Below are 105,468 nucleotides of genomic sequence, written 5' to 3'. Positions count from 1 at the left end.
TTTTAAAAGAAAAAATACTCCAAGTGGAATATAATTTACTCTAAAGAGAATTGCAGTTTATTCTAAGTACTGATAAATTTTATTCTAACTAAAAAAGGAATTTTACATAAAATAGAATAACATTTGCAACCGTGTTAATACTTCCAGAGTAAGCTTAAACACTGACGGCAAGAGGAGGTGCACTTATATTGAACCAATTTATATAAAATTCTGATACATTAAACACTTTCTTTATAAGTCATTGCAACTTACCATTTTCCACTTCTGTTGTGCCTTCAGCATTGTCAAGGTCATCAGACTGTGTGAGACCACGGCTTTGTTTGAGGACTTTCTGCTTGTAGACAGTGGGCCACTTCTCCAGGAACTTTGCAGAGGTGGCTTCCCCAAACATCAATGTAAAATCTTGCTCAACCTGGAGAATAGATGAAGTGAAGGTTTTAAAATTTTTTCATTTTGTTAAACTTTCTCACATCTGCTTGGGAACTTATTGTGCAGTTTGGTTGCAGAATGAAATGTGTAAAAGTATAAATACATATACCTGTTTTGGTTTGTGACAATCTGGGGACCTTCTTTTGTCCATTAGAAGCTTCCCTCTGGACAAACTTCAGTCTCCAAGCCAGATATCCACTTCCATTTTCTGCATTGTAATAATGTTCCTAAAAGTAGGTGAATGATAAATGTTTTTAAAGCTGTGAAAGCAAAGACAACCGTGAATGCTAGTAGCTGTGATTTACAGATTTTATTTCACATTGTTTGCATTACATAGATAAAATCTCTTCACAATGTTTTTATTCTTCAAGTTGCAGTAGCCCAACAATGGAACAATGAACAGGTTTAAGTGTATGTTTGGAAAATATATGTTTAAATATAACATATATTTAAATATGTTAGTGATACTGAGGTTCTTAGTAGGAAGGGTTTCAGGGGTGAGGGGACAGAGGGTTTAGTCTAAGGCCAGCCCTACATGAACAGCTGCTGTGATGTGCATCTCTGGAATCTACCTGGAATCCCGCAGTAGCCCCTATATCACTCCATCGATGCTTTGGGGACATTTTGATTCATTTAATTGCGGCATGTTTGGCTTTATGCTGCAGTTCTGATAATTGCCACAACATTTTCTCTGGTGTTTATTTTGTGAACTCCAATTGCTATGGGCCGAATCTTTATTTAGCACTTGAGGTTCTGCAATAACTTCTATTTACAGCCGCTTGCCTCCAGCCCAGGTACCGTCAGCAGCGGCTTTAACCAGCTTGGTAGTAACGTTAAGGAGAAGCAAAGCGAACAGTCAGCAGGTGGTACCAGGTGGTAACGGGGCTTTGAGCTGTGTAGCGATTCACGGTGACAGTCGGTGTCTTATATCAGGATGTCTGATATAAAGACATACATTCCTTATATCTTTCGGTGGGACCGACTCAGACTGCCTGTAGCCAACCGGGCATTTAGTAGGCTGATTAAGTTAAAGTCAGAAGTTTTCTCTGCAGCTGAAGCATTTCTGTGTTTAGGGTAAGGCAGGTTTATTCCCGCTATTGCGAGCACAATTATAAAAATATAAATAGAAACAGTTTTTCTAACGTCATCATCAGGCCTATGTTTTTATTTACAAACCAATATATGTACAAAATATTCTTGCCCATAAGCTTTTGACATCAATAGTCAGAGGGTACAGATCCACACATCCCCCCTCACCATGGAAACAACATAGAGGCAGAGAAACTAAGAGTCATTATTACACTGAGAGCAGCCAGTCTAGTTTATTTTTGCCAAATTATTATATTTAGCTTAATATTTTTGCTGAGGGGCACATACAGTCCTTCTGACATACAGATAAAATATAAAAATAAAAAAATTTGAAAAAAAAAATGGGGGGGGGGGTAATCTCAGAAAAGGCACTGGGGACATCAAGGAGAAAAGGGGCAACGGTTCAAGATTAAAGAAACAAAAGATTAAATTACTATCAAATTGGCAGACCCAGAACAAGTCACAGCATGTGCTAATTGCCCATGCTGCCAAATTTGAACAACCACACAAGTGCAAAAATGATAAACAGTGCCAAGAACAGGCAATGTTGTTGTGCCTGGTAGTGCACCTCTTAAGTTTTGTAACTCAACGCCAGTCTCACGTGCCACCGTTCACACAAACCGGACGATTTGGAAAGGGCTTTTGCAGAGCAGATATCTTTGCACTTGCTCCATAGGCGCCAACTAGTGATGTTACGTGATGAGCCGAGGCTTCGAGGCGTGTGTCGAGTAATGGAGGGGGCGTTTCCGTAAAGCGCGTATCGAGGCTTGCTTCATTTAGGGGAGGAGCCGAAAACGATGACGTCCGAAGCCTCGCTGCCCGGCTGTACCACGTGACTGCTTCGGGAAATGGTTCAGATTTTGGCGCGGGGTTTATAAACCCCACAGGCTCCATTCAAAATGTGGGTTGTTGTAGTCGAGTTGCGGTCAGTTGAGAGAGTGGATAGAGTTTTGATAGTTTGGATTGTGGTTATTTAGTTTGAGACAGGTAGGGAGAATAAATAAATAAACACTACAACTTCCCCCACCCAATAGGGCAGTTTCACTAGGAAGTCATAGGAAAGCACGGGCCGCCGCACGTCGTCCACAACTCCTCGTCCTCTGAGAGAGAGAGAGAGAGAGAGAGACAGAAACAGACAGAGAGACACAGATACAGAAAGGGGGAGAGAAAAAAGACACAGGCAAAGAGAGAGAGAAAGATATATAGATCTAGAGATAGAGAGAAACAGAAAAATAAAAAATAGATATTTACAGAGAGAAAGAGATAGATACATACAGACAGAAAAAGAGAGAGAAAGAGAGAGAGAAAGATATATAGAGATAGAGAGAAAAAAATATATATATACAGAGAGAGAGGGAGACACAGAGAAAGGAAAAAAGAGAAAATCCTATCCTGTCCCACAGCTATCCTATTTTTAATTTTAATTTTAATTCTAATATTAAGGATACGTGAGTTTTCACCACTTGATTTAACTTGAGTTACCTTGAACTCCAATACCATCATCACACAAATCATAAGCAGATTTGCTCTGGAATAAGCAAGGTATTGATCTAAATGAATTTTTCCCCCCTTCCCCCTTTATTTATTTTTCTGGGATTAATATTTAATGTTTTTAGACTTTATTATTTCAGGACTTATAATTGGGTTATTTATTTAATTTGAGCTTTTTACTAATAATCTCACTATTATAAATAGGATTGGTTAGTTAGTTTTAAAGTTCTTAATTTTTATATTAGGATTTTTAAGATAGCTGTGGGACAGGAAAGGATTGTTTTGTATATATATTTCTCTCTATCTCTATCTCTATACATCTCTTTCTCTCTCTCTTTGTCTCTTTTTTTCTTCACCTTTTGTGAAGTCATTCCCAAGAGCCATAATAGACAAAAATTCAATTCATCACACGTGTTAAGATACAGCTGGTTGTGATTATACACCTGGCCAGTAGGTGGTGTCGTGTGCACATGAAGCCTCAAGAAATGAACCCTTTCTCGAACCAGTTGGCTCAAGTGGTTCAATGCCTCATGAGGCTTCATCTCACCATCACTAGCGCCAACATACGCGTTAACTATAAACACCATATAGTTAGTCAGGGGAACAAATCGGTTAAGGGCAGCAGGAATCCAAGACAGCAGGAACAACTCTGGGACACAGTTGACAACCTGGACGAACTGCTGGGAGAGATGCAGGAGGATCTCTACAGCTTTTGACATCAACTTTCCTGTTTTTCTGCCATCTCGATCCTTAAAATCACTTTTCAAAGAACTTGTAACTACATATGTATATTTTAGTTTACCTTGCCTTGCCTTGCTGGTGCTCAATGCCAGCTTTCAAAAGCGCAACTAACAAGTCTTCATTCACCCGCTCACCTGAAAGTCTTTTTGTGGCCATATTTTTTTTCTTCGAACAGCATGTCAGGTAGGACATTTTCAGGTTGGGAGGGAGGAGGGATGAGTGATGCACTCATAGGGTTCAGATAAACACCACTGGCATTGTCAAGTTCTGCTAGATTTTATTTACTGTGCGATTCCCACTTGAAAGGGACATGACTCTACTGTGAAACATGACTGGATTTCACTCAAGGAGTCTTTATTTTAGTTAGTCCATCTTTATTTTTCATGATTTTTTGTAGTCCAACCACTTCCAACCACTTAGGTGAAAAACCTCAAAACAAACAGAAACACATCAATTACAATCTGAAATTGACAAGATAAATACATTGTGAAATTAACAAGATAAATTTCCACCCCTTTAAACCATTTAAACCTAAAGTTTGATAAATAGCAAATGTTTTATAATAAAGTTCAATATCAATGAATAAATTAGCATATTTAACAACATTTAATTTCATAGTCAAACATCCTAACCAACATTTTCCCTTTTTTTTTTCTTTTTCCTTCAAGCAATAAACACCAAGTGTATTGTCTCTTTTTTTTCTTTTCAATAATATAAAACTCTCAATCAAACCAAGTCCATGTGAATGAGCAACAGTATTTTGAGCTTACCGGCTGTCCTTCACAGTTTTTTAGAAACTTTTGCACAGTTTCACTTTACATATTAACAGGATTGTTTGCCTTCTTGCTGTGGCACTTCAAACAGGAGTGACAGGTCAGTCACACCTTAAGTACCTACACTCTGATTGGTAGGAGATTGAATCCACCTGGTTCTCATCACTCCAGCAGAGAAGAAAGATGCAGCAGAGGGGTTTGGCAGAGGGGAGTGGCTAGCTGGCAGTTTGTCAGAACAGGCATTGTATTAATTGCCGAAATCTTATTATTTTAACAACAATTTATTTCTAATGATTGTGATAGCGCCATTTTAACAATCGTAAATTTAAAAACTCGCCATGCATCGAGTATACTCATCCCCCAGCCCTAGTTTGAGTCTATATTCCCAGGTTTCAGCCAGATTGCTGGTTTCAAACTGAATAGCTTCAGCTTGAGCTGAAGCTCAAAAAGTCAGCTTGAGCTGAAGGGTCTAAATAACTTCAGTTTTGTTTCTGTTCAGCTGGAGAAAGTTATGGCACATCTGCACATTTGTCTGTTCTAAGTATCTGTGCTTGGATGGGTTCAGTCTCCTGGTGACATTGTAATGTAGAGCTGTGTATCATCTGTGTAGATATGATAGCTAAACTCAGCATATTAATTTATGCTCTGTGATAAAATGGTAATACTGATCTTATAATTAGCAGAGCCGGTTAAGTGACTTGGTTTCACGTAGTTCATGAATAGTTCATGAGGTTTGATTTTGCTGCATTTAGTGTTTCTGTTTTTTGTTAGTAAGCTGGACAGGTAGTGTCCTGTACTGCTGGAGGGCCAGACACATTCTGGAGTGAAGAACTAAAATCTGAACCCCAGTGTCAGAACTCTGATCAACAGAGGTGGTGGTGAGAGAACTGAGGAATCAGAGCCAGGTGTTTCGATGAAATATATTTTGAACTAGCTACTTGTTCATTTTATCCATGACACATGCTTTTTGGGCGCTCAGGGGAGAAGTACCTAACTAAAATTAACAATCTATCTATCTACGTTAAGGTGATAACATTTCTGATGAGCCATCCCGGCCTTGATGAGACAAGGCCTCCAAAAAGATTCCTGTCTCCCTATATATCTTGAAGGAGTGGGTGGAGCCCTCACCAACTACATTTCCAGCCATATCAGGTGTTTGGGAGGACATTGTGAAATTAAGCACATTTCACGATGTGGTGCCCCACATTGTAAAATGTGCTTAATTTCACAATGTGTTTAACCCAGTAAGTTTCTTTTTGCCAGTCTGATCAGTAAACATATCTATAACATTTTTAAAGTAAGTTTTTTTGGGGATATGTCTCTGGCAGCATTGAGAGACTGTTTCAACACAGCTCAAGGTCAGTCAGACTGGATAGAGTGCTTTGTTGACCAGGATGTCCATATAGTTATCACAGACTTAGGTCTGGACCTTGAGGTATGTTAAAATATGAATATGTTTTGAACTAAACTACCTCTGGCTGTATGTCTAGGGTCATTTGAAAGTGAACCTCCCTCCACCCCACTTTCAAATAATTTCTTTAAGGATTATCCTGGATTTAGCTGCATCTGTTTTCCCATCAACTCTGACCATTTTCTGCAAAAGAAAAAAATTTCTACAGCAGCAGCTCAGAATTGGTCTATCATGTCATATTGTGCTTATTCTTGCAGGGTGGCGAGGGAGTTTGACGTCAAAAGGTAACAATGTGAAAAAGTTAAAAAAAGAACAAAAAAAGAACCACGAGAAGTGGTCTCGCTAAAGTGCTTGCCTCACAGCCTCAATGTACGGTGGACAATTTGGACTTAAAGTTTTATATTTTGTGGTAAAATATAAAACTTGGTTACATTAAAAGTGACGATAAGAACAATTTATTACTTTGTGGAAGAAGGGTTTAAAGTAAAATTACCTTAGGAGTAAGGTATGTCATTCCCACAAACAAATACTGCTCTTGCAAAAAAACAACTTATCTGTAATGCGTTTCTTTAGGTTACCGTTACATAGAGAAGCGTGATTTGTATCATGAAACTGCACACAGTAACAGCATTTTATTAATACACCTTTATTGAACAAACTGAAAAATAGTGAATCTAACAATACGGACAGATTTAGGGGCTTTTAAACATTAATTATAATATATCATGACAATGATACATAAGTCTTATAAAAAAATTATTATGATAAACAGTATGATAAGTCCTCACCCCTAATTCATTGTCCTTTGCAGATCACCTTCTACTCACAGCAAGCTCGCTCTTCCCATGGGTTTGTTTTAATTAACTGTATGTGTAGTAAAAAACGCCAGAAAATGCTCAGTTGCATAAACTGCAGACATGTCACATCAAACATGAAACACAGTGGAGCTTTTTGAAATTTAATTTGCCACCCATCAAACAATCATACTGGTATGGAATCTTTTTCACTTTTATTTTAAAATTAAAGTTCTTGTGCTGTGCCTTCTGTAGAAAATAGGGATATTATGACAGTTGTTCATTAACTCATAGCTCGCAGGTAAAAAACTTTAGGGATTGTGTGTATACAGAAGAGCTGCTGTTTCCAAATATTTTGAATAACATTAAGGTGCTTTTTATATGTTTATCCATAAAATGTGTAAATTCAGCCTTGGTGTCTTGGTTTACCCATGGTTTATTTCTATCCTGTCTTTAGCTTGCACACGCATGTACACATATGATCAAATCAGATGCTGAGATCACCTTGTTTACAATTACTGAAAATATCTGATCTTGCAGATCAGCAAAATAGCAGTTTATCGGGTAAAAATGACAATCTCTGCATTTCATAAATAAAATATCCTAAAATAAAACAAATTTATACAATTCTTGTTGTCTGTTTCAATTCTATCAGCCTTTAGAGTGGCTACACTCAAACCATCTATTTATATTTACAGAATGTCTGTGAGATGCTTTCATTTAAACAGATTTATGTATTTGGGGAACTTTGTTGGTTATCTTCACAGCAACATTCAAGAGAACTCTTAAATTGTTTTGTCAGACCTGATTTGTTCCAACCAGAACAAATGAACACCATCCTGATACACATGGAAGCTCAAACCTACTCCCCTCCCCCTTTCCATTTTCGTTGGCTGGGCTTCAAAGCAGGAAAACTCAGTTCTAAAATAAAGTCCAGGAAACAGCCAAACCTTCTCCTCATGCTGGATTGATGTGTACCTCTACTCTGACACCTCCAGGTTGATGGACTGATCCCAGGCCCCCCAAAGGTAAACTGTTGGGGGCCCACATAACAGCTGGCAATATCTGGGCTCTCCTTTTCCTAATCCTGGCCATGACTTCTACCTGATGGCTCGAATGTAAATGTTGTAGGAAATGAGGTCAGCTTTTGCTTTGTTATCCAAATAGCCCACATTCCCCTGGTAGCCTTCACAAAAAGAGGGGTAAGCCATCTTCAGTCAGGTTGAAGTGTCAGCTTCAATCTAAAACTTCATGTCTATGTTTACTGCAGCATCAGACAATAAAATGGAGCTTAACTTGAGTAAAATCCTCAACCAGTTCAACTATGGCCAAAGCCTAACGCTTCAACTCTTTGGGAGTCAACAACCTGCTTAGCAGGAAAATTTTCAAAAGTGACAAGCCGAATTTTCAAAGGGAAATAATGCAATGGCTTTAAAATGCATTTTAACCATCATAAACCACATTCAGAATTATTGCATTTCCATTTATGCTACTTGTTGTCTCTAGAGGATTCCATGCATTAAAAAAAAAACATCTCCACTTTGTCATCTTTTGAAACAACATTATAAGCTAAAAACGTTCATTTTAATAGTGTACAGAAAGTCTGTGCCTTCAGAAACAAAGCAAACTGGCAGTGATAGAAAAGGGTGCTACTCTTCTTCCTCTCTTGACACTTTGTGTTGTTTGTGGAAAAGGATGAAGGACAGTTATTGCCAAACAAACGGGGTCCAACTAAAAATATTCTAATATAGTTTGGAACTTTATTTGTGTCATATAGTATATTGCAGCAGAGTCTTCATGTAGAAAAATGTTGGTTTAATAATTGCAAAATTTCAAAACAAACCAATATAGCTTTAAGTTAAAATAATAAAAAAAAATCTATTTTAAATCCAGAAGAAATAATTACAACAAAACAACACATCACCTGTTCTGTGTCTATGAGGAGAGCGGTAGTTCTAACTACGATGCAGTACGTATGGGTGAGATCAACCCTTCGGTTGGCAGCTCTTATGTTGGTGGAGGGCCATTGGTGTAGTGCAGCATTGGGTAGAAGGATCGGGCGAAGTTGTTGGACAGACTACAGCTGTGGTCCTGGTCAGACAGTGGTATCAGAAAAACTAGGACCAGCAGAACCAGGAACAGCATGTGCAGGGAGAAGGCAGCTTGTATGAGCCGGCAGAGCAAAGGTCGATGGAGGGACAGACCTCTTCTCTCTCCTCTGCAAGCAGACAGAGATACATGTTTGTCTTTAATGTAATTTAACAAAATATAAAAAGATAAAGAAATATGAATACTTCTCAAATCCATAGCTGCTTACATCAAATTCAGGTCAGCTTAGGAAGTGCTAGAACCTAATCACAGTGTTCAGCTAGCAGTTCCTACTGCCAGTGCACCTCTTTCACGGAATTTTGTCCCTCACAGATTTTTGTGCAATTCTATGCACCTGTACCTGTTAGTGTCTAGAATTTACAGGGTTTGTGTTACGTGCAATGACCCTCAATCATTTGCCATTTTTCTTCCGACAAGAGGCTCCGTACATATGCCTTATTTTTTCTAATATTAGAATATTCTAATACATGTTAGAAATACCGTTTCCCATCTTGTGATCCAAAATTACAACTAGAAATATATGTTCATAGAGTTGTTCAATTAAAACATTACCAATTTCCAGATTTACAGTTGCATTTATTTTTTTTTTTGTCAAACAACATGAATTTTGTCTAAGTTAAATGATGGATGTCATCATTTTAGATTGTTGACAATCATCATGTCAACATTCTGCTTACATGACTACATGTCAGTGGATGGAGAAAAATAAAGACGTTACCTAATAGGTGTAGCTGCCTGAAAACCAGCCTCCTCCTGAAATAAAGACAAACAGATAACTCTTAATCACTTTGAACACATCAGGTTTAATCAGGTGAATGCCATGTTAGCTTCTCACGAACACCCCGGTTACCTTTATTGCCACTTTTACCTTTATTGCCGCCTACCTCAATACAGGTATACTGTAAAAAATGAACTTAGGGGGTTATCAGATTAACAAAAGAATATCATGTACTTTTAACTAAATAATTTCATGTTTCAAACAAAAACGTGATACAATGATGTTGGATAAACAAGAAATTCAACAACTTCACGTTTATGAAATTTAATCATGTTGAGATAACATGATTCAATATAGTCAGACTGATCTTGTGCTGAAGCCGAGTGAGATCACGGGATATCACACGACTTCACACGAGACAATTGTTTTTGTCTCAACTAGAATAATGTATTCAAGTTGAGATAACACCCTGTCCACTGAAAAAAAATACCTCTTAAGATGAACATAAAAAAATTATGGAAAGGTTTTCCACCTGATTACTTTGCTTTATTTCAGCACCATGTAATTCTGTTACTCCTATTTAAAGCAAATGTGTTAGGTCAACTTAATTTATTAAGGTTAATCTAATTTAAATCAAATGAGTTAGCTCAACTTATGTTATTATGGTTATTCTATGGTTGATTCTAAATCAAACGTGTTGGCTGAACTTAATATATTATGGTTATACTAATTTAAATAAAATGAGTTGGCTCAACTTATTTTATTATGGTTATTCCAATTTAAAGCAAATGTGTTGGCTCAATTAATTTATTAAGGTTGATTCAACTCATTTACTATTGTTGGACCCAAGAGCCAGCCCAACTAATTTGCTATGCTTTGGACCAAATAATTTACTTGACTAAGATTAATGGCAATTTAGTTGAAACCAACTTTTTATTTCCTTTTTTTTTTCTCCGAAGAGTTTTGTACTAGTGGCTTGTCTTTTGAGACAGTAGGCAGACAGGGTGAGGAAATGGCAAAGGTTGCCAGGACTGGAAGTCGAACCAGCAACGTCGAGGACTAAGGCTGAAAGAAAGAACTGCACTGTTGCATTAAAGAACTGCAACAGTGCAGTTCGTTAATGCTGAAAGAAATTTAAGAACTGTTCCAGTGAAGTTCTTAAATGCCAATAGTGCTTGCAGAGAAAAACAAATGTCTATAGTTTAATGTGTAACTAAAACCGCTTTGAAATCTTCCCTGGCCCAAAACAGTTATGTCGCGTGATCTTCCATTATCTCTCGTGATCCCCTGATCTCACTAGACCAGGGGTCTCCTGCAGTTTTTAGATGTCCCACAGGTATAAAACACTGGAATGAAATGGCTTAATTATCACCACCTAGTGTAGATCAGTTCTCCAGAGTCTTAATTATTCTATTCAGGTGTGGTGCAGCAGAGGCACATCTAAAAGTTGCAGGACTGCGGCCCTCGAGAACTGGAGTTTGAGGCCACTGCGCTAGACCCTCTTCGGAGGGAAATTAATCTGACTAAATTGAATCACGTCAAAAACGATTGTCTCGCGTGAACTCGTGTGATATCCTGTGATCTCACTCGGCTTCAGCACAAGATCAGACTGACTATAATGAATCATGTTATCTCAACATGATTAAATTTCATAAATGTGAAGTTATTGAATTTCTAGTTTATCCAACATGATTGTATCACATTTTTGTTTGAAACATGAAATAATTTCATTAAAAGTACATGAAATTCTTTTGTTAATCTGACTACCCCCTAAGTTCATTTTTTACAGTGTACTGTCTCAAAAAAATACTAGCCACTAGCGCCACAAAATCTGTTCGGAAAAAAAAAAAAAAAAGAAAAAAACAGTTGGTTTCAACTAAATTGCCATTAATCTTGGTCAAGTAAATTATTTGGTCCAAAGCGTTGCAAATTAGTTGGGTTGGCTCTTTTAAATTACATTGGGTCCAACTATAGTAAATGTGTTGAATCAACCTTAATAAATTAAATTGAGCCAACACATTTGCTTTAAATTGGAATAACTATAATATATTAAGTTCAGCCAACACTTAATAGAATGACCGTGATAAAATAAGTTGAGCCAACTCATTTTATTTAAATTAGAATAACCATAATATATTAAGTTGAGCCAAGATGTTTGATTTAGAATCAACCATAGAATAACCATAATAACATAAGTTGGGCGAACACAATTGCTTTAAATAGGAGTAACAGAATTACATGGTGCTGAAATAAAGCAAAGCAATCAGGTGGAAAACCTTTCCATGATTTTTCATGTTCATCCAAAGAGGTATTTTTTTCAGTGTAGAAGTCAATATTTGTATATTCTATGGGTTGCACCGCTTAGTCATAACAATTTATATACCTGACGTAACCACAAGAAGATCACTTATTGTCAATATTCAACACGTTTAAAATGAAAATATGTAGATGTATGCACTAAGCCTTTAAAAAATATTTTAAATACAAAGGTGTTTGTAAGTATAAACACCTTTGTATTTAACACATTTTAATAGAATTATATTAATTATTATGAAATTATTATGTTCTGTAGACAACTACAGAACACCGCAGATCTTTATTGCGCATCAATACATCTGTCTGTTATCAGATGCAGCACAGGCATAATGTGTCCACCTGACTGCGCGGGTCACTAAAATGATGGGATATGATTAATATACACTTATATTACACTGCTATTACGCAGCTTCAATCCCACATACTATTGCTACAAATATCTATTTAGAAAAATAAAAAAGGTGTAATTAAACTAAAGTATTTTTAAAATATAGGGACAAAATAGCCCACAAAACAACAGATTTTATCTTGATTAACCACTTGTTTAATGACTTGTTTATAGTTGTAACGACAAACTAAAGCCATAAATATATTTACCAGCTGCTGTCATGTAAACTAAAAACATGAAGTAATACAGCAGCTTACTGAAAATCAGATATGAAATAAATTAAATAAAGCTTACTGTAATCTTCACTGAAATAAAACAAATGAAACAATACTTCCACAAGTAGGGCGTACAGGTATTTAAAAGAAATCTGCTGAGTAAGCGTATGTGACATAGCATCGATGTGTGCATGCACATTACCACAAGGTAGGATGTATTTATGGGTAGCACAGATAAATAGGAAAAAAAAGAAAAAAAAATATATATATTTTTTATTATTATTTTCCTAAAAACATAAACAACAAAGACTTAGTCTGGCGGTGGGGCTAGTAAATTCCACAGGCCTATAATTCACTGGGGAAACCCTTAATCATCCTGTGAACATGTAAACCTGTAGGCCCACTTAGTTTATGCATTCTCTGCATTTGTGAAGATTGAGATTGTTTTAGCTCTACATAACAGACCAGTTTATTTATTCAAAGCTTTTATTTGTGTTTATGCAGAAAATAAAAAATGAGTAAATAAAATGCCCAAAAGTAAACATGGACCTACCACTATTTCCTGCAGTGAAGACAGGGCTGCAGCTACCTTCTGCAGCAACACATGAAGCTTGTTGCCAATGACATGAATTTTCTCCTTGGCCTCTACACTCTCCTCAGAGGTGGCTTCCAACAGGAGCTGGGAAGAGATCTCCTGTAAAGCTGAAACCTGACGATGTCTGGCATGAAGCTCCTCCTGCAGAGTCTGCAACAGAGGGCGACAGAGAGCCAAGACTGAAATCCTATCTGGGAGTTCTTTGAAAATCTCAGGTCAAGTTATGACCTGAGATAAGTTCAGCTTCCTTCAGCACATGAAGTTTTATGGCAGAGAATAGCTAAATTAAAAATAATAGAAAGATAAAAATGTACCACCTAAGTAGACTTTCAAGAGGGATCCATGCTTAGTTAATTGTGGTTATGGTAACCAAACAATCTAATTATGAAGATTTCTCTTTGCACTTTTGAAAAGCAAACTTGCTGGGTACCTAAAATCTTGAATTTCGTGTTGGACTATTTAAAATCTTTTCATTTACCCATGCTGAAACCATTAACTCAATTTTAACAGCATTGATAGTCTCAATAAACAAATGTTAAAATTCTAGATCATAGAATAGCATAATTGTTCAAATGTTGCCAATTATGGGCCCCTTAAGTTCTGGGGAGCCTTAAGCAGCTGCTTAGTTCAATTCTATCATTTATTGGCTTAGATCTTTTGGGATCCGAATTGGGATTTAACAGATGTGCAAAAATTAACTTACTTTAATTGTTTTTTTATTAATTAGTTTGTTGTTGTATTTGTGTGTCTAGGCATTTTCAAATATGTCTTCCATTAACATAATTACCCAGTAATATTGCCAACATTTTTAATACAAAAATCCAGCACATGGTGACCATACACTATCTGCTGGTGGATGGCCCTGGCACCCCGACCACCGGGCTTATCAAGTTTTCTGGGGGAAACCCTGCTTTGAATGCTCATGGCAGCCTTGGCTACTGTAGTGGCTTTATTTAGGCAAGAAACAGAGCTAAACAGATCTGAGTCACTATAAAATGAAAGAACAGTCGCAGGCAAAGCTTATCCAATGGTAATGGGCATCGAGTCGTAGATGTTGCAGTGATATTGAACATGCAAAATTAATAGTGGAAAGAAGAACTCTCCTTTAACATGAAAAAATTGGTGTAACACCAACTGTTCTCAGTCAGTAACACAGTGTAACATCGCTTCAGTTCCCTAATGTTGTCAGGACAGAAAGGATTCTTCAAAGGTAACGAGATTGGATAACTAAATGTTACCGATTGTTTGCTCACACGACTTAAAGAACTTTCACAATAGGTGATTGCACCTTCATAGCATGCACATGTTCATGCTCAGATATGCAGATGGTTGGATAACTCAGAGTTGAATGCCTTGCCCAAAGTCACATTATATGTGTCAGGTTAGGGAGATGGATCCAAACTGATTCTTTTACTACCATTTCTGCTGGTTAATCTCTGTTGTCACAATGAAAGAATGATTTAACAGAGTCGTCAACAATAACAGAGGATATGTCAGGACATATCATCTGTTGAATGGATCATGTGGAAAACAATGAATAAAAAATTGATATAGAAAAATCAGGGCTTTGTGACCTCAGTAATTGAAAACTAGCCACAAAAACCCTGATCAGGGCAGCTCCACTGTGATTAACCAAATTTGAGCCTTCTTACTATCAGCGTGTGTTGCTGCTGGAGCAGGGTGGATGGTGGAATTGACAGCTTGAAGATGTTTACACCATGCAACTTGTTCTCAGCTTGAGAGAGCAACAGTAGCAGTGAGTGCAATGCTTCATGAAACTCCTGCAGGAACAGATCAACAGTGTGAGGCCACATTTTAGAAATATGGTGTGTTCAAGTGAAATTCTTCTAGATACTAATGGAAATGTTTGGGGCTGACCTGACACTGCATGAGAGCAGAATGTAGCTTCCTCTCCCAGCTCTCTAGAATGCTGCAGGCCTGAGTCCAGCTGTGATTGGCTGAGCACAAAGCCTCCTGCAGTTCCTGGAGCTCAGCATCGTCATCCTGCAGGATGTAATGGCTGCTCAAGTTGGCAGAGATCATCAGACACTTGTAGCTGTTAAAGGTCCTCCGCATCTCCTTAATAGATGTGAACAAAGGTAACAGTTTCATTTTAGATGAATGCTTTTTATTAAAAGTTTTGTGATGTAGTGGTCAGCATTCACAACATAACCTTACTTTGAGTTTCTTGATGTTGACCTCAATGTCTTGGATGCTGGTGGATGGAACAATGTGCTGCAGTCTCTCCAGCTCAGGAAGCACCCTGCCCAGCCAGGAGATGACATCACAGAGGTCAGAGTTGAGCTTGTGCCAGTGCTCCAGGTCATGCATGACATTTGTCTCCGCAGTGGGCTTTCGGGCTTGCTGCATCTCCCAGCATTCAATCCCACCTAGAGGTCACATGAGTTGAATTGTTGTAAATGAAGAGCTTTAAAACCAAATAAACAATGCCATAAATGGAGCTGAAGTTCCTGAATCTTGTGCAAAGTTTCTAAATTTTTATGTATTTTCTGAAAATTTTACATGATAAATGCAAATCACACCAAACAATCACATTTTCACATGTGATTTTCATGTGATCACATGTGATCACATGTGATTTTACCACAAAATGTTCCAAAATCACATGTATTCATGTGCTTTCACATGTGATTCACATCATTCACATGTAAAATTTGTGTGAACCACATGTGATTTTCATGGGATTTTTTTGTAAGGGATTGTGTTGGTCTATCACATAGGTGCCATCTGGATCATGCTCAAACAGATTTACCAAGATCCTGACATTCTACTAGATTTTTGTGAAGTGATTGCCTGAACACTTTTGTCTTGTTTACTATGAATCATTTTATTCCTGAGAAGTTGCATTATTGAATTAAATTGACAGCAGGACAGACTGCACTAGCTTACAGTGAAAAAACACCAGTCTGATAAGTTTGGAGAACTGGACTTTATATATAGTACAAGAAAACTTGTAAGGACACTTCTTGTCCTTACATAAAGGTATATATTTTCTTTTTCATTTCCCCATAACATGCGTTTTTGTCAAGAAAAGTAGATAATTTGTTTTGTCTTTTCTAAGGAAAAGACAAAACAATTATACACATTTAAAAGTACAAGCCCTCTTTCTTTTGTCATTACCTCCTCTCCTTTTTCTGTTTGTCCTTTTCTTACTTGTCCTTTCTCTGCTTTTCTGGGTGCATCTTTGTTATGTCATTAAATGTTAATGATTGGGATATCCAATATCCAACTCGAAACTAACTTCACTGCAGTTGGTAACACAATAAAAACACTGGGATGAAGTTTGTTTTGGTCTGTGACATGTGAAGATTGCACCAAGCAACTGCGGGAGACGTAAACACCCCACTACACCTTACACAGTGACAATGGTTCTAAAGCTCTATTGGCCAGTAGAGGAGCTGGGCATAGAATGCAGCTCTCCTCATTAACATTAAAGATGCACACGGAGAAGCAGAAAAAGGACAAGTCGAAAAAGGACAATCAGAAAAAGGAGAGGAGACAATGACAAAAGAAGGAGGCCTTGTATAAGGAAAGGACAAAACAAAATATCTACTTTTCTTGACAAAAATGCATGTTTGGGGGAAATGAAAACAAAATATATACATTTCTTGTCGGAAACTCATGAGTCATATATTTATGCTTTTATTTTTTATTATGTCATTTTTGGTCTTTCAGACAAGTCATGTGAAAAGTTAAATATATCTTTATTCAATCTCATCGTTAATACATCTGCATTTAGCAGATATATAAGAACTGTTGGATGAAACTATTTAGCCTCATGAACTGTATCTACACAATCAAAACATCTACACAAACATTTTTTTAAAATTGGCTAATATGAAAAAAGTTCAATAATTCCACTCATCTCAGAGTTAAACTTATATATATATATATATATATATATATATATATATATATATATATATATATATATATATATATATATATATATATATATATTAATTATACGTAGAGTATAATATGTCAAACCTTTATTTAAGAAGTTAACAGACAATAAAATTCCCAACTTCCGTGTCTCAGAAAATGTCAAACTATGAAAAAGTTAAATATTGGAAACATATCATTTAGTTTAATATAAAGCTGAGAAACAAGCAGCTATAATGACCTCACATAATTTCTTAACCCACACTCGTTATTTATTCACAAAATGTGCTTCCAATTTTCTCAACTGTTGTGATTCAACCTGTATACCCATATAATGGGTATGGGTCTTCTATACTATAATAAATATAGATGACGTCCCCTGCTCTATGTGTCCAGATAAAATCTCAGTACCATACATTAATAGCTGCATTGTGACAAAATATTGTATTTATTCATTTATGGATGTTTTAATTTGCACATTTATTCCAATAATTCTAATAATACTGTCTCACTAGCAGTGTTGACATAGTTACTTTGAAAAAGTAACTTTAATCGGACTACTGATTACTCCTTGAAAAAGTAACTTAGTTATATTACTGACTACTTGATTTGGAAAGTAACTAAGTTACACTAAAAGTAACTTTTTAGTTACTTTCAGCAGCTGCAAACAACAACGCTCCGCCTCCTGTGAAAATCACATTGAGCTTTGCCAAAACTTAATTGTCAGCTATTTTATAATGGTAACATCAACAATGTGTCTCCACTGATAAGGTTGAACTGAAGAGGAGATTGTACAAAAAAATAAAAAACGTGAGTAATTTGTGTGGTCCACTGTTGTCTGGAAAACTCTAAGGATTTTAGAGCCCCCTCTCCCCCCAGCCTCCAGGTTCTGTGTTACGGCCCTGCGTTTGGTGTCAAAGCTCAGCGCCCAGATCTCCTCCTGCAGCTCCACAACTCAGATGGCTGCACAGATTTGTGACACTTATCGTAATATTAATAATTATAATGGCGTTAAGTTTCCATTATAATTATTGGCAACTACGGACACGTTTATTCGTGGCTGTTTTCACGTTTATTACGCTGTTCAAATTGGTCTCGTTGTTTGCCGTTTTCTGGAGCGCAACGCGAAGCTCGATGTCATTCAGAGGTAATACTTTAACTTGACATTAACAAAGACACAGCGGGACGGATCATCGGGGAAATTATGGACAGGGAGAGCCAGAGTAAAACTACCTTAATGACGAACAAATTCTGGGATTTATTATGAGTCTCTGCTTATTTCCAAGCCCAAATGAGCAACTTCACGTTAAAAAACGAGCCCAAAAAGGCGCAACCCGCCGCTCATTAAATTTGCAAGCGACTTTAAAAAAATGAAGCCCAAAGCCGCTTGTAATAGTCGGACTTGGCGACAGAAACTGAAAATAGTTCCAGTTTTTCCACCAACAAAATCTTCCTCCATTGTTTACATTTCTGTCGCATAGAGACGTCGGTCACTCGACAAGACGAGTAGAGGAAATACGATTATGGTAAATAACAAAAGAAGATAGTAACGCACAGTGATTTTGAAAAGTAACTGTAGTCTGACTACTCGATTTGAAATAGCAACGCGTTAGATTACTCGTTACTGAAAAAAGTGGTCCGACGTCAGTAACGCGTTACAAATTAACGCGTTATTGACATCACTGCTCACTAGTGACCAGGCATTCCTTTTAATGCAACCCTTGTCAACATACCTGTGTTGGTTTGCTTGCTGGCTGTGCTGCTGCTCAGACCTGCCTCCTCAACTTCCTGGTCATCATTGAGGATCAGTTTGACTCTTTTCACATTGTTAATGGTCCCACTGCTGTCTGACATGATCTTTGTCTGAACACCAATACACACATGAGCAGAACCAGAGTTACATTCAGAGTTAATGAAGCGCCTTCATACCTTATGTTTGACAGGGAGAAGTTTTTTTCTATGTTCTACACTTTTTATACACAAATCATAAAGCTTTGAAGAACACCTTTCTTGTAAATATAATAAAAGAAAGCATTTTAAAGAAACTTCATCAGGTGAATTGCATTAAATTGTATTACTTATATAAAACTAAATATCTACATCTAAACAGCAAAAAAATTATAAAAAGTAATAAAATTCATTACACTGTGATGTCAGACCTCGTTTCAAGTGGCCTCTGAGGCTCGGGCTTAATGAGTGCAGGCTGAAGTGACCCAATTTCAATGTTTTTCGACGTAATGCGACCTGTATCCGATCTTTTCATGACAGTCTGAACAGCACAGGTCGGATTTGCTTTGAATGCGACCAAAGCCACTTGAATATCTGATACGTATCCGATTCAAAAGCGACCTAACGTTCAGGTCGCATTCATCCAAACTGAACGTCAATCTTACTCAACAAATCTCACTATTCTGTATCCTGATATGCGCAAGCAGGAAGAATAACAACAACCATGACGGATTATACTCCTCCTTGGGCTGCCACCTGGAGGGGTTTGAGTGCCCCAATGATCCTAGGAGCTATGCTGTCTGGGGCTTCATGCTCCTGGTAGGTTCACTCAAGGCAGACAGGTCCAGACAAAGTGCAGCCCGAAGACCCCAATGATGAGAAACAACTTTGGACTTGGTGTTCCCTCGCCCGGAAGCGGGTCACTGGGGCCCCACTCTAGAGCAAGGCCTGGAAGGGGGCACGATGGCGAGCGCCTGGTGGCCAGGCTTTTACCCATGGAGTCCAGCCGGGCTCAGCCCGGAGAGGAAACACAGGCCCCCTCCCATGAAAGGGGCCAAAGGGGTCGGATGCATTGTGTGATGGGTGCCGGCCGAGGGAGGGGACCCTGGCGGTCCAATCCTCGGTTGCAGAAGCTAGCTCTTGGGACGTGGAATGTCACCTCTCTGGTGGGGAAGGAGCAGGAGCTAGTGTGTGAGGTCGAGAGGGAGAGAAAAGGGGAGAGTGCCTTCTCCAGGTCGGGGCTGGGGTGTCCTGCCTCAAGTGGAGGAGTTCAAGTATCTCAAGTATCACGTCAAGAGGAGTCAGTTGAGGTGCCTCCTGGACACCTTCCTTGTGAGGTGTTCCGTGCACGTCCAATCAAGAGGAGGCCCCGGGGAAGACCCAGGACACGCTGGAGGGACTATGCCTCTCGGCTGGCCTGGGAACGCCTTGGGATTCCTCCGGAGGAGATGGAAGAAGTGACTGGGGAGAGGGAAGTCTGGGCCTCCCTTCTGAAGCTGCTACCCCTGCAACCCGATCCCGGATAAGCGGAAGAAGATGGATGGATGGCTGGATGACGGATTATAATGAGGATTAAGTTATTAAAATGCTGACTCTGGCCGGACAACAACTTCAAATATGTAAGCTATGCTTCACCGTTAGCATCTATTTTTATTTCCACAAACACTGAGCACTTCTTTTTATGGCTGTTGGCACTGAGAACGCTTACGCTACTGTTGATGCCAGTGCGTCCTCTACTGCGCATGCGGGACACTCTCAGGTCATTTGCTTGTTCAGACAGCAGAACACATACAGGTCGCATATGTGTGGCTGTGGCAGTATGAACGACCCCGACAAAACAATCTGATTTGACAAAAAATCAGAATTGAGTCACTTCAGGATATTGTGTGAACGCAGCCAAGTCACATGTCTCAAGTCTTTCCTCAAGTTAAGTAAAAGGAAACATGTTCATGCTCCTTCACAACATCTTGAGCGATCTTCATAGCGAACACCAAGTAATGCAGGTCTGCCTGTTCCGGTTAAGTCCCCTACTCCAGTCACAGGGGCACCATGGGAGATCTTGTACTGGTATATTCAGCCCCACCTCTTTCACTTGAGTTAGTATATAGGGGGCCCAAACCAACAATTCCGAAGTTAATTCATTAAGATCCTTCTGAGTTTGTTAAATAGCCCTGGAGAACGTACTTGCTCCTAACAGAACTGAGTTCTTTCAGTTTCAAATACTTGTGGACCATCTTAAGTTTTCATGAAGCTCGGTTAATAGCTGACGCTTACCTAAACTCACGAAAGCCTTATACTGATATGATGACTACCCTCCATGATAAATTTGGATAACCTCAAAAGCTTGCGGAAAATAGCAAGTGTCCTAGATGGTCCAGAAATAAGGCAAGGTGATACAGTAGGGTCTCACTCCAGATGCAATCACTACTTGGTTTGTTGCAAATATTAGGACTTGAGGGAGAAGCAGAATTCAATTGTGGCTCTCACGTTGCCCGTCTGATAAGCAAGCTCCCTCCAGAGCAAAGAGCTGACTTTTGTCATTATCAGTTCAAACAGCCTGGCACCACCTACACAATGTATGACTTATCTGAATGACTTCGTCATGAATCATAGTGCCAAGGGTTCAATAGCCAAGCTGATGGGAAGGGTAGCAGAGAACGGACCTGCTGAAAGGCAGATGCCCATCCCTTCAAACAGGTCATTTGTGAATGGGGTCCTTTCACAAAATGCGAAAGGACCCTCAGAACACACTTCCCTGCCACTAAAGGAGAGTCAAGTTAGAGGGAACACTTAGAGCAAAACCTATTGTGCCTATGAGCGCACAGAATGTTATTTCAGTCAATGTGATAGTGTGGCTAGCTCTCCAAAGAAGAAATTAAGAACTGGATTCAAGTGAACAGACGATGCTGATGTGCCTGAAACCATCTAGCTGCTCAGTGCACACTGAAGAAAACCTGCAGCCTTCGCCAAGGAAAACACCTGCTGGCTCTTCATGAGATAAATGCCAGAACTGAAAGAAATGACAGGGGTGTCGCTGCAAAGAAAGAAAGTTGCCTTACCAATTCAGCATCGGGTTCCCTCTTTTTAGATCGACATAGGGTCGGCCATCATGTTCTGCTCAACATGAACCTGTGGTTCTAAGTCATGAGCAACACACTCTAGATAAAGGTATCTTTTGCAAAGGTGCAATCCTGGATGACGGTTCTGAGTGGACCATGTTGCTCCTGGCAGCTGCAAAAATCCTTGGACTGGCGGGCATCCCCAAGGATCTTGCATTATGCACCATCTGCTATGATATTCAGATGCTACATGGACTTAATGTATCTTTCAGTGTCTCTGCAGCTGCCAATCCTTGGTTGCAACACAAAATTGAGGGAACATTTACAGCTGACAGTCTCAACTTAGCTCATCATACTTATCCTGTTGATCAGCTACGGAGGAAGTGTAAACATCTGCAAGGGATCCCAGAGCCAAACCACTGCTCCTTATTGGTTCAGACCAGCCACATCTGATAACCCCTATAGAAGCGGTTCGGCTTGGCCCACCTGGCAGCCCAGCAGCTGTCCATACTTGGATGGGGGGGACCTTTCAGGGGTCAAGTCTTTTGATGGGGCAGCCAACCCAGCCTGCCCTATGCTTATATTCCTCCCAATCGGATGAGTTATTTAAGCATGTAGAGCGGCTCTGGCAGATGGAGGCAGTACCTTACACATCTGAAAAGGACAGATCCAAGCAGGATCGTCAAGCTGTGGCTCTGCTCGAAGCTAGAACAGTTTGCATAATGGTGGATTGCATGCACAAATGCCACAACTGAATGCAGCACAGGAATCTGTCATGGCCATGCATCGAAGCACAGAGAAATGCCTATTAAAGGATTCACATCAGGCTGATGCCTACAGAGCAGAAATGCAGAAGCTAATTCATTCTGGAGCTGTAAAAATACCAAACACCTCACCAAAGGAGAGCTGGTACATTACCCATCATCTCATCAGTCAGAATGGGAAGAATTGTCTGGTTTTCAACTGCTCTCATAAATACCTTGGACAATCCCTGAATAGGTTTCTGCTGACTGGCCCCACGCTTGGAGCCTCTTTACTGGAAGTCCTAGTTAGGTTCCGTGAATATTCCGTAGCTGTGAGTGGTGATATCAAGGGGATGTTCCATTAAGTACTTCTCCTGCCAGAGGATCGCCCCCTGTTGAAGTTCCTTTGGCAGATTTGAAGGTAGATGAACCTCCTAAAATCTTTCAGTGGCAGATCCTGCCCTTAGGGACAACCTCAAGCCCAGGGGTGGGCACTCCTGGTCCTCGAGGGCCGGTGACCTGCAACATTTAGATGTATCTCTACTTCGACACACCTGAGTCAAATAATGAGGTCATTAGCAGGACTCTGGAGAACCTGACTGCACTTGGGAGGTAACTCAACTGTTGGATTCAGGTGTGTTGGACCAGGGAGACATCTAAGAGCTGCAGGACAGGAGCGCTTAGATGTTATTGTTAAGGAAATTCAAACGCAAACCCTCTCAACTTCTCCACCCAGTGCTGAGAAATATCAGCCATCCTTAGATGAGCTCAACAGGAATCATTTTCAGAGGAATGTCATTTGCTTGCCAAAGCAAAATCTGTTTGGTATTTTCCAGAAGCCGATTACTCATCTTGGCACCTGAACTGGATACCTCAGCAGGCCTTATCAGAGTAGGATGTCGATCATGACGAGATCTTGATGGATTGACACTGCATCCTATTGTCCTGGACTCTACTCCAGAGGTGGGACCAAGTCACTGTTATGCAAGTCTCAAGTCTTAAGTCTTGGTCCTCAAGTCTCAAGTAAAGACGGTCAAGTCAAGTCAAGACAGGCAAAAGTTGAGTCAAGTCTCAAGTCTGGAGCTTGGAATTTCAAGTCCTTTTGAGTTCTTTTTTTTGTCCTTTTTCTTTAAAACAGTGTTCTAATTAAGCTAAATGCAAATAATAGACTCGCATGTTTTTAAAAAAATCAAACACACAATGCACTCATTGCAACTAAAGCACAGTGGTTTTGAATTTGGATGCGATGGTAAAATAAATATTTGTCAGTCCAAATGGGGTTAAATCTACAGCCAATTTCACATCTCAGTATTGATGAAAACATGTTGCCTGAATTAAGCTTGCCAGAATCACTAACCAATACACAAAATAACATGCTGCATTATCATCCAGAAACACTCAGAACTACCCAAGACCATTACATTCAGGATCCTTATAATTGTACATTTTTTTTTACTTTTACAGCAATTTTTGAAGGATAGCAAAATTACTGGATTTTAATTTGTTTTCTAGCAAAATTATACCACTTGGAGATGGTATTTCAACGACCATCACACTGCCATTTGAAGAGTTACAACTGAAAAAACAGAAGACTTAATCCACTGTCTGCAGTTAACAATCTATTTATTATCAATATAATTTCCCAACATAGATTTCTTCAAATACATCCATAGCTGTCAAATTTTTGGATTTTAGAATATGGGAAATGTCTCTATCCGGTACTACAGTCAGAGGAGGGCTCTTACGTAAAACTAACATAATAGCAGTGGCGGGAGGAAGGAATATTTATGGGAAAGTACTACTACGGAAGCAGGGTAGTAACAAACCTTAGTTTCTTCCACCCCTATGAATACACCGTCCATCCTGTGATAGAACTGGACCCGGTTCATCATTATGATGGGACAGAGAGGAAATCTTTTCCTTGAGTTCAGGTCCAGATTCTGTTTTTTGATCCGGAGACCCGCTCGCTATCCACCAACTTCCTGAGCTAACACACTGCACATTAATGTGGATGTATTTGAATCACCGGATTTATACAGCACAACTAAACATAGCATACAAGTATATATAAGCGGTATCACTAACGTAATCCAGAGTTGCTAACACAACGTTAGTCAGTTGTCTCATAGTAAAAGAAACCTCTTTGTGCAACTTTAAATGCTGAATAGTTGGAAGTTATTGTATCTCCTTCTGACAGCCTGGTCTTGCAGGTTTTGCAGGTTTCACAGGTTTCACTCCATTTTTAGTTGGATATTTCCAACTAAAATGGGGACATCAATTGGGTACATTAATCATGATGTACCCAAAAGAAATAACTCACAGGATCATATCTGCTTTGAGCATTTTTTCGTCTCTTGTTCCCCCCCCCCTCCCCCTGTTGTTATTTTTAAATCCTGTTAATTTGATTAGTTGTGCTGCAGCTACACACATACATACATATGGAGTGTCAAAGAACAGAGAGATGTTCTGAGCCTGTTAGTACGGAATGAGTGAAATGAATTAATGGGTCCACTTTATAAATAATATGTGTCTTAAACTTTTGACTTGAGTAAAATATAAATTTGTTTCAAGTAAAGAGCTTCAAGTCAAGTTCCAAGTCAATGGTGTGAAAGTCAAAGTCAAGTCTGAGTCTTAAAGCACTTTTTCAAGTCAAGTCTCAAGTCTTGATTTTAATGACTTGAGTCTGACTGAAGTCCAAGTCATGGTGACTTGAGTCCCCACATCTGCTACTCACCCCTTCACACGTCTTCTCATCCAGACATATGATGAGAAAGCCCTGAACATCCAGGCCCTGAACAGGTCTTTGCAGAGCTGCTGAGATCTTACTGGATACTCCGTGGAAGAGAAGCGATAAGCAAATACCAGCGCACCTGTCCTGAGTGTCAGTGTTGGAGGGCTCAACCCTCAATTCTGAGGGATGGAAAACCTCAGTCGAAGAAGTTGATGGCACTCACAGATACTTCCTGATCACTTCTGGGCAAGGTTCATCAGAGAATACCTTCCTGGCTTACAGACAAGACACAAATGGCAATCAAACACTCCTGAACGTCTGCAGAATGCAATCATTATTGTTGTGGATCCCCAATTGCCCAGAGCCTCGTGGCTGATAGGTCATGTGATCAAGATTCATCGTAGTGATGATGAACTTGTCAGATCAGTGGATGTGAAAGTTAGTGGACATGTCTACACTAGGCCAGTTGCTCAGTTGATCGTATCACCAGCCATGCCAGCTGAAGGAAAGGACAATGAGAAGAACAGCCAGTCACCCCCCCAAAATTACTAAAGCCTTTTATGTTTAGTAAATGTGTAACCACATTTAGGGGCGGCTTTATAAAAGGCGCTGACATTTCTGCATTTTATTTTGTAATAGTGGTTTAGAGATTATCCTAGACAGTGACGTAAGCCTGAGTTTTAGTGCTGCACTACCACTCATGAGCGAATCAAATATACTTCTGGGTCAGGTCGCTGCATTTTCCGCATGTGAGACCACATTCCTGGTGCAGTCCTTAGAAGTGATTTCTCCGAGTGTTAAGTTGATGACATAAAGTAAGTTATCGCATTTAGCGTGCTGTTTGTTTATTCTAGATTCAGTTTGTTAAATGTGTAAACAATGGGAGGGCGGGGGATGTGATGTTGTGGGGCTCTCTGGGCACTGAGAACTTAGTTGAGCCTGCTCCATCTTCGTAGGTTTACCTTAAATCCCATTATTTTTAAATGCTTTTCGGCTGCATCTGTTATTGCTTTCCATTGAGTTATTACAGTGGATAAAGAGATTAAGGGCATGTGGCACCAGCTGCCACCATTGAGTAGGGATTTTATCTGGCCACATGATGGAGCCAACGTGCCTCTTATGTTAAATTGAGCCTAAAGGCTGTCTGTGTTTGTGGTTTTATCACTGAGGTTATGCCTAATGATGTAATTTTTATGTGAATTGAGTTGTGGATTTATATGCCTAAGAGCTCAACCATACACAAGACACACATCCATATGGATGTGTGTCCATATGGATGTGTGTCTGGTACGGCAGCAGCACATCCTCGGACAAGAAGGCACTCCAGAGGGTTGTCAGGGCAGCAGAGAGAACCATAGGCTGCCCCCTCCCCACCATGGAACAGAGTTACACTTCCAGGCTCCGCAAAAAAGTTATGGGCATTTTAAATGACTCTTCACACCCTGGCCATGGTCTCTTCCAGCTGCTGCCATCAGGGAAGATACAGAGCAATATAAACCAGGACAAAGTTTCTATCCAATGGCAATCATGGCACTAAATTCAAAGGCATAAGAACTCTGCTCTTGACACCACTCTCTTAAAAATGTAAATTCTGTATTCTCTGCGACACCTCCAGGTGCAACCATCTTTTGATGTCTATTTATTTCTCGTTTTGTGCTGTTTGTTTCTTCATCTTTTTATGTATGTATATTTATATTGTGTGTTGTGTAAGTGTATATAACCTGCACTTTAACTCGAGTAAAGCACTGTCTTAATCTCGTTGTAATCTGTTGATGACAACGACAAATAAATCTTATCTTATCTTTATTTCTTATATGATATTTTTGTTTGAGTTTGTATTAGTTGAACCCCTATTGCTGTAATATATTAGCCTAATTTCAATTTATTTGTTATTGCAGACTGCTGGCAACACTGAGTATCAAGATGAAAAAAAACAGCTCAAATCTACAGTTTAAGTTTCGGTCTCATGTCCCCCTTCCAGTATCCTGACCGATACATCATCTTGTTTCCTGCAAATACCTAAGAATCTAATTAACAAGTAATTTTCACTAATTAATTTGAAATCTTCATCACCTCCACTCTTCTCCACACATGTGGAGAAGAGTGGAAGTTAACTATGTTGAAGAGCTATTGGACCTAGATGATTTTTTGTCCAATAACATTCAGTGAATTATAAACCTTCATCAAGCATTTAAATCTCTCTGTTTCCTGACAGAGTCTGCAGTGTTATAGGTCAGCTGCAAACAGTTCATCTATAGACTTCAGCTTCCTAAGTCTAGCTGGGCTCCGACAATATTAACATTTGGGTCAGAGGAAGACTCTTACATAGCCTCCCTGATGTCGTGAAGAGCTGCTGTTGTGAGTTGGCGTGGTGCTTAGACTATGGATGATTTCTCTGCAGACACGTTTTCTCTCCAGGGAGCTGGGCGGGTGCCAGCTGGGCCGCTGCATAACTGACTTCACTGAGGGAAACAGAGTCACTTTGGTCAAGAAATAAAAAGTGAAAGAAATCCAAAACAAATAAAAAAAAATACAATATCAAGCATCACTATTCATTGAAAAAAAATCATTTATGAACATTTATTACAAGTACAGTGTGAATTCTATTGGATGTTGCCATAAATACCAGCAATTTATTGAATCTAAAACTGCACAATCAAGTGCAACTCAACAGAGGGATAATGCAAAGAGATTAATAAATTGGAAATTTGGATTATTCAGGGGTTGCTGTGCAGTAGCATGGAGGGGAAAGTAGAATTATATTGATAATCAAAACTAACCAATAACAAAAAGGAATAGCATAGTAATTCAGGCACAAACAGCAAACAGAGGGCCAGCCAGAGGTTCACTTTGGTTTTCACTAGTTAATCTGAACTCTCCATTACCCTCATCTCTGTGGGGAAGAATGGAGGTTAACTGTGTATAGGAGACCCAAAGGGAAAAAATGATAGGAAAAGATTTGCAAAGAAAGAGATGATTAATATTTGCTGATCACCTGACAAAGCACTGAACAATGAGGCATCCTCTTCATCCTTTTGCGATGTTGACTCTCCTACGTCAACGGTGTGGTCCCACTCTAGGGGAATGGAGTCCACGCTGACGGGGGTTTCTCTTCCTGACAGTTCTAGCGGCGGTATCAGCAGGTGGGACATGGCCTGCCGTCCAGCTGAGACTTCACCCAGAATTGGAGCTTCGGTTTCTTTCTTTTTCCTCTCTTCTATCCAGGAACTCCTATTGGTCTCACAGGAGGATTGGTCCAGGTCTGATTCATGGTCTGATATCTCCCTATCCTCATCCAGAACCTGCAGTTTAAACAACATTTATTCTTATTCTTCTTATTATTATTCTTCTTCTTCTTATTATTATTATCCACCCATCCATCCATCCATTTTCTGTTCACCCTTCTCCCTAATGGGGTCGGGAGGGTTGCTGGTGCCTATCTCCAGCTACGCTCCGGGCGAGAGGCGGGGTATTATTATTATTATTATTATTATTATTATTATTATTATTATTATTATTATTATTATTATTATTATTATTATTATTATTATTATTATTATTATTATTATTATTATTATCACACACACAACCTGAATCTGACCCTTTCTCAGGAGCCATGCTAAATTCTCTCTCTCTCGGCGATGAAACTACTCCAGAGGTCAAACTGTGAGATCAACATATCAGTTGGTTTGGCAAATTTTTCTGCCTCCACCACTTTTTAGACATTAATGGGCCAGTGACAATTTTGGTTTTATGTGCTACTCAGTGCCACCATGTATCCACTCACTTGTGTCACTCCAGTCAACAGAATTAGCTCCTTAACTGGAGGAGCTAATTCTGGCTCCTGTCCTTGTCCTTACGAAGCACTGGCAGATTTAAATGGATTAGCCTAATGTCCTGCAAGAAAGTCAACCAATGGCATCACAGTCAATATCTATCCATCCATACATATTCTTCCGCTTATCCGGAGTCAGGTCGCGGGGGTAGCAGCTTCAGAAGGGAGCCCCAGACTTCCCTCTCCCCTGCCACTTCTTCCAGCTCCTCCGGAGGAATCCCAAGGCGCTCCCAGGCCATCCGAGAGACATAGTCCCTCCAGCGTGTCCTGGGTCTTCCCCGGGGTCTCCTCCTGGTGGGACGTGCCCGGAAGACCTCACCAGGGAGGCGTCCAGGAGACATCCTGACCAGATACATGAGCCACCTCAACTGGCCCCTCTCATTGTGAAGGAGCAGCGGCTCTACTTTGAGTCCCTCCTGGATGACTGACTTTCTCACCCTATCTCTAAGGGAGAGCCCAGACACCCTACGGAGAAAACCCATTTCGGCCGCTTGTATCCGCGATCTCGTTCTTTCGGTCATGACCCAAAGCTCATGACCATAGATGAGGGTGGGAACGTAGATCGACTGGTAAATCGAGAGCTTCGCTTTTTGGCTCACCTCTCTCTTCACCATGACGGACCGGACCTTGACGGCAGACGCTGTGTCAGTCGCCTGTCAATCTCCCGCTCCCTTCTTCCCCCATTTGTGAACAAGATCCCGAGATATTTGAACTCCTCCACTTGGGGCAGGACTCCCCCCTGACCCGGAGAAGGCACTCTACCCTTTTCCGGCGCAAGATCATGGCCTCGGATTTGGAGGCACTGATCGCCATCCCAGCCGCTTCACACTCGGCTGCGAACCGCTCCAGCGAGAGCTGCAGATCACGTCCTGATGAAGCCAAAAGGACCACATCATCTGCAAAAAGCAGAGATGCAATCCTATTTTTATGCAAAAATAAAAATAAATTTTTCTTTTTTAATTATTTTTTTGGGATAAATTCCGACAATCTCAGGCCGGCTCGTAAATGGACATCAGTCCAATGGGCAATTTCCGGTACACCAAAGAGCCAGTCCAGTCCTGCCTATGACATTGCCCCTGTGGAGCTTTAGGACTCTCTAATAACTGTAATTCATCTCACTCCAACTTACATTTAAAAACTGAAAACCTCCAAGTAAATGGTTCACAATGTCAGGAAGTAGACTGATGACTGATGAGTCAAAGCAGATGTTTCCCGGCCTGCTTTGGCTGCACAGATTTTAATGGTTTTGAAGCAAACAAATTTGCTTACATCATCTTTTGTGAGGACGTGTTCAGACTATGACTGGGACACATGGTCCAGCACGTGGACTATGTGTCCGCATGCATCCAGTGGATGCAACAACAAGAAACCATGGTTCACTTCACATTTCAGGAAGTTGCATTACACCAAGGAAGAAGCTTACAGCAGCAGGAACTGAATCCTGCATAAGCAAGCAGCTGAGAGAGGCTACAGTGACAAGCTAAAGAACAGCTTCTCAGCAAATGCAGAATCCTAACAATATCACTAACTAAAGGAGACCACGCTTTGGAGAGCCCTTTGACTGGAAGGTGACCTAACGAACCGCTTTTGCAAGGTTTGAAAACCATCTATTTACACCTCACACCACACCCATACAAAATGACTCCATTAACAACTCTATAATCTCCAAAGATCACTGAGGAAGATGTAAATAGACTTTCAGCATCAGAAGACCAGGAGAGCTGAAGGACCTGAAGGTGTCTCCTCCTCATGCCTGAAAGCCTGTGCTGATCAATTGGGCTCTGTCTTCAGGTCTCTCCTCCACTATCATCCCCGTTTCCAAAAACACACCATCACAAAATGAAATGACTACAGGCCTGTTGCATATACATCAAGTACTATATTTGAATTACATCATAACTGGTGTCCCTGTGCTTGACCTCAGACTGAACAAACATGTTTGTAGATAATATAGTAAACCAGGGGTTACATTTCATCTTTCACCTCCTCAACCACCCAAGATTGTACGCCAAAGTCTTGTTGGTGGACTTCAGTTCAGCTTTCAGCTTTCAACACCATCAGCTAATCAACACTTCAACACCATCACCTAATCAGCACCATCACATCTGAGCTGCGAGAGAACTTACACACCCTCCTTCAGATGCTCTCTCTCTACATAGTTTCATGTCATTTTGACTGCTACTACTCACCGGTCTTCTGTTGATGAGGCGCTGATGGAAGTGAGCCACCCTGCCGAACACCTCCTGACAGTAGGAGTGAAGCTCCTCCAGCTCATCCTCGATCAGCACAGCATCCAGTGGAGCACTCTTCTGGATTAGATTCTCCCCCAAAACAATCAGGGCATCAATCCTGTTGGTGTTTAGCGTGATCTCCTGCTGGAAGCCCTACAGAGATAAATTTTAGAGCAGGGAAACATTTTAGAAGCAAACCACTCTGCACACAGACTCACAAACTCTATCACACTTATAATTCAAAAAACTTGCCAAAAACACTTCTAGTAAAATCCAAAACGTCACTACGCTCCGTTCTTTTCCTGTCTCCAAAACTCTCTCCAGAGCCGCTGTCTCACGACGTCTCTCACTCTACCATGCCAGCACATTGACAGAAACTGTTTTCATTGGTTCGTTGGTCAAGCACTACCTGGTCACAAAACGTATGCTGAATGAGCAAAATGCAAAAAATGTGTACTAAATCATGGCGGAAATGATTGATCATAAGTCTGGTTTTATTTGGAAGTAAATAAAAAACAAAACCAATATAAAAATGCTACTTTTTTAAAGTCTGAAATCCGTGGGCTACAACTGAGTTGAAATGCTGCCATTTCTGTTACAGTAGCCTTTGAATGCATGATGTCATGCCCGCCCTAGAGCGGGTATTGACTTTAGAGGGTTGACTGACTGCAGATTTCTAATTTTAATGATTGTGGAAATTTTGATTTTTTTTTTTAGCAATGTTTATAAATAACTCCTCACTGTATCACAATTAGATCCCATCCTCTATCATCCAGAACTGCCTCTGGATAATAGTAACTATAATAGTGTAACAATGAACAATAAAGTCAACAACTCATTGTGTAGCACTTTGGCCAACTTTTTTGTTTTCACAGTGCTTTGTAAATCAACATAGAACTCTCCAGGAGGAACATAAAACATTAATTGGATCATGCATTAAAAAGTAACAAAAAATAATCATTCTGTCAGAACCCTGAGTACAAAATGGATCATAGAGAATGTGGAAATGTCATGCAGGTAAAAACGAATAATTGATCACAGACATGACCAGGAGGCTGTAAATGTCCTCCACAGACATCCCTCCATGCAGAATGGTGAAGGATTAAATCCCGGTGGAGGAGTGAGTTCTGGGATTCTCTGGGAGATCCAATCCAGAATAAATATAGCCTTATACAACCAGTATGAAAGGTGCTGGACATACAGAAATTTCCCACAGAGTTATCTCTGTAATGCACAAAAAGACAATGAGAGCAATAGAGGTTAGGCCCACCCTGTAGCTGGGAGTAGACTAAAGTTTTTCCAGTGTTGCATGGGAGGGATAAGCCTGGTAGCAATAGCCTTAAAGGGAGAACCCTACACAAAATAGAACAAATATGCAATGAAACTTTGAAACTCTAAGGTAGGTTGCTATCACTAAGGTTTTTACCTTTCTGCTACAAGCAAAGAAGGATCTTTATTTGGCATATTGAGATTAGAGATCCATCAAGATATTGTTGACTCAAACTGGCCAATTATCAGCTTGACTAACCTTCACCACTGACCAGAGGTGGTCCTAGCCTGTTTGGCACCTTGGACGAACCACCTTTCTTACGGACCCCGGACTCCCTCCACAAATTTGTTGAGCAGGGGCGGGAGTAAGCGCTTTGGGGCAGATTACTGGTGCTCTACATTAGGCACTGTTGACATTAAGATTATCTGGTTATCAAAGTGGGAGGAGGGGGTGTGGAGAGGGTAGAGAGATTTTGAGGACATCACTAAAAATGGGGGTGGGGAGGGTGTCGATCATGTCGCCTCCAACAAAATGACATCCTCATTTTTCATACGTTACTTGGAATTTGTGGTTGAAAAGTTTCTTCAACTTACTCTGCACTCTAGAAAAAGTACATTTTTGATAATTTTGCTTTTTTTCCAAGTACTTTGAGTCAATACTGAATGCATCCAAGTACAAATGCTTTATTTGAGGTTTTGTTCCTCTTCTGGAGCCATTAATTTATCTAATCTGACTCATAATAAAGATATAATCCCAGTGTCTCCATGAACAGAATTGTTTCACATAACATCAGAACAAGTCTGTAAGTATCATTTTATCTTAAGGTAGACTGCAGTCAACTAACTTAATTCTCTGATTTTTTTGGAGGGGGGAAAGAGGGTATCAACACAATTAACACATTTTTATCTACATGCAGAAGTCCCACACCGGAGCATTTGTAATGTATTTCTGGTATTCCTGTAAATCTGTTTCACAAGAGACACCTGGTACAGACAGTGATAGTTGAGAGCGAGAGTGAATTCATCTTTATTGTCAGCAGAATATTTTTGAATACATTATGTATTTAGAATATTTGATCTAATTAGTAGTTCTGTGAATTGGGAGAGAGGGGTGTAAGGACTACAAATAGCAACAGCTCTTGCATCAATGCAAGCTTTTTGACCAATAAAATCACTAATTAAAATTATCCAACTGAAAAGTTTAGCTTTAATTAGCCTAACAGCCTGTTTCCTTTGTATTTTGTTACTTTGTTTTTGGCATGTTACATGGGTGTAGGCATTTTTAAATGGACTACTGCCAATATTCCATCATTATTGCCATACCATACCCATTTTTTAATGAAGCACTTTATACACCGACAGGACCAAGGTGCTATACAGAATCATAAAATACAATGCAATTATAAAATAGAAAAGATCGAATATAAAATACATATTAATATACAGACACAATAAAACATAGTGAAACCTCTCAGACTGTGCCAAAAGCCAAAGAAAAAAGATGGGTTTTAAGAAGGCACTTAAAAACAGCGAGTGGAGAGGCCTGTCTTATGCTCAAAGGAAGATCATTCCATAGCTTGGTAGCTGCCACATAAAAAAGCATGGTCCCTTCTGAGCTTGAACTTTGTCTTTGGAACAGCTCAGAGAGATAGGGAGGGGCAAGGCCATTAAAAGCTTTAAAAACAAATAAAAGGATTTTGAAATGAATCCAATAATGTACTGGCAACCAGTGTAAGGAAGGTAAAATAGGGGAAATATGGTCAGGTTTTTGTGTACCTGCTAAAAGACGTGCAGCAGCATTTTGTACCCTCTGAAGCTGGGAAATATATAAATCCTTGACTCCTATATAAAGTGCATTACAGTAACCCAGCCGTGTGGTCACAAATGCATGGATCCCTGTTTCGAAGTGCTGTCTGGAAAGGATAGGTTTTACTTTGGCTAGCTGCCTTAAGTGGAAAAAGCTGGATTTTAAAATGGCTCTAATGTGTACTTCCAGTTTAAGACCAGCATCCATCTTGACCCCTAAATTTGTAATAACCGGCTTGATATATTGGGCTAACGAGCAAAGATTGGTCAGGGAATCTGAAGTGGATCTGCCAATTCACAGATACCATTTTCTCCTACTCCATATGCAAGACGATACTTTTTTTTGGAAGATATTAATACTTTTTTGTGTCATTGATCAAAATTTAGATAAGAACAAAAATTAGACTGCAAAATGTCAAGATGGGTAGACCTGACAACTAACCTTTGAAAAGTTTTAACATCTGCAGGGTTACCTCAATCTTTCTTTCCTACCAACAGCCATCACGATCTTCAATAATTCTTTCAGGAATCTGATTTAATGAGCTACAGAAACATTTAATTTTCCTTTGGGATTAATAAAGTATTTTTGAATTTGAATCAGGAAGATTTGTATAAACAAACAGGAATTAGTCTTACTCTCAGCTGCCTAGTCTTGTCTTCGATGTCACTCTCTGAGAAGTGCTCCACGTTGGTGAGTTGCAGGTCCATCTCTGTAAGCCAGACAAGAATCCCTTTACGGGTTCCTTCAAAGTCCTCTCTTCATCTGATCAACTCTTGGACCTAAACTTGGTTCTCACCTTTAGCCTACGGAGAACAGCTGCCACCCTTCTCTGCAGGAAGTCACATCGCTGGTTTCCATCATGAACCAAGAGCTTAAGCTTGCAAGCAGCATCTGTGCAGTTCTCCCGGGCCAGGCGGCGATATTGTTTATTAAAAAGCTCCAGCTGAGTTAGCCGCTCATGAACCTGCCGCTGGAATGTCTTGAAGTGATAAAGCAATAAAGGATTACATGAATTACGAATGGAAACTCAAGACAAATCTAGTATGACAAACATTAAACTGTCTGACTCTATGTATATGTGTGGGCTTTCTCTCATTTTCTTGGATCCCTTTGGTAGAATTTCAACCAGGCCAATCAGTGAATAGAAAGACAAGTTGTGAATGATAACATTATTTTTCTGCACTGTTTTAGAATTGTACTCTGTTTGTAGTTTTAGCAATGGAAGTGGAGCAAATGGACAAAACCTTTCGGACTGTATTGGATAACATTCCAAATATTGAATTAACATTAACAGCTATCTCGCTCACTTCTGTAACATCAGTCACTGATAAACATTAGTGATTGGGTAAAACTTAAACTTTAATAGAGTTCAAACCTCCAGCAAGCAATGGTTTCTCAACAGCCAAGACTCCAAATCCCCTGTACAAAGCAAAGGATAGAACATGGGTTGTTTTTTTTGTCACCCAATTCTCCACATAACTATGTCATGTGGAGAATTGCAAGTAACATGTAACCTCCACCTCCAGCAATACATAATCTCCACCAGAACGTTTACATACTTTCTTGTTTGAGCAATTATTAGACCTTTATAAATGGGACGTGCCAACACAATACAGTAAATCATATGAAATTGTAATCTTGGAGAGATAGATATTGTCTTTCATATGGAAAGCACTTGTGGTAAAGTAAAAATCCACTTCTGGAGAGACTTCCCATTATCTACTGCTAGAATATCTGTACTGTAAAATATAATTAGTTCACCTTACTTAATGCAAACTATTTGCCTCAAAAAGATTAAGCAACGTAAGTTTCACATTAGTGCATCATGCTAACTTACATTTTTTAAATTTATGTGGACTGTTTGATATAAATTTAACCCTGCCTAGAATTACTAAGTACCTGCAATTTACTACTTTTCACTTAAATTAAACAAACCAATTTTCCTCTCTCTATTCCACTTCCATTTTCTTACAGATTAATTGGCTCAGAGGTCTTTATTTGACAGTGGTCAGAGAGCAAAGTGGGTGAGAGAGGGGGAAGACATGTGGCAAAGGACTTGAACCTGTAAGAGCTGCATCAAGAACTAAGGCTTTGTACTTTACCCCTGCACCACCACTGCACCGTCTCTCCCACTTTACAGAATTACTACTGTTATAACATCAAATACTTAAAAATGGTAAATAGTAAATGGCTTGTACTCGCACAGAGCTTTATCAAGTTCAGAAGACCCCAAGAATGAGAAGTAAACAAAATTTTCTGCCATGATTGTCACCATCACGGGGTGAATGGTGGCATGCTGAACATTTAAGTCAACTCATTTTTCAATTAAATACAATGTTTGCATTTACTAACATCTTTTGTAATATTTTGGGAACTATTGAAACATGGTACATCAAAAGCAGGATCTTGGTAAACCTTTGAGGAATATCTGAAAGACTGTATTTCACTGGGAGATTGAATGTAGTAAAAAACACTACTGATGTTCAGAATCCACGATTCTAATTAAAAACCCTGTCCAGTTCTCCTCAAAAGTGGATGTTGTTGAAGAAAAGAGACAGAAGCACAAATTGTCTGACCTCAAACTTCTTAAGCTCTTCTTTGGCACAGGTGTAGAGGACATCAGAGGAATTGGGGTTGGCTCCAGTGAGCTCAGCTGCTTTCAACCAGTCTTCAAAGTGAGAATATTCATCCAAGAATTTACACCAAAGATGCCCAGTTTCCTCTATCCTGAGTACACCAAATAAGTCATTTCATCTTTTTATGAACAACATTTTAAAAAAATTTTAAAAGAATTTTCCTTGGAGTCTGACCTCATCCTCCGCTCCATGGACATGGAGCAAATGTTCCTCCAGCGACAGTCCAGGCTGCGAGCAGTCTGTTGGATCAAGTCACTTTCTGAATCACTGCCACATGCATCAGTATCATGGAGCAATACGTCACACAGCGTTAGCACCAATGCCACACTTTCAGTGTGCTGCTCAATGTCCCATTGAAGATCCTACAGGTCAATATGACATATGATGTGGATTAAAAATATATCTGCCTTTGGGAAACAGTAGATATCATCAAAAGTTATTTTTGTCCAAAACTACAAATTCTGCTTTTGTCAACAAATTCTTACTGCTTGGTCTAACCCTGACTGTGTTCAGTCTGGTCTGTGAAAGTCTTTTTGCCCATTTTACAGGTAAAGTCTTCATTAACATGTTTCAGCTTTAGGACCAGAGAGAAAAACTGTCTGAAACGAGGAACTGACTTCCATCCCTTAAGGCTACATTTTCATTCTTACTTTCTGGAGTTTTGGTTTCAACATGAAAATAATTCATGATTTTGTCAGATGTCAGCACAGAGAAAGTCTGCCTGTACTAGTAGAGTATGGATGTAGGAATTCTGCTGTCATTTTTATAGAAGCACCACTTTATTTAAGTTTCTGTCTTTGATGAAGCTACTAAAAAAATAACTACAGACATTAACCTTTTACTTTACTTCATCATAGAAAGTTTTAAGTCATATTCCTGTTTTCCGTTCCTATGCATGCATGCTCAGAATGAGGGATTACTGCTAGTCAATGACTCAATGCAGTCTGTATTAATTATTGTTAGGTAAATTGTATATATTGTTATCAAATATTTGTTGTCTCATGTAGCTTTTTAGTTTTACCTATATAATGTTCTTGACTTATATACCTTTATTTTTTTATCTTAGCCTAAAGAATGGTTGTGTTGTTGTGTTGCTCTGTTTCTTTCCTCAAGAAGGCCTCTGAAGAAAAGCAGTGACGACCAGGTCCAACAGGGTTTATCGGTCAGCAGAAACCTCTGCCTTCCTGACCTGTTTAGATAGCTGTAAAACTGTCGCAGTGAAGACGTACAACTTGCTCTGTTTTACCCTGTGCCTCAAACAGAATAATCTAGTGTGTAGATACCATGTGTCTAGCTAGTGATTGACATTTGCGTTGCAATTATGATTGAAGTGTTTTCCCCATTCCTTTGAGAAATTGCAACGTTCTCTGTGACAGGGATCCTAACAGCAATAAAAAGGGAGAACGGACACATATGTTTTCAGAAACGGAAGAGATTTGTGAACTGAAAACATATCTCTGGCCATTTCTCCTCGAGAGTACAAAAGAATCTAACTGTTTTGTCTTTCTTGTGTTTGTTTAATTTGTCTTTAATAGGTGTTAAACCTGACACTTACATAACTTTATTGAAGCCCAAAATAGGCAATTAATATTACAGCACTTTTATTTGTCATATACAGAGAGACTTAAACTACTAAACGTAAAAAGTAAAAAAAACAATAAAATACACAAAAAAAACATCAAATATACATGATAGAGTATAGTAGTGTACATCCTTCTCGAATTACTACTAACTTCAGTAATATTTGGAACAAATAACAACGGAAGTCAACAGTCTGGTACGAGTCTCCCCTGAATTAAAAAGATAAATTGCTGGAGTAAAAAGGGGAGCTTGTACCTGTTAATTTTCATATGGAGAATGCTGAACCAGAGGTCAGCACGTAAAGAATGAGAGCTGTCAGCAAGGATTGTGTTATGATGCCATCTGATGGGTTTCATTTAGTAATTAATTGCAATGTCTAATTTACTGGAGTCATTTTGACATGCAACCTAAAATAATAACCAGGATCAAACTGGGATATTTGTAAAGGACTTTTAATCTGTCTGTATGATTGGACTGAATGGATGATATAAATATTTTATAAATTTTGTCTAAGTAAATATACTTGACTGTAGTGAATTAAACAGATATCAATACAAGTTACTTGTAATACCTGTATTAGTGAAGTGAGGAATGTCAGTTCCATTGAAAACTAATCGGAATGTATCTGCTGTCTTTTCCAAATGTCTCACACAAACTTCTGGCCTATTTTATAAACACAAGTCTATCCAAATTAGTAAAGTCATAATTGGTGTCCATAGTTTTTCACAAGTTGTTTGATTCTTCAGTGCTCTGTAGATTTAAATCAGACTTGTAGGTGACAGAACTGCTGGCAGATTTGAATTATGTTTTACGAGAGGGCTTTTAATATATGACTGCAGTGCTTCAGCACAAAACTGTTATATGACAGTGAGAATGTTTATGTATGTGTGCACCTCTGTCCTCAAGATCTGACAGTACTTTTGCAGGGTTTTGTTTTCTGGCACTCTCTGGGTTTCCATGACAACAGCTAAAAGCTTTCAAAGCTGCACAGTAGTCATTTCAGTCATCCCCATTCACTATTGGGACAGACTAGTGGCCTTTTCAAAGAAACAGGACAAGTTCTGCCTCATCTTCTCAGATTTTACCATTTTAAATTTGTTTCATTTCACTGTTGTTTGGAGTCTGCTCCCATTTCTCTTCCTCATAACTGGAGTCATTATTATTTTCCATCAGACCAATTCTTTATATCTCCTGTTGCATGCAGTGGTGGCTGCATGTGGGAGTTCCACCCCCAATTAGGTTGCTGCTGAGCTCCGGCGGGTTAAGCAGGCCCAGCTGGTTTCACTCTGCCTCCTGATCAGCAGAGTATAAAGCTAGCTGGGAAACTGAGGTTCGGGGCCTGAAATCGAGAGAAGGCCGGTTGGAGAGTGAACGGAACAAACAAGGCAGTAGGATTTGGAATTTTGGCGGTTAGCATAAACTGTACATTGACTGTAGCTACATGGCTTCTACATCAGGAGGAAATAGTGGGAATGAGATGGAGTGGATGATTTCTAGATCATCACAAATGAAAAGAACAATTTAGAAAAGACAAGTAAGAGCAAGAAGTTGGTCAGAAGAAAGTGAGACAAGAGCAGACATTAGCAAAAGAACAAAAACAAATGAAAGGGCAAACTCAGATGAACAGAGTCAAGCTAATTTAGAAGCAGAATATAAAGTTGTGGTAGAATTCAAGCAAGAGGGGGGAGCTATACATCCCATAAAACTGACTAAAGCAATAGAGGCAGAAATAGGAAAAATAAAAATGGCTAGAATCATGAACAACAGAAGAGTGCTGATACATGCTAACAGCGAATCACAGCAACAAAAGATCATGAAAATGAAAAACCTAATGGGGGAAAGAGTTAGAACTCATATACCAGGATTGTTAGCGAGGCTAAGAGGAGTGATTTCAGGAGTTCCGCTGGAAATGACAATGGAAGATGTGAAAGCAGAAATCAAAGGAGGGAAAATAACTGATGCCACTAGGATTAAAAGTAAAAGAGACGGGGAACTTAAAGATACTATGGCAGTAATTTTACAGTTTGAAAATAGTATGCCTGGAAATATCCAGCTGGGTTACATGAACTATAGAGTTAGAGAGTATATCCCTAAACCCCTCCGCTGTTTCAAGTGTCAAAGAATGGGACACACTGCAAAGGAATGCAAAGGAAAAATCAGGTGTGCAAGATGTGGAGGTCCACATGAATATGGAAAATGTGAGAAAGATGCAAAAATCAAATGTTGTAATTGTGGAGGAGAACATAGTGCAGCTTATGGTGGATGTCAAATACAAAAGGAAGCTAGGGAAGCTCAAAGAGTTAAAATTACAGAAAGAATTTCATATGCTGAAGCCTTAAAAAGAGTAAAGAAAGACAGTAATAGAGGAATGGGAGAAACAGGTCAAAGAAACTCAGCTTGGAATATAAATCAAGTGCAGAACGGGCAGAGACAAATACTGGCTCCAAATCCAAATATCCAAAATGCATGCTTGCATAAATGTAGAGTGGATGAAGATACGATGGTGGTGAAAAAAGAAAACTTCGTAGCATTTATATGCCATATTGTTAATGTAACAGTGCAAATGAAGAAGAAAAGTGATAAAATAAAATAGTAACAGCAGCTGGAAGATTTTTAGATATGAAAGAAATACAAGCAGATCAAATACATACCATTCTAAGTGCCACTGAAACTACAGGAAATACACAGGACTAGGATCCAAGTGTTCTTTTTAATGGTTTTATATATACTTCAATGGAATGCTCGAAGCTTAATAGCCAATGGACAAGAATTTAAAAAGTATATTTATGAATTAGAAATAATCCCTGATATTATATGTATACAAGAAACATGGTTAAAACCAAATCTAGATTTTAAGATCCCTGGATATAACATGGAAAGACAGGATAGAAGTGATTGTAATGGAGGAGGATGTGCTACCTTAATTAAAGATGGAATAGCTTATAAGAAAATCCCAATGAATAATGAATTAGAATGTATTATTATAGAAATATTTAATGTAAGAAAATATGGTAATATTAAAATTATAAACTATTATAATCCATGTAAAAATCTCGATTGTAAAAAGCTTAAGGAAATGGCTGGGAAATTACATAGAAGAGAAGTATGGTGCGGTGATTTTAATGCTCATAATAGTCTCTGGGGCAGCAAAAAGACAGATCAAAATGGCAACATAATAGAAGAAATAATGGATGAAAGGTCACTAGTTTGTCTTAACAATGGAAAAGGTACCAGAGTTAATGTATATAAAAATACAACCTCATGTCTAGACATTACATTAGTATCTGACTGTCTTGTAGGATCATGTGAATGGAACGTCAACAGGGAATCTACAATAGGGAGTGATCATTTTCCAGTAAGTACTATAATTAATGATAATATAAAGAGGCAAGAAGATGTCATAATCACAAGATGGTGCTTTAATAAAGCTGATTGGAAAAAATTTAAAGTAAAGTGTGAGGAAAGCAGACATTTGGTTACATTAAAAGGTAACATAGAAGAGTGTACAAGCCAGATAACAAAACATATTTTAAATGCTGCAAATTCAAGTATACCAAAAACAATAATAAAAGGGAAGAAAAAAGTAGTCCCTTGGTGGAATGATGAATGTACTAGAGCGATTAAAGATCGTAACAGGGCATTTAAAATACTGCAGAAAAATTTAACACTTGAAACTCTTATTAATTATAAAAAGAAAAGAGCAGTAGCTCGTAAAATTATTAAGGAAGCCAAAAAGAAAACGTGGAGAATATACTTCCTCAATAGGATCTGAAATTAAATTGCAAAATGTATGGTCAATGTTTAGGAAAATGATTGGGAAAAGGAGTGGTATTAAAATACCAGCCTTAGTCAGAGATCAGGAAGTAGTAGTGTTAAATAAAGATAAGGCAGATTTGTTGGGGGAAGCATTTGCGGCAGTACATAGTGGGGAACATCTTACAAACATTCATAGACAACAGATGAATCAAAAAATTAGCAAGCATAAAAATATTTTGGGAAAAAGTCAAACATATAATTCAACATTAGACATAAATATAACCATGAAGGAAATTAAAGCAGTATTGAAAGGGACAGGATATTCAGCTCCTGGGGAAGATCAGCTATGCTATGCTATGTTTAAACAGATTCCTGAAGTAACATTAGAATTAATATTAAAACTGTTTAATAAAATATGGAAAGAAGGTTTAATACCAAATAGATGGAAGAGAGCAATAATCCTGCCGTTTAACAAACCAGGGAAAGATCCTGCAAATCCAAATAATTACAGACCAATAGCATTAACTTCACACTTAAGTAAATGGATGGAGAAAATAGTGATTAATAGACTAGAATTTATTCTTGATCATAAGAAATTAATCAATGAAAATCAGTGCGGATTTAGGAAAGGAAGATCAACAATGGACACAATAACTAGAGTTAGTAATGATATAGAGAAAGCTTTAAAAATGAAAGAAATTATGATTGTAGTATTTTTGGACATAGAAAAAGCTTATGATTCATTATGGAGAGAAGGACTACTTATAAAAATGAAGCAGATGGGAATAGGAGGGAAAATGTTTAATTGGATAGCAAATTTTTTGCTATCCAATAAAAGTTAAGATTGGAAATGATTACTCAAAAGAATTGAATATTGAAAATGGAATTCCACAAGGTAGTGCAATTAGCCCAATACTATTTAATATTATGATAAATGATATCTTTTCTGAAACAGAAGAATGTATAAAATCTGCATTATATGCTGATGATGGAGTTTTATGGATGAGAGGAAAGAATACAAGATTTGTTATAGGTAAAATTAAGAAAGCGATTAATAAAGTAGAAAAATGGTCCTTTGAATGGGGTTTTAAATTATCAACAAGTAAATCTTGTTATATGATTTTTACAAATAAGAAAAACATAGACATAGGTACAATAACATTATATGAACAACCATTGGAAAGGGTAGCAGAATTTAAATATCTGGGAATATGGTTGGATCAATCATATACATGGAAAACGCATACAAAGAATCTGGAAACTAAATGTAAGAAAGTGATAAATCTACTAAAGGCTGTGGCTGGAAATAACTGGGGTGCAGATAGACAGTCATTATTAAACATATATAGGGCTCTCATGAGATCAACAATAGACTACGGTAGTTTTATATATGGAGTAGCAGCTAAAACAACATTACAAAACATAGATACTTTACAGAATAGGGCTTTACGTATATGTACAGGAGCAGTGAAAACGACACCTATTAATGCCCTTCTAGTAGAGACTGGAGAGATTCCACTAGAAATAAGAAGAATAAAATTAGCTCTGACATACTGGATGAAAATAAAAAGTAAAAAAGATGAAAATGTAAATTCAACAATATTAAAATATTGTTGGGAATACTCAAAGTTCCATAGTAATGGATTTGGATGGATCATAAACAAATGGATTAAAATATATGAATTAGAAGATAAAGAAATAGCTCAATTTAATCCAATTAACGTTAGCCCTTCATGGATATTTCCGGCAGTAAATGTAGACATAAAACTCCTTAAAATGAAAAACGATTGGAATTTAAAAGAAATAGGGGTAAAAACCGATATATACTTAAGAAACTCATATTATAATTATGCTAAAATATATTCAGATGGTTCTAAGAATTCAAAAGGATGTGTGGGAATAGGAATTTATATATCTGAGTTTAAAATTGACATATCTAAAAGATTATCTGATCAACTATCTGTATTCACGGCAGAAATGGTGGCAGTTATCATCAGTTTGCAGTGGGTAGAGGAGGTGCGTCCAGACAGAGTAGTAATTTGCACAGATTCCAAAGCAGTCATAGAAAGTATTCAAGGAGAAGGAAACAATAGGAAAGATCTAGTACTAGAAATTCAACATAGCTTATTTAGATTATACAGAGGTGGCATTGATGTTTGGTTCTGTTGGGTACCAGCACATCAAGGTGTAAAAGGCAATGAAAGGGCAGATAAATTAGCAAAAAGGGCTTTAGATCAGGCAATAACGATTAAAATACCTATTGGCAAAGGGGAAGGGAAATCAATTATTAAGAATAAAGAAATGGAAATATGGCAAAAAAGATGGAATGAAGATAAGAAAGGAAGGAAATTATATAAAATACAGAAGTCAATATTTAGTAGAAATGTTAAGGAGAGAAATAGAAGGGAAGAAATAATAATGACTAGATTGAGAGTAGGGCACACATATTTAAATGATACTTTATATTTAATAGGGAAGAAAAATAATGATAAATGCGAAAAATGTGGAGAGAAAGAAAATGTAGAACATATACTACTGAACTGTAAAACATATGAACGTGAAAGGGAGAAATTGAGAAGAATAGTTGGAAAGACAGATCAAGAATGGAGTCTGAAAGGAATATTGGGAAATGATGGAAATATAATGGATATTTGTATGATAAGAAAAGCGTTATTTATTTTTCTTCAAAACACAAAATTAAAAAATAGAATATGACTGATGTAGAATACTGTTGCTACACACTCGTGTACAGTAGGTGGCGGTATGCACCTTAAAGTTGATTGCGACCCGCCATAATAGAAAAGAAGAAGAAGAAGAAGGTTCGGGGCCTCTTGGCCAATTGGGCAGCATGTGTGCTGCAGCTTGGTGATACCTGTGTCGGAGGATTCTTCTGCTGGAAACCCTGGTTTGTTTGTCATTCTCCCTCTTTTTTCCTTTTAGGGTCTCTTTCTTTCACTTTTGGAGATGTCTTCCCATCCCCCTTAAATAATAAACCTTTAACCTTACCCTCCTGGTTTTGTCTCCTCATTTTTTCCTGGGTTTATCTATTGTTACAGCTCCCCTCCCAAAACCCCTAGACCACAGGTGTCAAACTCCAGTCCTGGAGGGCCACTGCCCGGCAACTTTTGGATGTGCCTCTGCTGCACCACACCTGAATAGAATAATTAGGTTATTAGAAAGGCCTCTGCACAAGAAGGAGGTAATTAAGCCATGTCAGTCCAGTGTTTTGTACCTGTGGCACATCTAAAAACTGCAGGACAGTGGCCCTTGAGGACTGGAGTTTGACAACCCTGCCCTAGACTGTCCTGGGGATTTAACAATTTGGTATCATTTGGGTATCACCAAGACTTATGATCGGGTCTTGAAACACTTCTTTTGGCCAGGATTAAAAACCGATGTGGTTCGGTTTTGTCAAAGCTGTGCCACTTGTCAGGTGGTGGGTAAACCTAATCAAAAGATTCCCCCCGCTCCACTACGCCCTGTCCCAGCTATTGATGAGCCATTTGAACATGTTATCCTTGACTGTGTAGGTCCTTTGCCCAAAACTAAATCAGGAAATCAGTTTTTGCTGACCATCATGTGTCTCTCTACTCGCTTCCCTGAGGCAATCCCTCTCCGCCGGATTACAACTTCAGCAATTGTGAAGGCTTTGACAAAATTTTTTACCACATTTGGTCTGCCAAAAACGGTGCAGACTGATCAGGGAACAAATTTTCTTTCCAGAGTATTTAAACAAACAATACAAACACTGGATATTACACATTCTGTCTCCTCAGCCTATCACCCCGAATCTCAGGGTGGCATCAAACTCTTAAATCCATGCTGAGCAGGCACTGCCATGAAACTGGACGAGATTGGGATGATTGTGTTCCCTTCGTACTTTTTGCAATCCGTGATGCCAAGCAAGAGTCCACTGGCTTCAGTCCAGCTGAACTTGTTTTTGGGCATGACCTGCGTGGCCCCTTGAAGGTATTAAAGGAACAATTTGAATGTGGCTCTCCCTCTCAACTCAGCGCTGCTGAGTTTGTGACGAAGTGTAAAGAGAAGATGCATAAAGCAACTTCCCTGGCTAAGGAGGCTCTTGCTACAGCACAGACTAAGATGAAGTTGAGGTTTGACAAGCATGCAGTTCACCGACAGTTCCATCCTGGTGACAAAGTGTTGGTGTTGTAACCCATAGTTGGTTCTAGTATGGCTGCTCGTTTTTCTGGCCCCTACCTGGTTCAGAGCCAAGTGTCAGATTTAAACTACATCATTTCTACACCTGATCGCAGAAGGAAGACTCGATTGTGTCACATTAATATGTTGAAGCCCTATTATGATCGGGGAGCGGATGTGGCAGAAAAGCAAAGTCCTCCTATGTCTGTATTGACCTCCTGCTGTGTTCCTTGTGACATGTCAGAAGATGGGTTGGTTTGGTCGCCAGAAGAGCATTCAGGAAGGTTGGGGAACTCTGAGGTTCTGGCTGACATTAAAGCTCATCTGTTGTATCTGGCGCCAGCTCAGCAGGATGACATATGTGCCCTGCTTCAAGGTTTCCCCTCTCTGTTTGGTGACGTTCCATCTAGAACTTGCGTGATTGAACATGATATTGATGTGGGTACTGCAGTGTCAGTGAAGCAACATGCTTATCGCTGCTCCCTAGAGAAACAAAAAAAAGAAGTTGCTTATTTGCTGGAGAACAGACTGGCAAAGCCCAGCCACAGTCCATGGAGTTCTCCATGTTTGTTAACTGCAAAGGCTGATGGTACTTTACGATTTTGTACTGATTTCCGTAAAGTGAATGCGGTGACAGTGCCTGACTCTTTTCCTCTCCCTCGCATGGAAGACTGTATTGACAGTGTTGGCCCTGCTGCGTTTATCACCAAGTTGGATCTGTTAAAGGGTTATTGGCAAGTTCCTTTAACCTTGAGAGCCTCTGATATCTCGGCCTTTGTGACCCCTGACCACTTCCTCCAGTATACTGTCATGGCTTTTGGAATGAGAAATGCTCCTGCCACCTTCCAACGTCTTATGCAGATGGTATTGGGAGATGTTACCCACTGCAAAGTATACCTTGATGATGTGGTCATCTTCTCCGATGACTGGGATGAGCATGTTTCCATCTTGAAATTTGTGTTTCAAAGATTACATGAAGCGTCTTTAACGCTTAACCTTGCAAAATGTGAATTTGGAAAGGCCATGGTTACCTACCTGGGTAAGAAAGTCGGCCTTGGGCAAGTGCGTCCAGTAGAGGCTAAAGTGGATGCGATACTGGCATATCCTGTCCCCTTAACAAGACGTGACTTGAAACGTTTCCTAGGAATGGTGGGTTATTACCGATGTTTCTGCAAAAACTTTTCTATTGTGGTTACTCCCCTTACAGCTTTGTGTAGCCCTGCAGTCCCTTTTGTGTGGACCAGTGAGTGTGATGATGCTTTCCATGCAGCTAAATCTCTTCTCTGCAGTGCGCCAGTCCTGGCAGCTCCTGATGTCACTAAGCCATTCAAGCTGGAAGTGGATGCGTGTGCTAAAGGTGCTGGTGCCGTACTACTTCAAGATGGTGAGGATGGGGTGTGCCATCCTGTAAGTTACTTTTCCGTTAAGTTCAAAACTCACCAGATGAATTATTCCACTATTGAAAAGGAAACTCTTGGGATGCTGTTGGCCTTACAACACTTTGAGGTGTATGTTGGTTCTTCTTCTCCAGTGACTGTGTTTACTGATCATAATCCCATTGTGTTCTTGTCACAGATGTACAACCACAACCAAAGGTTGATGCGCTGGTCGTTGATGGTACAGCGATTTAACCTCATAATTAAGCACAAGAAGGGTTCAGAGAATGTGGTGGCAGACGCCTTATCCCGTGTGTATGGTTGAACCTAGTTCATGTGCTATTTGGAATAATTATTTATTTATTTATTTTTTCTTAGGGCTTGTATTTTATGGGAGGAGGTGTTACATGCAGTGGTGGCTGCATGTGGGAGTTCCCCCCCCAATTAGGTTGCTGCTGAGCTCCGGCTGGTTAAGCAGGCCCAGCTGGTTTCACTCCGTAAACCAGCTGGGCCTGATCAGCAGAGTATAAAGCTATCTGGGAAACTGAGGTTCGGGGCCTCTTGGCCAATTGGGCAGCATGTGTGCTGCAGCTTGGTGATACTTGTGTCGGAGGATTCTTCTGCTGGAAACCCTGGTTTGTTTGTCATTCTCCCTCTTTTTTCCTTTTAGGGTCTCTTTCTTTCACTTTTGGAGATGTCTTCCCATCCCCCTTAAATAATAAACCTTTAACTTTACCCTCCTGGTTTTGTCTCCTCATTTTTTCCTGTGTTTATCTATTGTTACAGCTCCCCTCCCAAAACCCCTAGACTGCCCTGGGGATGTAACATCTCCAGATGTCATTCTAAACTTGTTTCAAGAAAGTTCCCCAAAACACAAAAGTTTATACGATTCTAAGAACAATAGAATAAAATGTCTCTAGAATGAATAAATATGTGTAATTCAAATTCTAATTTGAATTTAGAGCAAAGACATATGGCACCATCAGATTAGTTACAAAATGACTTAGGGACAGCAAAGTCAATCTTTCTGAGTAGCCACAACAAGACCACAAGAGTGGTACTGGGGAAAATATCACAACTGGATGTCCTCTTGTGTGGTACCAGTACCAAAGATTAAATATTCAAAGGACTTCAGCAGAACGGGCTGTTAGACCTGACTTTGGATCTGATGAAGATTCTTGAGGAGTTGTTCCTTAAACATCTTTGCCTGGTGGTGAGGTCTTCATTGGATCTGCTTCAGTTCATCTACCAGCTTGGCATCGGGGTAGATGGTCCCGTTATGTACCTCTTGTACTAAGCTCTGGCCCACTTGGAGAAGCCTGGATGCTCTGTGGCAATCACCTTTTTTTTATTTCTCCAGTGCTTTCAACAACATCCATCTAGAACTTCTGAAGGACAAGCTGGAGCTGTCAGGAATTGACCACCATGTCCTAGTGGATTCCGGATGGCATCCATGGGCGGAACTAGAGGGGTCACAGGGAGGGGGGTCTGGACCTCTCCATTCTTAAAAAAGTCTAGCATTGTCCCCCCGAAATAAATCATAATAGAAACCTTTGTATTTAAACAATATCAATATAAAAAGGCAAAAATAAAAAAATAAAAATAAAAAAAAAACCCTGCCATACATTTAAGAAAAAAATTTAAATAGATTTTTAGATCCTCCCCTGCCATTGTTAAAACAGTGGTTCAGTCCAAAGGGTGGGAGGAGCAACAGCAGAGCTGAAGTAAGGAGCTAGCTGTGGCTCTGCAGCAAAAACAAAAAAACATCCAGTAAGTAAATACTTAAAGCAAACGATATCTATACCATGAACAATAAAAATCAGACCGAAGTTTAATATTTTATTACTTTGGCTGAGTCATGATAAACTGTTCAGTTATGCCTTGGAAATCAAAACTAGCAAAACTGGTTGCTTTGCTTTGACAGACTTAAGCTCTTTTATCAAAGGTATTAAATATAATTATAAATATCTAATTATATTTAATTATATAGCAAATATAATCATATTTAGCTCTTTAACTCTTATGTTAATGAGAAGAGTTTGAAATGGGAGGGATGGGCTGTGAGAGCCGAGAGCAGTTACAGATAGAGCAGATTGAAAAACGGAGAAATATGCTTTAATTTCTTACTATCTTCAACATAGAGCCTTTAAAACCACAAAATAAAATCTGAATATTTTTATCGAAAAAACATGGTGCTCTGAGCATTGAGTTTAGTTATACTTCCTGGATATTCATTATTTCTATCTTTTTCTCAGTCATCCTTGACATAAAAATACCAAAAGAAAGGCTTACAAAAAATCACTTAACCCTCCTGATAGGTTTATTTCTGAGGTACAGCAATAATGCTTGTGAGTCAATTTGACCCAGGGAGCGTTCAATCATGCAATGGTGTAGGAATCCAAAAAATTCCTCCAAAACATTTTTGTATCTGATTATTAACTCCAATACTAACTATTTCAATCAATATTTGTGCAATGCTGTTTTTTATTTCTCAGAAATTAAGGATCAATAATGTCAACCAACTCATTTACTCATTCGGAAATAAAAAATGGATTTTACATTATTTATGTCCACTGAAAAAAACTGAGACACATAAAAAAACAATAATTTCATTTGAATTGATCTTTGGTACATTTTTTTATGTTACATTTTGATTATTTTTTTTTTTTCAAAGGGTGATCTTTAGAATTTAACTTGAGACAGACATACTGCTCAGGGTCAAATTGACCCACTGATTAAAATCAAGATTAATGAGTCATGCAGAGAGTATTTATGTTTCCCTCCACTTCTGCTGAGAGTCCTCTCAGTGTGGTGGAGTTTGGCCACGGGACTTGTCGTTGCTGGAGAAATATTGAGTATTTCTCCAGCAATGACAAGTCAGACAATCTCTGATGAACCCTCTCCAACTACGAACAGAGGAATCACCCACCGGAAGTAAATTTTCATTTCTTATTGTATTTGTGAAAAAGTTCTAGTTCATCTTGATAATTAGTGCTACTTGTTCCACTTTATTTGAGGTAAGAATGTTAGGACAAGTTGTCATAGCTTGTATCATTGTAAATGTCAACTTTGTATTAAGAGTGTCACTATTTACCGAATGACAATAAATAGCAACCGTCATAACTATACATGAAGACTTGTCATGTCATAAACATGACATAACATGTCATGTTTATGACAGTGTCATGTCAGTCTTATGCACACTCCTTCAAATAAAGTGTTAGCAGAAGTTGTGTGTCATTCCAATGTGTTGAATCCACCCTTCTGATGTGAAATGGCCAACTGCAATTTCCCCAAAACACCGCACACAGAGCAGCTCCTAGTAGAAAAGGGGCTCCAACAACTGAATCAGATGTTGACGTGTCCTCTGATGGTTGTAATTTTTAATGACACATCGTGTTAACTAGCTTATTATTGAGTGTGATTTTAATTAAATTTCTTATTTAGTGGAAACAATACATGGTGAAATTAGGTTTTTTTCAACATTAGTAAAACATAAATTTGCACACATCTGTAATGGAAACACAGCAAGTAATACTGAGATCTGGAGACTAATATGTCCAATGCAGAATTTTTACTTTTTTCTGTTGGAACCAAAACTTGGTCTTTTGTTTATGGTAACTTTCAGGGTGGATGATGCACAGCTTCTGGACCAATCAGTGCAAATTCTCTTTCAATATTTCTGAATGCAACTTCCTTGTGCAATTGTGGTGCAAACCATGAATAGGGTTCCTAGGCATGGCTGACTCTTTCCCAAATGTTGCGTTTCAGCTTTAGTTTAATTTCTCTTGAATACATTTTATGCTTAAAACAGGAAAAAGGATTTTTCTGTGAAGTTTGAGTTGCCAAAATTAGTCAGAGCTTTATAAATTTGGTGACTAGAAATTGGCCAGAAATCAAAGTGATTGAGATCCACCAATATTAGAGATTGGTGCATCTCTAGTATTATTAGTTAGGATGTGATCAGAGTCAATGACTGCAGTCAAGGAAAGGCATAGGTTTACATGCAAAAATTGCCCACTGATAGAGGTTATGACCATGATCACTCAGGATCCATTCCTGTAAATGTTAAACTGCTCTTTACAATCATATTTAGACAGATTGTGAGGGAAACCAGGAATTCCATCATTAATAAATGATTACTGATATTATGTTGTGTTTAATTTTGACCAAATTTCAGACCAAACATTTTGTTTCAGTTCTTTATTTCAGTTGCATTGTGGCATTTAGTTGAACATTCTTTTTGGCTAGGGGGTCTGGCCATCTTTCCTGTTCAAGTAGAATGTGGGGGAAAATGTCAATTTTTGACTGATTTCTATTGGTTTGAGTTTGCTAATTGTTTAAGTACTTTTCAGGGTGTGTCTCCTCAGCAGGGTGGCACACCAAAGAGAGCATACCATTTTCAGTTAAGAGGGGAATTGCTCTAAAGCAGGGACCTCCAGGGGAAAACGTTAGGACATTTCTAAAGGCCCCTGATCGACAGGGGGACCTCCACAATTTATTTATTTATTTTTTGTTCATAGAAATAAGATAAATAATTGGGGCCCTGTCAATAACAAAATGAATCATATTGTGTTTTCTAAGATTGCTTTTAACAGTAAAAATTTAATGTTCCCACTCCCAGACCAAGAGGGAGAAAGATTAAGACAAGTGTCAATTTGTAACCCAGTTTTTCTCCAAGAGGTGGGTAGACTGTGTGAGATTATTAACCAGTTAGCATAATTAACTTAGCTACAGACTACTGTTTGCCTTCTTTTCAATAGGATTAATGAATTAAGGAAAAAAAATTACCAACATATTAATCTATTTAACTTGACCCTTGTACCTTAACAGAAGAGTCAATCAGCAGCCGCTCTAACCAAAGTCCCTCCTGACCAGCCACTCCTAAATGGAATTAAAGCTGCAGTAAATAACTTCCATAAAAAAAATAAAAATCATATATTTGTTAAAACTGTCATTATGTGACAATATAGCATGAGATAATTTGTGAAAGATCTATTTCCTCTGCTTTCTCCCAGTGCTCTCTTTAAACAACCTGTCAGTGAAGGAGAGTTTTAGTGCTGTCAATTACAATCTCATGTAGCTGCTCATTGTCCCTCCTCTTGCTTTGTGCTATGCTGTAGCTACCAATGATGGCAGATAAACATTTTTCCTGTAATTATAAGCTGTCTCTCCACTATTAGCACATTAAGCAGTGAGTGAATGATTCCTGGCAGCACCCCTGCTCTGAGGAGTTATATTAAGTTTAATTTATTTTTTATTTACCTTAGATTAGTTTACTTCTATTGATTTGCATGTATGTATTTATTTATTGGTATAATTTATTGTTTTGTGTTAGGTTTGTGTAAATAATTATCTATTGTCTCTTGTCCTATGGATCCTGTGGATCCCTGACTGCAAAGACCAGACTGCATATGGTCCACTCTTTGCAGATAGAACAGCTTCAACTCTTGTGGGAAGGCTGTCCACAAGGTTAAAGAGCATTTATGTGGATTTTTGACCATTCTTCCAGAAGCACATTTCTGAGGTCACATACAGATATTTGACTAGAAGGCCTGGCTCTCAGTCTTCTTTCTAATTCATCCCAAAGATGTTTTATGAGATTGAGGTAAGGACTCTGTGCAAGCAAGTCCAGTTCATCCACACCAGATTCTGCCATCCATGTCAGGTCCAAGACCACGTTATTTACTTCAAAATTATAACTATATTCAGATTGGCATCAAGCCAATTGATTCTGATCATTTTAATTTGATTAAAACTCTCTGAATATGTTGCTATTAATCATATTGTGATATCCATTTCCATATCATTTGTGAGGGTGCTCACGACTCCACAGGAACCCACCAGGTTCCTATCGACCAGGAGACTGGTGGGTTCGCCAGACATCTGGTGAACCCACCAGGCCCCTGGTGCCTATCTCCTGCGGTCAATGAGCAAGAGGTGGGGTCATCCTGGATGGGTTGCCAGTCCATCGGAGTGCAACACAGAGACAGACAGGACAAACAACCACGCATGTCTCTCTAAATAGAATTTAGTGACACCAATCGACCTAAAAGTCATGTTTTTGGACTATGGGACGAAGCCAGAGTACCTGGAAAGAACCCACGCATGCACAGTGAGAAAATGCAGACTCTATGCAGAAAGACCACAGGCTAGTAATTGACCCCTGGACCTTCTTGCTGCAACGCATCAGTACTACCAACTGTGCCACTGTGCAGTATGAAATTCCACTTTAGTTTAGTCTTCCTGTTAAACCCTTTCTGGATTCATATTGTCCTCATTGGAGGAAATTAGGAACATTTATTAAATTAACAGTTACAAGATAACACATTTATACCTCACAACAGGATACTGGGGATATTTAAGAATTTATCCTCATTAGGGAATCTATTTGGCCTGACTAACCTAATTATGACATGATTAGATGACACCGTGCACACTGGTCTTATGGTGGTTTATTGATAGCTGATAGCCATTTTGCTTCTGAGACCAACGAGAATCTGCTTAAGCCCATTTTATGAGCAGTTGTTTTTTCTCTGAAGTGCCTCCCTTTAAGACTTCCAAAAGTGTGAAAAAGTATTCCCACCCTTTCACCTTTCTTCCATGAAACATGAAAAAGTTTTCTTTTATAGAATGCTAGGTATTCTAAAAGCTGCTCAATAATGCCTATACTCAGGAGGCTCCAACTGCTGGCACTTTTCTTATTTCACAAAGCTGTTTCTTTTTATAACATCTACAACATCAGTTAAAGTCAGAACGATAACTGTAGTCTTCAAATACCTTTCTGACATGTGATTGCACCTTTCATACCGTCATTGTATTTGGGGTAAAAAAAAGGTGTGTATTGTTGACACATCTGAAAGGTCATTTAAAGGTCTTGGTACACCTCTTCTTTCCCCACCTGCTGCTCAGCAAGCTTCTTGTGGATCTCCTCACTGTGGCACATGTTGTAGAACACAGGCTTTGTCAGCTCTGCCTCGATGCAGGACAACCATGTTCGCAGGTTGCTCATGTTCTTATCAAGCTGCTGAATTGTGACCAATGTCTCCTTCAGCTTCCTCATCCTGCCAAGAAACAGACAATTTTAACTGCACTGATTAACAGCTGCCTACAGGTAACAATAACTGAAGGCTGCTAATAATAATGGCCTACATTGCTTCATTTGTCTGCACAGATTGAACAACACAGACAATGAAGGGCTGTCCCACATTCTCTGAAAATTGATGCATAAATACCAGACTGTAATTCAGTGGAAGGATTACCTTCTACCTAAATATCTGAACATAACCTATCTGATCTCATTCCTTTGTTTGGGTATTTGTGGTATTGAAAGCAAATGCCAGTATTTATTTTATTTCACTAATTTTGTTCTCACTCTTACATATTTTGACAATATGTTTGACAATATGTTTTAAATAATTTTATGTTTCAAACAAAAACGTGATACAATCATGTTGGATAAACAAAAAATTCTACAACTTCACGTTTATGAAATTTAATCATGTTGAGATAACATGGTTCTTTATAGTCAGACTGATATAGTGCTGAAGCCGAGTGAGATCACGGGATATCACGCGAGTTCATGTGAGACAATCGTTTTTATCTCATCTTGAATATCATATTCAAGTTGAGAAAACGTGATTCAATATAGTCAGATTCATTTCCCTCCGAAGAGGATCTAACGAGATCAGGGGATCACGAGAGATTATGCAACATAACGCTTTTGCGCCTGGCAAGACTTCAGAGTGGATTTAGTTATACATTAAACATAGATATTTGTTTTTTTCCTGCAGGGCACTATTGTCATTTAAAAACTGCACTGAAACAGTTCTTAAATTTCTTTTAGCATTTAAGGACTCCACTGTAACAGTGCAGTTCTTTCTTTCAGCATTTAAGAACTGTAAAAAAAAGTCTTTTTAAAAAAAAGACTTTTTTTAAGAAAAGTCCTTGAATTAACGTAATTAAATTACGGAAAGGATTTACACACGACTAAATAGCTTTCTTTCGGCATGAAGCATGTTTGTTGAGCCAACTCAATTTTCATGAGTTGGATCAACTTAATAAGTAGTGTGAAGGTATCACTGTAACATAAGCTGGTTTTTCCAGTGTGCTGTGGTGGCGCAGGGGTTTGGCACACTCCATGTTTGGAGGCCTTAGTCCTTGACGCAGACGTTGCTGGTTCGACTCCCGGTTCTGGTGACCTTTGCTGCACATCTGCCTACTGTCTCAAAAAAATATGAGACACTAGTGCCGCAAAAACTCTTTGGAGAAAAAATAAAATAAAGGAAAAAAAAGTTGGTTTTAACTAAATTGCCATCAATCTTAGTCAAGTAAATTATGTTGTCCAAAGCGTTGCAAATTAGTTGGGCTGGCTCTTTTAAATTACATTAAAAGTAAATAATCCAAATGACAAAAACTTACCTCCCAAACTAAGAAAAACATGAGAAAACTAAGAAAACAGAAACAGCAGCTCACTCCTACAAACTCCAGAACTTTACATGGTGTCAAACAGTGTGGTCGGTTGGGATGAGCCGAGGATGGATGGCAGGAAGTCTGTTACCAGCTTTTATATCCGTTACCTCCGGGAGGCCACCAATTAGACGTCTCTGGTGTCGTCTAGAAGCCAATCAGAGATAAGCACCTGCACACTCATTTACGTAAGTTGATGATGCCAGTCACACAGTTAATTTACTTCTTTTTTTTCTCAACATATTTCTTGTGACCCTGTTTATTATTTGCAGCAAAATATTTCACGGCTCTATGATCACACTTCAATATTTTAGTAATTTCAACAGTGCTGCATCTCTCTGGATCCCTTTTTATAGTTTTGCACCTTTCACAGTCACTTAAATATTTTTTTGTCCCCTTTTGTCTGAGAAAAAGAAGCTGCCTAATAATTTTTTACACCTTCATATTGGGTGTTGATCTTTATATGCCCCTTCCTCCCTAATGTGTATTAAATAAATACACATTAGCTGATATGTTTATATTATATAAGCATTCAAGTTTATACAGCTTGGAGTTTTAAAATATGCATAGAAATAATGATATGGTTCAAAACTAAAACTTGCCTAATTGTGCACACAATCTATATGGCGACAGAATAACTGTAAACTAAAAATTGCAATGTATTCCTTTAAATGTAGACAGAGGACATAATCTCTCGTGATCCCCTGATCTCGTTAGATCCTCTTCAGAGGGAAATGAATCTGACTAAATTGAATCACGTTACCTCAACTTGAATACGATATTCTAGTTGAGACAAAAACGATTGTCTCGCGTGACATCCCGTGATCTCACTCGGCTTCAGTGTGAGAAGCCGAGTGAGTCTGACTATAATGAATCATGTTATCTCAACATGATTAAATTTCATAAACGTGAAGTTGTTGAATTTTTTTGTTTATCCAACATGATTGTATCACGTTTTGTTTGAAACACGAAATTATTTAGTTAAAAGTACATGATATTCTTTTGTTAATCTGATAACCCCCTAAGTTAATTTTTTACAGTGTACTTTGAAGTGAAAACAAGCTCAAGAGACGGTCAATACAATTAGCAGATGCAGCTTATTAACAAAGCGACTAGTAGTGCAGATTTACAAAAGCCTTTCAAATGCATTATTATCATAATAATACTAAAAATGTCCCATCATTTGGTTTTAGCTCTGTTCATTCTGGTAATCTTAAATCAAAGTCAGAGTAGCTCTTATGTGACTTTAGAAGTCGCCTGAGAGTCTACTTGTGTATGATTTATTTTCAGTCCAAGTGTTTCTGATCTGTTTCTGGCATCAGAGGTTGGCTAGAGAACATTAGAGAATTATTGTAACCATGAACACCAAGGAACCCATCAGCAGATGGCTCAGGGAGGAAGTTGTGCAAAAGTGTAAAGCAGCATTAAGCTTTTAAACAATAACTCACAGAGCTTTGTGGTCCATTGTCTGAACATACAAAGAGGATAGACATACATTACATTGACCAAAGCATGGAAATCCATCAAAATTTATAGGCTAGGCAAGAAGAGACATTATTCAGAGAAGCATCAAACAGGGTTGTGAAAGAAGCTACATAGTCAGATGGAACCTTTTGGCATGTAGAAAGCTGAAACATGTTGATGATCGCAGTATTATGCAGGTGTGCTTTAGAAATCTGCTAGATGCTGCAGGAGACTTCCGATTGGGATGAAGTTTTACCTTGCTGCTGGAGGATTACCCAACAGCCTGTGGTGTATCACATAACATCCAGACAAAGTTCACCCATGTTTTGTGGTTCTAATGTGAGAAAATGTGAAAACCATTAAAGGTTTTAATACATTTGCAAGGTAATGTAGCTTCCAAAAGGCCCACTAAATGGAAAATGTTTACAGAAGGAAAACGTTGGCTATACGCAAATGGTTTTCTGCTCTAGTTAAGCAGCTTGAGTAGACTAATGTGGCCTGACAATCCCTAGATTTATCAGCTTAGTGGGTTTTTGCCCCTTCACTCCCTAGTCCCAGATCCTGAGCTGGGTTTTGTTTGAAAATGACAAATATTATCAAATGCTGTATGTCACTGTTTCATAAAGATGGGGTCAGGAGCCTAATTGGGGTCATAGATCAATGAGTATGGGGTCTTCATATCCCGGGATCCAGAAAATAAATTGAGGAATAAAATTACACAGATGAAACATATTTAGGTTATAAATAAGAAGTAAAAACAACGCTTTCTGTTTTTGCTGTATATTTTAGATGCATTCCAGCAGATTCGCATGACTAAATTAGCTCTTCAGCACTCCGGGAACAAGCTAATGACACATTCATTTGATTTTGGGGTGATGAACAAAGGGAAAATCTAAAACATACAGGCAAAACAAGTCAAGTCAAGTATATTTATTTAGCACATTTCAGAAAAAAGGCAGTTGAAAGTACTTTACCTCATAAAACATAGTAAAATCACCAATTATGAAATACTAAATATTACATTTTATCAAATTCCATCATCAAATTATCAACCAAAAACACAACTAACAGGTGAGTTTTTAGCCTCGCTGTAAAGGATGTAATTTCATCCATCTATTTTCTTACACCCTTGTGCCTAGTGGGATTAGAAGGGGTGCTGGTGCCTATCTCCAGCGACACATTTAGTGCAACAGAGAAACACAGGACTAACAACCATGCACAACACACTCTCACACTGGTGTATTTGGGCTGTAGTTCATATTATGGACTTATTTACATTAACCTCACTTAATTCTTTTACTTTAGTTATGACAACTTACTTTCGTGAGCTCAATTAACTTAACAGTTCGTTTTATCTCAAACGAACTTTTTACTTTGAGTCTAAGTGAAACAATTAAGTTTAATGCAGCTTTACGTCTGATGTCATTACGTAAGCTCTGCCCGGGGCAGATCCTGCATCTCTGGTGTTGACCAGATCTGCGACCGCCATTTCTCCTGAGTATCGACTGTCGACGAGATTCAGATAAAACAGTAAGTATGCTGCCCCACCATAACTAAACATTAAATAAACGGTGTAAAAATATTTAAAACATTTTCTACCTTAAATTTGAAACAGTGAACTGTGTTTAACGTTGAAGTGTCGTCAGTTATTTGCTCTTAACACATTTGCTAGTTGTAATTAGCCGCGCTGTTCGGCGGGGTTCAAATCTCAACGTTTTAACATAACTACTCTGAGTTAGACTGAATGTTTATTTTGTGTGTGTACTTTTACGCTAAAAAACTTAACTTGAAATTACAGAGGTGGGGGTATTCTATGCAAAACTAATGTAATGTGATGCAACTCCACTGTGCTAATAACTGTTTGCTGCAGCCGGTGAAGCCATTTTTTCCAGTTTTCTCATGCTGCTTACTGGTGACATAATATAAAACGCATAATATCCTGACAGCGCAAAGAATCCATCAGGTGTCATTTCTATTAAAAAAGCAATTTGTGTCTGTTGGAACATTTCGGAGTGTTCTAGCTAGCGGTTGATCGCCAGGCACTGGGCCGGGCTGAGACGCCCTCAGGCTGGGCTGAGGATTTCACAGCTTCACTTTCGGAGCTCTGCTGTCGCTGCATTTAGCAGCCTGTGTTCAATTCAACTTGTGTTAAAGCTAAAAAAAACATATTTTTTTCCCCCTGAGGAATACTTCTGGATTCTACAACCTCACAGAGGTGTCCATGTCTTGTCCAGGAGAGCTACCATTGTGCAACTTTCAGATGGACCCTATTTCAATACCGCCTGAAGCTAATTTCTGAATTCACACACCAGCAGACATTCAGTTTAGCAGAGGCGTTGTAATGAGCAGTCCATTTGATTCAGATGTATTGGAGATGGGATGCATCTGAAAGTTGCAGGATGATGGCTCTCCAGAACTGGACTTGGGCACCTCTGATCTACACTGTAAAATGTAAAAGTATATCTTACTCAAAAAGAAAAGTGACCTGAACTCATTCCAGCTTACTCTGTTGACTATACTAACTTAAACTTAGCAAAGACAACTTTCTACTGAGGCAAGTAATCAAACTCATCAGCAGCAAGTAACCCAAACTTGGAGTTATGAGTGAGCAAAACGCATCTGCATAACCAGCAAAAAACTCGGCATCATTCGGCAGCTCTCATTGAACGCACATGCGCATTGGACACTGACGAGTGACGACGTGTTTGAAAGAAGCGCCAAACTGTTAACAATACGGCGGTTGCTGCAGCTAAGTTTTGTCACGGTAAGTCCCACTGTTTTTTAGCAAACTTATATTCGTTATCTCGGCCGTATAATTCATCCGTAAGTCCAGGTTTTGAGGTTAACTTTATGTGTAATGATTTAGCGATGCCTGGGACTAACGTTAGTCGAAAATATCATGTTTATGTGGTGGCAACAAGAGCATTCCTGAGGACAGGCAGGCCTCCACTGACTCACTGCACCTCCAGTCTTCAAGTACTGCCATCATTTTGGAAGGAAGTCTTGTCATGAATGATCTTGGAAATCTTCCACATGCCATGTGCTTGCTCTTTGGACTTATTTATACTCTGAATTTGGAGTACCCTCAACAACTGAAGTACACCTTTAACTTCATCCAAAGGGTGCTTCTCTCACTTGGACATAAATCCCTAAAACCAAAAATACAATCACTCAAAAATCTTCTGATGCAGTGAGTGAATGTGATGTGACATTATGGATCAACATTGATACCTTTACCCTTATTGGAAAAGTGATTTTTATTTCTTGTTTGATTCTTTTTTTGTTGGAGAGAGCATCATTGCATTGCAGACTACTAAATGGTTTTATGTTAATGAGGAGAAACATTACTTCTCTTCACTACTTCATTATTTACTTTATCAATGTTATGATAGATGTTAGGCTCTAGTATTGAGAATTGAGTTTTTGTTTCACACCAGTCAACAAAGACATTTAAGCAGGGATTCTCAAAGTTTTAAAGACTGAGAGCCATTTGAAGGATTCAATATTAGATTGAAGGCTACCCTAGAAAAAAAGTCGTGTCATTTTTTTCCCCTAAAAAAGTCTATGGAAAACTTTGTTTCCAGGTTAGTGTGTATGTAACCACACTTGAGAACCTTGTAATTAAGGTAAACTTGTTTAATTATTAAACATTTTTTTCCATTCAAACTATTGTCTGTTGGCTCTTCGTTCCAATAACTTAACACTTTTGGTTCATTTTACTTGAACATATCAAGGTAATTGGTTTCCTGATATTTTGCAAGTAATGTGAACTCTTAAACATGTAAGCATAACTTATTTTTATCAGTACTGCTTAATTGACATAACTCACAATTTGAAGTAGTCATAATTGACATTTTATAGTCAACTTTACTAATGATTTTGAGTTAACAGCACTCAAGTTTACTGCCTCTCAGTGGTCTAAACATAGTTATTTTTAGCAATAACACCTTAAAATGAATTAGCTACTTTACTTGGAGGTTTTGAGGCAATTGGTTTCCTAACTTTCCTAAATGAACTTATTACATTTTACAGTGTAGGAGGTCGGTGGCTAAAAAGGTTTAAGTATTCAAAAATACAACCTCAATTAAGCAGAAATGTAATATCCCTTATGAAGTTTCAAAAGATCTGTGTAGCATGTTTAATGCATAATATTTTGTGAAAAACCTGTACGTTTGTGATGCTTTCACAATAAAATTTAAAATGTTCAATTTGTGTAGTGTTAAGGAAATATGACTATTTTGAGTGTTTAATATAGTTAATTTGAAGCCATGTGCATTTAGGTAGAATGAACATTCTTATTTGGACAAATGCTAAACAGATGTAAGCCAGGAGACAGCCAGGAGGCAAGAGATAAATATTCTCCTGGAGGAGTTTAACCAAAACACTGTTCTCTTGAAAGGCTTTAAATTAAGTAGGCCATAAACAACATCTTTCCCTGACCAGAGGTCGGAGGTCGGGGGTTTCTCAGAGAGTAGAGCTGCATCTGGAGTTGATCACAGCCTGGAATTTTGGGTTTTTTAATACATTCTTAAATATTAATAGCGTGTGTTCGATTAAAGTATATTACCCAAGTTAGAAGTACTAATCTAGTAGACGATGAATGTATTTGAAAAGTGTATTATCAGTGACAATTTCAGAATCAAAGGAAAATTGTTTGAATTAGAAAAGGAATTCTACCTCATTTCGTTTTGTGACAAGACAAAGATTTAAGTTTTTTGGAGATGCTGAAAACAGAAAAGCAGAAACTAAGTTTGGTGAAAATAACTTATAAGTTGAACAAGTAGTAAACGACTTTTGATTTCTGCCGTATACTTAGGGGAGGTTTAAGTTTTCTGAATGTCCCACGTAGCTGCTGGATTGGTCAACCAGCGGTACGCCTATTTGAATACATTAAAAGTAAGACACACCTCCAATGATAAAACTTCAACCGCAGAGTAATAATGATTTAGATAGCTAGCTGCTCTATTCTGCTTTTCCTGCATCAGCTCTCTCCAAAGACGCGTCTTTGTCCTTCTTTTTGTCTTTTCTTTCTCTATCTTCTGTCTGACTCAGGTAAGAATGTATATCTCTGTAGCTCTGCAGTTTCCTTGTTAATTCATACGGTGTTTTCCTATTGGATTAAACTCTGTAACTCTGTGACGTCAGCATGCCTTGCTGTTTTCCTTGCCACCGTGAAGCCATCCGCTTGGGAACCCGGGGAGAAGGAGAGAGAGAGAGCCAAACTTTTCCATATTAAGCTAACTTAAAATATCTCTTTCTTAACAGTAGATTTATTATTTCAACCAAGTGGAATTTCTGAGTAGCATGAAGGTATTTTACTCCTATTTGAAAAACTAAAATAACATGCTAAAAAACACTTTTAAAATGATTTAAATGCAAGCTATATTTTAAGTAAAATGTGAGTGATAATTTAATTTGGGGTAGTTTAGTTATTTAAGTTGGAACAACTTAAAATTTTGAGTTGACTTTCTATAAAATTAAGTAGGATGGATTAAAATTTTTTATTTGGTATAAAGTAAATTAATTGAGTAAGACTGACTTAAATTTGTCAAGTTAACCAAACTTAATAAATTAGGTTGGATAAAATTAATTGAATTAGTTGTTACCAATTGAAGCAATTCAATTAAGTTGGATCAGCTATTTTCTTTTTACACTGTAAAATGTAAAAGTAAAGTGTACTCAAAAAGAAAAGTGACCTGAACTCATTCCAGCTTACTCTGTTGACTATACTAACTTAAACTTAGCAAAGACAACTTTCTACTGAGGCAAGTAATCAAACTCATCAGCAGCAAGTAACCCGAACTTGGAGTTATGAGTGAGCAAAACGCATCTGCATAACCAGCAGAAAACTCGGCATCATTCGGCAGCTCTCGTTGAACGCACATGCGCATTGGACACTGACGAGTGATGACGTGTTTGAAAGAAGCGCCAAACTGTCAACAATACGGCGGTTGCTGCAGCTAAGTTTTGTCACGGTAAGTCCCACTGTTTTTTAGCAAACTTATATTCATTATCTCGGCCGTATAATTCATCCGTAAGTCCAGGTTTTGAGGTTAACTTTATGTGTAATGATTTAGCGATGCCTGGGACTAACGTTAGTCGAAAATATCATGTTTATTTAGTGGCAACAAGATGGAGCGGCAGTGCAAAAAAGCTGTCCGGGGCGCAAAACAAAAAAAGGAAAAGGGATAAGGATAAAGATGTTGGCGGGTTAAAAAAGCCGCTGTACTGTTATAGAAGGTTTATGATGAGTAGACTGCCATAGGTGGGACAGCTGTAAACTGTAGGAGAAGCAGCCGTGATGAAGAAGTGTAGGGTCACCAGATTTGGGTTTCTGAAAAGGAGGACACTTCTTTTTTTGTTGGCGGGGGGGTTGAATCGGCGGACACACATGCGCCAACGGGGGGTGGAGATGGGGAGACGGCGGTGGGGGGTAGAACCAGCGGTAGCAAAGAAATCGGTAGCACATGTGTGTACATGTGCTACCGATTCTTTGCCATCTAAAAGAAACATGGAATGGAGTAGTGGAGCAGTGCCAATGTACTCACAATGCACTGTAAGCTATGTAATGTGTTTTGAGGCAGTTGACCAAAATCCCTAACGATTTTTAAATTCCCCCCAGACATTTTTTTAGGTCTGAAAAGTAGGACATGTCCGGGAAAAAGAGGACGTCTGGTCACCCTAAAGAAGTGTTATGTTGATATGTAATTGTGGTGTTGCTTCTATTGTTGTTAGTACTACGAATACCCAGAGGTGTCTCACACCCCATTGGGATCCTGACCATCATTCCTGAGGACAGGCTGGCCTCCACTGACTCACTGCACCTCCAGTCTTCAAGTACTGCCATCATTTTGGAAGGAAGTCTTGTCATGAATGATCTTGGGAATCTTCCACATGCCATGTGCTTGCTCTTTGGACTTATTTATTCTCTGAATTTGGAGTACCCTCAACAACTGAAGTACACCTTTGACTTCATCCAAAGGGTGCTTCTGTCACTTGGATATAAATCCCTAAAACCAAAAATACAATCACTCAAAAATCTTCTGATGCAATGAGTGAATGTGATGTGACATTATGGATCAACGTTGATGCCTTTACCCTTATTGGAAAAGTGATTTTTATTTCTTGTTTGATTCTTTTTTTGTTGGAGAGAGCATCATTGCATTTGCAGACTACTAAATGGTTTTATGTTAATGAGGAGAAACATTACTTCACTTCACTACTTCATTATTTACTTTATCAATGTTATGATAAATGTTAGGCTCTAGTATTGAGAATTTAGTTTCTGTTTCACACCAGTCAAGAAAGACATTTAAGCAGGGATTCTCAAAGTTTTAAAGACTGAGGGCCATTTGAAGGATTCAATATTAGATTGAAGGCTACCCTAGAAAAAAAGTCATGTCATTTCTTTCCCCTAAAAAAAGTCTGTGGAAAACTTTGTTTCCAGGTTAGTGTGTATGTAACCACACTTGAGAACCTTGTATTTAAGGTAAACTTGTTTAATTATTAAACATTTTTTTCCATTCAAACTGTTGTCTGTTGGCTTTTCGTTCCAATAACTTAACACTTTTGGTTCATCTTACTTGAACATATCAAGGCAATCGGTTTCCTGATATTTTGCAAGTAATGTGAACTCTTAAACGTGTAAGTATAACTTATTTTTATGAGTACTGCTTAATTGACATAACTCACAATTTGAAGTAGTCATAATTGACATTTTATAGTCAACTTTACTAATGGATTTTGAGTTAACGGCACTCACGTTTACTGCCATTGCATGAGTTGTCTGAATGAATATTTTACAGTTAACCCAATTAATGATTTTGAGTTAACGGTACTCAGGTTTACTGCCTTTATCTGAGTGGTCTAAACATAGTTATTTTTAGCAATAACACCTTAAAATGAATTAGCTACTTTACTTGAAGATTTTGAGGCAATCGGTTTCCTAACTTTTTTTAAGTAAAGTGAACTTATTACTTTTTACAGTGTAGAGTGCACCTAAGGAGAATTTAGAAAGACCAATTAACCTAACAGTCATGTTTTTGGACTGTGGGAGGAAACTGGAGTACTCAGAGAAAGAAACCATGCATCCACAGGGAGAACATGCAAACACCATGCAAAAAGATGTCAGGCCCATCCATCCATCCATCATCTTCCACTTATCCGGGGTCGGGTCGCGGGGTAGCAGCTCCAGAAGGGAGGCCCAGACTTCCCTCTCCCCAGCCACTTCTTCCAGCTCCTTCGGAGGAATCCCAAGGCATTCCCAGGCCAGCCGCGAGACATAGACCCTACAGCTTGTCCTGGGTCTTCTCCGGGGCCTCCTCCCGGTGGGACGTGCCCGGAACACCTCACCAGGGAGGCGTCCAGGAGGCATCCTAACCAGATGCCCGAGCCACCTCAACTGGCTCCTCTCGACGTGAAGGAGCAGCGGCTCTTCAACGCTCCTCAACCTGTTTCTAAGGGAGAGCCCAGACACCCTATGGAGAAAACCCATTTTGGCCGCTTGTATCCGTGATCTCGTTCTTTCGGTCATGACCCAAAGCTCATGACCATAGATGAGGGTGGGAACGTAGATCGACCGGTAAATCGAGAGCTTCGCCACGTCTCTTCACCACAACGGACCGGTACAGCACCCGCTTGACGGCAGACGCTGTGCCAATCCGCCTGTCAATCTCCTGCTCCCTTCTTACCTCATTCAAGATCCCGAGATACTTGAACTCCTCCACTTGGGGCAGGACAACCCCCCCTAACCCGGAGAAGGCACTCTACCCTTTTCTGGCTCAAGACCATGGCCTCGGATTTGGAGGCACTGATCGCTATCCCAGCCGCTTCACACTCGGCTACGAACCGCTCCTGCGAGAGCTGCAGATCACAACCTGACGAAGCCAAAAGGTCCACATCATCCACAAAAAGCAGAGATGCAATCCTAAGGCCACCAAAACGGATCCCCTCAACACCTTGGCTGCGCCTAGAAATTCTGTCCATAAAAGTAGAAAAGAAAAGAATTGGTGACAAAGGGCAGCCCTGGCGGAGTCCAACTCTCACCGGAAACGAGCCCGACTTAATGCCGGCAATGCGGACCAGACTCTGACACCGGTCATACCCTTACAAAAAAATCCCATGAAAATGACATGTGGTTCACACAAATTTTACATGTGAATGATGTGAATCACATGTGAAAGCACATGAATACGTGTGATTTTGGAACGTTTGGTGGGAAATTCACGTGATTCACATGTGAATCACATATTTTCACATGTGATTCATACATTTCCACATGTGATCACATGAAAATCACATGTGAAAATCACACAAAAAATCACGTTTTCATATGTGATTTCCATGTGATCACATGTGATCACATGTGGAAATGTGTGAATCACATGTGGAAATGTGTGATTTACATGTGAATCATGTGATTTTACCACAAAACGTTCCAAAATCACACGTATTCATGTGCTTTCACATGTGATTCACATCATTCACATGTAAAATTTGTGTGAACCACATGTGATTTTCATGGGATTTTTCATGGGATTTTTTGGGGGATTCTTACTGCAAGGCAAAAATGCTGTACCACTGAGGGCCAAGGTGTAACTTTCATAGTATTTGTTGAAAGTATCACAATGTCATAACAGAATGGTATGAGACAGATAATCTTCTTTTAGTGTGTGCTATCTAGAAACAACCAATCAGAGCCTGGAGGGAGGTCAAAATGTTGTCAGTCATTGCTCATCTCCTTCTCCTCCCCCTTGATCTCTGCTACCACTACACATTTCGCTGTCAGAAGATCCTGTTGTCAATGCAAGGCTTGTAAGTATTTTCTTGTAATGGTGTGTTGTTTATCTGCTATTAACACATCTACCAGTGAGCACATGAGGTTGAGTGACAACGTTAAGACCCTTCTCCTAGATGTTCTTGGTGGGTGTTACGACCCGGCTCGTGAACCGTAACAAAAGCCAGGGAGGCACGGCTTCAATAAAAAAAAAATATGCTCTTTATTGAACATCCCAACAACTAAACAGAGCCAAACAGCGACAAGCGGGTGGCCCCCCCTGTGGTCAATGGCATCTCTGAAGCCCGTGATGAACGGAAAAGTCCTCTGCAGGGCAAAGCTGGGTGAAGAAGCCTACTCCCTCCAACCAGCTTCAACGCCTATCCTCCACGCTCTGAAGCGGCTGATTTTATAGTGATGACGCGCTGGGCCTGGCAAATCCTGGTCCCGCCCACTCTGCTCCGCCTCGGGACAAAACACAATAACTGACAGATCCCTCCACATAAAGTGGAGGGGGATGTCACAGTGGGGAACAGTGAGTTTCTTCAGAAGTCAATAGCAGCTCAGGTGGAAGAGATCAATCTTTTCAGAGATTATCTCTCTCCATAGCAAACTCTCAATATATCATGATAGTTTAACCACAATTGTCTCATCAGTCTTCTCCTATGAGAATTTACATATTGACAGAAAGAAAACCTTGTTCTTTATGTAACACTCAAACTAACTGAGTCCAGGATTGGAGAGTCCTACCCAGTTCTCTAGTCATTTCTAGTCATAAGTATGTAATGGTCAAAAGTGTCAAATGCTGTATTGAAGTCTAACAGAACCTCGGTCTATTCTCCAGGCCGCAACAAATGTGTTGCAGAGCATACTGTGGTGTGTATGTATTTAGTTTGTGGGTTTGTGTGTGATGAAGATGTCACATTGCATTGCGGACATGGATACAAAAGCTATAAAAGGCTGGACAAAGTGAGAATTCATCCATTAAACTGACTGAAGATGCATACATAACCTAAAAACTGGTGTATAGACATTTCTTAGAAGTATTTTTGTGTGCCAGCAGCTTTATTACACTGAAAAAATAACTCTATAGATGAACATAAAAAAAATCATGGAAAGGTTTTCCGCATGATTACTTTGGTTTATTTCAGCACCATCTAATTCTGTTACTCCTATTTAAAGAAAATGTGTTAGGTCAACTTAATTTATTAAGGTCATTCCAATGTAAAGCAATTGTGTTGGCTAAACTTATGTTTTTATGGTTACTCTATGGTTGATACTAAATCAAACGTGTTGGCTGAACTTAATATATTATGGTTATTCTATTAAGTGTTGGCTCAACTTAATTTATTATGGTTATTCTAATTTAAATAAAACGAGTTGGCTCAACTTAATTTATTATGGTTATTCCAAATTAAAGCAAATGTGTTGGCTCAATTTAATTTATTACGGTTGATTCAACTCATTTACTATAGTTGGACCCAATGTAATTTAAAAGAGCCAGCCCAACTAATTTGCAATGCTTTGGACCAAATAATTTACTTGACTAAGATTAATGGCAATTTAGTTGAGACCAACTTTTTTTTTTTTCTCTGAAGAGTTTTTACAGCGCTAGTGGCTCATATTTCTATTTTGAGACAGTAGGCAAACAGGGTGAGGACATGCGGCAAAGGTCACCGGGAGTCGAACAAGCGACATCCGCGTCAAGGACTAAGGCCTACAAACATATAGTGTGCTAAACCCCTGCGCCACCACAGCACGCTGGAAAAATCAACATATGTTACAGTGATACTGTTACGGCCGGTGGCCTTGTATGTTTCTTTTGTCTCTCTTTTCTGTATATCTGCAGCTTTCTAATGAAATTAACTCTATTGGGAACTGGCTGCAGCCCTAATCCTCCTGTGCCACTCCCTGAGGTCTACAGCGGAGCTGATTGGCTCACCAATTGTCGGCTCCACCAATCCTTGATGAGGCCTCCCTTTTTAAACCCAAGACTTCCTGGGAGAAGGGCGGCTGATTCATTATTGAGACAGCTTGCCACTTTGCTGGGTGTTTGACTGTGGTATACTGCATTGTCTTTTGTGAACATTTGTAAATCTTTGTTACCTGTGATAGTCCCTGTGGGGAACTTTGTATGTAAGCTTATAGTAGCCTACTAGAGTTTTGTTGTTGGTTAACCTTAGGTTTTGGTCCTGTTTTGTTTGGTTAAGATCTTTAGGTTTCCAACTCTGGTTGTTTTGTGGACATTGTTTTATTCAGTGTTTTGTTTTTGGTTATTACACCTAAACTTTTGATTGTAAAGGTTTTTTTTTTCTACCTTATTATTTTGTTAAACCCAAACAATAAATCCTAAACTGAAAAACCTTAACATCTAGGTTTCTTTAATGTTACTTCTCCTTCCCCCTGGCTGAGCTGGGTCGTAACAATACCTACTTCACACTACTTACTAAGTTGATCCAACTCAAGAAAATTAAGTTAGCTCAACAAACTTGCTTCATGCTGAAAGAAAGCTATTTAATCTTGTGGAAATCCTTTCCATGATTTAATTACATTAATTCAAAGACATTTTTTACAGTGCAGACAGTTCTTAAATGCACTGTAACAGTACAGTTCTTAAATGCTGAAAGAAAGAACTGCACTATATAGTGCAGTTTTCAAATGCCAATAGTACACTGTAAAAAGTGTGGCCTGGCATAAATTAAAAAATTTGATGTCCATTTGTTGCATCTAATATATTTGACATCACAGAATCTAAATAAAGTGGTTTGGTACAACATGACTATTTAATTTAGACTCAAACCATATTACTTTACTTGACCCAATATTAATTCTTCACCTTCATCCAAGTTAAATTATTTACATTTCAGTTTTGGAACCAAACTAAAATATTGAAATTGAACCAATCAAATATATATACCTTGCACCAAACTAATATTCTGGCATTAACACCAGTTAATTCATTGGCACCATGAAAGTATTTGTTTTATATTTCATAAACTTGGTTTCAAAAACAATTTGCATCACTCACATCACACTTAACACACTCCAGCAACAGTTTTTTTTCAAAGTCATTTATTCCTCACAAGTAAAAAAAGACAAAATAAAAGTTGCATGTTCAGACAAACAAATATAAACATGTCATTGTTGCTCTACATCAGAGCAATGAAATAAAGACAATATGGCTTACAAGCAATATTAAATGGATGGAAAGCATCCACTATTGTACTGTTCAAACACATCTGAACTTGAAGGAATGTTGCATCTCTAAACATCATCAAAGAACTAAAATTCCAACAAAAGCACTCCATGAAAGTGACCCCGTGAGCCTGTATAACAAAGTGCTGTGAGGTGGTGTACCTCTTAAATAGAAGCCAGTGGCAACTACATGCACACATTAAGCACACACAAATATACACTACTGTGCAGTTTTGAGTTCACCACTGAGTTTGCGAATCTTGGAAGTCATCTTGTTGGAACCAAGCTCCATCAGGATCTTCTGAAGGGCCTCAAAGGTGAACCTGAAACCCTGTGGATACTCCATGTTAAGAGCATAGCAAAGTCCAAAGAGCATTGCCACTCCGGCTGCAAGAGAAGGCAACTCATTGAGGACTTCCACACCATCAATGACAATCCCAATGTCTTGGGGCTGCTGTAGAAGGCTTGAATTCTCTCTGAAGACGAAGACTGCCATGATATTTCTGGCTTGATCTTTCTGGGAGACCTGAGGCAAAATATACAAAATATGCAACTGAACAACTGACGTCTGGCACACCTCATTAATCACTATATACTGTATAATGGCATAGGTGGTCTCCCGTGATGAATAAAGTTGAACCATCATTATGACAGAAAATATCTGGACATACCATGTATTCCTTTATAAGGTCCTCAACACGTTCTCCCAGGTAGATGATGAGAGCTTTGAGGATACACTCCCTTCTGAAATTTGCATCAGCACCCTAGGGACAATCAAAATGGTTATTATGCGATGTGTAGACTAGTCTAGCAACTTAATTCCCAGCTCTACCATAAACACTGCTTTTACAGTGTGCGCCTGGTGTCAAGAAATCTGGTATGTGAGTGTGAGATCTGTCCAGGTTCATGCAGAAAAACGGATCATAAAAAGCCTAAGGGACTGCCACAGCCTTGTGTGTTGATTAATAATGATTTCTTAATGTGTAATTTCTGTATGTTTACTGTAACGATAAACCAAAATCAAGTAATCTATGGTTATTGAATTGCAATAGAGATAGGAGAAGAAAAAGGCTTGTGTGTGCGAGCGGCTGCGAGCAGCTGCGTTTCCTGTCCATATCCTGTCAGTGGTTACTGCTGCGGATTCTCAGAGAGTTCTAAAAATAAGAAACGGCATACTTTAGTTTCTAAAAAGTCACAAAAAGTCGTACGCCAAGAAGATGCTGAAGATTTTAGTTAACAATAGTATAGTTATCTTTAGAATGAATCACTTAAGAGAAAATCTAGTCCAAACAATAGACTTAAAGGTTAATGAAATGAATAGACAGAGTCATGAAGCAGGAAGAGCAGTTTCCAGCCGGCAGATTTATAAAAATAGTTCAGACTATTACTTAGCATGAAAGTTTAATTATAAATTTTATGATAAAATCTAGTTATCATAACATTATGAATGATTGATAAATCAGAGAAGTAAAATAAGTTATAAATGTGATTTTTATTCTGAACTTGAGATGTGAGTTTGGAGGATGTAGCTATCTGGTAGAGGTCGGGTGGCTTCCTGTTGCTCAGAGTCAACCGCCTGCTCAGGAAAGAGGTCCTATGCCTGGGTCGACATGACCCGGGTGTCACAAGTGCATTGCAGGTGTCACAAGTGCATTGGTTCGCAGTCGGGTCATGGTGACCCAGGTTCTGGCTTCCTGCTTGCGCAAGTCAACCGCCCACGTGGAAAAAGAGACACGTGGAGAGTGGGGGGCCTGGTTGCGCAATCATGAAGTCGCGCACAGATGCTCTTTTTCCCTCTCTCTCTGTACACCCACATGGAGAGGGAGGCAAAGTATAAAAGCACGAGACCGAAGTGACACAAGGTTCTTCGTCCCCGGAGCTGAGGCTCAACACAAGAGCGGCAAGAAGACCGGCAGAGGACTACGCCGATGGAACCAAGGAAAGCGAGACTCACCTCACTCTGGACTAATAGGACGGGATCCATCAACCCACCGCCTTGGTTCTTCATTAGATTTCTAAACTCTGAGCTCGACCCAATGATCTCAACCTGCATCGCAACGGACTTGGGGAACTGAACAAAAGTCACAGGATCGACCAAGAGCTGTTCGGTTGGATATAACAGACTGTTCATTTTGTTTCAATTCCAAGGAAGGATTTACTTTTTTAAAGATAAAGACTCTGACCAAGAGCTGTTCAGTTGGATATAACAGACAGTTCATCTTGTTTCAATTCCAAAGAGGATTCATTTTTCACGGAGAAGGATTCTGACCAAGGTCTTCTGTTACCGAGATCCAATTCCATCGATGGGTATGAGATTTGCCGCACCCTAAAGCCTTATTTTATAGATGACAGTATAGGGAGATTATTTAGAGAAAGGTTAAATGGATCTAAATTTTATTGATTTTCGTTGTATGGTAACCTCAAGTAAATTCTGTATACCTGTCATTTTCCCTGCTAAAGCTTGCTTAATAAATGCATATAATATAAAATACTAATCAGGTTGTGGACCTTGAAATTAATTGAGTCATTTGAATCAAAGTTCTTCTATCTATAGTAAAACCAGTATACATGATTCTAGTAATGTGGTGGCTTCAGACTTTCCTTTGGTGAGAGTAAATCATGACCCTGGGACTGAAATCTTAGTCACTAAATCATTTCCAGCCATTAATAAGTGCACGTTGCAATAGAAAGAAAGCTTCCGTTAACAGAAGTGGTTATTGAAACTAGGCAGCTGTGACGGCTACTCAGCTGATTGTTTTTTAACTGAAAAGGGTCATAACTTCTGGATCGAAGGTAGTGAGTGCTGGACGAATTTCTTTCGCCACCAGTTTAAACAGATTATCTCAAAGATCTTGTTCAGGGTAAGACCCCGGTCTTAAGAGATTTTCCGGACCTGTTAGACAGAGAACTGGTCAGTAGTCAGCCCCGAGGAGATGAGAGGAGAGGGCGAGGCTGGCTATTGCATAGTAACAAACACTGGTCAATATTGAATCCATGGCAGACTAATTGAAAGCAGTGAAAATGTAAAGCCATTCTAGTACATCTGCCAGAGGCCACTGGTAGTCCCTCTTTAAATTTGAAGACAGACTGGATGGCTCCTGTTTGGGTTCCTGTAGTGTCAAAGTATCTTTGGTGCAGTGACAGGTGCACAAATTATTTTCTATGTGGTACTACACATTAATGTACTCATAGGTGGCACATGTTTTTCTTTTTTAAATGGTTGATAGTGAATATGGTGCAAAACAACTTGGCACACAATAACAATGCCATGTACATCAATTGCACATCATCTGCACATCCTCTTCATGTAGAAGTATTGAGGGTTGTCGTTAGTGGCTAATTATATACTGCACATCATAACTGGTCAAGAAACTCAAGGATCGTGGCAGTTTTTGCTTTAGTAGTCCCTCTTTTCTTTCTGAAGATCTTCAGCAGCTGGGATGCGCCATAAATCTGGTCAGGAGGGGAACTGCAGTAACCTGCAGAAACTCTGCATCAACATGTACACAAGAAAACATGGCTTAACATGTGTTGAGCTAGTCAAGTTCACGGTGTAGCCAAGCTAACCGTGGTGGAAGCTATTGATTGGTAACGAATTATGCCTACCTTGATTAATTCCAGCTACAACCGAACAATGTACACATAGTTATATTTCTCGTGAAATACGTGTAAGTTCAGAAATTACATCACATTTAACCCGACGAATAAAGCTTGCTAACCGGGTGACATTAACTCAGTCTTTTGCATTAATACAATTGTAGGCTTGTTAAGACACGTTTACATCAGCTTAGTTTAGTACTTACCGCAAGTTTATTCTTTGATGACGTGCTAGGACGTTAATCATTCTTTCTTCCCCATGCCGAAACGGACGAAGCTCTCCAAGCACTTCTCCCCAACTTCTTCTCACGTGACTCAGATTGAAAATATGACATCATTTCCTTTCAGCATGTTTTGAGAGGAACCAAAATATTTGCTTTCTTTCCTTCAGAAGTGTTATTAATTCAGTCTGAATCAAATTTGACACCTCAGAATGCAAAAAAAATAGACTTTCACAACCAAGTGATATTTGTTTTACATTGTAAAACAAATATCAATAGTTTAACGTGTAACTAAAACCGCTTTGAAGTCTTTCCAGGCGCAAAACAATTATGTCGCATGATCTTCCATAATCTCTCATGATCCCATGATATTAATGCTGCTGTTATGGCTGTATTTACCAGTAATTTATTTGAATACAACAAAAATTAAATTGCTCGATTACTCATCAAACTAATTGATAGATTACTCAATTACTAAAATATTTGTTTACAGCGGCCCTAGTGGACATTATCCAATGAAGGTAGAGTTTTTACTCAGTGGCAGACCATGGGTCCAAAGCATTGTCTGACATTAACACAGAGAAGCATAGCGGATTAAGAGTAGCACACCATCATGTCAACAAAAATCTTGTGTTGTATCAGCAGAGGACCATTGGAGCACACATAATACAATTCTGATTGCAGGTGACCAATGCTGAGCACGTTGTGGAGAGACACAGGTGTGGTACTCTTGTGTCAGTGTGGGAAACCAAAGGTTCTAATTTGAGGTTTAGCTCTGGTCCTGGAGTAATCTGATTAGTGCTACATCAGTGACTGATTTTGTCTGTATATCGTACCCCTCCTGAGATTGCAACATCCATCCACACTGTAGTATGCTCATGACTGAGCTCACTACAGTGCTGATGACTCAATAAACCCTTCTATATTTTGCCATGTAAAAATATATGAAGCGTTAGTTGGAACATCAATTTTGACCCAGTACTGACCTGTTTCATCTCTATCAGAAAAATGTTTTTATTTTAATATCTGCAGGTAGCTTGCTGCAGAGTAGCAGCTATGCTCCAACATAACACTGATGAAGCTCAACATTAGCAGTAAATTAATGTCTGGGATATGAGGCATAAAGAGGCAATCCCTGCTCACTTTACCTAGTTGTAACTGTTGTATGACCAGTGTAGAACAACAACATCAACAGCGGCACCATCAGTTCTTGCAGTTTTTTACATGTTGTTTTGTCCTCTCACTCTCCAGTCAACTATAGCTTCAACTAGATGTCAAAATGAACGGCTTCTGGTTCATTGAGACATGACCATCAGTATTTTCCTTCCATCATCATTTCATTTTGTTCCTACCTAGCCTCTATGTGGTCAAACAGATGCTGCCAGCGGTCGTTGACATCCTTCAGCTTTTCGTTGATCTCTGTCTCCTTGGCCTTGTTGCTAGCTGTGATAAGCTGTTCTCCAAGCTGCTTCAAGTGTGTCTTATTTTCACTGAACAGGTTGATCTCCTCCATACAGTCCTGATTAAAAAACAAAAAAGTGGATGAAAAGTGAAATCCAAAAAAAAGGTCACACACTAGGCCTATGCTAGACCTGTGTATCTAATAATTAAGTCTTCCAGATGCTGCTTGTACTGGGGAGACTTGTGATTTCTTTTTGTTTCCTCCACTCGTTAAGTTTCCTTACAGTTTTTATGAACACGCTGTACATCATGAAGAGACTACTGAAAATGGTTAAAGTGTAAATAACCGACATTTGTAAGCTAAGCACCTCCATGGCAAATTTTTAAAAAATTCAGTAAAGTGGGCAGAGTCAAGAGACACAACCAATGAGTAAAGAGAGTGAGCATGGTTGTCACTTTATCCAGTTTGTTGCTATTGATTTTTTTAGACTCCTCTAGTTACATTTTAAACACAACAATTAGTAATATATCTATCAACTCTTTCTCTGTGTTGTTGGCAACACTGTTACCATTAGCCATTAGCTTCTCCTGCTTCCTCAGCACTGCAGCCAGACTCACTCAGTCAACCATTCAACACCATACCTTCACCAATATTCAGAGCAGATCCTTTTCTCTGTGTGTCCTCATTGTAAACAAATCACACATTTGTAAAGATGAATAATGCTATTAATAAATGCCCGCCAGTTGCTACACAATGATAGCAATAGCTATCATTGTGCAGCCATGGACAATGATAGTAGCGAGTCAACTCCTGACTCGCTACTGGGAAGGTGTGTGGTCAAAGAGGTGGGGAGGGAAGGAGTACTGTGCTTTTATACAAAAGGTGACAAAGTTGTATCAAGCCATACCGCTGCAAGAAATAACAAAATTAATCTGGCACCCTCGTTCCAGTTTCTACCATCGGCACCAAAAAAAATAGAAATAACCATTGCCGAATGTCTTTTTCTGTCATTTAGTTCTTTTAGACAAACTATGTTAACAGCAATGCAATATCATATGACCAAGGTTACAAGAATAACAAATAAACATGAGCAATGACTACTGATAAATATGAGAAACAAACACTGATAAAACATGAATAATGGTTCAGTCAGATATTAGTTTTGAAACCTTGAGTGTTCTCGTAATGGATTTTCTTGGCAACAGAGGCTAATTTATTTAGGGTTTGATTTCCCCAGGGCAATCACTAAATATGTGTGGCTTTAGTACTGATCACAAATTTAGGTTTATACATTCACAGGACTGTGAATCGGTTTTTGGTGCAGCCTCTCACCTTCTTTAGTTTTTCCACCATTTCTTCAATGTTAAGGTCAGAGTTGTGAGCCGCCTTGTTCTCCATCTGTGTGAGCCACTCACACAGCTCTTTGTTCTTCTCATTGAAGATCATCCATACATTGAGACAGTCAGCTATCACCTGTTTGCGCAGGGATACCTACCACAAGGTAGATAGAAAACAGACTTTATGACTTAATGCATATTCTAAAATATGAACAGAAGGACCAGTTTCAGGATTTATTTGAATTCTTTTTCTGTATCTGAAAAGTCATTGAGTGACAAAGTTATAAATTATAGGCCTTCTTCATTTTACCTACACAGGTCTTATTAGAGAACTTCTACAAACCAAAAGTGGCAAGGAATCATATTTTTGACACTCTGTCAAAGTGTGACAGCGTGATACTGTTTGGACTCGCATATGAATGGGGAATTCAGATGTAAGCAAAATTACCTGTTTTCAACCATTACCTGGAGAACAGGTACGACCAACACCTTTGTTTGAGCATCAACTCAAACAAAGGTGTTGGTCAAAAGTCACATTTGAAAAAAAAATTACTGGTTTGTATAGGTTTATTTTTTGGCAAAGTTTCCACAGCAGATTTAATAAACATTGGCAAGTGGACCGCTGACACTTGTTGAGAATAAATAATTCTGTTTTTCCTTCTCTCTTTAAGCTAGTTGCAAAGCTAAAGCTAAAGGAAATTACATGTTAGAAACACCCTCAAAGCTACCCTTAATTTGTAACGCGTTACTGACGTCGGACCACTTTTTTCAGTAACGAGTAATCTAACGCATTGCTATTTCAAATCCAGTAGTCAGACTAGTTACTTATCAAAATCATTTTGTTACTGTGCATTACTAGCTATCTTCTTTTGTTAGCACAGCAACAGTGCTAGCCAATGCAAATGAACCAAAAGGCTGGATAAACCCTATAAAAGGTGGGTGCAAAAGAGGAAACTTTGGTTGGATCCTCCAGGCAGCTTCGAGTCAAGATCGAGATGGACAAAGAACTCTGCAGCTGAAGAAGAGCCGGGGCCACAGAGCCGAAGACTGTCCGGATCATGGAGACCAACCCGTCTGCCCCGCAACATGTGGCTTCAAATTGCACTTCTCTCATCAGCTGGGTTCAGACCCCAAAGACAAAGATGAAGACCAAGGTAAAGGCAAAGACAAAGACAAAGGCAAAGACAAAGAACAAAGGCAAAGAAGAAGAACTGGTGCCTTCCTTCCTGCCAGCACCCAAGTCCTGTGTGACATTGCCACCCATGCAGAGAAGAAAGCTCATCAGGCCTAGAGAGATCCCTGCCTTCGTCAACCAACATCCTCCTCCTGCTGCAACACCTTCATCATCATCAGGCCAGGTCTGGGGTTCGAAAAGCCAAACTGTCCGTCTCTCTCAAAGGTTCCCTTTTTAGTTCGCAGTGTCAGCATTAGGGAAAGCTAGACTAGATGATTGATTTTTCTTATTTGATTATTTCTGCTACTGAATTAAGCTGTACTGACCCTTGCAAAATTGCCTTACTAATAAAATATTTAGCATAAAGAAAATCTAAAAGATGTGGACATTCAATTAATGAGTCACCTTAAAGTTCTTTGATGGTTGTAAAATAGCTATGATGTTCGATTCTGGAGAGGAAGAGGTGGAAAATGTTTATTGGTTGCTGATAGCCCAAATTTAAAACATCATCCTTGGGACTCGCTGAGTCACTAAAACCAACCTGGTTCAGTAACAAGAGCAAATTGTAATAAAAGAGAACGAGCGACCGTTAACAGGTGTGCTCTGTGAAACTAGTTGGCTGCAGGCTGCTCAGTCTGGCTAATTCACAGGGGGAAGAAGGTTGGGACGCCTGGATGGAGGTCGTCAGAAACCAGGCCAATCGTTTCTCGATGCCAGCTTAAACAGAGTTTACTTCAGTTCTGGACAGGGTAAATCTCAGCAGATTTAGGAAACTCAATTAACCCGTTAGATGGAGACCTGGTACCACATCTCCCCTCTCAGAAGAGGAAGTAGAGAGTGAGTGAGTAGAGAGAGAAAGGGGGGGGGGGGGGTGGCGCAATAACACGACACACCCACTCAATATCCATGTGTTCTAACTAAAAAATGGGCTTATAGATTAAACGATCATTCTCTGTTTTTGTGGCCGAATAGAAGATATATCCTCAAAGTATTGAATAAGCCTTTTGATTTTTGTAAATTTGTCCTTTTTAGGATACTTTTAGTTACTTTTCATTGATGTTGTTCAAAGACTATAGAAGTCTGGATTTATTTGGATTTATTTCATTTATTTGGAGTTCCGCAACAAAACAAACAAACAAAACCAAAAATCATTTCATTGTTTACTGAAACGGTACTTAAGTCAATTAGGTTTAATTAACGTTAAGTTGAAAGTGCACTTTACGTTGATCTGTAACTTTACTTTGGTCTTTAACTTTAATTTTATCTGTAATTTAAAATTCCTTTGAATTATTCCTGAGAAAAGCTTTATAGAATATAGCAAATAATTTGACACTATATTCATGTGTGATATATAGTGGACTTTTACGGGATTTTCTGTCTGAAATGTGAACGTCTGTGAGAGAAATTGGTTCGTGTGTGGCCTGTTGCTCTTGCCGTGTGGCTGGACACACTGCACGGTCAAACCCAATCAAGCCTGTTACACCTAACAGTTTTTTTGTCTGCTAGTTTTTGGTCTCTCAGGTTTTGAAAATGGGCGACAATCAGCTGACAATTCTAAAATTGTGTAGTGTGAACTGGGCAATAAGAAAAAGAGGAAGGCAAAAAAGGCCGGAAGAAACGATAAAGCCGATAAATTAATTAGGTCGATAACTTTCATTTATCCTGCGATTAATTGATGTATTGTTTTTCACGACAGGCCTAGCTGACACTCATTTGAAATACACAATGTGCCTTTTAAATCAGAGGTCAGATTGTATGCAGTAGTGATGCATTGCCAACAATATGGTGCAACATTAAAAGCACAGTACCTCCCCTAGAAATATTTAAATTCAAATACCTGTTGTCTTTTCTACACAAATTTTTGCTTTTTACAATATGATCATAAGAACATGTCCCAAAATTAAACTTCCTTAACTAATGCAAAAACTAGTACACGTTTCTGTAAACTTCTGACAAATCTCTTGGCCACTAATCAATTAACATTTGAATGTTTTAAGAGTTGATTGATTATTTAAAGTGTATTTGAGGCAAATTTTGCTGAAAGAAACATAAGTAGCTTATATTTTCAAAGCACTGGATGATGTTAATGGTCAGACACTCGGTCCATCTATGGTCCTCAGGCATGAGTGATTTGACTAACCTTGAAACAAAGTTCCTCCCACTGGCAGTGCAGCTGCTCCACCTGCTCCTGCAGCAGCAGGACATCATCAGCGATAATGTATTGGGACAGAGCCGTCTTCATGGTGCTCAGCTCCGTAAGGCTCTCAGCCCAGTCCTCCTGCATACCATAACATACAGAAAACCACACCAAAGCTTTGACCTTCCTGTCTCATACACTGTCCCTCTCTGCTGCTCTTTTCTCTTTCTCCCTCTCTCATGTCTCTCTTTTCTGCCCCATGAGGGGATTAAGAGTCACAGGCTGCAGGACAAGCTGGTGGAGGAGTGACTGCTGGGGGAAGGGAGCATCAGAGGATAAACTCCAATGGCTCAGAATTGATGCTTTGGAATTGGCTTTGTCATAGAGGAAACCAAATGGGCTCAAGCCCATCCACAAAATACCATTTACTCCACAAGATCTTGTCTCATCTTGTGTATGGAGATTAGCAAAATTAGCATTTATTGATATAGATGATACTAGAAACTGGAAGAAAGAGAAAGATATACTGCAAAGCTCCCAAGGTTGGGAAGCTATACTCCTTGAGGCTATACATCAAGGAGGACAGCCTCCTGCCTATGGGGCACAGACTATACCACTATACCCTGTGCTGCTCAAGTGTGATTTTTCTTTTCTTTCCATCAAACAATTGTTGGACATTTACTGATTTCCATTTATTGGTCATAATGTACAATGTGAATGCTACAACTTAGCACTGAATGATGACATTGATAGACAAAAGAGAATCTAAACATTGTTTACATTAAAGTCAAAAATCTATGGTTGATGCATTTAGATCAGCCAATACATTTACAAATCTCATTACTTTTAGCTGCTGCCCTTAGACGCTGATTTGCGTAATTACCCTCCTTTATCACAATAACATGACAAATTTTTTAGGCCATAAGTAAAGAAAATCCAAACATGTTTAGTCAGGCTTTTTAAATATCATTGATCTGCCAGAATGCTGCAATATGTGCACCCCTAGTGTCTTTTACTAACAGCAATGATAACAGTTATTCCTCCTGCTACTTACAGGAGAGCAAGCTGCTGCCATTAAAACTAAATTTGGCATGTTTAGCTTCCACCTGGCCCCAGAGGAATTTAGCTGGGAGGTACAGCAAACAAGCTTTTAAATTAATACAAATGTACATAAAAAAAAAAAAAAACATTTATGCAACCTTTCAAATAAAAAAGCCATGTTTATTAATACAAAATAAGCCACAATTATAAAAACAGTGACATGTAGATGATGCTCACACTAGAAAAAAAAAAAAAACTTCTATGAGCCCAATACCATACAGTAAGAAAAAAAGGAAAAAAAAACTTAACAAGTGATCCCAACACCCAACCACCTCCAAACTAGGTTAACAGGCAAAAGAATTAAAATAATTGGTTGGTAATTAAATTAAATACATTTTCTGTAATTTGTTTGTGTGAAATTCTATTATTGAAATAAGAATAAAAAAAAAAAAAAACAGGTTTATGGCCCTTTTCCACTAGTGCCTACTCAGTGCGGCTCTACTCAGCTCTTTTTGGCTTTAAGAGTTTTTCTCTATTAATTTTTATATGCTCAAAGTTAGAAGATCTGTATTGTGAGAATTATAGAGTAACAATATGTGACTAAAAGCCACTGCAGATGTGTGGAAAACAGAACCCTGTCTGCAAAAGTATAGCCTGGCCTTTGCCTTCCTGTGTAATTCCACTCAAAAAAGTTCTTCTTTCCAGCACAGTCTTGGCTTTCTTCCTTTAAATCAGATTGTCTCTTGTAGATTTTTGATCAGGAAAATCAGCAGACAGAAGGGGAAGTTGTGAATGATGATGACGGTCTTCTACAATGTTTAAAAATTTTAGTCTGCCTGTAGTTTTAGCAATGGCAGCGGAGGAAGTGAATGAAGCCGTTAAGTTCATGTTGGCCACGCTTTCAAATACTGGATTAACATTGACAGCTGACCCATTTGGATTGGCTTTTCTCTCTTTACAGTGAGTGCAGTCAGTTTCCAGTAAGCTTCTTAGGGTGGCATTACATTCGTCACAGGCAAACACAGCAACTGGGTAAAATGTAAAACCTCAACACAGTTCACTCCTCCAGGAAGCAATCGTTTCTCAACAACCAAGAGTCCAGACCCTCTGGAAGAAGCAACGTGTAGAGCAAGGGACTGGATTTTACCAGAATCCTAAAAGAGCAGTGTACATGTTGGGTCTATTTTAGTTCTTAACCTGCAAGAAATCAACCAAGAACACAAGTTACTTTTCTGCAGACGAGGGGAGCAGAGCCAGACGCGGAGAACCACCGTCAAACACTGTCTGGGGTCAACTCTGTCGGCTCTCAGTCCCCAACTGCCTTTTATTATGATTACAAAGAAAGAGGTTGGGCTTTTTCCACACAGTCACACAACAATTAATCTACTACAGGATGTTCTGGAACCTTCTCTGGACATGACCTTACAAGGGCATGAGGCTGACCATTACAAATCAGTTTCATCAAGAAGCTGTTAACACAGGAATGTGTAAGTGTTTCTAGCCTCCAGGCAAACATCCTAAAAACAGTTAATAATGTACCACAAAAGAAAGAAGTCAAGTAAACAACACACAAAATGATAATATGAAAACATAATCTTTCCAATACATATAGTAAATGAACTTAGAAATTTTTCTAACAGTACGCTACAAATATATATATTGATTCCTTCATGTTTGTAGAAATCACCCCAGAAAATCCCACTGTATTCTGTAGGTCAGCATCACATCACATTCTAGCATCAGTTGGTTCAGTCTGGTCTTCATCGCGTTCACCTGCAACATGCTGTCTGCTATTCCAGCCACCCAATAATCCCATTTCTAATACAAAGAGGTGTGAAATAAAGATATCCAGTCAGCATGATGGGATCTTTGAAGGTTAATTTTTTATATTATATATATATAGTTATATTAAGGAATATGGGAATCCAGAAGGTCTAGAGAGAAATCTGATGTGACTCCTGGAGGCGATATTATTTTATTGTGTCAGAATGCCAAAGATTATACAACATAAGGAAATATGTTATTTCACTCATGTTATTTCATAAACTTCAAGTACTGAAGTTCCAATGTAAATGATAGTTTACTGCTCAAGTAACCAACAACAGACCCGTTTTCACACTACGTTTTTTACAAATGTCATTAAAAAGGCAGTTTACTAACAGAGTTAATCTTCTTGTGAAACTAAAATGTTCTTTTTGTATTTTAAGTCAAGTTTTCAACCACACCACAGAACTAAGATGCACTTAGAAGTTTCACAATGATGCATATCTTTGTGCCATTTGTCTATTACGTATCTGAACAAACAAAGATCACCTGGGGTTTCTTAAAGGTCCAATCCTGGACTATTTTTTCTATGATATCCGCTAACATACCAGTGCTTCTTTCTTACACAAGTTTAAATCTGTCCTCATATGACCACAGACCATCACAGTTTGTGACAGTTACAAGCAAATGTAAATGTATATGAAAAATTTAATTGTATTTAACCTTTGTTTTACCAGAAAAATTCCACTATGATTAAAGATTTCTTTAGCAAGAGAATTCTCGCCAAGACTGGCCAAAGCAATGCTCAGTTATGACATTTTCTTGGAAAAAAAAAACAAAAAAAAACAACACACAATGTGAAATTCACAACAAAAATCTCCTGTCAATTAATATTCCCTCTAGTCTGTGCTGAAGTTTAACTCTAACACTACTCAGCTCTACACCAGAGCCATGCGTCGGTCTCACCTCGACGCATGGCTCTGGTTCTGGAACCAGTCTCCTGGAGAGGGGCTGGACATACTTCCACTCTGGAGTTGCCCAAGGTGAGAGGCGTCGGGCAGGAGTGGGCATACTTGTTGCTCCCCATCTCGGCGCCTGTACGTTGGGGTTTACCCCGGTGAACGAGAGGGTAGCCTCCCTCCGCCTACGGGTGGGGGGACGTGTCCTGACTGTCGTTTGTGCTTACGGGCCGAATGACAGTTCAGGTTACCCACCCTTTTTGGAGTCCCTAGAGGGGGTACTGGAGAGTGCTCCACCTGGGGACTCCCTTGTTCTGCTGGGGGACTTCAACGCTCACGTGGGCAATGACAGTGAGGCCTGGAGGGGCATGGTTGGGAGGAACGGCCCCCCCGATCTGAACTCGAGTGGTGTTCTGTTGTTGGACTTCTGTGCTCGTCATGGATTGTCCATAACGAACACCATGTTCAAGCATAAGGGTGTTCATATGTGCACTTGGCACCAGGACACCCTAGGCCGCAGTTCGATGATCGACTTTGTCATCGTTTCATCGGACCTGCGGCCGTATGTCTTGGACACTCGGGTGAAGAGAGGTGCGGAGCTGTCCACTGACCACTACCTGGTGGTGAGTTGGCTCCGCTGGTGGGGGAGGATGCCGGTCAGACCTGGCAGGCCCAAACGTGTTGTGAGGGTCTGCTGGGAACGTCTGGCGGAATCCCCTGTGAGACGGCGCTTTAACTCCTACCTCCGGCAGAACTTCGAACACGTCCCGGGGGAGGTGGGGGACATGGAGTCTGAGTGGACTGTGTTCCGTGCCTCCATTGTCGAGGCGGCTCATCTGAGCTGTGGCCGCAAGGTTGTCGGTGCCTGTCGCGGCGGCAACCCTCGAACCCGTTGGTGGACACCTTCGGTGAGGGAAGACGTCAGGCTGAAGAAGGAGTCCTATCGGGCCTTCTTGGCCTGTGGGACTCCGGAAGCAGCTGATGGGTACCGGCGGGCAAAGCGGCATGCGGCTCGGGTGGTTGCTGAGGCAAAAACTCGGGTGTGGGAGGAGTTTGGAGAGGCCATGGAGAAAGACTTCTGTACGGCTTCGAGGCGATTCTGGTCCACCATCCGGCGTCTCAGGAGGGGGAAGCAGTGCAGCACCAACACTGTCTACAGTGGGGATGGTGTGCTGCTGACCTTAACTCGGGATGTTGTGGGCCGGTGGGCAGAATACTTCGAAGACCTCCTCAATCCCACCGACATGCCTTCTATTTTGGAAGCTGAGCCTGGGGACTCTGGGTTGGGCTCTCCGATCTCTGGGGTCGAGGTCGCCGAGGTGGTTAAAAAGCTCCTCGGTGGCAGGGCCCCGGGGGTGGATGAGATCCGCCCGGAGTTCCTCAAGGCTCTGGATGTTGTAGGGTTGTGTTGGCTAACGCGACTCTGCAATATCGCATGGACATCGGGGGCAGTTCCCCTGGATTGGCAGACCGGGGTGGTGGTCCCCCTGTTCAAAAAGGGGGACCAGAGGGTGTGCTCCAATTATAGGGGGGTCACACTCTTAAGCCTCCCAGGCAAGGTCTATTCGGGGGTTCTGGAGAGGAGGGTCCGTCGGATTATCGAACCTCGGATTCAGGAAGAGCAGTGTGGTTTTTGTCCTGGTCGTGGAACACTGGACCAGCTCTACACCCTCAGCAGGGTCCTGGAGGGTGCATGGGAGTTCGCCCAACCAGTCTACATGTGTTTTGTGGACTTGGAGAAGGCATTCGACCGTGTCCCTCGGGGAGCCCTGTGGGGGGTTCTCCGGGAGTATGGGGTACCGGGCTCTTTGATACGGGCTGTCAAGTCCCTGTATGACCGGTGTCAGAGTCTGGTCCGCATTGTAAGTCGGGCTCGTTTCCGGTGAGAGTTGGACTCCGCCAGGGCTGCCCTTTGTCACCGATTCTGTTCATTACTTTTATGGACAGAATTTCTAGGCGCAGCCAGGGTGTTGAGGGGATCCGTTTTGGTGGCCTTAGGATTGCATCTCTGCTTTTTGCGGATGATGTGGTCCTTTTGGCTTCATCGGGACGTGATCTGCAGCTCTCGCTGGAGCGGTTCGCAGCCGAGTGTGAAGCGGCTGGGATGGCGATCAGTGCCTCCAAATCCGAGGCCATGGTCTTGAGCCGGAAAAGGGTAGAGTGCCTTCTCCGTGTCAGGGGGGGTGTCCTGCCCCAAGTGGAGGAGTTCAAGTATCTCGGGATCTTGTTCACGAATGGGGGAAGAGGGGAGCGGGAGATCGACAGGCCGATTGGTGCAGCGTCTGCCGTCAAGCGGTCGCTGTACCGGTCCGTCGTGGTGAAGAGAGAGCTGAGCCAAAAAGCGAAGCTCTCGATTTACCGGTCGATCTATGTTCCCACCCTCATCTATGGTCATGAGCTTTGGGTCATGACCGAAAGAACGAGATCGCGGATACAAGCGGCCAAAATGGGTTTTCTCCGTAGGGTGGCTGGGCTCTCCCTTAGAGATAGGGTGAGAAGCTCAGTCATCCGGGAGGGACTCAGAGTAGAGCCGCTGCTCCTTCACGTCGAGAGGGGCCAGTTGAGGTGGCTCGGGCATCTGGTCAGGATGCCTCCTGGACGCCTCCCTGGTGAGGTGTTCTGGGCACGTCCCACCGGGAGGAGACCCCGGGGAAGATCCAGGACACGCTGGAGGGACTATGTCTCTCGGCTGGCCTGGGAACGCCTTGGGATTCCGGAGGAGGAGCTGGTGGAAGTGGCTGGGGAGAGGGAAGTCTGGGCCTCCCTTCTGAAGCTGCTACCCCCGCGACCCGACCCCGGATAAGCGGAAGAAGATGTATGGATGGATGGACTACATTAAACCAAGTGGCCAAGGTAGCTATATATGCAGCCAGAAGGGATTAATCAAAAATTTTATACAACCGATAATTTTAGAGATTGGGTGGTGACTATCATGAACAGGAAATGGTACAGAAAATATGAACTCCCATCACTTTCATCTTATTGAAAGCACTATGTCAGTTCTTGCAAATAACACTGTTTGGTGTGAATGCAACTAATGAACCATGGAGATCTGTGATCAGTATGAGTGAGGGGTTCAGAATGAAGTCAGGGACATTGGCTGGCTGAGCAAAGCCTTATGAGGTTACCTTCTAAAAGCAGTCATCCTGATATGTCATCCAGCCATGCTGCCAAGGTAGAATAATTCCAGTAACTCAATGAAACTTGGAAATATAGATATTATTAGTTTAGTCCTATGCTGCACAACAAAGGGGAAACCTGTTGAAGTACAACTCAAACTCCCTTTTTCTCTCTCTGTATCACCCAAGACACATATAGACTCGTGTGTAGCTTCCCTTCGCTTCTGAGCATGTGAATGGGAAATGGCAAAAATTCAGCAAAAAAAATCCAAATTGGTTAAGTTAAATGAAAAATAAATACTTTATAGTACAAAACACAGGCTGATAATAGCAATATAATTTATCTTATCATTATATTATTCTTGGCTCTGCCTCACCTGCCTCCCCTGACTGCACATCACTGGTGTGAAGCGATTTGGACTTAATGAAGTCCAAATCGCAAGTACTAGACGTACTAGCCATTTACCATTGTAATTGTGTCTTTAAAGTTCTCTGTAAATAAAAATAAAAAACTAAACAGCTGTAGCTCATTCAAAATGCAATCTATGGCACCATTTGTCATAGAAAGGATTTTAGATTTTGCTGTCAGTCTAACAAGAACTGAATGGTCTTCAACTGAAACAAAATTCTAAGTTATTTCTCAAGTATGAGCCATGTAGAGTGCTCAGATCTTCAGGGACCTACTGACTCAATCTTCCTGGAACCAGAACTAATTTGAGAAGGACCTCGCTGCAGAGGGGGTGGGAGCAGACCATGTAGCAGACCAGTACCATATTTGGAAATGGGATCATTGCACTCCGGAAATGAAGGAAGCGCTATTTCCAATATTAGCTGTGGTCTCCCAATTTTATTTTATTTTGAAATCTCTGATATCTTTACCTTTACTCTCAGCATGTATCTGAACTTCTCTCTCTTATTTATTTCAGCATAGCTCACAGTGCTTAAATTCTGTAGCTTTCTGTGTGCTTCTAAATCTGCTTCTTAGCCTCATCTTTTCGGGTCACAACAACACAACACAAAATGAGAATACCACAAAGTCTTTATTATTTATTAACTCCAGCATTACTGACACTGTATGCGATACATTATCTAATAAAACACCATACTTTCTTTATCTTATGATGTAAGACTGACTAAATAACCGAAACAAGACCTGAAAGTGGGTCCATTTTCTTTCGATTTATTAATTTGTTGTTTTATTATATCCCTTTTTGTAATCTGTCAAGAGCCCCAATGTGTCACTAGATGTGAATTAGGTAATACTACAATCTGGAACAGCGTATCAAATTGTTACATTTAGGTTGGAGTTGTACAATTTTGAAAAAGTTTATTTAAACATACTAATGTAATCTGTTGTAATGTGTCAAAATGACAAAAAGCTGAAAAAGTTTAAGTAGATTTGCAAGGCTTTGTAGATGATCAGCAACTCAGGTACTAATGCACATCCATTTCTTCTTACTTCCTAAAGATAAGACATTCAGATGGATCAAAATCATTTCTAAAAAAACATTAGTCATGGTCACACTGTTTTGTAGATTATTAAAATTGTAATAAAAACCTGTTTTGATTTTCCTGAAAGTCTATATCAACACTGGCCAATACCACATAAAGAGGGTCATTGCGCATAACAGAAATCCTGTAAATTCTAGACACTAACAGGTACCATAGAATTGCACAAAAATCCGTGAGGAACGGCGGAGTCCCTGCTCAAAATTCTGTGGAAGAGGTGTACGGAGCCTGGTGCCAGAAGCCCTTTGAAAGGCTGTTTACATCGTTTTAAACTGTGTGATTGTAGTGGGAATAAAAATAGCAATAGGTATTTTGTTCCATATAACACAGTAGGAGTGTAACAGGTAAACCTTTTATGGATGCAAACGCGACTGAAAACCAACCTGTTTAGGATTGTATTTGAAACGTAATCAATTACAAATTTACTGATGGAACTTGACTCATTGTCATGTTTTGATTATTGATTTTATATTGCATTGTGTTTCTGTGTTTGATATGATGTAAAGCACTTAGAAATGCCTTGATGCTGAAATGTGCTATACAAATAAAATTTTATTGATTGATGGCAAGGAAAGACTGAAAAGTAGTTAATGAAACCACATGCATCTAACATGATTGGAGAATAAACATTTATTTTTACTCTTTCATCTTCAGTAATTCCTGCAGGAGATATAGAGCTTCAGTGATAACAGAATGCAGACTCTGGTAACCGATAACAAGCTCTCCCTGAAACCTCTTTAACATCATGACACATCAGTTATCTGGTCTATTTCCTCTGCCAGATTTATCAGTGAGGTGTTCCTTGTGGTTGAGACCCTCTGTGTGCAGAGCTGCTGCCTAAGACCAGTGTAGAAACTGGCCATGTCCAGAGACAGTCTGTCCTCCAGCCTTTGTAGGAATGCCATTCTCTTCTCATACTTTTGCTCAAAGGTTTCCTGCCTCAGTTCCTCTGTCAGCTGTTCACTGCATAAAAACAACAGAAAAGGTGAGTAAAACGTTTTAATGTTGGATGTCAATCTGGGATTTTATCTAAGAATTCATGCCATTGTACAATAACATCAGAAGTGATGTGAAGTATATGTTCAGCCAGGATGAGTTCTGTGATTGGGATCTTTGAGGCCAGAATTAGATTTGTTTTGGTCAAAATGAACTATTATCTGAATAGTTCATTTTCCAGCCAGCTAGCAAGACGTATGTGTAACATCACATTATACCTCAGAAATCAAGAGTTTCGGATTTCCTAATGTCCTATAAACTCTGAAACATACAGTAATCAAATTACAGAAAGCTAATATAAATGATAAAAAAAATGTTGCATAATTTTAAGGAGTTGTTAGCAATATTGTTGACACAAATTGAAAACAATTATTTTATAACCTTGGTTTTTCTTTCCACTGATTATTTAAGTTAAAAGTTTGATTTTTCACTTGTTGCAGTGTGATAATTTGCTCCCAAAATCATAGATGCATTGCATCTTTTACAGAGTTACCACTGAATGTGGCAGGTTAGTAAATCATTCAGTGGCCACATTCTCCTGCATGTCTCCTCTGCTCTTGTGGCTGCTTGAGTCAAGAAGTGGTAAAGTGCCGGCAGCGTGCTGAATCGCCACCAGGAGTCAGACTGCAGCTCTGCTCACTTAGCACATCCAGCACAGCAAACAATCCGCTTGACTCCTGGACGCCAGACTGGAAACATATGGTGGGGTGATGGATCAACGTCACTTGACATCCCAGCTGAAGTCAGGAAGATTATGTCTCTACATTTATGTTCCATGTTCTGATTTAGACCTCCTCCCTCACTTTGTGTCATTCAAAAGAATAATACATTTTATTCCTTTGCTCCTACACAGATTAAAAACTATTCTGCTGCTCAGGTTTAGACCATGTGGTGCAAGGACTCAGTTTTGAAATGCTCATTTATCTTAAAAAGTCACTCTTGAGTCTTAAATCACAAAGAAAATAACAAAATACTACTTTCCAAATTCATCAGTTACCATAATAGGATTTGACTGAAGCCAATGTTTATGCTGGCTGACTGTGGCTCCACTGTATAGTACAAAGTGGACTTTCAACTCACAGGATTAAAAATGCACAATAGAAGTACAAAAATCCGACAGTCCATCAAAAACTTGTTCAGCAATTTAACATTTATGAGCCAACATATAAACATCACATTATGTGGTGTTGTCTCACCCAGTCTGAGAGCTGCTCTCCAGCCACTGCTTCAAATCCTCCAGAGTTCCCTCCAGAGACTCCAGCTCATTTCAAAATCTTCCAGACTCCTTTTTTTCTTTTTTTTCTTTTTTTTTTTTTTACTGGCAGGTGACATCTAACGTTAAGATGTATTATTGCCAACTGCTATGCTGGAGTGTGGACCACTCCACTATGCTTTAATCTAAATTCTTATGTATAATACTGTTTCCTTAAAAAAAAAAAGTAACTTTTTTATTTATTTTAGGCTTAATTAATATCTTATTAATTTTAATGTTTCTATATCATATTTCCTCATTTCCTGTTTCTCTACTTACTGTATATTTATATATATTAGTGTTTATTTTTCACAATGAATTATTACATGTGGAAAGAACAGAAGTGTGGTATGGATAGAGAAACAGTAGAATGTTTCTCTATCCATACCACACTAAACAGTAGAATGTTTCTCTATCCATACCACACTCACAACTACCTGTTGGATGTTTACCTATCAAATCTAAAGTTTTATTTAATCCAAGCCGCAATCTTGTCATTACTACTTGTTCTTTTTGATTTTCTCCTATTAATTCCATATTCCCTACTTTCTTTTTTCCATCCATCCATCCATTTTCTGGTCACCCTTGTCCCTAATGGGGTCGGGAGGTTGCTGATGCATATCTCCAGCTGTGTTACGGGCGAGAGGCAGGGTACACCCTGGACAGGTCGCCAGTCTGTCGCAGGGCAACACAAAGACATACAGGACACACAACCACTCACACACACACACTCACACCTAGGGAGAATTTAGAGAGACCAAGATAGACAGAGGCGGGGACACCCTGGACAGGTTGCCAGTCTGTTGCAGGGCAATTCCCCATAATATAGCATATCTGATCTTTTCCTGGTGCTGTTAATCCTGTTGACAACCAGGTGGTTAGGTTGACCTTTGACCTTCTAAACACCTAAAGCCTGTCAATTTCTGCATGTTGCGTTTACAACACGCTTTGAGAAAGTATTTTAAATGTGTATATGAATAGTTTTTGTGTGTTTTCCAGCTGTTTCGCCTTTGGAATATAAAGACATAGAAAAAGAAAAGTCCATAAGATTACCTGGAGTTGTCTCACCTCCTAAAATAAAATCATTTGCCCTTCTTGTCTAAATTTTTCCTGTTCTGTTAAATTATCTGAACTCTGGATCTTTGCAAATGTTCTTGCCCTTACTTCTACTTTCCCTTCATTTGTTACTTCTGTTCTTTCTCCATGATTTAGAATTAGGTATGTTCTCTCCTGTATGTTTCCCCTCATGTTCTTAATCATTCCCCATACATTAGCTATATAAATTGTTCTGCCCATTGGATCACAAAAATCTCTCCATTTTGTCTTCTTTGCCTTCTTAATAACTTTCCTTGCTTCTGCTTGATCTTTTTTTATATTCAATTACATTTATAAAATTATGTGTTCTTTGCAATATTCTAAAAGTTTTATTTCTTTTCCTTATTGCTTCACTCACTCTTGTGTCCACCAAGGGACCCCTTTCTTTCTGCTCTTACCTTTACTTACAGAAATTATTTTTGCTGCTTAATCTTTCCCTTTATACTTTCTATATCTAGATTTAAATTGACTTCATCCATGTAGTTCTCACATATATAATTAAATATATTCCATTTTTCCTTCTGTATTACAACTTATCATAAAGTTTCCATCTCTTAGAACTTGTGCCTTAATAATGTCCCCCACTTGATTCTTCAGAATGGTGGGTAGGACTGATCATTTGCAATCCCTTCTCCTCGTTAACTCTAACAATTACTTTGAACTTCCTTATTTCCCTCTCCATTTCTTCTTCAGACTCTTCCCAGCTTTTCCCCACTCTTCCCCTCTTTCCTACGCCTGTCTTTGCTGATGAATTTCCTCTTTTTGGACTCATACTTTCACTACTCGATGTTTCACTGCTCCCGTCACTCTCATTATGTATATTACCACTCTGGTCCATTCACAGCACAGCTGTGTCTACCCGCCGTAGTCTTTGTCCAAAGTTATTTCACCAGTCCATGGATTTTCCCAACAGCATCTTGAGCATTTCCTCAACACCGACTACCATGAGTCTGAGATATTCTTATTTCTCTATCTTCATCTTCCTCTCTTTCAGTTCTTAATTTTAACTTTTTAACTGTCAATCGACAATAATCTATCAGCGTCATACTCTTTATAGGAACCAATACAAATTCACTAGGTTCTTGACTATCCTGTGTATCCCTTCTTCTTCTTCTTTTTCTTCTTCAAGTCCTCATCATGTAATTGGCAGTCACGTTTCCAGTCTCTTAAGCTCCTTCTGCACACAAAAGAGACACATGGCAGGAGGCCTCATTTCTGGGTTACTGTGACATGCAGCACACTTTGGTGACTGGAAAGGACTGCAGCTACACAACAAGCAATAACAGTTTACTAAATTTTACTTTGGGTCCCATAGACATCTGGGTCCTGGTCACAGAGCAGTAATCCCAAACTGGTGTGTTTGGACAATCCACGACAGATTTTCAGATTCTTATGGGCGGCACAGGGCATTTATTCCAGGCAAAATAACAGTGTTGTGTGCTTTAGACATTTATAATGCTTTCTTTCTGCATATAAATATTTAGCATATTTTAAACATTTCTAATACAGTTGTTCTCAATGAAGGGTTTAAAAACTTATTCATTTCCAATTGCTCACTTCTGTGGACAAAAGGACAACTACCACACACATTATCAATGTATCAATTAGAATAATTGCATGGTAAATTGATAAAAATCTCTGGCTATATATTAGTCATGCAATGTCAAGGAATCTCACTAGGGCATGGATTAATAGTTCAAAATTTTGAGTTTTAAGCTTTTTTACTGTTAGTGGCCAAAAACGCTTTATCTCAGCGAGAGAAGCCAAAAATGGACAGTTTGTGAAATTTCAGCACCACAATCAAATTTCAGCATAATTTGCTTAATATAACTTGGAAATGCTGAGAAACAGTAAATCTGGTTGTTTGAAGCTGGAAGCAGTTCAAAATTTTGAGTTTTAAGCTTTTTTACTGTTAGTGGCCAAAAACGCTTTATCTCAGCGAGAGAAGCCAAAAATGGACAGTTTGTGAAATTTCAGCACCACAATCAAATTTCAGCATAATTTGCTTAATATAACTTGGAAATGCTGAGAAACAGTAAATCTGGTTGTTTGAAGCTGGAAGCAGTTCAAAATTTTGAGTTTTAAGCTTTTTGACTGTTAGTGGCCAAAAAATCTTTATCTCAGCGAGAAGCCAAAAATGGACAGTTTGTGAAATTTCAGCACCACAATCAAATTTCAGCATAATTTGCTTAATATAACTTGGAAATGCTGAGAAACAGTAAATCTGGTTGTTTGAAGCTGGAAGCAGTTCAAAATTTTGAGTTTTAAGCTTTTTACTGTTAGTGGCCACAAACGCTTTATCTCAGCGAGAAGCCAAACATGGACAGTTTGTGAAATTTCAGCACCACAATCAAATTTCAGCATAATTTGCTTAATATAACTTGGAAATGCTGAGAAACAGTAAATCTGGTTGTTTGAAGCTGGAAGCAGTTCAAAATTTTGAGTTTTAAGCTTTTTTACTGCTAGTGACCAAAACGCTTTATCTCAGCGAGAGAAGCCAAAATGGACAGTTTGTGAAATTTCAGCACCACAATCAAATTTCAGCATAATTTGCTTAATATAACTTGGAAATGCTGAGAAACAGTAAATCTGGTTGTTTGAAGCTGGAAGCAGTTCAAAATTTTGAGTTTTAAGCTGTTTTACTGCTAGTGGCCAAAACGCTTTATCTCAGCTTAGAGAAGCCAAAATGGACAGTTTGTGAAATTTCAGCACCACAATCAAATTTCAGCATAATTTGCTTAATATAACTTGGAAATGCTGAGAAACAGTAAATCTGGTTGTTTGAAGCTGGAAGCAGTTCAAAATTTTGAGTTTTAAGCTTTTTTACTGTTAGTGGCCAATAACGATTTATCTCAGCGTGAGAAGCCAAAAATGGACAGTTTGTGAAATTTCAGCACCACAATCAAATTTCAGCATAATTTGCTTAATATAACTTGGAAATGCTGAGAAACAGTAAATCTGGTTGTTTGAAGCTGGAAGCAGTTCAAAATTTTGAGTTTTAAGCATTTTTCCTGTTAGGGGCCAAATACGCTTTATCTGAGCGAGAGAAGCCATACATTGACAGTTTGTGAAATTTCAGCACCACAATCAAATTTCAGCATAATTTGCTTAATATAACTTGGAAATGCAGAGAAACAGTAAATCTGGTTGTTTGAAGCTGGAAGCAGTTCAAAATTTTGAGTTTTAAGCTTTTTTTTAATTTCAGAAATTTCAGCACCACAATCAATGGACAGTTTGTGAAATTTCAGCACCACAATCAAATTTCAGCATAATTTGCTTAATATAACTTGGAAATGCTGAGAAACAGTAAATCTGGTTGTTTGAAGCTGGAAGCAGTTCAAAATTTTGAGTTTTAAGCTTTTTACTGCTAGTGACCAAAAACGCTTTATCTCAGCGAGAAGCCAAAAATGGACAGTTTGTGAAATTTCAGCACCACAATCAAATTTCAGCATAATTTGCTTAATATAACTTGGAAATGCTGAGAAACAGTAAATCTGGTTGTTTGAAGCTGGAAGCAGTTCAAAATTTTGAGTTTTAAGCTTTTTACTGTTAGTGGCCAAAACGCTTTATCTCAGCGAGAGAAGCCAAAATGGACAGTTTGTGAAATTTCAGCACCACAATCAAATTTCAGCATAATTTGCTTAATATAACTTGGAAATGCTGAGAAACAGTAAATCTGGTTGTTTGAAGCTGGAAGCAGTTCAAAATTTTGAGTTTTAAGCTTTTTTAATGTTAGTGGCCAAAACGCTATATCTCAGCGAGAGAAGCCAATAGGGGACAGTTTGTGAAATTTCAGCACCACAATCAAATTTCAGCATAATTTGCTTAATATAACTTGGAAATGCTGAGAAACAGTAAATCTGGTTGTTTGAAGCTGGAAGCAGTTCAAAATTTTGAGTTTTAAGCTTTTTTACTGCTAGTGACCAAAAACGCTTTATCTCAGCTAGAGAAGCCAAAAATGGACAGTTTGTGAAATTTCAGCACCACAATCAAATTTCATCATAATTTGCTTAATATAACTTGGAAATGCTGAGAAACAGTAAATCTGGTTGTTTGAAGCTGGAAGCAGTTCAAAATTTTGAGTTTTAAGCTTTTTTACTGTTAGTGGCCAAAAACGCTTTATCTCAGCGAGAGAAGCCAAAAATGGACAGTTTGTGAAATTTCAGCACCACAATCAAATTTCAGCATAATTTGCTTAATATAACTTGGAAATGCTGAGAAACAGTAAATCTGGTTGTTTGAAGCTGGAAGCAGTTCAAAATTTTGAGTTTTAAGCGTTTTTACTGCTAGTGACCAAAAACGCTTTATCTCAGCGAGAGAAGCCAAAAATGGACAGTTTGTGAAATTTCAGCACCACAATCAAATTTCATCATAATTTGCTTAATATAACTTGGAAATGCTGAGAAACAGTATATCTGGTTGTTTGAAGCTGGAAGCAGTTCAAAATTTTGAGTTTTAAGCTTTTTTACTGTTAGTGGCCAAAAACGCTTTATCTCAGCGAGAGAAGCCAAAATGGACAGTTTGTGAAATTTCAGCACCACAATCAAATTTCAGCATAATTTGCTTAATATAACTTGGAAATGCTGAGAAACAGTAAATCTGGTTGTTTGAAGCTGGAAGCAGTTCAAAATTTTGAGTTTTAAGCTTTTTTACTGCTAGTGACCAAAAACGCTTTATCTCAGCGAGAAGCCAAAAATGGACAGTTTGTGAAATTTCAGCACCACAATCAAATTTCATCATAATTTGCTTAATATAACTTGGAAATGCTGAGAAACAGTATATCTGGTTGTTTGAAGCTGGAAGCAGTTCAAAATTTTGAGTTTTAAGCTTTTTTACTGTTAGTGGCCACAAACGCTTTATCTCAGCGAGAGAAGCCAAAATGGACAGTTTGTGAGATTTCAGCACCACAATCAAATTTCAGCATAATTTGCTTAATATAACTTGGAAATGCTGAGAAACAGTAAATCTGGTTGTTTGAAGCTGGAAGCAGTTCAAAATTTTGAGTTTTAAGCTTTTTACTGTTAGTAACGCTTTATCTCAGCGAGAAGCCAAAAATGGACAGTTTGTGAAATTTCAGCACCACAATCAAATTTCAGCATAATTTGCTTAATATAACTTGGAAATGCTGAGAAACAGTAAATCTGGTTGTTTGAAGCTGGAAGCAGTTCAAAATTTTGAGTTTTAAGCTTTTTTTACTGTTAGGGGCCAAAACGCTTTATCTCAGCGAGAGAAGCCAAAAATGGACAGTTTGTGAAATTTCAGCACCACAATCAAATTTCAGCATAATTTGCTTAATATAACTTGGAAATGCTGAGAAACAGTAAATCTGGTTGTTTGAAGCTGGAAGCAGTTCAAAATTTTGAGTTTTAAGCTTGTTTACTGCTAGTGACCAAACACGCTTTATCTCAGCGAGAGAAGCCAAACATGGACAGTTTGTGAAATTTCAGCACCACAATCAAATTTCAGCATAATTTGCTTAATATAACTTGGAAATGCTGAGAAACAGTAAATCTGGTTGTTTGAAGCTGGAAGCAGTTCAAAATTTTGAGTTTTAAGCTTTTTTACTGTTAGTGGCCAAAACGCTTTATCTCAGAGAGAAGCCAAAAATGGACAGTTTGTGAAATTTCAGCACCACAATCAAATTTCAGCATAATTTGCTTAATATAACTTGGAAATGCTGAGAAACAGTAAATCTGGTTGTTTGAAGCTGGAAGCAGTTCAAAATTTTGAGTTTTAAGCTTTTTTACTGCTAGTGACCAAAAACGCTTTATCTCAGCGAGAATGGACAGTTTGTGAAATTTCAGCACCACAATCAAATTTCAGCATAATTTGCTTAATATAACTTGGAAATGCTGAGAAACAGTAAATCTGGTTGTTTGAAGCTGGAAGCAGTTCAAAATTTTGAGTTTTAAGCTTTTTTATCTCAGCGAGAGAAGCCAAAAATGGACAGTTTGTGAAATTTCAGCACCACAATCAAATTTCAGCATAATTTGCTTAATATAACTTGGAAATGCAGAGAAACAGTAAATCTGGTTGTTTGAAGCTGGAAGCAGTTCAAAATTTTGAGTTTTAAGCTTTTTTTTTAATTTCAGAAATTTCAGCACCACAATCAATGGACAGTTTGTGAAATTTCAGCACCACAATCAAATTTCAGCATAATTTGCTTAATATAACTTGGAAATGCTGAGAAACAGTAAATCTGGTTGTTTGAAGCTGGAAGCAGTTCAAAATTTTGAGTTTTAAGCTTTTTTACTGTTAGTGGCCAAAAACGCTTTATCTCAGCGAGAGAAGCCAAAAATGGACAGTTTGTGAAATTTCAGCACCACAATCAAATTTCAGCATAATTTGCTTAATATAACTTGGAAATGCTGAGAAACAGTAAATCTGGTTGTTTGAAGCTGGAAGCAGTTCAAAATTTTGAGTTTTAAGCTTTTTTACTGCTAGTGACCAAAAAACGCTTTATCTCAGCGAGAGAAGCCAACAATGGACAGTTTGTGAAATTTCAGCACCACAATCAAATTTCATCATAATTTGCTTAATATAACTTGGAAATGCTGAGAAACAGTATATCTGGTTGTTTGAAGCTGGAAGCAGTTCAAAATTTTGAGTTTTAAGCTTTTTTACTGTTAGGGGCCAAAAACGATTTATCTCAGAAGAGAAGCCAAAATGGACAGTTTGTGAAATTTCAGCACCACAATCAAATTTCAGCATAATTTGCTTAATATAACTTGGAAATGCTGAGAAACAGTAAATCTGGTTGTTTGAAGCTGGAAGCAGTTCAAAATTTTGAGTTTTAAGCTTTTTACTGCTAGTGACCAAAAACGCTTTATCTCAGCGAGAGAAGCCAAAAATGGACAGTTTGTGAAATTTCAGCACCACAATCAAATTTCAGCATAATTTGCTTAATATAACTTGGAAATGCTGAGAAACAGTAAATCTGGTTGTTTGAAGCTGGAAGCAGTTCAAAATTTTGAGTTTTAAGCTGTTTTACTGCTAGTGACCAAAACGCTTTATCTCAGCGAGAAGCCAAAAATGGACAGTTTGTGAAATTTCAGCACCACAATCAAATTTCATCATAATTTGCTTAATATAACTTGGAAATGCTGAGAAACAGTAAATCTGGTTGTTTGAAGCTGGAAGCAGTTCAACATTTTGAGTTTTAAGCTTTTTTACTGTTAGTGGCCAAAAACGCTTTATCTCAGCGAGAGAAGCCAAAAATGGACAGTTTGTGAGATTTCAGCACCACAATCAAATTTCAGCATAATTTGCTTAATATAACTTGGAAATGCTGAGAAACAGTAAATCTGGTTGTTTGAAGCTGGAAGCAGTTCAAAATTTTGAGTTTTAAGCTTTTTACTGTTAGTGGCCAAAAACGCTTTATCTCAGCGAGAGAAGCCAAAAATGGACAGTTTGTGAAATTTCAGCACCACAATCAAATTTCAGCATAATTTGCTTAATATAACTTGGAAATGCTGAGAAACAGTAAATCTGGTTGTTTGAAGCTGGAAGCAGTTCAAAATTTTGAGTTTTAAGCTTTTTTACTGTTAGTGGCCAAAACGCTTTATCTCAGCGAGAGAAGCCAAAAATGGACAGTTTGTGAAATTTCAGCACCACAATCAAATTTCAGCATAATTTGCTTAATATAACTTGGAAATGCTGAGAAACAGTAAATCTGGTTGTTTGAAGCTGGAAGCAGTTCAAAATTTTGAGTTTTAAGCTTTTTACTGCTAGTGACCAAAAACGCTTTATCTCAGCGAGAGAAGCCAAAATGGACAGTTTGTGAAATTTCAGCACCACAATCAAATTTCAGCATAATTTGCTTAATATAACTTGGAAATGCTGAGAAACAGTAAATCTGGTTGTTTGAAGCTGGAAGCAGTTCAAAATTTTGAGTTTTAAGCTTTTTACTGTTAGTGGCCAAAAACGCTTTATCTCAGCGAGAGAAGCCAAAATGGACAGTTTGTGAAATTTCAGCACCACAATCAAATTTCAGCATAATTTGCTTAATATAACTTGGAAATGCTGAGAAACAGTAAATCTGGTTGTTTGAAGCTGGAAGCAGTTCAAAATTTTGAGTTTTAAGCTTTTTACTGCTAGTGACCAAAAACGCTTTATCTCAGAGAGAAGCCAAAAATGGACAGTTTGTGAAATTTCAGCACCACAATCAAATTTCAGCATAATTTGCTTAATATAACTTGGAAATGCTGAGAAACAGTAAATCTGGTTGTTTGAAGCTGGAAGCAGTTCAAAATTTTGAGTTTTAAGCTTTTTACTGTTAGTGGCCAAAACGCTTTATCTCAGCGAGAAGCCAAAATGGACAGTTTGTGAAATTTCAGCACCACAATCAAATTTCAGCATAATTTGCTTAATATAACTTGGAAATGCTGAGAAACAGTAAATCTGGTTGTTTGAAGCTGGAAGCAGTTCAAAATTTTGAGTTTTAAGCTTTTTTCTGCTAGTGACCAAAAACGCTTTATCTCAGCGAGAGAAGCCAAAAATGGACAGTTTGTGAAATTTCAGCACCACAATCAAATTTCAGCATAATTTGCTTAATATAACTTGGAAATGCTGAGAAACAGTAAATCTGGTTGTTTGAAGCTGGAAGCAGTTCAAAATTTTGAGTTTTAAGCTTTATAACTGTTAGTGGCCAAAAACGCTTTATCTCAGCGAGAGAAGCCAAAATGGACAGTTTGTGAAATTTCAGCACCACAATCAAATTTCAGCATAATTTGCTTAATATAACTTGGAAATGCTGAGAAACAGTAAATCTGGTTGTTTGAAGCTGGAAGCAGTTCAAAATTTTGAGTTTTAAGCTTTTTTACTGCTAGTGACCAAAACGCTTTATCTCAGCGAGAGAAGCCAAAATGGACAGTTTGTGAAATTTCAGCACCACAATCAAATTTCAGCATAATTTGCTTAATATAACTTGGAAATGCTGAGAAACAGTAAATCTGGTTGTTTGAAGCTGGAAGCAGTTCAAAATTTTGAGTTTTAAGCTTTTTACTGCTAGTGACCAAAACGCAATATCTCAGCGAGAAGCCAAAAATGGACAGTTTGTGAAATTTCAGCACCACAATCAAATTTCATCATAATTTGCTTAATATAACTTGGAAATGCTGAGAAACAGTATATCTGGTTGTTTGAAGCTGGAAGCAGTTCAAAATTTTGAGTTTTAAGCTTTTTTACTGTTAGTGGCCAAAAACGCTTTATCTCAGCGAGAGAAGCCAAAAATGGACAGTTTGTGAAATTTCAGCACCACAATCAAATTTCAGCATAATTTGCTTAATATAACTTGGAAATGCTGAGAAACAGTAAATCTGGTTGTTTGAAGCTGGAAGCAGTTCAAAATTTTGAGTTTTAAGCTATTTTACTGCTAGTGACCAAAACGCTTTATCTCAGCGAGAGAAGCCAAAAATGGACAGTTTGTGAAATTTCAGCACCACAATCAAATTTCAGCATAATTTGCTTAATATAACTTGGAAATGCTGAGAAACAGTAAATCTGGTTGTTTGAAGCTGGAAGCAGTTCAAAATTTTGAGTTTTAAGCTTTTTTCTGCTAGTGACCAAAAACGCTTTATCTCAGAGAAGCCAAAAATGGACAGTTTGTGAAATTTCAGCACCACAATCAAATTTCATCATAATTTGCTTAATATAACTTGGAAATGCTGAGAAACAGTATATCTGGTTGTTTGAAGCTGGAAGCAGTTCAACATTTTGAGTTTTAAGCTTTTTTACTGTTAGTGGCCAAAAACGCTTTATCTCAGCTTAGAGAAGCCAAAAATGGACAGTTTGTGAGATTTCAGCACCACAATCAAATTTCAGCATAATTTGCTTAATATAACTTGGAAATGCTGAGAAACAGTAAATCTGGTTGTTTGAAGCTGGAAGCAGTTCAAAATTTTGAGTTTTAAGCTTTTTACTGTTAGTGGCCAAAAACGCTTTATCTCAGCGAGAAGCCAAAAATGGACAGTTTGTGAAATTTCAGCACCACAATCAAATTTCAGCATAATTTGCTTAATATAACTTGGAAATGCTGAGAAACAGTAAATCTGGTTGTTTGAAGCTGGAAGCAGTTCAAAATTTTGAGTTTTAAGCTTTTTTTACTGTTAGTGGCCAAAAACGCTTTAACTCAGCGAGAAGCCAAAAATGGACAGTTTGTGAAATTTCAGCACCACAATCAAATTTCAGCATAATTTGCTTAATATAACTTGGAAATGCTGAGAAACAGTAAATCTGGTTGTTTGAAGCTGGAAGCTGTTCAAAATTTTGAGTTTTAAGCTTTTTTACTGTTAGTGGCCAAAAACGCTTTATCTCAGCGAGAGAAGCCAAAAATGGACAGTTTGTGAAATTTCAGCACCACAATCAAATTTCAGCATAATTTGCTTAATATAACTTGGAAATGCTGAGAAACAGTAAATCTGGTTGTTTGAAGCTGGAAGCAGTTAAAATTTTGAGTTTTAAGCTTTTTTTTAATTTCAGAAATTTCAGCACCACAATCAATGGACAGTTTGTGAAATTTCAGCACCACAATCAAATTTCAGCATAATTTGCTTAATATAACTTGGAAATGCTGAGAAACAGTAAATCTGGTTGTTTGAAGCTGGAAGCAGTTCAAAATTTTGAGTTTTAAGCTTTTTTTACTGTTAGTGGCCAAAAACGCTTTATCTCAGCGAGAGAAGCCAAAAATGGACAGTTTGTGAAATTTCAGCACCACAATCAAATTTCAGCATAATTTGCTTAATATAACTTGGAAATGCTGAGAAACAGTAAATCTGGTTGTTTGAAGCTGGAAGCAGTTAAAATTTTGAGTTTTAAGCTTTTTTACTGTTAGTGGCCAAAAACGCTTTATCTCAGCGAGAAGCCAAAAATGGACAGTTTGTGAAATTTCAGCACCACAATCAAATTTCAGCATAATTTGCTTAATATAACTTGGAAATGCTGAGAAACAGTAAATCTGGTTGTTTGAAGCTGGAAGCAGTTCAAAATTTTGAGTTTTAAGCTTTTTTACTGTTAGTGGCCAAAACGCTTTATCTCAGCGAGAGAAGCCAAAATGGACAGTTTGTGAAATTTCAGCACCACAATCAAATTTCAGCATAATTTGCTTAATATAACTTGGAAATGCTGAGAAACAGTAAATCTGGTTGTTTGAAGCTGGAAGCAGTTCAAAATTTTGAGTTTTAAGCTTTTTTACTGCTAGTGACCAAAAACGCTTTATCTCAGCGAGAGAAGCCAAAAATGGACAGTTTGTGAAATTTCAGCACCACAATCAAATTTCAGCATAATTTGCTTAATATAACTTGGAAATGCTGAGAAACAGTAAATCTGGTTGTTTGAAGCTGGAAACAGTTCAAAATTTTGAGTTTTAAGCTTTTTTACTGTTAGTGGCCAAAAACCCTTTATCTCAGCGAGAAGCCAAAAATGGACAGTTTGTGAAATTTCAGCACCACAATCAAATTTCAGCATAATTTGCTTAATATAACTTGGAAATGCTGAGAAACAGTAAATCTGGTTGTTTGAAGCTGGAAGCAGTTCAAAATTTAGAGTTTTAAGCTTTTTTACTGTTAGTGGCCAAAAACGCTTTATCTCAGCGAGAGAAGCCAAAAATGGACAGTTTGTGAAATTTCAGCACCACAATCAAATTTCAGCATAATTTGCTTAATATAACTTGGAAATGCAGAGAAACAGTAAATCTGGTTGTTTGAAGCTGGAAGCAGTTCAAAATTTTGAGTTTTAAGCTCTTTTACTGTTAGTGGCCAAAAACGCTTTATCTCAGCGAGAGAAGCCAAAAATGGACAGTTTGTGAAATTTCAGCACCACAATCAAATTTCAGCATAATTTGCTTAATATAACTTGGAAATGCTGAGAAACAGTAAATCTGGTTGTTTGAAGCTGGAAGCTGTTCAAAATTTTGAGTTTTAAGCTTTTTTTTAATTTCAGAAATTTCAGCACCACAATCAATGGACAGTTTGTGAAATTTCAGCACCACAATCAAATTTCAGCATAATTTGCTTAATATAACTTGGAAATGCTGAGAAACAGTAAATCTGGTTGTTTGAAGCTGGAAGCAGTTCAAAATTTAGAGTTTTAAGCTTTTTTACTGTTAGTGGCCAAAAACGCTTTATCTCAGCGAGAGAAGCCAAAAATGGACAGTTTGTGAAATTTCAGCACCACAATCAAATTTCAGCATAATTTGCTTAATATAACTTGGAAATGCTGAGAAACAGTAAATCTGGTTGTTTGAAGCTGGAAACAGTTCAAAATTTTGAGTTTTAAGCTTTTTTACTGTTAGTGGCCATAAACGCTTTTTATCTCAGCGAGAGAAGCCAAAAATGGACAGTTTGTGAAATTTCAGCACCACAATCAAATTTCAGCATTATTTGCTTAATATAACTTGGAAATGCAGAGAAACAGTAAATCTGGTTGTTTGAAGCTGGAAGCAGTTCAAAATTTTGAGTTTTAAGCTTTTTTAATTTCAGAAATTTCAGCACCACAATCAATGGACAGTTTGTGAAATTTCAGCACCACAATCAAATTTCAGCATAATTTGCTTAATATAACTTGGAAATGCTGAGAAACAGTAAATCTGGTTGTTTGAAGCTGGAAGCAGTTCAAAATGTTGAGTTTTAAGCTTTTTTACTGTTAGTGGCCAAAACGCTTTATCTCAGCGAGAGAAGCCAAAAATGGACAGTTTGTGAAATTTCAGCACCACAATCAAATTTCAGCATAATTTGCTTAATATAACTTGGAAATGCTGAGAAACAGTAAATCTGGTTGTTTGAAGCTGGAAGCAGTTAAAAATTTTGAGTTTTAAGCTTTTTTACTGTTAGTGGCCAAAAACGCTTTATCTCAGCGAGAGAAGCCAAAAATGGACAGTTTGTGAAATTTCAGCACCACAATCAAATTTCAGCATAATTTGCTTAATATAACTTGGAAATGCTGAGAAACAGTAAATCTGGTTGTTTGAAGCTGGAAGCAGTTCAAAATTTTGAGTTTTAAGCTTTTTTTACTGCTAGTGACCAAAAACGCTTTATCTCAGCGAGAGAAGCCAACAATGGACAGTTTGTGAAATTTCAGCAC

General features: G+C 38.8%; 2 protein-coding genes and 1 non-coding gene across 3 annotated transcripts; 2 read left to right on the top strand and 1 right to left on the bottom strand.

Moving 5' to 3' along the window:
• Positions 1–8,468: 8,468 nt before the first annotated feature.
• Positions 8,469–80,803, bottom strand: LOC122846609 (nesprin-2-like). Its single transcript, XM_044143679.1, is given in 18 exon segments — positions 8,469–8,946; positions 9,556–9,590; positions 13,028–13,219; positions 14,722–14,850; positions 14,948–15,148; positions 15,248–15,459; positions 18,709–18,838; positions 27,562–27,698; positions 28,232–28,538; positions 31,261–31,455; positions 35,014–35,157; positions 35,160–35,357; positions 36,955–37,105; positions 37,189–37,376; positions 54,787–54,949; positions 75,959–76,125; positions 77,341–77,499; positions 80,660–80,803. Coding segments are annotated over 18 exon segments (3,063 nt in total). The 3' UTR covers positions 8,469–8,735.
• LOC122846005 lies at positions 43,781–60,516 on the top strand. The gene is made up of 2 exons (XM_044142643.1): positions 43,781–45,170; positions 60,475–60,516. Exon 1 carries the CDS (start codon positions 43,909–43,911, stop codon positions 45,064–45,066), a length of 1,158 nt encoding a protein of 385 aa, XP_043998578.1. The 5' UTR covers positions 43,781–43,908; the 3' UTR covers positions 45,067–45,170; positions 60,475–60,516.
• Positions 80,804–91,636: 10,833 nt separating the features above from the next.
• Positions 91,637–91,737, top strand: LOC122846731. Its single transcript, XR_006373277.1, has one exon. It is a non-coding gene; the product is annotated as a small nucleolar RNA SNORA11 (small nucleolar RNA).
• Positions 91,738–105,468: the final 13,731 nt, after the last annotated feature.

This window comes from Gambusia affinis, linkage group LG16 (genome assembly GCF_019740435.1).
Source record: "Gambusia affinis linkage group LG16, SWU_Gaff_1.0, whole genome shotgun sequence".
Lineage (NCBI taxonomy): Eukaryota > Metazoa > Chordata > Actinopteri > Cyprinodontiformes > Poeciliidae > Gambusia > Gambusia affinis.
The sequence above is the reverse complement of the archived record's forward strand: the minus strand, read 5'-3'. Positions and strand labels throughout refer to the sequence as shown.

Excerpts from the sequence above, each read along its gene's own strand:
- LOC122846005 (XM_044142643.1), top strand. The coding sequence starts at position 43,909 with ATGAAAATAAAAAGTAAAAAAGATGAAAATGTAAATTCAACAATATTA.